General features: G+C 35.6%; 5 protein-coding genes across 8 annotated transcripts; 2 read left to right on the forward strand and 3 right to left on the reverse strand.

Annotated features, from left to right (window-relative positions):
- Nucleotides 1–25,782: 25,782 nt before the first annotated feature.
- Nucleotides 25,783–68,874, reverse strand: banp (BTG3 associated nuclear protein). Of its 3 annotated transcripts, none has more exons than XM_079414150.1 (13): nt 68,762–68,874; nt 66,976–67,057; nt 66,810–66,892; nt 66,525–66,724; nt 65,182–65,283; nt 64,874–65,043; nt 59,978–60,217; nt 58,415–58,576; nt 54,611–54,732; nt 51,531–51,602; nt 49,707–49,757; nt 35,564–35,704; nt 25,783–27,783 (listed from the first exon to the last, which is right to left on the reverse strand). In XM_079414150.1, the coding sequence occupies exons 2-13, from the start codon at nt 67,049–67,051 to the stop codon at nt 27,673–27,675; spliced, it is 1,530 nt and encodes a 509-aa protein (XP_079270276.1). In that variant the 5' UTR covers nt 67,052–67,057; nt 68,762–68,874; the 3' UTR covers nt 25,783–27,672. The 3 variants fall into 3 exon arrangements, with proteins under 3 accessions (XP_079270276.1, XP_079270278.1, XP_079270277.1); XM_079414151.1 differs by having other exon boundaries at nt 26,225–27,783; nt 49,713–49,757; nt 68,762–68,841; XM_079414152.1 differs by lacking the exon at nt 66,810–66,892 and having other exon boundaries at nt 26,219–27,783; nt 68,762–68,840.
- Nucleotides 68,875–70,283: 1,409 nt separating this feature from the next.
- On the reverse strand, nt 70,284–74,833 carry pdcd2l (programmed cell death 2-like). Of its 2 annotated transcripts, none has more exons than XM_079414218.1 (6): nt 74,341–74,833; nt 72,642–72,805; nt 72,125–72,514; nt 71,913–72,026; nt 70,762–70,919; nt 70,284–70,455 (listed from the first exon to the last, which is right to left on the reverse strand). In XM_079414218.1, exons 1-6 carry the CDS (start codon nt 74,443–74,445, stop codon nt 70,325–70,327), a joined length of 1,062 nt encoding a protein of 353 aa, XP_079270344.1. In that variant the 5' UTR covers nt 74,446–74,833; the 3' UTR covers nt 70,284–70,324. The 2 variants fall into 2 exon arrangements, with proteins under 2 accessions (XP_079270344.1, XP_079270345.1); XM_079414219.1 differs by lacking the exon at nt 74,341–74,833 and adding an exon at nt 73,669–73,756 and having other exon boundaries at nt 70,290–70,455.
- A 1,725-nt stretch (nt 74,834–76,558) lies between these two features.
- ces2b (carboxylesterase 2b) lies at nt 76,559–95,832 on the forward strand. Its single transcript, XM_079414711.1, has 37 exons — nt 76,559–76,701; nt 80,479–80,668; nt 80,758–80,896; nt 80,984–81,117; nt 81,456–81,609; nt 81,921–82,025; nt 82,120–82,218; nt 82,313–82,459; nt 82,558–82,635; nt 83,387–83,534; nt 83,636–83,785; nt 84,299–84,371; nt 85,258–85,418; nt 85,498–85,687; nt 85,773–85,911; nt 86,002–86,135; nt 86,264–86,417; nt 86,529–86,633; nt 86,736–86,834; nt 87,026–87,172; nt 87,312–87,389; nt 87,948–88,095; nt 88,204–88,350; nt 88,504–88,576; nt 89,409–89,569; nt 89,682–89,871; nt 89,955–90,093; nt 90,167–90,300; nt 91,362–91,515; nt 91,610–91,714; nt 91,814–91,915; nt 92,406–92,549; nt 92,770–92,847; nt 92,941–93,088; nt 94,320–94,469; nt 94,570–94,642; nt 94,724–95,832. Exons 1-37 carry the CDS (start codon nt 76,626–76,628, stop codon nt 94,905–94,907), a joined length of 4,830 nt encoding a protein of 1,609 aa, XP_079270837.1. The 5' UTR covers nt 76,559–76,625; the 3' UTR covers nt 94,908–95,832.
- A 507-nt stretch (nt 95,833–96,339) lies between these two features.
- Nucleotides 96,340–103,510, forward strand: LOC306868318 (fatty acyl-CoA hydrolase precursor, medium chain-like; the record flags this gene model as incomplete). The annotated part of the gene is made up of 10 exons (XM_079414422.1): nt 96,340–96,403; nt 98,130–98,328; nt 98,418–98,552; nt 98,647–98,769; nt 99,104–99,257; nt 99,933–99,990; nt 100,090–100,239; nt 102,844–102,993; nt 103,094–103,166; nt 103,248–103,510. 10 exons carry the CDS (start codon nt 96,340–96,342, stop codon nt 103,429–103,431), a joined length of 1,290 nt encoding a protein of 429 aa, XP_079270548.1. The 3' UTR covers nt 103,432–103,510.
- Nucleotides 103,511–103,636: 126 nt separating this feature from the next.
- fbxo31 (F-box protein 31) lies at nt 103,637–117,888 on the reverse strand. Its single transcript, XM_079414712.1, has 9 exons — nt 117,414–117,888; nt 115,286–115,357; nt 111,901–111,977; nt 110,413–110,580; nt 110,260–110,334; nt 109,902–110,011; nt 109,635–109,788; nt 107,847–108,172; nt 103,637–105,926 (listed from the first exon to the last, which is right to left on the reverse strand). The coding sequence occupies exons 1-9, from the start codon at nt 117,808–117,810 to the stop codon at nt 105,704–105,706; spliced, it is 1,602 nt and encodes a 533-aa protein (XP_079270838.1). The 5' UTR covers nt 117,811–117,888; the 3' UTR covers nt 103,637–105,703.
- Between the last annotated feature and the right edge of the window lie 4,506 nt (nt 117,889–122,394).

Below are 122,394 nucleotides of genomic sequence, written 5' to 3' on the forward strand. Positions count from 1 at the left end.
TGTACTTTTGATCAAATTTATGCAGGCTTGGTGAGCAGAAGAAACTTAGTGTATATTAGTGTATATTTTATGCCATAATATATCAAAATATATTATTATATCAAATTTAAATGTAGATGCAAAAACCAATTGTTAAACTTCAAGGCCAAAAAAAAAAAAAAAAACCACACATTTTCAGCAATTTCAGGTAATTTACCCTAGACATATAGCATTTTTCACCTTTAAACATATTAAACATATTACTAGCACCACCTATTGCCTCATCTGCATAAACGTGTGCATGCTTAATTAAAATCATGTTGCATGTTCTCACTTTGTGAAGGTCTGAGGTGGTGTTACGCCCTTATATTAAAAAGACTCTGATATGGTCATCAAATTAACAATAAAATGTATATTTTTAATATTTTTAAAAATTATATTACATTTTTATATTATATTTGTATATTAAAAATATATATTTTTTTATCTAAAATATTTGACATGAACAAAAATATAAAATACAGTGTGACCAGGTTAGAGATTCACCACCAAATGACTCTTATGAACCTGTTCTTGTAATGAATCACTTAAGACAACCCAAAAATTCTGTGGGTTTTTGGTCTGAATGGTCTGAATCACACTGACAAATGATTAATTAAATAAACACACTAAATTAGTGTTACATAATTGACATATTTCTATTAAATATTCTTGACAGGCAACAATAATTAAGTAATTAATTATTTTGCCTGTCATGGGTATTTAATAAAAAATATTGATTAATTAATTAATTAATTAAAAATGAGATTTTTGAGCAAATGACTGAATTAGTTCTATTCAGTGAATCAACAACAAAAATTGCACCCGGTGTAGTCCAACTCACAAATCAGTGAATCGACTGAAATGACAAATCACTGTGTGAACCACACTGACAAATTTCACAGAATGAACTGGAGTGTTACTGAATCAACATCTGACATGTTTAATAAACTACAAGATTTTTCTCTTACAGCCAGTGAAACTTTAAGTAGTACATTTTCATTCAATTATATATGCTTCTGCAAGATTTTTGGTGATAAATTAAATTTTTTGTTTTTTTAATATACATGATTAACTGCCTATTTTATAATGCATTAGTTTCATTTTTTCTGAATTGCACTAAATTAAAACGTTAAAACTGACAACCCTCATTTCACATATAGCACGTGTGTCTGAGTATTTATCACATAATGGCCCGTCAGCTGAAAGCATCCTTTAAATCTGTCTCGCATCAGCACGCATTAGTAGATATGCCAAGAGTCAGGCAGAATGCTGGTTTCAATATTCGCTCCCTGAAGTGGAGCTGACAGAGCTCCGGCCTCATAAACGAGACGCACCGAAAGAACACAACGTCCAGAGCTCAACAACATAATGACATCAAACTGGGTCGTGCTGCGAAGAACTCAAGAACACTGAACTTTCAAATCACTGATCGCATTCGTATAGAGGTTACACAACACAAACCATGCATGAAGCATGCATATTTTGTGCATTTGTTCATGACAGAATACAGTTTGAAGACAAATTTGCTCCTTATCGAGATCCACAAAGAAGTCACATAGTTTGGAAGTTTCTGTTCCTATTTGGAAATGAATGTGCTGGGATCTAAATTTGGGATTTGTCAATTTAAACTTTTTGAAAATCATGAAAAGACAAACTGTAAAAATGGCAATCACAATGAGAGACTACTTTCCTTTAAAGAAACAAAGTGCTTGCCCCAGAAATTCCCTCTTGTAAATATTTAGCTTTACCAAAAAAAGAAAAAGAAATCCATTTGAAAGAAAAATGCTCAATATCAAGAGACTTTCCAACCCTTCAAGAAGGTCATATGCATCTTTTTTTGAAACATGTAATTCAAATCTGATTATGTGCAAATATCAAACCTTGACTTGTAAATGTATATACTGTGTATATATATATATATATAGAAATAGTTCACCTGATAATGAACGTTTGCTGAAATCCTCAGGCCTTCCAAGATCTAGATGAGTTTGTTTCTTCATCAGAACAGATTTGGATAAATTTAGTATTACATCACTTGCTCACTAATGGATCCTCTGCAGTGAATGGGTGCCGTCAGAATGAGAGTTCAAACAGCTGATAAAAACATAACAATAAAACACAAGTAATCCACACCACTCCAGTCCATCAATTACCATCTGAAGTGAAAAGCTGCATGTCTGTAAGAAATAAATCCATCAAGACATTTTTTACTTCAAATGTAACTTCTGGCTGAAATGAGACTTTTATTCACAACGCTGATTTCTGCTGTGAAAAAGTGGTCTCGTCTGAATCAGGAGAGAAATCTGCACAGATCAAGCATCGTTTACAAGCAAAGAGGGAAAACAGTGGATGGACCTTTTCACTGGATGAAGTGTTATTATGAATTATAGACTCATATTTTAGCCAGGAGCAAAATTTGTTTATGAAAACATAGCTTTTCTCATCACAAGATTATGCACTGGAGGGGTGTGGATTACTTGTGGATTATTGTGATGTTATAATCAGCTGTTTGGACTCTCAACAAACTTGGATGGTCTGACGGTGAGTGATTTTAGCAAATGTTCAGTTTTGTGTGACCTACTCCTTTAAGGTGGAGCCTATAGGTTTTTGGACTTTGCATTTTCTTGCTTTTTATCATATTTATTCTATATAGTGCAAAATAATCTAAACTAAAAACAACTAAACTAAACCATCTCATAAGAGGGAAAAAACTCTTCAATCGTGCCGACTACATCATGGGAAGTATTCATCAAGACAGACTGAAAGTGACCTTTTGTTGGGTGTGGTGTGACATGAGAGGAGAAAACTATTCGTTCCTGGTCCGACTTCACCGACTTCTACGTAACTGCTTACAGAACAGCAGACGTTTCTCACAAATATCCTCAGGTGTTGACGCTACCTCGCATTTTAACATGTAGCCTCCAAACAGCTTAATACCCTTCCACTTAGACCTAGTTAGAAACAGCTTTCCACAATCACGGCAACTATTACCGCAGATCTAAAAAGTGGAGTACGGCCCAGATTGTTGTGTAAATCCAGTACTAGCAAAGGTATCGGCACAGTTTTCTATCTACTATCTACTGAGTAAACTGGAGTAGACCTGCCACTGTCTATTATATCAGTAATATTAAGGTATTCTATTTTCAGTGTTTTCAACTCAACCCACAATTACTCAGACAAAATATCCTTACAATTACAACATCATCACTATTTAACTTAAATGACATACTATGACTATTTGCACTTGAACGGTGTTTGTTGATATTTGCACTTGGTTCAAACAGCCACAATTTACATTTTGTTTAAATAGCATCTACATTAAAGTGACGTTCTTTTGATTCATAAGCGAATCGATTCTTTTGAGTTTTGTTTGCGGAAACATTCTTTGGGATTCGTTCACTGATTCGTTCAGTGACCATTGTCGCAGTTTGCCAGTATGGCGACAAGCGTCTCATGAACAAGTCACTGAATCATATACTCAACCGATTCGATAAAAACCGACTCAACCGAATCAAGACTTTAAAGGGATCCCTGGGTATTAAGACTTGTATGGCTTAATATAACGTAAATGATGTATCTTACTGAAATATGTAGTAGAAAACCCATCAAAGATTTATGTTATTTAGAAAAATCACATCGTTTTATACTTATTTTGAACTATAGGGGTCGCCATTATTCTGATGATCTAAAATGGTTGCACTCGGTGAGCTACTAGCGCTAACTAATGCTATTTTTACCACAACACATCTTGAAATAGACAACTCTGAAAATAAACTACTGATATGATGACCACAGCTACTGAAAGAGCTACAGGTGACGATGGATATAAGTATAGGTTTAAACCAAATGCTGTACCATCGATTTTTCCCCATGAGGAGTCTAAACGCCCCGGATATCGAGGGAAATCCGCGCTGAGAAACTCGTGGCCGTGAGTCATGATTAGCGTCAGCATGTTTACATCTTAACAGATAGCGTTTCTTGTCTCAGTCGTTTGTAAGCTCTTTCAGTAGCTGTGGTCTACTTAGACTCAAAGGCATCGGGGCTGAAGTGGAGAGAAAAAAGAAGCGGGTTTTTATGAAGTTTTATTCGTCCACAGGAATCTTCCCATACCTTTCCCCTATTATCGCTAGGAAAGTCTTACATTGCTTCTTTTGTTGCCCTTTGACTGAAAATGACAACCAAAAGCCACACAATGTGGTATCGTATCAGTATTTTATTTTTTGAGTGGTGTTTTGCGGTAAAAAGCCAAAGACCATAGAAATAAGCGCCAGTAGCTCACCGAGTGCAACCATTTGACGTCATCGACGCAGAATGTACTGTGCACATAAAATAATGGCGCCCCCCATAGTCTAAAAACAATGTTGATTTTTTTAAAAATAACATACATTTTTATGGGTTTTCTATTACATATTTAAATAAGAGACATAATTTACGTTATATTAAGCTATATCATAAGAAGAATGGCATCTACGATTATATTTGTCTGTTTCTATTCTGTTTCTCAGTTCGTGTCACCTGGACATATCCCCAGTCACTGCAGTCACCAGATCCAGTCCGTATCCAACCCAGATGGTCACTGCAGTCACCAGATCCGGTCCGTATCCAGATCAGATGGTGGATCAGCACTCAGATACGACCTCTACAGCCCTGAACGTCAGAGGAGACCAGGACACCGAGATGAGCGCCAGAGACAGATCCCCAGTGAGGACCCCGCCACTTAGACAGCCATCGGGAAAGACCACTGGAACCAGTTGAGCCCTTACAATCTGACTTTGCTGCAGTTGGAATTGAACTGCTGGTTCGTTTGGCCAGAGGAGAACTGGCCCCGACTGAGCCTGGTTTCTCCCAAGGTTTATTTCTTCATTCTGTCACCGATGGAGTTCTGGTTCCTTTTCGCTGTCGCCTCTGGCTTGCTTAGTTGGGGACACTTCATTTCCAGCGATATTGTCGACCTGATCGCAAAGACACTATTTAAACTGAACTGAGCTGGATGATGACATCACTGAATTCAATAATGAAATGCCTTTAACTGAAAATATTTTTTTTTACATTATTGACACACTATTTTCCTTTTTTGATATTGTGCAGTTGCTTTGACATAATTTACATTGTTAAAAGCGCTATATAAATAAAGGTGACTTGACTTGACTTGACTATACATGTCTTAATACCGGGGATCCCTTTAAAATTGCTAAAATTATTGTTTGCCTCTTTGCAGTTACCATATATTTGAGGAAGGACGAAAAATATAAGTCAATTCAATGCATGGAAGTGAACTAGAACAATTTGTTCACTTTAAAGATTCATTCAGCGTTCACTGTTTATACTTACTAGCGAGGTTCAAAGTTGATAGCTCAGCAGAAAAAACAAATGTTGAAATGCATGCTATTTATCAACACAGTATTTTATAGTTAAGCCATTTATGTGACAAGGTATGCAATAACGAAGCAAATTACTTGAAGAAAAAAAAAATATGTTGGCAAATTCCATGCGCTGACAGGCAATGTTATTAAAGGTGCTGTATGTAGGATTTTGACTCTACTAAAGCATAAAAATACCATAATATGTTTGCAGATATTTAAGAAACATGCCAAGTTAACATACTTGTTTATCTGAAAAACAATATACAGTCAGTAATTCTCCTTTGAAAATGTGCAAAGGAGATGTCGGTTTGTGTTTTGGTTTGTGAAACCCCACTCCCAGTTCTATTACGGCACCCCAGGTTGCCAGTTTGCTGAAAACACAGAGTATTTCATGTCATTCATCGCCATGCGCACTCGTTCCTGTTGGTGTTTTAATCAGGCAACCTGCGTCAATTTTGAGGAGGAGGCGCAGAGTGAAAAAACCCTCTCCAATATTTTGAATTTGGACTGCAATACCTAGTTCAAGACTACATACAGCACCTTTAAAGGAAACGTCCTGCTTGGAGTAGATTAATGGGGGTGCAAATTTGATTTCATAGTGATAAAATTTTGGGGAAAAGCTAAAAAAAAAAAAAAAAAAAGTCAATATTGTACATAGGAATCACTTCATACAGCCGCAGCTCTACTGTTGAACTGAAACGGGCCTTGTCAGCAAATAAATGATTTAAACAATTTCTCATCCCTAATATAAGTAGCAGCTCCTTAATATGAATCAAACAACAGCATTGACAAGAAACTGAAAAACGCTCACTGCTCTTCATTTATTTCTTCGTTTCTGACAGTTTGTTTATGTGAACAATTATGAAAATTGAAGCAACGTTTACTTTTATTGAAAAGTACTTGAAGTCTACAGGCCATTGTTTTAATTAGATTTGTAAACATCTGTATAAATATTTATTTAAAAAAAAATAATAGCATGTGATTAATTATAGGTTTTTTTTCTTTGTAGAGATATTGATACGTCACCGTTAGAGGCAGATGAAATGTTGATATTGTGACGATCCCTGATGGGAACATAGAAATGAAGATGAGATTGTTATAACCACCGAGATCCTCAACTTGGCTGGTCTTTTCTATCAACCAATTTGTTTCTCCGTTGATGAGCACCATAATTCTGAAGTGTGGACATACCAGTGCGAATCAAAAAGTTTTTTTTTTTTTTGGCCTTTGGCCAAACAGTGCATTAAAATACCTGGCAAGCAACCAGGAGTGATTGTCCACCCTGGCATCTACTGCTCCACAATATTTCTTTGTGAAGTGTAGCAGCATGTAAAACAATCAGCTTTTCTGCGTACTTTCCTGCGCAATTGACGACAGAAGCACATGGCATTATAAGAAGGCCAAAACTGTGCTCTTTGCAAAAAAAGACCCAGCATGTGAAATTTACAACATTGCTTAAAGCGAGAGTAACCCCAAAAATAAAAAGCGACCAGCCATAGATCTTTTTGTTGTTTATTTAGGCGTGAGTTTACATAGTTTATTTGTTACTGAGTATCTCAAAACAAACTCTGAATATCCTTAAGTATGTGATGGCAAATCCAGTGATTATTTCAGCCTCAAAGGCTTGTTGTATCAAAATCGTAAACATGGCTGTTTCCAGGCAGACTGATAAAAACTCTGTGCCCTTACTCCCAGAAGATATGTCAGCCAATCAGATTAGAGCTTGCCCGATTGAGAAAATACTTTCCAATATGCATCAGAATGTCATTGAACTGTGTACGGTCTGTGAATGTGCCATCTGATGGTGTAGTTAAGGCATTTACAAGCAGGGACAAACTGGGTCATGCTAACCAACAAAACCCAACCCTAATCAACATTTTGGACATAGAAAATCTTGTCAAACTAGATATTCTATAACAGTTTACCCAAGCAAATAAAAACATATTTTTATTGTCTCTGTTGTGTTTCAATACAGTAATTTCTCTTTAAAGGTATGCAGTTTGTTGCAGAAAATACCCCTTACATATTTTAATGATTATCATTAACCTTGCAATATTTAACTATTTTATCTAGGGGTTGACAGTAATGAGCTAACGTGTGACAATTTTTTTTTAAATTTACCTTCCATGTTGAGAAGAAACTCCACAAGTTTAGCACCTTGATTGAAACAAACATTTCATCAAATCCATGGCATAATTATATTAGTCAATTAACAATAAACTGAGCTTATAGTTCTTAATCAAACCATCATTGTTCCCCACCCTAAATGTTTTTCTTTTTGATAAGCCATTTACAACCCGAATTCTGGAAATGGGACGTTTTTTAAATTTGAATAAAATTAAAACTAAAAGGCTTTCAAATCACATGAGCCAATATTTTATTCACAACAGAACATAGAGAACATAACAAATGTTTAAACTGAGATATTTTACACTTTTATCCACGAAATGAGCTCATTTCAAATTTTATGCCTGCTACAGGCCTCAAAAAAGTTGGCACGAGGGCAACACTGGGCTAAAAAAGCAAGAAAATTTTAAAAGATTCCGCTGGGAGAACATCTAGCAACTAATTAAGTTAATTGACATCAGGTCTGTAACATGATTAGCTATAAAAGGGATGTATTAGAGAGGCAGAGTCTCTCAGAAGTAAAGATGGGCAGAGGCTCTCTAATCTGTGAAAGAGTGCGGAAAAAGATTGTGAAATACTTTAAAAACAACGTTCCTCAATGTCAAATTGCAAAGGCTTTGCAAATCTCATCATCTACAGTGCATAACATCATCAAAAGATTCAGAGAAACTGGAGAAATCTCTGTGCGTAAGGGACAAGGCCAAAGACCTCTGTTGGATGCCCGTGGTCTTCAGGCCCTCAGACGACACTGCATCACTCATCAGTATGATTCTGTCATTGACATTACTAAATGGGCCCAGGAATACTTCCAGAAACCACTGTCGGTAAACACAATCTGCATTGCCATCTGCAGACGGCAACTATAGCTTTTAGAGCAATATATGCTCCCCTCCAGATGACGTGTATTTCAGCAGGACAATGCAAAACCACATACTGCAGCTATTACAACAACATGGCTTCATAGTAGAAGAGTCTGGGTGCTGAATTGGCCTGCCTGCAGATCTTTCACCTATAGAGAACATTTTGTACATCATTAAGCAAAAAATACGTCAAAGACAACCAGAAACTCTTCAGAAGCTGGAAACCTATATCAGGCAAGAATGGGACCAAAAGAAGAGAAGATGCTACACCATGGTAAACATGCCCCCGTCCCAACTATTTTGAACTATTGGAATATGTTTTAAAAGAAAATACTACTTCAAAATTGTTTCAAAGTAAATTCCAAAGTAAAGGTTTTTGATCATGATGCGTAAAATTAGATTTTGTGCATATTCAGATATCACAAATAAGATTTGCCAAATAAAACACAAAGGAGGATTTTAAGTACATCATTCCAATAAATTTTTTTTTCAATGATCCGTAGATGAAAGAAAATCAAAGGGGTTTGGAATGACATGAGGCTGAGTAAACAAAGACATAATTACATTTTTGACTGAACTGCTTTAATAGTGGGCTGCACATCCGTATAACAAAGTGTAAGTAATCTTTTTGTTTAGGCTTGATTGCTTGAGGGACTATTGACGCCTCAGGACAGGCAAGCCGACTGTCTTCCCAGATTAGACTTCTGGCTCATGTTCCTTTGCTCTCTTACATAAGCATACATACTAATTAGACCTGATTGGACTTCTAAGAGTTTGAGCCAAGAAACTCCATAATCAGTCATACAAAAAGAACAAAAATACAGCGCTTAGTCCATTGTCAGTGTTACATATGATTTATAGCCTAGCGTAAGATGTAGTCATCTTCGCGGCATGCCTTAAGGTGCATTGCGCTCAGATTGAATGAATTGACCTGCCACAGTGGTTTCATGAAGATGGATTAGATCAGATTTCATATTTGGACTCGGTCCAAGGGCACTAGGGAATGCATTTGCAAGTTAGCAAGTGGTATGGAGTATATTAAAGACATATTACTCAGGGTTCAAAGGGCTAAGCTATGTTTCCTCCTATTCCATTTTCCACTGAATGCAAAGACTTCCTTCAAAACTGATACTTTTTATGACATTTAAGATACTTCCAGAGCAAATAGAAATCATAAATCAGACCAAACATCAACGTTTTTTTTGTTGTTGTTGTTGTAGTTTTCTAGGTCATGGGACAAAGGTTACGGTCCTATGGTAGATTCTGGCAAAAGTACACAAAAGTAAAATAAAATAGCATAAAATGTCTCCCCTTTTGGTGGAAATCTCATAAATATCCTTGAGAAACAACAAGAAGTGCCATCTTTGTTGCCAATGAAGCAGTCTGCAGTAATTTACAGCGTTGTGAGATGCCAGACGGTTCATTGAACCTTTTTTGAGTTAATTGAAAGAGGAGAAGCCCTCACACATGATGAGAAACATGAGACGGTTCTGGCAGTGGTTCATGAGCTCAATTTAACAAAATATAGCCAGACTAGAGAAAATGAGGTTAGGACTCCCAAGTGGGACATTGTTTTGGCTCAGCGAGTACATAAAATTCACCCTTTCTCTGTCTTTTCTTCTTTCACCAGCCCTTATCAATACTGTCAAGAGCAGAACACTCATTTAATTTATCACCAACTTTATCATCTTGGTACGAGGAACCACCACAACCCCCCCAAAAAAAGCAGCCAGTCTCTGAACATCTACTCGTTTTCCTAGATATTTGTGGAAAACATCTCTTTAATAGAGATTTCATAATAGAGAGCATGTCCTGACAATGTTTACCTTGACAATCATATACAAACATGAAAATTCTGTCATTATTTGCTCATCCTCATGCTGTTTCAGAACTGTATGACTTCTACAGAACACAAAACTTTACTCAGTGTTTTCACCATATAATTAAAGGGACTAGTGTTGTTTTGGACCCTACTGACTTTCATTGTATGGAAAAAAGCATTTTTTAAAATATCATCTTTTGTGTTCCACAGAAGAAAGAAAGTCATATAGGTTTTGATTTGCCAAGAGAGTGAATAAATGATGACAGAATTTCCAACCATTGTGGTTTGAATGCCAGATGTGCAACAAAGTTTCATGTCCTTGGGAAACAGTCTGTATTGTACTGTGAAGCAGCAAGCTACGTCGATGTTTGAGAAACCCACCCTCGGTGTCGCTACCTTGTGGATGAACTAATTTGCGATAAAAAAATCAAGGCGTATATGTGAACTGAACATACAGAGTTCAAGTGGTTAGAAAAATTGGGCTTTGCGCAAACACTATACGCATACTTTGCTGTTGACAAAATTTATCACATGCACTATATGCTTACCCTAGCGTTTGTGTGAAAATCGCATATACAGGTGCATCTCAATAAATTAGAATGTCGTGAAAAAGTTCATTTTTTCTTGTAAGTTATTTCAAAAAGTAAAACTTTCATATATTTTAGATTCATTGCATGCAAAGTAAAACATTTCAAAAGTTTTTTTGTTTTAATTTTGATGATTAGAGCTTACAGCTCATGAAAGTCAAAAATCACTATCTCAAAATATTACAATATATTATTTACATTTGAGTTTCAATTAATGACCATCCCTACGGTATAAATTCAGGGTATCTCTTGTTCTTTGAAACCACAAAAATGGAGAAGACTGCTGACTTGGCAATGATCCAGAAGATGAACATTGATGCCCTCCACAAAGAGGGTAAGTCACAGAGGGTCATTACTGAAAGGTGTGGCTGTTTACAGAGTGCTGTATCAAAGCATATTAAATGCAGAGTTGACTGGAAGGAAGAATTTGGGTAGGAAAAGGTGCACAAGCAACAGGGATGACTGCAAGCTTGAGAATACTGTCAAGCAAAGCTGATTCAAACACTTGTGAGAGCTTCACAAGGAGTGGACTGAAGCTGGAGTCAGTGCATCAAGAGTCACCACGCTCAGACGTCTTCAGGAAAAGGGCTACCAAGCCACTTCTGAACCAGAGACAACGTCAGAAGCGTCTTACTTGGGCTGTGGAGAAAAAGAACTGGACTGTTGCTCAGTGGTCCAAAGTCCTCTTTTTTGATGACAGTAAATTTTGCATTTCATTTGGAGATCAAGGTCCCAGAGTCTGGAGGAAGAGTGGAGAGGCACAGAATCCATGTTGCTTGAAGTCCAGTGTGAAGTTTCCACAGTCAGTGATGATTTGGGCTGCCATGTCATCTGCTGGTGTTGGTCCACTGTGTTTTCTGTCCACAGTCCACAGTCAGCGCAGCCATCTACCAGGAAATTATTGAGCACTTCATGCTTCCTTCTGCTGACAAGCTTTATGAAGATGTTGATTTCATTTTCCAAAAGGACTTGGCACCTGCCCACACTGCCAAAGGTACCAAAAGCTGGTTCAATGACCATGGTCTTACTGTGCTTGATTGGCCAGCAAACTCACCTGACTTGAACCTCTATGGGGTATTGTCTAGAGGAAGATGAGAGACACCAGACCCAACAATGCAGATGACCTGAAGGCCGCTATCAAAGCAACCTGGGCTTCCATACCACCTGAGCAGTGCCACAAACTGATCACCTCCATGCCATGCCCAATTGAGGCAGTAATTAAAGCAGAAGGAGCTCCTACCAAGTATTGAGTACATATACAGTAAATGAGCATACTTTCCAGAAGGCCAACAATGTTTTTTTATTGGTCTTATGAAGTATTCTAATTTGTTGAGATGGTGAATTGGTGGGTTTTTGTTAAATGTGAGCCTAAATAATCACAATTAAAAGAACCAAAGACTTAAACTACTTCAGTCTGTGTGCATTGAATTTATTTAATACACGAGTTTCACAATTTGAGTTGAATTACTGAAAACTTTTCAACGACATTCTAATTTATTGAGATGCACTTGTACTTTGGGTGTAATTGAGCCCAGTAAACATGGGGCCAGTAAGTAACCACTTAGATCACCCTAACAACCACATAATTTATTTAAAAAACACTTTTTAGCAACGTATTGGTAACCAAACTGTTGATGGTAGTCATTGAATTCCATAGTATGGAAAAATAAATACTATGGAATTCAAAACACTTAAACAACCAAAAAAGCTATGTATTTGTAACCAGACTGTTGACGGTTGCCACTGACTTCCATATTATGGAAAAACTACTATGGAAATCAATGTCTACCATCAACTGTTTGGGCTTAAGTGACGCCAGAAAACACATTGAGACTTGGGAATGAGCTCTTCTGACTTGGGGCCACTTAGCAACCACTTATATCACCCTAGCAACCACATAATTCACTTTAAAAAAACACTTAGGCAACGAAGAATGCTTGATGGCAGAATTTCCACCAAGAGTTGATGGTAGCCATTGACTTCCATCGTATTTTTTCCATAATATGGAAGTCAATGGCTACCATCAAGTCTTTGGGTTTAAGCGACTCCAGAAAACACATCGAGACTTGGGAATGAGCTCTTCTGACTTGGGGCCACTTAGCAACCACTTATATCACCCTAGCAACCACATAATTCACTTTAAAAAACACTTAGGCAACGAAGAATGCTTGATGGCAGAATTTCCACCAAGAGTTGATGGTAGCCATTGACTTCCATCGTATTTTTTCCATAATATGGAAGTCAATGGCTACCATCAAGTCTTTGGGTTTAAGCGACTCCAGAAAACACATCGAGACTTGGGAATGGGCTCTTCTGACTTGGGACCACTTAGCAACCACATAATTCACTTTAAAAAACACTTAAGCTACGAAGAAGCACTGTATTAGTAAACAAACTGTTGATGGTAGCCACTGACTTCCATATTATGGAAAAAATACTATGGAAGTCAATGGCTACCATCAACTGTTTGGACTTAAGCGACCACAGAAAGCACATCAAGACTTGGAAATGGGCTCTTTTGGGGCCACTCAGCAACCACTTAGATCACCTTTGCAAACACATATATCACTAAAAAACACTTACCAGCCAGCAGCATATTGGCAACCAACCACACAACTCCAGATATTTTCCAGAAAATGCAAAAACTGTTTTATTTATACATAATGTCAGTTTAAAGTCTCGCAGACGAATGCCTGCCAATTACCAATACACCAACCTGCTAATTAACTCCCTGCCAGTCGCAGTCACTTACAAGCAGCAGAAGTGAAATGAAGCTGGGAAAGGCGACGTGGAGAGATCAGCGATAAGTGATCTGACCCAGATCAACACCCTCGGGGGACGACCCTGCGTGTCTGTCTGTCTGTAACAAATGACAGCGTGTAAGAAGAGCCCAAAAGAGAGTCAGAGAATTCACAAATATTTGGCCTACAAGACATTCAATTAATAATAATTTAATCACAGCACACAACATGCAGCAAAACACACTGTCAAAGGCGCTGTTCCCCCGACGTGAACTTCTGGCAATTGCGCATTTTGGCATTACAAAGTACAAATTATGAAATGTTTTAAGTGAAGCATGACTCCTCTGCCACATCTGGCATGATCATATTTGTAACTATAACACAGATATGGGGAAAGAAAATTAAACACAGCTTTGCCAAGCTCAGATGAATTTTTAGTTCAAAGAAATAAGTTCAAATGAGCGTTCATCTTGCATTTAAAAAACAAGATAACTTTTCCCATGGAATAGGAACGTTATTCCAAACAGACATGATACTCCAAGTCCCACTCAGGCAAAAAAGAGCATTTAGCAACTGATATATAATCAAATTATTCTGTTTTGGCATTCTAGTATTCTCAGAGGCTATAAAACAGGCCAAGACTTTGCCTAATATTGCAACATTTCCATTGCGTAGATCTTAACTAAATAAAAGTATGCATGACAGTTGAGTTACAGTTTCCAAAATGACCGTTTTGCAGGTGTTTATTTGGCCGTTCTTATGCTGATCGAAATGACTTAAAGGGATAGTTCACCTCCAGGTGCTGGTCTCCATTGACTTCTGTGGTATGAAAAAACACTATACAAGTTATTGGGGGAAAAAGGTGAACTATCTCTTTAGATACAGCTTTTATATGATGAGCATGTTTTTAAAATGTATAAGAAAACTGAAGTAAAAACAAAAATCGGATGTCTTAATAAAGAAAAAACTTGTTAAAAGAAATTGTTAAAAAAAATTAAGAAAAAGGTATTTTTCTTAAATCATTTAAATCATTTGAATTTAATTTAAATATTTTTTTCTTAAATCATTTGATTAAAGGTCTTTAAAAAGAAAACCTTAAATCATCTGACTTATTATTAATATTATTATTAACATTTTTAATTATTATATAAACTGCTTTGTATAAACTGATTTTTTTGTGTGTCTGCCAAAATCATATGGTGTGATCAAAGGTCAATAGATTTCTTGAAATATTAAATACTAAATTATTTGAATAATGTAGACCCCCTAAAAACATGATATTTCAGAATTAAATATGTGTGTGTGGGGGGGGGGGGTAAAAAAAACTTTGTTAAAAAAAAGCATAGCTGAAATATTTTAAGACTTTAAAAAAATTATGAAACAATCATTTGTGTTTTTTAAAATAGATTTTCTACAAAAAAATTTAAGTCTTTAAAAAACTATGAATTAGTAATTTGTCAAATCTAATAAAAAAGGTTAAAAAAATACATACATAAATAAATATTTAAAAAATTAATTAATTAGTTTTTTTAGTATTTTTTATTATTATTTGTAGCTTTAATTGTGATTCTAAAAACTATATTCTCCAGATCCAGTCAGAACAGACGGGTCCAATAGTCTGACAGTAATCCGTTAATTTATTGTCTAATATTTCATATCTCTTGTCCTTCTGTGTTTTTATGTTCTTTTTGGTTTTGCGGAGGCTGACAGATTTTATCGTCTCCTTTCCACTGGTTTGGCTCTCACGTTTGCTGTAATTCATTCCCAGTTTGCTATTTATCGATATTGACACATTGACAATCAGAAAACAATAGAGCTGTTAAGAGCACAATTACCTTCAGAAACAATCAAGAATAATTCAGCAGAACTCCCCTAAGTAGTCCTGATGTGTTAACCTGACCAGTGCTACATCAATAAACCGCAGCAGGCTGGCGAATGATCACATCCCAGCTTTCCTTCAGTTCCATAAGTCGCAGACAGCCAAAGCTCTTCAGTGTTTTCTGCAAATTACGCATTTAAGTGCAGCTTTATACAGTGATTTGAAGGAACCTCTATCAAACCTGGTAGCGTTCCTCATTTACATTTATGCATTTGGCATTCACTTTTATCCAAAGAAACAAGCAACGAGTTCCCTGGGAATCAAACCTGTGACCTTGGCGTTGCATGCAACATACTGTAAAGTTCAGATCTTTGAATCTCTGTGATTCGCATTAGCTAGTTATGAACGTCTTGACGCCTTGCTGAGGAAAAACAGACACCGCCACGTTCACGCTCACCTTGAATGGATTTGGTGATTATTTGCTTTGAAATGATTTGTATTAATGTTGGCTTGAGTTTTATCTCTTTCTGAGCTGTAGCAGAAAGGCCAGTACAAGTTCAGGGAATGGAGCTATTTTTGACATTTGGAAAACATTGTGTGTCTGCTCTATGTTATTTTATGAAATTATGAATCAAAACATTAGTGGGACAAATAAGAGTGTCTGCGATTTAAAAATTGAGTCTCCAGTGCATGTGCCAAGTTTACTCATATGTACTCTTTCTATTCATGTTAATTTAATATGGTTTTGAAAAAAACTTGTATACTATTTTCAACTAAAGTTTCAATTTAATTACTCTATTAGTGATATACTTTTCTATGTGTACAAAGCACTTATTTATTTATCTTTATATATATATATATATATTTTTTTTTTTTTTGTATTTATTTATTTATTTATTTATTTATTTATTTATTTTATTTAATAAAATTATTTAAATTTATTTAAAAAATCTAAAATTATTAAAATGTAAATTACTTTATTTTATTTTATTTATTTTGCATGTTGTTCTTATTTTTGGCGGTTTCACTACTTTTAAAAAAAATGTATTTTTATTTTTTTTTCATTACTAGGACAATTGTATCACTCTGACATTTTTTAATTTATGCCCTCAAATAATTCCATGACAACCACAAAAAGTTTGGAGTCTGTGCATTTTTTAATGTTTTTGCTCACAAAGGCTGAATTTATTTGATTTAAAAAATACAGTAAAAACAGTAGTATTGTGAAATATTATTGCAATATAAAATAACTGTTTTCTAAGTGAATATACTTTAAAATGTAATTTATTCCTGTGATGCAAAGCTGAATTTTCAGCATTATTTCTCCAGTCTTCAGTGTCACATGATCTTTCAGAAATCATTATAATATGCTAATTTGCTGCTCAAGAAACATTTATTATTATTATCAATGTTGAAAATATGCATTAATATATTTTTCCCAGATTATAAATAAAAAGTTCAGCATTTATGTGAAAGAAATTATATGTAACACCAAAAGTGTTGCTTCTGATGAATTGAATGCATCCTTGCTAAATGCAAGTTTTAATTTCTTAAAAAAATAAAATCTTACTGAAGGCAGAGTAAGTCTGTTAAGCTTTATGAATAAGACCTCCATCGAAGCCCATTATTGTGCTCATCTTTCATCAGTCGGTTGTAACTGTATGATCATTGCTCAACACACCCCACATCTTCAGATTTATTCCATTTCAATGAAGATAAATAAGCCCTTTTTTTTAGTTCAGCTGATCTTTACAATTCCTACCCAAACAATTTAGTAAATGAGTGGAGTGAGTCAGAACAACACATCACACATGCTTTTGGTTAGGATTCAAGTGTTAACTACAGGACGTGCTGAGACTTCTGAGGTTCAGGGCCGGTCTGGGAAAATCTCGAGAGCAGCTGCTTAAAGCTAATTACAAAAAAGGTCTGAGAAAAGCATTTTTGCAGATGCATCTTGATCTGATATATATCTATATTCTTGGCAGTTATGGATCTGCATGAGGAGATGTGGTCTGGTAAACATGGGTAACTACAGGACATTGTGTTCGGCGCAGGTTTGGGAAAGTCCCAGTCTCTCAGTGTTTATTTAGGTCTGGTTCAGTTTCTAAGCATCCCATGGATCTCCATCACTCCAGCTTTCATCCACCCCCGCATCCAGACCTGATGGTTTGGCTGTGTTTTTAAAACATTAAATGATGCTTATTAAGGGATGTTAATTAACTGTTGATGCTGTGTACTTTGTTAGGGGAAACTATTTTATACACATGCAGGCCTCATGTGTATAACACACTTGACAGTTTGAAAAACCCATAAAACGCTTTCAAAATGAATAAATACCAGCCACTTCCCACAGGACCAATAGAGCATAACAAGTACTGGAAGTGAAAAATCCCGTTCATTTCTTTATAGGAGGATTGTTTTTAATGTCTTATAAAGCTTTAAAGACAAATCTGCCATAAACTCAGAGATTATCAGCATATGATGTAAGCTTATGTTGCAGCGATCAGCATTAGTTCAACTTCATTTTAAAACTGTGTTTTAAAAGCATTTCATTTTAAAAGCAGTGCAAATTCTGCTGAAGAACTACGTTACCCATGAATCCTGAAGATAAAAATATGCAAATCAGGAGGAAAGAGCTCCGCCCACTTTCTTAAAGCAATGCAAATGTCTCTCAATCTCACTATTACTCACAGAATACTTATATTTGAATATATATGGATATTTAAAGATAAACTTTTGTTTTATGATTACTATTATTTTGAATTTGATTAGGTAATTTGCATAGTAATAGTAATAATAATAATACATGAGTAATTATATGAATAATAATTATGTACTCTTCTTCTTTTATTATTAACAATAACAACAGCAACTATATATATATGTCATCATTGTTATTATTGTCTATATAATTGTTACTATAATAATAATAATAAAATGTAATCATTAATTATCACTATTTACAATAATAGCAACAATAATTATTATTGTTGTTATACAATCTATATAATAATATGTTCTTGTTATGAATTATATTTATTATGTCTATATAATTATAATTCATATTATAATAATGACATGTTTATTATTATTAACAATAACAACAACAAAACTAATTATTATTTTGTTATTATTATGTAAACAATGTAATAATAAAAATGTTGTCATTATTTTTATTATTGTCTACAATACCAACAACAATACTATAAATATTATTACTAAATGTCCTCATGAATTATTTATTTATTATTAACAATAATAACAATTATTAATTTCATTATTAAATTACTATGTTAATTTTGTAAAGTTGCTCTATATATGCAGCAAAATCAGTGTGTTGATAAGCTAATCAGTCACTTGAGTGTTTAAAAGAAGTTTAACTTACTCTTCTTCACTCTTGCACAACTTCCTGAACTCCTAGAGGACTAATAATCAAACTGTCAGGCGCTGGATGCTGTTCAAGGAACCTGTCAGATGATCTTATAGACTACTCTCACCGGAGCCGTCACGCGCTGAGTATGTCGGAAGAAGCAGCGGACTCACCCGTGATTTCAAGTTTCGGCGCAGAAGAGCGGAGAAAGCAGCAGGGAAAGGTTGGCCTCGGCCGCGGGATCCTGTCGGAGCAGCAGCGCATCTCTGAGCTCTCCATCCCCGCGTCGAGAGCGCCGCAGCTCCGCGCCTGCCCCGCCGCCAGAGCGCAGAACCATTAACCTCTACCTGACCACCGCTGCACTCTTCACCACACAATCAAGCCTCGGTAATAATGTATTATCATGAAACACTGGCCTTAAAAGTTATATGGCAGTGCAAACTTACCATAGTAATCCAAAATTAACACAAAGCAAAATATTAAAGCAAAATGTAGGCTATGTTTGTATAATGTGATTTGTGTGGGCAAATTTCTTTTTTTACTAAAAACGTGCATTTCATGTTGGTTTTAGTAAAAAAATTTGCCACTTGTAAAATAAAGACCCCGTTTTTAGGGCCACTAAAATAGGTATTACCTGTGCAAAAATAAACTGGTGACTTAATTGATTTAGATACAATTACACTAAGTCCAGCAACAGCCATGGGTTAACAGCGACATAATAAAATGACATGAATAATGGTATTTTATGCTAATACAAAACACCAATGTCATCAGATTAAGAAGTTTTTGGCCTTGATAGTAAAATCAGTATCTCTCTTATACACATTTTAATGAGTTATGATTTTCAATAATTAATAATTAAATAGTTTTTAAACAATAATTGCCACCAAATCAGGCCCCAAAACACAGATATGTTAAGCTTTGAACAAAATAATTAAAACATTTTTACTTAACTCTCTCAAACCACAAAGAAGCTGATATAAGATTTATTAAATTTGTGCCTTAAAAAAGACACATACCCAGCAAACTGTACCCATCACGAGTGTACTGTATGTCAGTTTATCAATAGATAAAGTGTCATAACATACAATTGAAAATTAGTAATAAAATTACTACTAGTTTGTAGTTTGTCATAGTAGGCAAGGCTTTTCCATGATATGTAACCGTACAATTTCATTTCACTCTCATTATTATGTCATTTTGTAAAAAAATATCAGCGATGTCTTACAAGATATTTGGGAGTGTTGCTCTGTGTCTTAAATGATGTAATGGGCCAACATAATCATTTTTGACCATTAATCAGTTTTTAACATGGTCTAATCCTATTAGAAGATTATGTGATAAATGGGTTGAGAAATCGCTCATGTAGGTCATGGTTGCAAGCACGTAAATCTGCGTTCTGCTCAGAAGGTCCTGTAAATAAAAGAAACCTGTAAATTCACATCAGCCATGAGTCCACACACAAAAGCATGAGCTCACTCGAATGATCATACACAGAACTTGAACCCATGGAGTCAGAAACATAAAATATGCCACTGCGCTACATTAAGGTCATAAAATCTGACTTTCTCTCCTGTTTGCTGTATGCGGGCCAGGCTGCTCAACCGTCTCGCACTTAGTTATCAGATCAACAAGTGCTGATTTAATATCTTGGAGATGGACCGCTTTCATGTTTTGACTTAGGAAACATAGTTTCTCTGCGTTAGATAAAGCCTAAAAAGAAATTTTCAGAAAGGACATGTAGGTCAGGCCAACATAGATAATGTTACAGTACATGTCATCTATTCATGGTTTACCTTTAACCACTGTAACATTTAAAAAATAAATGTGTTCTAATTATTACAATAATATAATTATACAATTATAATTATATTAATGTGTTACAATTATTTAGAAAAATTATGTGCAAACTTTTTTTAAAAGATTTATTTTGGGCATTTGCCTTTATTACAACAGGATAGTGTAGAGCAGACAAGAAGTGAAGTGGGGGAGAGAGGGGGGGCAGGATCAGGAACGGTCCTGAGAGCCGGGCTTCGAACTCAGGACACCCGAAACACAACGGTGTTATGTCGGCACACTGCCCACAAGGCTATGATTACCAATTAAAATAGTATTCCAAGAAATGTTGATTAGAGACAAGATTTTTTTTTTTTTTCAAAAGATGTGGTAACAATATCTACAGGGTCCCTAAACAGGATGGAATGTAAGAGGGTGGAAAAATTCCCAGTGGCCCTCAGTCTGGGTTTTAAAATCTAAATCCTCCAGAACATTATATTCTAGCCCATTTCATCTATCTTCTGAAATGGAGGAGAGGCCAACCAAGTTCTATTAGAGAAAAGGGAGTCGGAGTTTGATTTCAGAAGGGCTACAGGGACACCACAGCCCAAATTCTGACAAAACCAATACAGACTAGTAGCAAAAGAGGAAAGCAAAAAAAAAACACACACACCAGACACCACTCAAGAAAAGAGTGGGAGGATGAGAACAAGTGAGAGAACCAGAAATCAGAGGGAAAAGATGAAGAAAGCGATAGATTCCTTAAGAGAGATAGATGGATGACGTACAGAAGACGGGTAATAGGAGACTTTGAGACTAAAAGAAAACAAAAGGAAATAGAGAGATGTTTTTATCAGCGATTATACGGGATGCTTTCTGCACGCGATCCAAAATACACCATTATGTTACAGCATGCGTGGGAAAACTCAAAAAACACTTTTTTTATTGTTGTCCTCGCCCCTGCCCTATTGATATGAATAATCTGACGAAAACCCACAGCAGCGGGAGAGGATGAGTTAGCAACTTGTACCATTGCCATAACAAAAGGCCCAGTGGTGCCTGGCTGGAGGCCTTAAAGTCCAGACTGTTAGAATCTGGGATATTCCATCCGTGTTTGTTCGGAACGGGGGAGAGGTCGACTCGATCCCGTTAGAGACGAGGGAGTCAAAGTAGGAGTTTTGGGGGGCTCTAGAGAGAATATGTGATCTAACAAACCAAAACATGAGTCTCATGACTCACTATGGTGTTCTGGTCAACTGAAACAAATCACATAAAAATAAAACAAACATAGCAACCGAATGCATTGCCGCTTGCTTCTAATCACTCCCACTCATTAGCTTGCAATCATTAAACCACAATGCATGTGATGACTGTTCAGTGGCTGAACACTAAATCAACACTGACACTTAATTTGCAATAATGTGTGTGGATGATGGCTTTGTTTGGAACAGAACTGTTTGAATACTGTGCAGTATATGGGCCGTTGTCAGGAAACTAAACTTGTATGCCAAGTATCTCCATAAGTTACTAGGATAGAGAATGTAATCGTTTTTGTTTTGACTGTAGAGCAAAATAAGATACATTTTTTTAATTTTAATTTAAAATGTTATTTTTCTTTAAATATCAACTAATTTGAACAATCACATTAATCACTGTTACATAAAAACCCCTCCAAATTCAACAGATTTTTTCCCCTTTTTTTCATTATTCTAAAAAAAACATCTTCAACCCTGTTATGCTGTGACAGTTTTAAAAAGTTCTTGGCTTTTTCTTTGTAAAGCTATTATCACATTTTTTATTTGGGGTAATAATTTAAGAATCAGCTAATCAACTCATTTTTCTTGACCACTAACTTTATAGACCACTAACTCTTCAACCCTGTTATCTTGTGATATTTTAGTTAAAAAATGTTCTTGACACTGTACTTGAGAGTTTGGCATAATTTTTGAACTCATGGTTTAAACAGAGGTAGGTTTCTTTTACATCTGTATTCTTGTACATCTTATAACATTATCTAGAGAAACACGTGTTAGTGATAAATCCCCTGTGTTGTTTGTACTGGCTACTGTATACAGGCCACCAGGGCACCACACAGACTTTATTAAAGAATTTGCTGATTTTCTATCTGAGTTAGTACTGGTTGCAGATAAAGTCTTAATTGTTGGTGATTTTAATATCCACGTTGATAATGAAAAAGATGCATTAGGATCAGCATTTATAGACATTCTGAACACTATTGGGGTTAGACAACACGTTTCTGGACCTACTCATTGTCTAAATCATACTCTAGATTTAATACTGTCACATGGAATTGATGTTAGTGGAGTTGAAATTCAGCAGCAAAGCGATGATATCTCAGATCATTATCTAGTCTTGTGTAAACTCCATATAGCTAAAACTGTAAATTCTACTCCTTGCTACAAGTATGGAAGAACCATCACCTCTACCACAAAAGACTGCTTTGTAAGTAATCTTCCTGATTTATATCAATTCCTCAGCATATCCAACAGCGCAGAAAAACTTGATGATGTAACAGAAACTATGGACTCTCTCTTTTCTAGCACTTTAGATACGGTTGCTCCTTTACACTTAAGGAAGATCAAAGAGAACAGTCTGACTCCGTGGTATAATGAGCACACTCGCACCTTAAAGAGAGCAGCCCGGAAAATGAAGAGCAGCTGGAGGAGAACAAAACTAGAGGTATTTCGTATAGCCTGGTGGGAAAAGCCTACAGAAAAGCATTAAAAACTGCTAGATCTGATTACTTTTCGTCTCTTCTAGAAGAAAACAAACATAACCCCCGGTATTTATTCAATACAGTCACTAAATTAACGAAAAATAAAGGATCAACAGGTGTTGGCATTACCCAAGAGCACAGCAGTAATGGCTTTATGAACTACTTTACTTCCAAGATCGATACTATCAGAGATAAAATTGTAATCATGCAGCCGTCAGCTACAGTATCGCATCAGATGCACTATAGATCCCCTGAGGAACAATTGCACTCATTCACTACTATAGGAGAGGAAGAATTGTATAAACTTGTTAAATCATCTAAACCAACAACATGTATGTTAGACCCTATTCCATCTAAACTACTAAAAGGGCTACTTCCAGAAGTCCTAGATCCTCTTTTGGCTATTATTAATTCATCATTGTCATTAGGATATGTCCTCAAAACCTTCAAATTAGCTGTTATTAAGCCTCTTATTAAAAAAACACAATTTAACCCCAAAGATCTAGTTAATTACAGACCGATCTCAAATGTCCCTTTTCTGTCAAAGATACTAGAAAAGGTAGTATCCTCACAATTATATTCCTTCTTAGAGAAAAATGGTATCTGTGAGGAATTCCAGTCAGGATTTAGACTGTATCATAGTACTGAGACTGCTCTCATTAGAGTTACAAATTAAATGACTATTGTAATGCTTTATTGGGTGGTTGTTGTCAACAAACTACAGTTGGTCCAAAATGCAGCAGCTAGAGTTCTTACTAGAACCAGGAAGTATGACCATATTAGCCCGGTTCTGTCAACACTGCACTGGCTCCCTATCAAACATCGTATAGATTTTAAAGTCTTGTTAATTATTTATAAAGCCCTGAATGGCTTAGCTCTTCAGTACCTGAGCGAGCTCTTATCACATTATAGTCCTCCACGTCTGCTGCATTCTCAAAACTCTGGCCATTTGATAATACCTAGAATATCAAAACCAACCGGCGGCAGATCCTTTTTCTATTTAGCACCCAAACTCTGGAACAATCTACCTAACGCTGTTCGAGAGGCAGACACACTCTGTCAGTTTAAATCTAGATTAAAGACACATTTCTTTAACCTGGCTTACACATAACACACCAATATGCTTCTATTATTCAAATCCATTAAAGGATTGTTCGGCTGCATTAATTAGATCAACCGGGAACACTCCCCATAACACATGATGTACTCGTTACATCGTAAGAAGAATGGCATCTACACTAATATTTGTCTGTTTCTATTCTGTTTCTCAGTCCGTGTCCGGATCAGATGGTGGATCGGTGCCGGGAGATGATGTCTGTGGCCCTGATCATCGGCGGAGGCCGGGACACCTGGATGAGCCCCGGGGACATATCCCCAGTGAAGACTTCAACTTAAAATACAATAAAACTTAAAATAAAACAAATAACTAAAAATATAATAAAATACCTAACTACATAATACTATTATTGTTAGAAATTGCAACAATATAAAAATAGAAATATAATACATTTATACATTTAAAATTTTAATTAAAACCATAAAGAAACAATAATATCCTGGCCAGAGGAGAACTGACTGAGACTGGTTTCTGCCAAGGCTTTTTTCTCCATATTTCTAGTGATTATCATCAATTTGATTTCACAGATACTATTTAAACTAAACTGAGCTAGACAATGACATCACTGAATTCAATAATGAAATGCCTTTAACTGAAAATTGAGTGTTTAATCTTATTATTATACATTACTGACACTCTATCCTCCAATGTGATACTGTTAAGTGCTTTGACACAATCTGTATTGTTAAAAGCGCTATATAAATAAAGGTGACTTGACATCTCTGGTTGTCAAGTCCATTTTGGTTAGGCTTATACTGGACCTGTCGAGTTCAAACATTCAACTCTGTTGTGGGGAAAAAAAAAATCATCTTTTTGCTAGAAAAATATTGTTCTTATGGCACAATGCACAAGAATAATGACTTAATTGAACTGCAATTTTTTGAATGTAACTGGGTTGATGCAAAACATGTTTTTAAAAAAGGAATAGAACTTTTTAAATAGAATAATTACAAGGAACACTGAAAATGAAGCAGACTAAAGTAAACTCTATTCTGATTATCTGTTCAAACTGTAGTTCGTGTGAAGGGGTTGAAAAATTTGAGCTTTAAAGTTCAATTTAACAACAATAGATACTGTAACTACTGGTATTTTGTAAAGCTTTTTTATTTTTTTATTTGGGGTAATAATTTAAGAATCGGCTATTTAAAGCCAATTACTTATTGACCACTAATCAGAATTGTTTTTTAATTTTTTTCATAATTTTATTCTAAAATGTTATGATATTTTATTTTAGAAATGTTCTTGACTATATTTGAGAGATTGGTATAATTTTTTTGACTTCATGGTTTAAACAGAGGTAAGTCTCTTTTACATATTTATTCTCATATACCAGTGTTTAATTTTGGCTAGGCTTATATTGGACCTGTCAAGCTCAAAAATAAATAAATAAATAAATCAACCTTTGTGATCAACCTTTTTCCTGGAAAAATGTTGTTCCTTCTGCACAAAAATAATGACTTTATTGAACTTTTGCACAGCAAAATCAACCCTGCAATATTTTGAATATAACAAAGTTGACACAAAGCATGTTTTGAAAGAAAAATAGCATTTTGGTTCAAATCATAGTTACAAGGAACACTGAAACTGAATCAGAATTGACTTTATTCTGATTATCTATTCAAGTTATATTTTTAATTTCTTTAATTTGATCATTTGATTCTAAAAAAACAAAAACCGTTCAACCCTGTTATCTTGTGTCATTTAAGTTCATAAATGTTCTTCACATTATATTCAAGAGATTTGCATCATTTTTTGATTGCATGGTTCGTTTTTAAAACTCTCATACATCTGTTTCATTTTGGTTAGGCTTACATCGGACCCGTAAAGTTCAAAAGTTCAACTCTGTTGTGGAAAAAAAGTTATCAGTGATCAATTCTTGCTGGAAAAATATTTTTATTTTTGCACAAAAATAATGACAATTCAATATTTTGCACAAATCTTCAACCCCACAATATTTTTAAAATGTAACAGGGTTGACACAAAACATGTTTTGAAAGAGAACTAGTAGCATTTAGTTTTAAATTAAAATTTCAAGGAATCCTGAAACTGAGTCAGAATTAACTCATTTACGTATTTAAGTTTAAGGCCCTGTCTATCAATTTCAAAGTTCCTGTGACAGGGTTGAAAAATTGACAGAGTACGTAACAATAAATAACTATGTGTACTTTGTTATTTATCACATATTTGGGGTAATAATTTAACAATCAACTACTGAAAACACCTTATTTGTTGACTTCTAATCTGAATTTTTTTTTTTTATTAAAAATTTAAAAAATAAATTTTAAAATCTACTTTGACATTTTGAAATCAAATGAATCAAGATGTTAAAAACTGTGATTGCTTCCAGTTTCATTCCAGTTTGACGTCTATGTGAGCTGTGCTTCAATACATTATTGACAATGACTTTTTGCAGAAATTTTGCTAATGTTGTCTGGCAGATTGTCATTTGTTACTCGAGACACTGTATTTCAAAACAAAGGTAATTTATTCAGTTTGAACAAATCCTTCATACACAAATATATGTATATTCATATATATATGAAAAAGTACATATTTCATATACTATATTAACGCAGTTCACTGTCGTCATTTTCCTGTGTATTCGTAAACTGCCCTACAAAAGCTCCACAAAACTTTCAGTAGTTTATTTTTTCTGTACAATAATGATATATGAAACAAAAAATATTTAGACTAACCATTGTGAAAACAAATTGATAATTGATGAAGACAGGTGGCCTTCAAATAAACCCCCAGATCTTCACCAATACAAACACACACGCACACAAAATTCACAAAAGGATTGCAAAACGGAAAAATCTCATATTATGGATTATATCATATTTTACACTGCTGCTTTTTTTAAATATCATATAAGCAAAAGTCTACAAAGTGTGAAGCTCATGTACTAAAAATGACACTTGTGACCGGTTTAAACCCAGTAACTCGACCGTCTGCTCGAATCTTCAGTCAAACATGCTTGTTCCTTGCGTATGAGGTACTTCAGATAGACCGGAGAGGAAAAAGCCTTCTGTTCTTTTCTGTTTTGTTCAGTGTCGGAGAGGTTGGATGAGCCAGCATTGCTTATACATTACTAAGCAGACTGGACGCCGTGACTGTTTTTGGTGGGACGGCCAGTAATTTCCATACGAGCTGACATGTTACAACAAATTGCATTTGTTTTACTTGGAATTAGTCAAAAATTGTTGACTGACAGCAGTGGTTTTGGTAGATAATTTTAGTCTGAGTGGCCACACTCCTTAGGTTCGCCCTCTCCTTGACACTTAAGCCAAATATCTTTGTTTACGCACATGTGAGAAGTTTGCACGAGCGACTCAAGTGCCTGGCATCTGGATCTGAACCACCTCTCCATTCTCGGGTTGCTGGAGCTGAATGGCCTCCTTCACGTCCATCTCCGCCTGCAGCGCTGGAGTCAGAGCTTCAGCCTGAGAATCAAAAACAGTGAATGTGTCATTTTTGTGTCATTAGAAAACCAAATGCAACTGCAAAAATGATTGCTTCAAACAGGTTTTCTGAACATTTCCTCCATCTGCCATCTCCATCTGTTTCACCTCAAATTCACACCACTGGATGAAATATTAGGGCTAATTTTACCATGTCGACCTGATCCTTGAAAACCATAAACAAAATATGCAAGGACAAAAGTTCACATGCAGGATAAACATGGTTTGTGCTAACTGCAATGTATTTTGTGAAGTGAATTATGAATTTTATTAATTGCAAGATTAAAAACAAAAATGAACAAAAGTCTCAAGAAATAAAGTTGCCTAACCCTAAATAGGGGAAAAACATTAATTTAATTAATAAATATTTAGGCTGTGTGTATATATATATGTATGCATGTATGTATATGTGTGTTCGTTCATTTGTTTTTTTGCTGAGGCAATTCTACCACAATATGTTTTAGAATTTTTTTGTGATATTTTGCAAAATGTATTTCAGAAAGTGTTGTTTTTAAAATTTTATTCTTGAGCAAAAATCGGACTGGAATAATGACTATTGGAAATTCAGCTTTGCATCACAGGAATAAATTACATTTTGAAATATATTACAATAGAAAAGAGTTATTTTACATTGCAATGTTTTTGACTGTATTTTTTAATGAAATAAATGCAGCCTTGGTAAACAAAACAATCTTCTTTCAAAAACATGAATAAATGTGGTTTCTTAGCAATTGGTCCATATGGAAAAACAATAAAAAATAAATAAGAATTAAAAAGTAAATTAAAAACAAACTTTATTTTAGGCAAGGTCATCAAAATGTTTATTTTCTGCAATTTTATTGTGTATGTACACACACACACACACACACATATATATATTTATATAAAATAAATATACATTTATTTAACATTGAAGTCAATTTATTTAAATAATTTTTTTTTTCCCTGATGTCCAGTAATGTTCTTAATTTTTATTAATTTTTATTTGGTTTTAGTTTTATTTAAAATAATAATAATTCTCCCAGTATAGAGTTATGATATTTGCAGCCAGTGTAAAATCCCTGATGTTATAGGAAGTTGACCAAACAGCTGAATACTACATTAACTCGTGAAGTTCATAGTGACAGTGTATGGATGGACATGGATGGAAACACCCAAATGAATTCTTGGCATTAAAGAAACAACACTGAATGGAAAGGTCTGTCAGAAACACGTTCTGAAGTGTCTGTTTGATTAAGATACCATACATAATCGAATCACTGTCAGTCAGCTGATACACATCTATCACCTCACGCTATATCCCGTCATTCGCCCAGGCTTAATACGTCCCGTTTTACCATATTGATGGAGGCAGTGAAAGCAGACAAATACAACGCTGACAGGTGTACAGATTGATACAACGAAAACAAAGACCAAGACAACAAGAAGAGATGGAAAACCAAGAGGAAAGTAAAAGGTCAGATGAAGGCTACACTTTATCTCAGTCGTCGAAATGAAAACACTCCCTCAAAAAAAAAAAGAAGGGCAGAGGGAGTGATGCAGGGGGAGACAACACAGGATGAGTCACTTCAGAGTATGAGCAGTGAGTCATTTCTTCCTCAACGCACGCCAGAGAAACAGCCCGCACACCTGCACGGTGCAAAGCTCAAACTGTACTCAAGGGCACGGCCCCCAAGTGCCAAGACTCTTAAAACACAGCCCACCAGATGCGAGACACTATATATATGTGCTTTTCATCTTAGGTGCTAAGTGTAAACTCCTCAGGGGCCGATTTCCTGCGGCTCCACAAGAGGGCACTTATTAGAGTCAATGATTGAATGGCTCAAAAGCACCAGTTTCAAACAGCTCTGAGTAAGTGAGCTGACACTTCTGTCGAACTGCACAGAAAACAGAGCTTCCTGGCCGGAAACATCTCTTCATTTTCGACCAGTTTTATCTGTGGCGATCGAATGTGCGATATGGAAGCTATTAAATGAAAAAAATGAAGGGGTGTGTTCATGAAAAATGGCTGTAAACACTACCACATGTTTTGTGCAGCAGATGAGAGCGATTGAATTAATCCTGAAATTCACATAGGAAGAAGCGACGTGACCTCAGGATGGCGGCTGATGCCAACAGGGAGATCTGAGCATCATATGTGAGACGCAAGAAGACGGCTGTCTGAAATCATTCAGCTTCAAATTAAATGATTCAAGTGAAGGAGTTGACCAATTATGAAGCTTTACAGTAGTTTATAGCACTGGATGTCATTTCCTGGCTTCTTAGCTCATCGAGTAGGTTGCAATAGGTCAATAAAGTAAAAATTAAATTATTTTTTTATTTACTTAATTTCTTACCTGAGGTCTACTATTAGTTTTTTATTTATTAATTTTTTGTGATCATGATAATTTATTTTTGTCCCTGACGTCCACTTAAAGGGGTCATCGGATGCCCATTTTGCACAAGATGATATGATTCTTTAGGGTCTTAATTAAAAGTCTATAACATACTTTGGTTAAAATTTCTCAATGGTAGCGTTAAAAAACACCTTTTTAAACCTGTCAAAATCAGCTCAGTTTTTAGCAAGCTACTATAGTCCATGGCCCTTTAAATGCTAATGAGCTCTGCTCGAGCCCCTCTCTTCCGTGGGGTGACGAGTAGTATTGTTTACTTCAGCCATGAAACTGGCTAACTAGCACATATTAGGAAAGGCGATTTGCAAAGATTCATAAAAAACCCTTATACTCACTTCTTCTGTAGATGAAGCTGGATCACGAATGATTCGCGCGGACATAGACACATTTAGGCAGATCGGCGCATTCACTTCAAAGCGAAAGTAATGTTAATCCTCTGCATCTTCAGCGGCTCAGATGTCGGGAGTAAATGACGACTGCTTTATTCATTATTACATCCAAGAACTAAACACTTCAATCACTTAATCTGAGACATCTTGTCTTTCCCTGCTCCCTTTCCCTTTCCCTGTCAACACAATGGCGGACAGCTCACAGCTCACTCAGGGCGGGTCTAAGGTGAGACAGTCTTGTCGATCAACTCTCGTGGGAGCAGCCTGTACAGAACTACGATTTAAAAAAAAAAACCACTGGGTAGATTTTTATCATTATAGGGTGGTTGTGTACACACACTTCCAACACACATTCATGTCCAAACAACTTGAAAAGTGAATTTTGCATCCGATGACCCTTTAATATGCACTTAAACATTTATTTTGTTTTTGTAATCATTATAACTTTATTTTTGTCCACAATGTCCACTTAAAATCCACTAATAACCATTTAAAAACGCATATATATATATATATATATATATATATATATATATATATATATATATATATATATATTATTGTTATTATTATTATTTCTTTGTAATCATTAGATTTAATTTTTGTCCCTGATATCTACTTAAAATTCACATACTTACCTACTTATTTATTTTTTATTTACTTGAATTTTTCCCTGAAGTCTACTAATTTTCTGAAGTTTTTATTCATTTTTTGTAATCACTATATTTTATGTTTGTCCCCAGTGTCTAATTAAAATCCAAATATTTGGTATGCATGTATGTATTTATTATTTTATTTTATAAAACATTTAAAAAATTATTTATTTTTTTATTTCATTTTATTCTCACCAAGGTTCATTTCTACTCTTAATAATGTTGTTAAAATATATAATTTAACAAAATTAGATTTTTATATTTTATTCTAAAATTGCTGTTTTTGACACGCTTTCCAACTAAATATGACAAGAGTCCAAGTTTTAAATGAAAAACGCTGCACAACACAACAATCACAGCCAATCAGATTATATATGATCTTTTAATACACAGCTCTGTGGAGCAGGAATTTGGACCAATAGGATCTCACGGTGGGTGTGGCTACGAAATTTTACTGTGGGTGTGGCTACAATAAAAGAAATGGATGAAAAATCGAATCACAGCTGCAACTAGTTGAGACTGGTTAGGATGTCAAATCAAATTAATTTATGTATGCATGTATGTAGAAACTCTGCCTAAATTTTTAAAAATAAAAATATATGAAATACATAATGTCTTTATGCAGGTTGCGATATAGTTTTAATTTTTTAGAAGAAAGAGAAAATGTTATTAAAAATTTTGATTAAAAAAACAGAGTAAGATATTAAACATGCAAGAATTGATTTACATGTAAACAAATTTCCCACCAAATAATTTCTCCAAAAACAGCAGGTAGTTTTTCAGTTCTCTAACTTCAGCACAGCTCCACTGAGTTAGCTCATGCCATAATCCATATTCATTTCCTCTGACTGCTGTTTGTGACAAACCACCTGTCGGCAGTAATCTATAATCGATTCGCAGATTCGTACAAGAGAGACGTACTCTCTTGATTGCGTCAAATGTTGCGCATGCGATGCTCTGTTCAAGCATCAAAGCCCATTAACAACTTTCCAACAGCTTTGATGTGTATAGTATAATTGCAGAGCCAATTTGGAAGGAGTTCAGACCACCAAGGAAAGCAATAAGTGAGGCTAGAGGTAAATTAAGACCCTCTGATGGGGTCTGGGTAAGCAGGCAATCATCAGGCCGCTCCCACAAACTGCTTTCCGGGGTTTGCTACAGCCTGCCTAGACAAAGATGAGACACTACATATTTGAGGGTTGGCCAAAACGCAAGTATGTGTATCGGTGAGAGAAAGAGGAAAAGAAAGATGCAGGTCACTCAGATAACAAGCCGTACAACAAATCTGGCCCAGTAACAGTGCATCCAATGAAAGACTGCACTTCAAAGAGAGGAAGGGGAACATTTGTTTGTTTATTATGGCCTTTGTTTACAACAGAGTATAGAGAAGGGGGAGGGGCTTAGAGATAAGAGGTCTTGGTGATGTCATCGGTAAAGGAAAGTCGTTTAGATTACTTTTTTTTAATAACGTGCAATGATGAACTGTGCACAAAGTGCATTAACAAAGCAAATTGAAAAAAGTACTGATTTTAAGCAGGCAATGCCCTTTAAGACTATTTAAACCATGATCGCCCAAAGGTCTAAAGAGGTTTTAGTTGTACCAGCTTAACCACTTTAAAGGGGAATTGTGGTAAAGGCCTAGTCCTCCTCCCTGTTACCAAATAGTTCACATTCCCGTGCTCACAAAAGCCATATTGGGGGTGCGTGCTAGTGGGCTAAGTGTCTGCGGAGCGTTTGAGAACACATTTTTAAAAAATGTAAGAGGGATGTATACAACAAAGGGCTTTGAAATGTTTGATGTTCTCATTGTTGATTTTACACATTTTTTTTGCCTCAGTATTTTGACTTTCAATTAAAGTATTTTAATTTTGTCAATATGTCATTATATTCGTTCGTTGTAGTTCATTTCACTCAATATTATTTGACAATAATGTGCAAAATGACAAAAACATGTGTCAAACAGAAACAGTCCAAACTTAAAATTGCCACAGCATTTCTACTCTTTTGGATTAATGACTTTCCATGATTTTCAAAACTATTTTTTTTTTTTAAAGTTACATTTCTCATCATAACAATGTCATGATTTTTTAAAGCTTTTACTAATTTTTCTATCCAATTACATTTATATTTAGTCATTTAGCAGATGCTTTTATCGAAAGCGACTAACAAATGGAAGCAATTTCCAGGTTTTCCATGACCATGGCAACCTTGTATGTAACATTTTGAAACGCTTATAAAATGCATGATTGATAGTTCCTGTCTTAAAAAAATGTATAAATAGTGCGTTTTTAATATATTGCCGTGTTAATGATATGCATTAAAGCACCCACTGTATACACTAAAGGAATAGTTCACACATAAATCAAAATTAGATGAGTTTGTTTCTTCATCATAAATTTGGAGTAATTTAGCAGTATATCCCTTGTTCACCAGTGGATCCTCTGCAGTGAATGGGTGCCGTTAGAATGAGAGACCAAACAGCTGATAAAAACCTCACAATAATACACAAGTAATCCACACCACTCCAATCTTTCAGTTAACATCTTGTGATGTGAAAAGCTGCTTGTTTGGAAGAAACAAATCCATTATTAAGAGTTCATAATTCATAATAATTCTTCCTCCAGAGTAAAAGTAAATCTCCTTTTGTTGTATTGCATCAAAATCCACTGGCATTTTTGTTTAGAATGGTTTTTTTGCTTGTAAACGGTGCTTGATCTGTGCATATTTCTCTCTTGATTCAGATGAGATGAATTTTTCACTAGAGAATGCATTATGAATTATGGACTCGAATTTTAACCAGAAGCAACAGTTTCAAGCTAAAAATGCATTAATGATGAATTTGTTTCTTGCAAACACTCAGCTTTTCACTTCACAAGATGTTGATTGATGGACTGGAGTGGTGTGGATTATTGTGATGTTTTTATCAGCTGTTTGGACTCTCATCCTGACGGTACCCATTCACTGCAAAGGATCCATTGGTGAGCAACTGATTTAATGCTACATTTCTCCAATTCTGTTCTGGTGAAGAAACAAACTCATCTTGGATGGAGTAAATTCTTAGCTTAAAGGTGCTGTATGTAGGATTGAACTAGGTATTGCAGTCCAAATTCAAAATATTGGAGAGGGTTTGTTTCACCCAGCACCTCCTACTCAGACTTGATGCGCACGCAGGTTGCCAGATTAACGACACCAACAGGAACGAGTGCACATGACGATGAATGGCATGAAATATGCTGTGTTTTCCACCAACTGGCAACCTGGGGAGCTGAAATACAATTGGGTAAACTGGTAGTGGGCAGGTTTCACAAACCAAAACAGAGACCGACATTCCGGCCCGGAACGCACATTTTCAAAGGAGAATAATTTACTGTAGCACTGTTTTTCAGATGAACAAATATGTTAATTTAGCATGTTTCTTAAATATCTGCAAACATCTTATGGTATTTTTATGCTTTACTAGTGTCAAAAACTTACATATAGCACCTTTAATTTCATTTTTGGGGCGAACTATTCCTTTAACTCAAATCATTTTGTGTGACAGTTTTTTTGTCTCCCCACAAAATCTGTGCCACCCAAAATTTGACCCACTAATTTCACATCATGAAGATTTAACACTGATTGTTCTTTGTTTCACATTAAAAAAAGTTTTTCTTCTCCAAAGACTGAAACGCAAAAGCAGATGTCAAATATGCAAGTCAAATCGTGCCTGCGCTCCTCAACCCTAGCTTGAAGCCTCACATGAATCAAACACGTGAGTGTAGCTGGGGAAATGTGGTGACCTGTGATGACTTTCGACCTCTAAATGTGTTTGAATATGCGTGCACGCCATATAGCGGCTCTGAAACGCGGTAACAGCATCATGGGGAAGTGATTAGAGTAAAAACACACATCAAGGAGCGCTTGAGCATCTTGAGAACTTGATGTAGCACATGAGATGGAAAAGAGGGATAAAACTTAGAAAATAGACAGGGAGGAAAAGGGCTATTTATTATTCCAAGGAAAAACAAACTGATCTGGGTTGCTGATTAGCCGAAAGTGAGGGCAGAGAGCAGGTTAAAACCCCTGCCTATGATTTATAGAAAGAATACACGGTGAGAGAGCGAGTTTGATTATGCATATTGGTCACTACACCACCCAGCGGCATTGGCGCAGTATTGCCACCCACCACAAATTGGTGCATTCATCACACCCTTGTGCGACATCGGTAAGTCATTTCAAGACAAAAAAAACACTCCTCTCTGAAATAAAACAGCTGTACGCCATAGATAATGTTGACAACATTGATGAAAACGTTATTACAGTAAGTTGTGTTTGTGGCTAAACTTACTTGCACTGCACCAGTGTGGTCGGTCACTGTTCCCAGCTGGACATATTGCACCTGAATATCGTTACCCTGGAGTGGAGACGCATCAACCCCGCCGGTCCCGTCGGTCGATGCCACTGCGATGAGCTGCGGTCCTCTTAGAACCTAAAAAATAGACAGGAAAATTGAGAAACATTAGCACTGTGCTAACATTTGAGGAAACAAAGTCAAATTATGCCGAATGCTTATTTATCTGTGGGGAAGCGCTCTAGACACAATACAACTGCTAAATTTCCCAACATGGCTACATAGTTGTAGTAAGAATCATTCCTAAGTGACGATGTGACTCATTTCGGTGACTAATGCTGCCTTACATGTGAACGGTGTGACTGTCACATTGGAGTCAGACAGTAAAATGCAGTAGAAGCTGTTCTCTAAATTACCAGCACAAATATTTTTCATATGAAGAATCAAAACAACCAGATGAGCGTTTAAATTTCATGCCGCTAAGCTTTCTGGGTATGCGGTTACTTTTGAAATGATTTTCTTTTATCTTGGTAGATGTGCATCAGTACAGCTAAAATTGGTAAAAATACTAAAAATGTTTTTTGGAAATTGAAATAAAGTATTAAATGAGAAGCTTAAGTAAGCTTTCGTATTAAAGTATTTAAAAAAAAAAAAAAAAACATATGTTGCTTTGCCAAATAACTGAGATGAAGTTTACTAAATTACTAAAACAGAAAAAAATAAAGCTATATGGAAATAAATAAAAAACTAATTAAAATGACAAAAGCACATTAAATTAAAAGCTTCGCTAACTTAATTAAAACTTAAACTAAAAGGAAAAATGAAAATATAAAAATAAAAATTAAATCAATATATTCATAAAAAAAACTACTACTACTAATAATAAAATAACACTGATGGGTGGATGTTATGTACATATTTACATTATAAATATGGATGGATTTTGAAGTCCTTCCACAAAAATAAAGATATATCCTAACACCTCCAATCTCATGACATGCAATAATTCAAATTTCTGGCGGGACAGTGTTTTAAAAACTATTCATATTCAAACTACAAGTTAGTTATAACTAGGGAAAAACAAAACCAATAATAAATAAATAAAAACATAAACATTAATTAGCCAGTAGCTAATTAATGACAAAAGACAAAAAGAAGTAGCTAAAGACATTGAAGCTGTTTTTTTTTGTATTAGGATCTAAATAAAAGTCAAACTCAAACAGACAACTTCACACACACACAAAAAAAAAAGATCATTATAGAAATTTCAGGATCTTTCTTAATTACGTTTTTAATTAATTTTCTTTATTAATTTAAAATAAATATTTTTACATATATTAATAGCTACAATATATATTGAAATATTCTGCAGAGTTTTTGATTGTATTAAACAAATGCAATCATCTTTTTGTGTTTTCCACTAGTTATTCTCAAAAGCTGCGTCTAGGATCAAATTTTCCTCAAAATGTTATTTATGAGTGGAAGGTGAGATTCTGATGATAATTTGATTTTAATATGGAGATGATTCACATCCATGATTATCTAAGTATGTTCCAATGCCTTGTGTAAATGAATCATTGTGCTTTCCTTTCTAAAACTATTACCACTTTCTTCCTTTCTAACCATCATCATCATATCCATCATCCCATTGTTTAAACAAAATTACATTTCTCACAGTTTACATTTTAATCTGCTAATGTTTCCACTCATTCTATAGCTTATGCAACTGCCTGTCATAAGCCTCACTAATGTGCACCTGTATTTCAGCTCCTTTTTCACATTGTCAGGAAGTTCAAAAGTCCAACATTGCATACAGTATGCAAACACTGTCAAATGAGTAGGAAGCTCAGTACTAAGTATTTACAATACAGTAGGCAAACAACATCGGGATGAGGTACAACATCTGCTGGATTCTGAAGTATGCAACTTTGGGACACCTTGCTTTCCCATAAAGCAACTGGAGCAGAAGCCGTACAATTTGAAAAGTCAAGAGAAAAAAAAAATTAAGTTCTTCATTGAATTCAACATTATGATAATTCATCGATTCAGGCGGAAATGCTTTCCATTCTCATAGTAACAGGCCAATCAGGATTGTCAGAATGCATGTGGTATAATATAAAACTGACAGCTTGAATGCTCTTGCTTGGTTGCCAAGTCTGAAATTTTGATCTGGTGTTTAAGTGGTGTTGCAAACCTAATTTAAATCAAGCCAGGGATTTACTGCATTTCCTCATGCACGTGAAACTGATTCTGCATGTGTGACACATCCGTGTCGTGGCTTAACGGTTAGAGAGTCGGACTCGTAATCCAAAGGTTGCGGGTTCGAGTCTCGGGCCGGCAAGGATTGTAGGTGGGGGGAGTGAATGTCCAGCGCTCTCTCCACCCTCAATACCACGATTGAGGTGCCCTTGAGCAACGTTCATAACTGGCTGCCCACTGCTCCGGGTGTGTGTTCACTGCTGTGTGTGTGCACGTTGGATGGGTTAAATGGGTTAAATGCAGAGCACAAATTCCAAGAGCACTTGACTTCATCCAAACGCTCATCCTAACAGCCCCATGTAAGGTCTAGTTTCAAGCTGAGCTCTCACAAACACACATCTCTCCAATCTGTGCCAAATCCTTGCAAAACAGGCACATAAAAGCAAAACCACTTGCATATTAATGCATGATCGAATACTCTCACACATAGCGTTCGAATACGAAAACATCGATTACACATCATCTGACCACTGAAGGCGCTCTGATGTGGTCACAATGGTTTTGGATCCCAAACCTTCCCTTCAATTGCTGGCGCTAGTCTTCAACCTGAACTGCGAGTCAGTCATTTCTTGATTGCAGCAGTTGACCGTTTCCACATGCAAGCTGTTCATTCAAAAACGGCCAATTCTATGTGGGATAGAATTTAAATGAAACGTGAACTTCAGACTAAACACTAATTGTTAATCATTACAGCTCTGCTGCGACTCCACGTGGTGACACCTCTCTGGTTTGTCTTGACAACATCAGTGCGTCGGAGCACCAGTGTGGGCATAAACAATCAAATCTGAGTCTCCCCAAGTGGGAACAGAACTGCCATGCACTCCCAATTAGGAAAAAGAAAATCTGCTGCGCTGCACAAAAATCCCACAATAACCCCAATTTCCCCAGGTGTAAGGAAAATATGTTAATATTTTTACTTAATGGCTATGCCACATGACAGTCACTGCATTAACACTTTGGTCAAAAATGGTATGAATATTTTTCAAAACCACATTAAATAATTTTCTTTATCATAGACACTTGTGTGTCACTGACCCATTTACTATGGTAAACAAAGAATAGCATGAGAACAACTAGAGGATGGCCCAGCAGGTCTTAAACACAAACACATGCACAAGTACAAAGATGCACACACAAACATCTGAAGTTATTGGGAACAAGAGTAAGCTCACAGCTGAGGGATGTCTTTTTACATTTCCCGTTTCTCATTTCATCATTTATCTGAACCAGAAAACTGCAAAGACACACACAGGAGGTACCAACTTAAAACTTGGATACTTTCTCATGCAGACAATCATGAAAACAATCAAATAAAGCGTGCCGCTCACTGAGCATCCATTTGACATTTTGAAACCATCCATCAGGCCTCATAAAAAGAAGGAAATGCACTTTTTCCGCATTAAAAAGTGCGTTTTGGGAATTTACCCGTTGAATAATACTTGTCAAAGCAAACACAGCTACAACAACATTAATTTTTAAACTGCAAGTGAGGTTTGTTTGTATGCTCAGCTGTGCTACTTAACACAATGAGAGTTTTATGATGCTGGGAGAACGTCTGCGATCGTATAGCAATGTAAACCCGTTCTCATCGCTTGATTTCTGGCCTCGCAACTATTCTCAAGACAACTCTCCAGTCCATCGAGCATGGGAATGTGGTTCCAACACAATCAAATAAAGTAAAGCTAATTCAAAACACGCATCACTTCGGAGACGCTATTGAAGTCGTCCAAAAGTTGCTACAGGTCTTGTATTGTTACGAGGCTGATGTGTCACCAATCTTGGCCAGAAAAAGGTGAAATTCAGAGCTAAAGCAGTCATGATGTCACAACGTGCATTCAGAGTTGAACTGGTGTGTTCGCATGAGGTCTGCCGACTTTGACAGAAATGAAAGGCCTCGTTTGAGACATTAGTTATCTGTGTTCTGTTTGTCATTAGCGAGTAAATCAAGCTCTCAGAGGAAACAGAATAAATAACCAAGCCAGTTGTTTGCCTTCTCGCTCATGGCTGGATTGAATTCACATTGAAAGGCAATTGAAACTGAAATGGATCATGCCCTTTTCTCAAGGGTCTCCATGAGCTAACCTACCCCTGTGCCCATGCAACCGGGTTTCTTTCGAAAACAGCCAAACTTCAAATCTGCTATCTCTATAGAGGCGAACTGCCAAACAAAGGGTTTAAAAATTGGCAGAGAGAGTCGAGATCCACTGTCAGCTTGGGTAGATGGAACTAAAAGCAAACAAGAAAAAAAGGACCCTGAATAAATCTTTCTCGTATGTAGTAATGCTTTCAGCAGCAGAGTAGGACAGCAAACACATTGAGGATCTGGAGCAAAAACAACGAGGAACAAAACAACAGCAGCTTAATGCAAAAAACATTTAGTTTGTGGCCTTGCTGAAACATAACAACCAACTGTGCAAACACGGTGTTCCTCCCAAACTCCATTTTTCATTATTGCCGTTCAAGTATCATCCTCAGTGCATGCGATTCTCGACTAGCTATAAACTATAAAGTCATCAAAATCATGAATTCCCCTGAAAACTGTATGAAAATTGGTTAGTATTTACTAATAAGCTTGATGAGATCTGCATGCTTCATCACGATTTGTTATGCAAGTCCCAAAAATAGTTGTTTTTTGCACAATTCAATAACTGTGTTGTGAAAGAGGTCAGTCTCCCAGCAACATTTACAGTTCCCTCATACCCTCAAGAGCTGTCAGTATGACGAAAAAAGTCTCTCTGGAAAGGTAAACACTTCCGCCCAATTTCTACACAAGTCCAACAACTTGTGCATCTGCAGCGGGCCAGACCTAAGCCAGGACAGATGTGATGGCCTAACTGTTCTGAGAGAGAGAGAGAAAGAGACAGACAGAAAGAAAAAGGGCCAACAGGTCGTTGGACAAACTGAGTGAACTCCTAAAACCTTCAGAGAGTCCTACATCACTTCTGCTGCAAAACCTCCCACAAACAGACAGAGGAACTTCGGAATAAAAAAACGGTTGTACAGTAAAGACAGGTCTAAATTTGTATACAAAATCAGTTTGTTTCACCCCGACACTGAACGCTATCTAATGAGGACATCTGCGGACATTTGAGCTCAACGGCTAATTCCTGTTTGACGAGTATGTGGTTGATGCATAACAAAAAAAAGTCTCCACACAAACAAGCTAGTCTCATAATATACAGTATTAGCCTTGCACGGGTGGTGCCATCACTAATATCTTCTTAAACCCCAAACTATATTTTTATTTAATTCTTTAAAAGTCCAATTTGGAGGGCTGCCACCATCAACAGTACTGTATCCACACCAATTTAACATTTCCTTGAGCTTGGAAGCAGATATAATTTCTAGTGGATATTCAGTTCCAAATAATTAGGCATTGCATGACATCACTAATGTTGAAGCAATACAAGGTTTAGCTCAGTCATCATGAAATGCTCATGATGCTTTTCCACGTGCTTCGTTTGAAAATCACATGGCAATTCGTCATGGCCAATCTAGACCTCCACACGTGTTATGCTCTTAGTAATGTTGAAGCAATGCAGGGTTTAGCTTAGTAATCACAAATGTTGGTAACATTTTTAATTTGTAACATTTGACATTGGCCATTGTTTCTGGACAAAGATCTAACTTACTAATAGTATTTGGCAGAAAAGACCCTTGGAAGGAAAAAAGAATGTATAGAAGAAAGTGTGAAAGGACGTTTAGGAAGTAGAAATCAAGCTTGGAGAGACTGGAAGGCAGGAACGAAGTTCAGAAGGAAGTTTGAAGGCACATAAATTTGGAAGGAAGCCCAAAAGAAAGGATACTTTGAAGGAAACTTGAGACCGAAAAGAAGCTTGGATGAAAAGAAGCTCAGTAGGAAGTTGTAGAAGCTCTGAAGAAATTGGGAAGGAAGCTCAAAAGAAAGGACGCTTTGAAGGAAATTCGAGATAGAAAAGAAGCCTGGAGGGAAGGAAGCTCAGTAGGAAGTTGAGTAAGCTCCGAAGAAGTTTGGAAGGAAGCTTAAAATGAAGGTATGGAAATTTGGATGGATGAGGTGAAGATAGAAAGAAAGAACGCTTGGAAAACAGGAGACAGGATGAACAAGGAAGGAAGTTCAAACAAAGGCATCAAGAAAGGCTAGGAAAGAAGGTACAGTTTTACGTTCTCTCCTTTTACTAATGGTTCAAACTGAGCCTCATCGTACAAGTATGACTTCCATGACCGAATTTGTGGAAAACCAAATGAAACAGCAATTTCACAATATTCTGTGAAAGTGAAGCTTTGCAGTTTCTCAAACGAATGGTTTGACTTCAGGCTGGATTGAAGGGAAACAAGAACAGAATATATTCTAGATAAATTAGCTTGACAACCTATCGCTAACAACAACCTTAAATATGACCCCTGTGGAAGATTGAGATACTCCTCCTGTAGCCAAACCCATCTTTTACAGCATATCCAAGGAAAGGGATCCAACAGACCATGAGCAATTCATACAACAGACACGCATCTATAAGACTCCTGATTCAAAGAGCAGACAGAATGACATAACTCTATTTTACAACAAATTTATCAACGCGCGGATAACCCGAGCTGCAACGCTTGTTCTCAGGAACAAAGAAATAAAGCCTCAGTGTTAGTGTCAAAATGTCAAGTCTTTTCTTCGTGTTGTCTTCATTATGTTTCTAATTATACTGCTGATTTGACAGGCTATGGCGTATCACTCCATGTGTTGTAAGCTTGTAAAATATTTGCATGACCTTGAAACAACCTCTTTGAGGAGACGCAGAGTCCAGTCCCGCCTTCAAACCTCGTGTTTTTCCTCCACGTTTTCAATGTTTCCAATGGAAAGCATCTCAGAGCAGCATAAATTCTGATGACTTGATGCTTTTATTGCATCTTGTGCATCAGATGTTTTCACTGCATCCAACTGGCAGTAAAACAAGAGGAGAGATTCTCACGAAGATGATTCGCTGTGTTAATGAGGACAGTCAAGCAATGTGATTGGTGTCCTCAAGTGTCCATAGATGACAACACTTGCAGCAGGTCAATGAGAACTTGTCTCCATTAGACTAGCAAGGGATTTACTTGTGAATATTTGTGAGAAGATCTCTGGATCCCTGCCATGTCTACATTAGCTTCCAGAACTCCGCTATCACGACCCAAGACAGGCAAGAGCCTCAACAATGCTGTGAAATACAATCCCCTCCATTAGGACACAACCATCACTGGGATCGCAAAAAGCCTTGGACCATTTTATTTTGAATATTTTGTTTTATTACCAGAGGAAAATACTTGTTCCAATGGAGGTAAAAAGGGTAAATTCATTTAGGAGCTCGAATTGGGACTGAAGCCTCAAGGTTGTGACAACAACTGGGCTGGAAGTTAAATCCTGGAGAATTTAGATCCTACAGCAGGTACTTAATGGGTGCGAGCTCTGCGCACATCTGGTTTCAATACTGAGATAGAGGAAACTTGAAGTACTGGATCGCAAATGGGCATAATTGCATACATACCAATATAAATATACACACATTTACAGAGGGAAAAAGTTACATCAATTGAACACACAGATGCGGCTTGTGAATGATATTCAAACTCGTGAGCTCATTTTTGTATTGCACCTCAAATTCAATAAAACAACAAATCCAAAAAAGCCGATTAGAAACAGATCACAGTAGTCTTTCCTAACTCTTTTTACATTTGTTTGAATAAGCAGGCTTAGAATAAGTCTTTATTGGGTCTGGTTCTGGTGCAGTCTGTATTTGTAGGGCTCAATTTTAGATGTGCAGTACCAAAAATCTTACTATGTAAATGTAGCAGGCTACTTTCAAAACACTGTGCTGTTTGTTTGAGCGGCCACTCAGCATGCCAACTGCAGACTCAATCAATAGTCTGAGTTTGGGGCAGGACTTTTATTTGATACTGTTAATGGTACATTTTAATCAGTTTGCTGAGAAATAAAATCGGACTCAGTGTACCAAGATGATAGGGTTGGGTATCGATACACATTTCCAGATTCGATTAGATTCAGATTAAGTTACAGTGTCCATTTTAAAACACAGTGCCCAAACTACACCTTTCAATTGATTTTTATGTACATTTCATGTCTAAAACTGTTAAAATTATAACTCGTCACCACTTCCTCTTTATAAGAGTAAATATATATATTTTATATATATATATATATATATATATATATATAGATTACTCATTGATTCAGTAAATAGAAAGTTCTGTCATGAAACCCTAGATGGCGCAGGTCGATAGGTTCGAACTCAATCTGATATAACAACATCATTCATACGCTAAAGCTGATTGGTTTCTTTTCACATCAGCAGCCAATGAGCTTTCTGCTTAACATTCAAATACTTGGTTAGTGCACGCTGCAGTAGTTGTGGAGCGTTTCAGAAACCCTTCTTCTTCCTCAGCTCCACCTGTATAGATCTGCATGGGGTGATTTCATGTATGTTATACAGTTGGGCAAAAAAGTATTTAGTCAGCCACCAATTGTGCAAGTTCTCCCACTTAAAAATATGAGAGAGGCCTGTAATTTTCATCATAGATACACTTCAACTATGAGAGACAGAATGGGGGAAAAGAATCCAGGAAATCACATTGTAGGATTTTTAATGAATCAATTGGTAAATTCCTCTGTAAAATAAGTATTTGGTCACCTACAAACAAGCAAGATTTCTGGCTCTCACAGACGTGTAACTTCTTTAAGAGGCTCTTCTGTCCTCCACTCGTTACCTGTATTAATGGCACCTGTTTGAACTCGTTATCAGTATAAAAGACACCTGTCCACAACCTCAAACAGTCACACTCCAAACTCCACTATGGCCAAGACCAAAGAGCTGTCGAAGGACACCAGAAACAAAATTGGAGACCTGCACCAGGCTGGGAAGACTGAATCTGCAATAGGCAAGCAGCTTGATGTGAAGAAATCAACTGTGGGAGCAATTATTAGAAAATGGAAGACATACAAGACCACTGATAATCTCCCTCGATCTGGGGCTCCACGCAAGATCTCACCCCGTGGGGTCAAAATGATCACAAGAACGGTAAGCAAAAATCCCAGAACCACACGGGGGGACCTAGTGAATGACCTGCAGAGAGCTGGGACCAAAGTAACAAAGGCTACCATCAGTAACACACTACGCCGCCAGGGACTCAAATCCTGCAGTGCCAGACGTGTCCCCCTGCTTAAGCCAGTACATGTCCGGGCCCGTCTGAAGTTTGCTAGAGAGCATCTGGATGATCCAGAAGAGGATTGGGAGAATGTCATATGGTCAGATGAAACCAAAATATAACTTTTTGGTGAAAACTCAACTCGTCGTGTTTGGAGGAGAAAGAATGCTGAGTTGCATCCAAAGAACACCATACCTACTGTGAAGCATGGGGGCGGAAACATCATGCTTTGGGGCTGTTTTTCTGCAAAGGGACCAGGACGACTGATCCGTGTAAAGGAAATAATGAATGGGGCCATGTGTCGTGAGATTTTGAGTGAAAACCTCCTTCCATCAGCAAGGACATTGAAGATGAAACGTGGCTGGGTCTTTCAGCATGACAATGATCCCAAACACACCGCCCGGGCAACGAAGGAGTGGCTTCGTAAGAAGCATTTCAAGGTCCTGGAGTGGCCTAGCCAGTCTCTAGATCTCAACCCCATAGAAAATCTTTGGAGGAAGTTGAAAGTCTGTGTTGCCCAGCGACAGCCCCAAAACATCACTGCTCTAGAGGAGATCTGCATGGAGGAATGGGCCAAAATATCAGCAACAGTGTGTAAAAACCTTGTGAAGACTTCCAGAAAACGTTTGACCTCTGTCATTGCCAACAAAGGGTATATAACAAAGTATTGAGATGAACTTTTGTTATTGACCAAATTCTTACTTTCCACCATAATTTGCAAATAAATTCTTTAAAAATCAGACAATGTGATTTCCTGGATTCTTTCCCCCCATTCTGTCTCTCATAGTTGAAGTGTACCTGTGATGAAAATTACAGGCCTCTCTCATCTTTTTAAGTGGGAGAACTTGCACAATTGGTGGCTGACTAAATACTTTTTTGCCCAACTGTATATGGGGGTTATTTCATAAATGTTATACATGTAGCAGCAGTATTTCTTACATGCTCACAGTGGATGTATTGGCAGTAGCAAGTCTCGGTACTTGCTCTGCCGCAGCAGCACCAGATCATTTCCACCAAGACCAAACACATTAACATTGCCATGCATATTACCATGCAAAACTCTCTGAGTTGTCATGACAGAACTCACTGAACAGATTCAGCGAGTTCATTCAGTGAAGGATTCATCAGACTGACTCAAATGGTTCGTTTGCAAAACAACGTGCTACAAATAGAATTGTTTTGAAGTTTTTTGCATAATGCTGTCAAAACGGTCCCCATTCACACGGATCCACAACACGACTTAAAACGTTTTATGCATGCCAGGCCAGTAGTTCATTTTGTAATGAAATACTATGTCAATATGTAATATTCTGCATTGTTGTAATTTACACAGAAATGATAACAGTATCATGTTCAAAAACGTATTTTCAGTAAATGAATGGCTAAACTACATAATAAGTTCAGTTTTCTGTCGTGTAAACTCCCCTTCAGTCTTTTTGATTGATTCGCTACAAGGACCAGCTTAAGAGTAATTTGTTCTTGAATCAGACTACTCTGGTAGCGCTATTCATTCATTTAATATTTGAACAAGCTACCACTTTCTATTACTATGTTTTCAGTTTCAACAGCCCTAAACATCACATTTTGGTTGCTCACTTTAGCTTTCTTGTCAAAATAGGCAGTACTTGGCTTCAAACAATCTCTGAGATACCGCTACACTTCTGCAGAGCTGTTCACATATCCATTGTACTTGCCAAACATCAACTAATGCACCTGGACTTACCAACAGGAGCCAAAACTCCCCTTCCTACTTCCATTCTTCCTTTCTACATTAAAACCAGTTAAGGAAGTGACTGCAACACCGTTCAGATCCCCAACTGGGTGCACAGCTGTGCACCATCCCCTTGTGAAAGGAGAAGTAAATAAAGAACTCTTGTTCATAGAAAACACAAGGCCTGAGAGGTTTCAGTAATAAACATCTGCAACGTCTGGTCTGAAGAATTTGCGATCACAATGTGGAACTAACCAATTGTACCAACCAAAAACAAAATCTCCTCAGACTTCAGTCTTCTCACCCTATTTTCACGTTCTTCCCTTATCTTCTGCCCCTGGACCTCTGCAGATGTGGGGGTCAGATCAGAGGGCAAGAGAGGGGGCATCAGATAAGAGGTCACTGACTGATTTAACGCACTGTTAACACTACTTTCTCTCATGGAAGTCTTTCATGTGCCGGCTGTGAGCGTGTTTGTTTTAGATAGTGGAAAGGGGCTAAATTATATGGCACGCTGATATAGACCCGACAGCCTGTAAATCATGGACTCTTCCCCTTGACAGCAGAGAGAACATGGCGAGCAGATGGGGATGTAAAAACTCAAATGCAATTCAGATATCCTGCTTAACCAGACAAAGAAGGAACTTTACACTATTTGCAAGACAAGGTTTGTACAGGCTGCATCTTTCAAGCCCCAATTATAATGAAAAACACCTAAAACATAAAATAAACATAAAACATTGTCTAAATGAAAAGTGGGCTATGTTCCAAATCTAATTTAAAATTTAAGTTATTTGCAGCAGCTCTTAAATCAAATATGCTGTAAAGATGTTTGGTCACAGAGACATTTGACTGACATCCAACCTGCACTATATGTGAGTTACAGTGAAGATTTTCTGTTGACTAATGACTAAATTTCAATCAATTATTTAATTGCTACAAAAGACTTGTGCACAAATTATATGGACTGCTTTCATGTTTTTGTTTGTTGGTCTTTTTTGATAGATTACTTGATAGAAAGTAAGCCAGACACATTTGGACACGACACCAGTGTGAATAAACAATGACAGAATTTTACGTTTTGGATGAACTATTTCAAGTCCAAGACATTCTATAATAATGCCAAAAAACTGATTACCTTGCCAAAAAGTTATCTATATGCATAATAGACAAAATCCTCTGTGCTTCACTGTAAACTGTCTAGAATCTGAATTAAAATGTTCTGTGACCTGAATTTAGATGAATGTCATGGTAGACCATAAAATCATCTCGATTATGCAGAAAATTTTATAATTGCTAAAGTAATAATTTTAAAACTCATTTACTCAACCTCATGTTATTTTAATTTTTATTTTGACTTTTAATGCTTCTGTGGAAAACAAACTTAGACTAGAGGACCTGTGCCGGTCGCTCTTTTTCATGCAATTAAAATTAATCAGATTTTTCAAGCATTAAAAACAACACAAAGCATCATAAAAGTGGACAATATGACTCATGCACTATATTCCTAGTCCTCTGGAGTCATATGATAACTTCATGTGAGAAACAGGAGCAACATTTGGTGCTTGTACAATTAATGAGAAAAGTAGCCAAGTCTGATTGATGGGAATCTGAACTTTTTAATTAATCAGTTGATCCAGTTGACAAAATACAGTCTGAATGATTCATTCAAGCCATCATGTGATTTGAGAAAACTTAATGCATGAGTCATATGGATCACTTTAATAATCATTTTAGCTTTTTCTTGCATCTGTTTTGAAACATGAACGATAATTTCACATTCGTTGTATTTGTATGGAAAATAGTGACCAGGGCATTCTTTGAAATTTCACCTTCTGTGTTTTACGGAAGAAAGAAAATCAAATGGTTTGAAACAAGGGTAAATGACGACAGAATTTCCACTACTGTGTAAACACTTAGATATAGCATTTATACCCCCGCTGAAAGCTTTGAGGGGACTGCAGTGCCGCTGGCCTAAGGTTCTGCTGACCTGAGGCTGAGTGAAGGACAGACCTCCAGCTGTTTACAGGATGGAGATGAGTCGAAGACAGATGAACCATAGCACATGGAGATTAAAAGAGAGGAGATGGAGGAGCGACCAGAGTGAAGAAATCCTTGGAAGGGACAAAAAGACCTGATGCAGTGAGAGATGTGGAAGAGGTCCAGGGAAATCCTCTGAGCTCTGTTTTAGGACTAATGACATTTTTTTCCGCTCTCTTTCCTCTTCCTATTTCGATTTACGGGAATGCACAGATAGATGTTGCCTAATGCATATTATCCAGTTAGAGATTTCAAGAAACAGATATTTTGTGTACGTGCAAACTTTGGCACTATGGGACTAAATACACCCTCATATCTACAATCATCTGGGAGATTTGCCAGGAATAGTTTTTAAAAATGCAAATATTTACTCATAGCTACTGTACAGATGCAAACTATCATCATAATGGAGTATTTTATGGGTGCATGAGTGTGTGTAAAAAGCCGGAACTGGGAAACAGGCTAGAAGAAATAAGTGCTGATAAAACAGCAAAAGCCGTCTATTTCTCACACTCTAAAAGTGCCTCCTGCTGGCAGAGAATGAATTTGCATAATATATATATATATATATATATATATATATATATATATATGGGGACGGGGGATTGCCGCCACAAATAGAGTGTAAGGCTGAGGGAAACTCTGAAATCCTTCAATTTATTTGATGTCAGCCAGTCGCCAAAACAATATTTCAAATATTTATCTAGTTTACTGTAATGATCCAAAAAAAATTGACGCTGAGAATGTCTGTTTGTGTGTGTGAAATGAGCTGAATTTCCACACAGGCCTCTATTGCTTTTCAGCCCTGTTTGATCTAGAGTCCCTCTTTGATGTGAGCTGAGAAACAGGAAGTGTGCGCTGTCCCAAACATCATATTCTCAGAACAAACCAAAAAATGAGAGAGGACACAAAGACACTGTCACATAAAACACAGACCAATAAATGTAAAAGGGTACCTACATTTACCTGGCCATCTTGCCCAACATGCACTTGGTGGATTTGTAGGTTGCCCTGCAAGACAGGAAAGACAGACATATTCAAATTTCAGCAACTGCCAGTTTCCATGGATGAGGTACAGGTTAATGTCCCACATTTTTGCAAAAGGAATTTCATGCTGAAATTAATTTTTTGGTTGAAAAATGCAAGACATGAGAAGTGGAATGGGGAAAAAACTAAGTCACAATGTTTAAAAAAAAGAAAAACAATAGAAATCAAAGCAGTGGAATGCAAAAATGTGTTCGGTGTGAACGGTGCTTTAGATGTATATCTACCTGGTTTTTGTTGCAATAACTATTAAATACAGATTATCTAACTTAAAATTAACTAGCATTAAAGTAGCATTAAATGTCTGTAAACTCATTCTTAAAATGTACATTTTGGCCTCTCCCACCAACTCAATACCCAATAATTCATAAGACCGTGTCATATTTTTTAGACAATCTGTGGAATTTAAATTCAATTCATACGTAATTAAACAATTTGTTAATATAAACTCATTTTAAGTACCAAAATTTTAATATTTAGCTCTGTTCAACATTTTTACCGCAAATTTTACGGATTTTACCGCAAAAATTAAAGTACTTTTTTTTCATGACACAAAAAGTAACAGCATTTGAATCCTTTCCACAGTCGTAAAGTAGTAGAAAATATTTTTTTTTTCTTCCTCCAGTTTTTGCAGTGTTTTGCATTTGCAAAGCTCAAATACATTCAACTCTGTTACCATAGACATTGAATAAAAAATAATTCAACCAACATTTCTTCCAAAGTTTAACAATAACGATAAACCAACAATTACCCAGAAAGTCTCCACTGAGTGATAAAAATGGATTCTAAATTTGCAACTTTTTAATATTTTTTTCATGTTTTATTACTTCTTGTTTTATTTAATCTGTACTGCTACAAAACAAGGACCCAAAAGGTGAGAAACAGGGTTGAAATATTGCAATCCTCATAGAACATGAATAGAAAGTGACACAGCTCATAAATATTTAGTTTGAACACCTGAGGTTGGTTATCAACATCTGAAGTTTTCCACTGACAATTTGTTGAAAAAGAAACATGTACTCTCTATTTCAAAAGAGAATTTTCGACCCTGTTTTGTATCTTACTGATGGAAAGTGTTGGTTACACAACCCATAGTTTTTCATCAGGGACAAAACAGCTACACCACAACAAACTTTCATCTGATTATAACACACACACCTGACAAATATCTGGATAAAGGGAAATGATCTTACAACGGCTCATTTCCTTTACAAACTCTCTCAAATAAATGGTTTTGATGAAGCGGGCCAAATATATTACAAAGACAGCCTTTGTGGAGTGGAGGTTGGATGAAGTGGCATGCTGTGTTGCTAAGCTCTGGACTTAAAAACAAGCAATATTCCTGAGAATTTACCCCAAAAAATGAGCACTGAAAGTCTATGGCCATCATCAATTTTTTTATAAACCAACACAGGAAGAGCTTTTGAGCATTTATTCTCTGCTCCTCCCTCGTCTCTCTTCCTCTGAGGATGACGAATGGATCTGATCAAAATAATGTTTACATATTGCGGATACCTTTACATAATCCTGTTCAAATCTAGGACACGGAGTATTCAAGAACCTCAGAAACGAGTGCTTGAGAGAAATATCAACAAACTGGTAGGTCAGGAATAATTATGGATAGGTGGTGAGGTCCTTGAGACCGTCGTATGGGAAACACAATGAGAGGTGGAGAGCCTCAGAGGAAGAAGAATGAGAGAATGAAGAAAAAACAAGAAAGCTAAAGGAAACGATGCTCACCTCGCTGTCCTGTGTGATCTGCACCTGTTCGCCCTGTGGCACCTGAGCGATGTGGAGGTGTCCCTGTGGTATCTGTGAACGAAAAAGACATTTCCAATCAAGCTATTTGACAATGTAAAAGTATGACAATTTTATTTAATTGTGCATGTTTAGGATACATAAAATGCTAGCAATGAAATATATGCATTAGCAGTCAAACGTTTGGAAGATTTTTAATGTTTTTGAAACTTATGTTCACAAAAGCTGCATTTTATTTGCTCAAAAATACATTAAAAACAGTAATATTGTAAAATATTATTACAATTTAAAATAACGGTTTTCTGTTTGAAAATATTTCATTTTTCATATTTCATAACTCTTTAATGAATAGAAAGTTCAGAAGAACAGCCTGTTTTTTTTAGAAATATTTTTAAACATTATAAATGTCTTTGCTGTCACTTTTGATCTATTTAATGTATCTTTGCGGAATAAAATTCATATAAAATTATATATTTAAAAAATATATATACGTGTCTATATATCCCCCTCTCTCTCTCTATTATTATTATTATTACTTACCCCAAACATTTGAATGGCAATGTATCACAATGTCCACAAAAATAAATATTAAGTATATATATATATATATATATATATATATACATAATATTAAGTATATAAATATGAATAATTACTTTAAAACCTTAGAAATATATGTATATATTATTTAATATTTCATTACACACACGTGCACATTACATTGAGTAATGTATTAAGTAATTATAATTGAGTACTATATTTCTGTCACAATTTCTTCAAGTTAAACCAAACTTTTATTTTGACGGGTAGCTGTGAAGATCTTTAAGTTTCTGTGTATATATAATACACTGATAGTTTCTAGAGATGGTGTTCATGTGTGTGTAGTAAACAACACCGCGCATCTGCGCTATTCATTCACAAAGAGACACGCAGAACATACAGGATTTAAATAGTCTTTTCGTGGGTTAATAGTCACAGACACTAGTCCATATCGCGATTTGATTGAAATGTACTGACCTACTTTTGATTTATTCATCCCAAATTGTGACCCTGGAGCACAAAACCAGTCTCAAGTATTTAGATTTTTTTGCAAATAGTTGTTTCTCAGCCAAATATTGTCCTATCCTAATAAACCATAGATCAATGGAAAGCTTATTTATTCAGCTGTCAGGTGATGTATACATCTCAATTTTGAAAAATAGACACTTATGACTGGTTTTGTGGTCCAGGGTCACAATTTGGCAAATTCCGTGATATTATACAGTAAATTCCGTTTTTATGGCTGGATTCCGCGATTTCCACATCGCAGAAAACATAGGGCCCTACAAATTTACCAACAATGGCAATGTAATGACGTTTTCTAATGACAATCATAACAAAAGACTGGTGTCTTTCAGTAAAGTATTTACTGTATTTAAATTATTATAACACACTAGATGTATCGTGGTTAACCTTGGATGACTTTTGAGTCTCGTGTTGCTTGATAGTTCAATACTGCGGTATAGAAACAACACATTTTTCCACAAATAATGTGACGTGTTCCTAAACATTTGATATTACTGGTTTTGTTAATCAGTTTTTTCCTCCACTGCCTTCTTAAAATTCTCATGAAAAATGTCTAATTTAGAAAAGTTTATACACAAGCTATCATTCAAAACCTAAAAAGAGCGTGTCATTGTTTGCCGTATCTGACAGGCTAAAATGATCGATTATGTGCAAGTGACTTGAACTGAACATTTGAGGAGCCAAAGGCCTTGACAAAAGCTGACCACTGAGTTGTTGCCTCCGAGTGTACAACTATTATGGTTCGGTTCAGGAAGATGTTACACAAACAACAGATGACAGATCCGTTTCTGAGTACACCGATGCCAAGAACTCCTCCGCAGATTTAACTCTCCTGATTGTACACTGTGACAGCACAATCAAAACCCTGAATACACAATGTATGCAGATCATATTTCGGATGGTGTGTCGAGGTGGAGATGACCTCATGCAGCTGTAAGAGTCAGAGATCACGTTTAGGTCCTCATGATCGGACACAGCGGAAACTCTGCTGTTAAAGCTCCATTAAACGCTTGCAGGGGATTGACTTTTCCTCTGAGTACCAGAGTTCAGAGAGACCCAGACCTTCTTAGAGAGAGATCAGGAGATGTTTGAATGTGTTTATGCGTTTGTCTGCGCAACTGCGACAGATTTGAGATGAATGGGTATGTATACGTTGTTACGAGATGTGTGGTCTTGCAAACGCCTGAATTAAGTAAGATATTTACATTTGGTGAAAAAAGTGGTTGCTATGGCACTGCATACTGACCTAAGTGAAAAGAGCCCACCTTGAACTCCAAGAACTTCTTAAACTGTGCTCACATTGCAAAGGTATTTAAATAATTATTATATAATATTAAAATCAAATAATTATAATGTACAGAGCCATGCTTGACCATTTTTATTATAATTAATAAAAAATAATCATTTTATTTTTATTAATAATAAATTTTTGCTGAACTTTAGCTTTAACTTTGGGTTAACTTAAAAACTTAATAATAATTAATATAAATAATAATAATTGCCACACCACCTGTGTTTTTCTTCAGATAGATAGATAGATAGATAGATAGATAGATAGATAGATAGATAGATAGATAGATAGATAGATAGATAGATAGATAGTATATATTAGTGCTGTCAAACAATTAATCACATCCAAAAATAAAAGTTTTTGTTTACATAATATATATGTGTGTGCTGTGTAAATTTATTATGTAGGCCTATATATAAATACAAACACATGTATGTATTTAAGAAAAATATGTTATGTTTATATATTAAATATATTTATATATAATATAAAATATAAATGTATATACATATACATATTTTCAAAACATACTGTATGTGTGTGTATCTACATATACATAAATAAACACAGTGCACATGCATATATTACGTAAACAAAAACTTTTATTTTGGATGCTATTAATCATGATTAATCATTTGACAGCACTAGTATATTTATATATATTTGTGTGGGTTGGCCTTTTGGATGATGATATGATTATACTCACAACTTGCACCTGTCCGTCTTCTCCTATACGGTGGATCTGGACTTGCTGTGCGGCTCCAGCCAGAGCGTAGTGCAAGGCCTGCTGGGTAGAGGTCTCAATAGCTGACGTCTCTGAGACTCCATCTGCTTGAGGACACACATAAACAAGTTCATAACACAGTCCAACTATGTGGGTCAAACCAGAAACTAGAGAGACTGGGTCAAACCGTGTCAAACAACTGCTTTCAATAACAGGAGATGCTGCACTGTAACTGCCAAACACACACACACTCACACACTTAAGCAAGACAGAGATAAAGAGCGAGACCACAATCTGTCCTCCCATCATGATTTCGGTGCAATCTGGCGAACGCCCATTCGCTCACACAGCCGCAGGTCACATATCCTATGATATTTGTACGAATGTGAACATGCGCAAACCCAAACAAATGTAGAAGAGAACATACGATAAACAAAGTTCTCACAGACGGAGAGCAGTGAAAGAGTTCACATACACACACCCTGAACTTGAGGAAAATCCCTTCCGACTGCTGCTGGACGGGATCCAGTGCATCTGCCAGATTAGAGCGTGTTTATACAGCATAAACGATCTCAAAATACACAACAAGGGCTCTCGACCTAGCAGCCCAAACGCTCTCGTGCCCTAAAACTGTACGTAAACCCAACCCCTTTAGTCTAAACAATGACATGCTATGACAGCCCAGACGCTTAAAACACACACTCACCGCATTTCTAATTAAAGGTCGTGCAGTCGTCTCTGGAAAAAATGGTGCGGGTGTTCATTTACAAAGTTGGAGTGATTTTAAATCATAGCGAAGGGCATATTAGCAGGCTAACGTTTCTTAGAGGAAAAAGCACCGAATGTGACAATGCCGCACTGTTAGTGCAATGTGATCTGAAACTACGTAGGGTCTTCCCAAGGTTGCGGATGAAAAGTAAACCGGATTCAATTTTATGCATCTGAAAGAGCTCCAGACCAATTTGCCCTTTATCTTGCTGGTTTTCGCTTCTTGGCTGCTATTGGTTTAGCAATGCCCGTATAAAACAAAAACAACTGTATTTTATGATTAAAATCACAGCATGATAATGTGTCTAAAGTTGTTCGATGAAAATGTTGCATACTGAATTTTGTTGGATTTGTGGGCTGGCAGTTAGCACACATGCTAACAAACAAAGTATGGTAAAGATAGCAAATGTTTTTAAATAAAACAGCTTTGATAATTCTACAACTATAATAATCTAATACAGAGAATGATAATGTATATGAAGATGGTTGTTTGCTGAAAATGCTTCAACTTATAAAACATTCAGAATTTTACTGAATTAAATAAAATAGCTTTGCTATTTCTACAATCAAAAACATGGTAAAGTGTATGAAGCTAGTCGTTTGACAGACGTGTCAGAGTTTAAATAAATATGCAAATTTTGTCAGATCCAAGATATAACGTTTAGCAACCATGCTTTAAACTAAGGTATGGTAATGTGTGCGAACATTACCATTACAAGGCCATTTGATTAAAACGTCACTGCTTATTAAATAAACTGAAGTTTTTCCATTTCATGTTCTAGCAGTTAGTGTGCGCTTAGTAGATTCATTATATAACAGTCAGCAACCATGTTTGCAAACTTGGTAAGGTAATGTGTGAACAAAAGTTGTTTGACGAAAACGTAAAACATGAAATATACCGAATTTTAAATTCTTGTTTTAATACAAGCAAGCAAAAATGGTAGTTTGACCAAAACAAAGACTTATTTATCTCCTTTATTATGATAGGACAGATCAGAGCTGACAGGAAGTGAAGAGCGAGAGAGATGGGGGGTGGGATCGGGAAAGGTCCTCGAGTCAGGATTCGAACTCGGGACGCCCCTAGTGCAACAGTGCTCTATGTTGGCACGCTGCTCACAAGGCTATCGGTGCCGATGCCATTTATTAACTTAACATACAGAATTTGGTCAGATCCATGACAAAAAGTTTTGTAAAATGATAAACTTTGCATTTCGGCCTTTAAACCATTTTTAAGAAAATAGATAAGTCAAAAGTATTAATAATATTGATTTTAACAATTATTATCAATAACTTATTATAAATTAAATTAAAATGAATTAGGGGTGTGCGAAATTGGCAAAAAATAATATCTTGATCTTTTCTGGGATTTTATCGATAACGTTAATTAGACAATATTTTGCTGAGCGTGTTATTGTGCTGGTTTACCATGGACAGCTAACTCCTGGATTTTTTTGATATTCTTCATATTCTGTGTGGTCAGTTAAAACGGCCAGTAGGTGGCAGTAAGTCAGCGTTAACAAGTGAGTCATTGCGATTGACCCGAATCATTTAAACGTTTGATTCATTCAGGAACAAAACCTTGATCATAGACGCAAAACAGTGCTGTGGCTGTGTTTGGAATGATTTTTGTTGGAGAAATAGAGCAAAAGCAGGAAATATGGTGTTTAAAACGCATGTCTCTTGATATTAACTTCTCGTTTATTGAACTGTTGCATAAAATCAAAATCACATTTGTAATCATGCTGATTTTTGGCACTCTTTGTGTGATATTAACTATATGAAATGATATAAATATAGGCTATACATTTGCTGCGCCCATATCTTAAATAATGTGATCATTCTAAATGTATTTTAATAAACTCGTGCAGTGAAACTCGTACGCGCACTAGTTTAAACTATGTTAACTGATTCATTCTCTGCCAGCAGGTGTCGCATTTGGCAGAAATATAACGGTTTTCCCGGTAAAGACAGCACACAAAACAGCACAGCACCGGACTTTGAACATGCAGCGCTCATGTTTATTTAATGAAATCATAGCCTTTTGAAGTTTAATAGTCACATTCAGCCATATCGCAATTCTGGTCTTTCCACCTCCAAATTTAAGACCACTTGAAATTCATAATTAAGCCTTTCTTGTAAAATGTAAGACTTTTTAAGGCCTTAAATTTGATATAACTAAATTTAAGACTTTTTAAGACCCCGCGGAAACCCTGATCACAGCAGTTTAAAATTTAATTAACACGTCTAAGCAATACGATTCCTGTTTTTCCGTCCCCAAATTTTAAACCTCCTAAAATTAAAACCGAGACCGATGGAACACAGTAACGTAGTTAAAAACTACATCAGCTTACAATACAGAATTTTGCAAGCTATGGCAGGGTGTGCGGCTTATTTACTCCATGTCTACGCATAAAAATAAGATATTTTAGTTCTCGGATGGAAACACTTTGTTCCTTGCATTAGCAACAAACCACATGTTCCTCTAGCTCTGGTTTGCAAGAAGGCCGAGCACCAGGTGGCTTGTTCATAAGCTAATAGTTTAATCTACCACGCAGGGCGGCCTATTCCAGCTGGACTGAAGGAGGTGAAGCAATCGTAAGTGTATGGACCATTGTGACGGACCAATACAGGATATTTGGGTTAGTCCGAAACGGGTCAAAGGTGAAGGCCTGCGGATCTCTGAGAGGAAGGGACAGGACGTGAGGCGTTGTTCTGAGATTAGAACCAGCTGTTAGATGAGGAAACATCAGTCACAGAGGCTCTCTCTCACACACAAACATAAACACGTGTGCGCAACGTACACATGACTTTTGCGCCAATGGATGTGAGGTTATATACATAGCTAATTTGATAGTGAACTAACATATGGAACGACAACTGCACGTTCTCTCTCGCAGCATATGTTTATGTTCAACTGAACACAAACCAGCTGCGGCCTAGACACTTAGCATCAAAATCAAAGAAAAACAGGGTTTCGCAAGAGAAAAAATTGGCGGGATAGGACACAAGGGTTCGTACCTGAGCTGCTTTGCGAGGCCGGGGTTCGTCGTGAGAAACTCTTAACCACCAAACTCTGTCCTCGCTGCTTCCGGCGCCAAGCCGTGCGACACTTGGAGTCGATGCTCTGCTTGATGCGATACCAGTCGGATTCGGTAATTGCGAACTTGTGGAACAGGTGACCTGGTTACACATGGACAGAGACATTGCAAGAATAATAAAATCAGTCAGGAAATAAGGGAGAAACACTGATGTAATATTTACTCATACATTTATGCTGCAAGCAAATAAATTCGTTGCACTTTGTAGCAGAAATAAACACAGCTCTGGTACAGATCATTGAGTTGAGTTCATTCACGTTAGCCACTGTTAAGTGGGGTTTGTTCATGCAAAACTGCATTTAACATTCCTCGTATTCATTTTACCCTCACTAGCTCATTCCTCGATGTTACTTATGCCTGGTTGCACGACCTGACCTACATATTGGCATGACGCGAGTTGTTGTGAATGAGAGAAGTGGTTAGAAGCGCTCTAATTAGCTCATGTGGGGAAAATAAGTCTGATGCCGGATGAGGAAGAACCGCAGCTGAGCTACGTGAATGATTTGAACTAGACAGGACAGAACTGAGATTAATTAAACTGACTCATATAGCTAAACAAAACAACAAAAATCATTTTTGAGCAAGATGCTAACAGTCTAATCAGATTCAATGATCTATGCTAAGCTATGCTAAAAGTGCTACCGCCAGATCCGGAGATCGGCTAAATGGATTCGAAAACGGTAAAACTCAACTGTTTAACTCTTGGGGAGTTGAAAAATTAGCCTATTTTCAAAAAAGTGGAGTGTTGCTTTAATGCACACTCAATGTAATCCGAGTCTCAAATGAATGAATCTTATGAGACAGCTCTTTTTATTGAATCGAAACCACATAGCACAATCACTATAGTCTGATTCCAGAATGAATGACTCTTCTGAGTCAGTTCTTTTACTAAATTAAAATTTTACAGCATTGACAAGTGTGGTTCAATTCCTGCACGAATAATTCTCATGAGCTGATTCTTTTAGCGAATCAAAACCTTGTGTAATCAGATTCCCAAACAAATGGCTTTTATGAACTTCTTTTTAGCGAATCAAAAACATCCAGCACAACCAGCGTAGTCTGATTCCTACACAAATCATATTAGCCAGGAATCAAAACCTTACAGAACTCACGACAGCAAACAAATGATTCTTAAAAACTGGTTCATTTTAGTAAATCAAAGCCATACAGTGCAATCAGTGTAATCTGACCCCCCACAGAATATAAAAAATATTCTGAAACGGTTCTTGTTAGTGAATCAAAATCATAAAGTGCAAAGTTTAAACTGATTCTCTTGAAGGACTTTTATGAGTCAGATCTTTTAAACAAATATATTACAACTTGTGCACAGTATGTAAGGCACTTACATTAATGTAGTTACTAACTGGCTGCTCATACAGAAACAAAGAATCATTAACTGAATCATCAAGGAATCTGAATCATTTTGAGGAATCAGAGTGCGATTTACATCCTGTAAATCATAAGTATTATTGCTCAGACTTACATCGGATGCCGTAGATCATGAGCGGGTCCAGCTGTTTCTTGCCGTGCTTCCCCTGTCCGGAGAGGTTGGAGACAGCCTGGACCTCGCGGTGGAACAGGTAGTCCAGCAGCGTCAGGGCCATCTTCTCTGCCGTGCGACAGTTGGTGCTGATGTGCAGCATGTCTGCTGAAGATACTGGACAGCGCACACGCATCTCAGGGTTGTTCTCATCACCCAGCCACGTTCCTGCCGGATAGTCCTCTACACAAGAAGGAGAAAAATAAACTGCAATTACAGAAATATTTGCAGAAAATGTACAGTTATATATCCGTAATATATATATCTGTAAAAATGTACAGTTTTCCCAAGCTGACAAGTGACTTACCACTGTAATTTATTTAAAGAGTTATGTAACTATGAAGCTGTCTGACAGAATGGGAGGATATTTAATATAAATAACACTACAAATATATATATAACACTATTTATTTGTAGTGTTATTTATATTAAATATCCTCCCATTCTGTCAGACAGCTTCAGGGAAAAAAAAGAAATGTGTACTTTCCAGAATAAATTAAATTATATTATATAATATAATATAGCAGTACCTTATATTATTTATACCTTAATATTTTTGCTACATATTCAGAATTTCCTTTTTTCCCCCTTTTTCCTATATGATTATAAAATGTGGATTTGTTGTTTATTTAATTTATATTATATAATATTACAAAATAAGTTTACATAAAATATAAATACAAAAGTTATCAATGTATTTTTTATATATAAATATAAAATTTACATAACAAAATGTAAATATTAGATGAAAAACTAAAAAAAAACTGTTACATTGAAGTACTAAAATAACTAAAGCTGAAATAAATTGAACAAATTAAATAGAAATATTAAATATTAATTAATATTATATTAAATGAAAAAATAATAATAAAAATGACAAAAGCACATAACAAAATCTCTAAAACTTGAACATAAATATATATATAATATAAAAAGCCAGTTAAAATACTATAATGAATACTATAAATAATACTAAAACCAAATATTTTCCTGATTATTTTTTTGTCATAATATAAACGCCAATTATTTTACTTTTTAAATTTTTTAAACATATTGTCCAAATAATATTACTCTTAACATATTTCTTACACAGTATAAATGTCTTTATACATGAAAATATTTTGCTGCCTTTATATTTTAGGAAGGTGCACCTTTGCATAGGAGCAGCATATTTGATATTTGGATTCAAAAGTTTGTAAACCCCTGATCTAGAGGGCAAATCACTGTGCAAGCAAGATATAACGAAACATCAAAATACGTGACTGTCACGAAAGGTCAGTGTGACATATTCAGGATTGGGGGAACAAGTGAAGCATCAGCCATTGTCTTCAATATTAGACTACTAGTAATCCCAAATATCTGTGGAGGGGCGAGAGCAAGTCCCTCAATGTCTGCTGAAGTTACAGACCTGAATTCTCAGCTCAGAGCAAATGCAAGAGTGTCCCCTGCTGGACATTATTTGTCACCAAACAAACACTTCACAAGAGCATTATTGGTTTAGACCAGAGACCAGTCTTTATTTGGCCAAAAGTGCTGGCATGACTGAAAATGATGATTGAAGTTCAACAGTCACATTTCTTCTTCACATAACTAAGACTGGAAATATTACAAATCCAGGAATGTGTTCTCATCACGAGTGAAAAATATTGTGACTTTGGCATAATTTGTCTCAAAAATGATTTAAATAGGCATTTCTGTTTAATGTTTGTATGTGTGGTACGTGCCAAGCATTGCTTCGGCTATAGTTTGAGGGGGTTTATTATGGTTTATCATGGACGTGGGTTTCTGTGTCTCGTCAAAGCGGGCGTGTAAATATTATGTTAGGGAGTAAAATGTGGCAGGTCAAAAGGTAAGCTAAAAAAAAAAAAAGTAGACCGTTTACATTAAAAAAACAAAAAAACGAAGATTAAGAATATAACAGAGTAAATTTACATTTTATAAACCAAATCTGGATGCAGCAAAACAATTATCAACATTTTGCAATATAATAATAAAAATAGCAAAACAAATGCAGTTTGGTTCCATGTCAGTCTTTCAGTAACAGACAGCTGTACAAGATGGCCATATATTTGTAATAAAAAAGAATGCATACGCATATCTACAGTGGTGTGAAAAAGTGTTGGCACCCTTCCTGATTTTAAATTTTTTTGCATGTTTGTCACATTTTAATGTTTCAGATCATCAAACTAATTTAAATATTAATCAAAGATAACACAAGTAAACACAACATGCAGTTTTTAAATGAAGGGTTTTTTTATGAAGGGAAAACAAAATCCAAACCCACATGGCCCTGTGTGAAAAAAGTGTCTGAAACATTAAAGTGTGACAAAAAAATAAAAAATCAGGAAGGGGGCCAACACTTTTATATATATATATATATATATATATATATATATAACATAATATAATATTCTAGGAAATGCACATTTCTAGCAAAACAAAATAAAAAATCTGGATTCAAAACTTATATGCAAACCAAAATCTATATATTATTATATTATTCTATATTTCAAAATAAGCCAGAAAATGTTCGCATTTAGGACATTACAATGTAGCAAAAATCATTATCATTTTGTAATATAATATAATATAATGTTATGTAATGTAATATTGCAAAAATTAAAAAATCATGATTTTTAAAACTGATACATTGATGAATAAATAACACATTTATATGTAATTAAAATATGTAAATTCTGAATATTTTAATATAGCATAATATAATATAATTTTCTATAAACTACACAATTCTAACAAACTTTATTTAAAATAATAATAAAAAAAAGTACATGGAAACATAAAAAATTAGAAGAATTTTTTTTATATATGGGTATAAATTAAGGGGGGTGGGTATGCTTTATATAATATTTTTACACTTTTAAACCAGAATATATATATATATATATATATAGAGAGAGAGAGAGAGAGAGAGAGAGAGAGAGAGAGAGAGAGAGAGAGAGAGAATATGGCAAAATAATTTTAAACATTTTGTAAAAAAAAATAAAAATAAATAATTTTTTTAATTTTGTCATGCAAAAAGAGTGAATCTCTCAATCACAAGCAGCTGTATAAGATGGCCACTCTTTAAATAGACGGTCACATGACAAAAATGCTGCACAGTTTGCCAGATTAAAGGGATGACACATTTTACCCCACTACTCTACATCAAAACAATAGACGAGGTTAAAGCAAGGGGAAAACAACACACACAAACAAAAGCAAAGCCTTTAAAGAACCAAATGTACCATTCGTTGACTAAATATCATCACGAACAGCTGCGAATGAGTGAATATTTGCAGAGGAACGTCTTTGAACTAACCAAGCTAACCCAGACGCCACTCCAAAACAACCCAGTCAAATAATAAGAAAAGCAAAAGCAGAAGTTAAGCAATCAAAACAAACCCTTTAATCCCAGACCAAAGACACAATCCTGAATCACGGACGGCCAGACGTTTACACAACACACATGGTGCTGGTGTAACAAGCCTTTTTTAAAGTGTCCAGTAATAGTGGATAGTCAAAACATGTTTATATTATTAATCAATATTTGAGCACACTTTGATTTCACTAACGAACGCCTATTGTTCGCTGTTCACACTGAAGATTTCATGGTTTTCCCGCTACATTTCTATGCTTTAATGTTACCCAACCACAGAGTCAAAACACATGCGAGCCATAAACATGCTATTATCTTAATGTGCAGATGCATTTCAAAGATTTCCATGTCTTCAAAACTTTTCAATAATTGTTCAAATTTGTTGCTCTTCTTGTGAGGCCATGTTTGTGCTCAACTCAAAACAAATGGTTTCCCACCGGCTTCTAAAAATGATATCCTTTAAAGTCGCCATAACATTTTTATGCTAGTCTGCTTCTAAACATTGACAAAATGAGCTTTTAGTAGAGGTTAAATTTACTGCCTTTCTCTTAGATAATGTTGATGGCTTATTCTGCAGCACGATGATTTTCGTCCAATCAGATTCTCTCTGTACTGACTTTGATGTCCCGCCTTCAAGAACCTATGGAGCTCAGTTTCCACAGTAATTAACATCATAAATCTAGCAGCTTTTTGTAATTTAGTGAAAAAAACGGCATTTACATTTAAAATATTATTCTTTGTTTTATTGCCTTGGTATGAAATGTAAATTTTTAAAATGTTTTTATTTTGTTATTTTAATTTTAAAAAGTACATTTATAACGATATACTTTGTGTCACTAATTTTTTTTTTGTCTTTTTTATATTTTAATGTTTAAATTTTTTTTATTACATTTATTATATTATACTTTTTGTTTTATTACCTTGGTATTACATTTTTATTGTTAACTTTTTTTTTTTTAATGATGTATATTTATAACATTATGCTTTGTGTTTTATTGCCTTTTATTTTTTACTTTTTTTTGTTAAAAAAATTTATGTACATTAATAATATTATATTTTGTATTTCATTATCTTGATCTTTTGAATCTTTTTTTTATAAAAAAAACATTATATGCATAACGTTATACTTTGTGTTTTATTACTTCGTTATAAAATATTTTTTATAATTTAAAAACATACATTTCTAACATTATACTTTGTGTTTAATTACCTTGGGATGAAATAGAAAACTTGTTAACGCTGTTGTGTGTGTTTGTTATACAAAGGCTGAGGGAGTGACGGCAAATTTGACATTTTCTTTCTTCTGACCAACGTAAAAGTGACAAGGGTCCATTGACTGAGTTAAAAAAGGTCCTTTATGTCCTATCAAAGCTTCCTGTTTTAACAAATTCATAAGGGATTTTTATGCACAAATAAATGCATATGTGACTGTAATCATCATGAGAGAAATTTTAAGATCTTACCCTCTGAGTTGAGAGTGATGAGTGTTACATTGTTGGTATTCTGAGACAAAGGCTGGCCGCTGTTGGACACCGAGTCGCTCGTTTCAGAGCCGCTTTCCTGATCCTCCTGAATCTCCTCCTGGACGGGAACCTTCAGCACGATCGTCTTCTGTCTTCCTCGCCCAACAGTACTGTAATGAAAACACAACACAAATTACACCGAGAGATGTTATGGAGAGCCTGTGCAACTGTTTCCTGCATTTATCTAAATACACCATGCAAATATTTGTATTTCTTTTAAGCACAAAAGCACAGTCTGTGGCACTCACTTGCTGAGCAGGTTCTCTAAAGAGTCCGAGGCGTGCGGTGAAGTCTCCTCCCGCGTCTTCGGCCGGTCTCCACTCACTATAACGTTTGTCTGAGGAACAACACTGACAGCAAACGCACACTGTTACTGTCTCACAGTGTCAGTATCACAGCTGGTTCTCAAATGGTGGCTCACAACACAAAAAAGGCTGTTCTAATAATAATAATAAATAGGGATGCTCGATATATATCGATACCATAGCTCTAATATTTATTAAATATTTAATCGTGCAGATAATTTACTCTGTTTTTACATTTAATTACTTTTATCATCATCCTACAATCAAAGTCAAGCTTCCAAAAACATAATAAAATACTACTACTAATAATAATTTAGTAACACTGTTAAATGCAAATCTCAAAATAATGTTTGTTACAATTCCTAAATTCATTTACCGAATTTAAGATGATTTTAGTTTACTTTTTTTTTTTTTAGGGTACTGAATTTTAATACCAGCCAACTTTTGAGTGTCCAGCATAACAAGAACGAAATTATCAGCTTTTTTTTATCAGTATCAGACTAAACAACTAATAACAAATAATAAAATGACATAATAAAATGCACCATGTAACGGTGTATAGTTAGGACGGAAAAAAATAATTGGCTTTGATAAGGAGTAGAAAAAACTTCCCATAACTTTTGTTGTTGATGTTAAAGGTGTGTATTACATAATTGTGGCATAAATTCATAGCATTCTCATTTGATGTTTGATATTGAGACCATTAGTGAAAATTTGTCTAATTTGCCATGAACATTTTCAAAGAAGCATTCCATTCCCAAGGAAAGTGTAATATTGTATATTTTAAGCCACCACAAGATAATATATAAAATATATATTTAATCATAAATAAATAATGAATATTAAAAATATTTACTAAATGTTTATCAAAAAATATTTTAGGCCATAACATCAATAAATACGCCCAAAATATATATATATACATGTATTAATTAATTGTTAATATTGATAAATATTAATACAATAATAACTAATTTTTACAGTCCAGGTCCTGAAGCAGATGAGAAGCACAGCTAAATAAAACATGTGCTCTTGTTATAAATGGTGTTGGTGACTCATGGGAAGTCTATGCAGTCATGCAGATCTTCAAATAAAGACCAACTGGACATGATTTTCCACTTTTTCAAAGACAATTGACCATAAAGTGATTTCATCTGTATGTAAAATCAATCTCAAGATGCTGCTCTGTGTGATCAGGTTGGAATTAATAGTGAAGCATCTTCAGTAAAATAAAAGTCCATGCGCTGTTGTATAAAACATCCAGCCATCATCTGTGGTCCCCTTACCAGCGTACTTTGTCGCAGGTCTGAGTGGCTCCGAACGGGGACCCCGACACCATGGGGACCTGGATGGTCGACTGGTTTTTCCCCATCACTATGTCCAGCTTCTCGACTAAACCTCGACAGGTGGCTTCAAGAACCTGCAGCTTGGCCTCCATGCTGTCCAGCCGCTGGCAGATAGCCTGACTGATGGACAGCAGCATCGACTGTTAGAGAAACACACAAATAAAACAGGATTATAGCCAACGTCCATTATATTCTGTGCCAGATTTACTGATCATCTTTAATAACCTTAATAGATGTTTCTTGGCTAATGTCCAGCCTTGCTCGTTTCCTGCCTGGTTGATCAGCGTCTTCATTATTCTCCAGGACATCTAGTTTAATTAAAAAAAAAAAAGCACTGTAGAAAACTACAAACACTAGCTGCAGTTTTTTATTGATTCATCGGAGGACTCACCTGTTTGATGTCCTTCATGATTCAAATCTGCCACTGCGATCTGGACTATCTCCACCAAATCTTGCTCGGACATCATTCAAACCTGCGTTTCAGAAAGATAATCGATAAATCATCAATAAATAAGTGCGAGCTGTCATATCAAGCAGGGTTATTACTGTCAACTAAAACCATTAAAAAAAAACATTTCTATTACTCAAAACAAATTAACTTATTTTATTTCTGGTAGTTGTCAAAACAACATCTCATTTTCATTTAGTTAAAATAATTAAAACTTAAGCTGAAATAAAAATTAATAAAAACTATATAACAATTCTCTATCTGTCTAAATAAATAAAAATGACAAAAACACAGAACAAAATGACTAAAACTTCGCCTAAAATTTAAATGAAATCAGAAAATACAAAAACAAATGACTTCAAAATATGAAAAATATATATATAAATAAATAACATCTCATTATTTTTGGAAGGATTAGCAATTTTCATTCATTTCCTTCATTTTCATGGAAAGTGTTTGTAATATTGTAATATTTATATCATAAGCTACCACAAGGTAAATGTGTGATTTTTTACATACAGGCACCACTGTATCCTTGCCAAAAAAATAAAACCCCCCTAAACGGCATCTGAGAGCCCCTGAAGGGAGAATGTGGTACTGAAGGTGACCTACACTAGTTTTGTCCATTACAACACTATTTCTTTCACAAATAAAACCAATGGCAATTTTTTGAAGAGACACTGGAAAAAAATTTATACATATTTATTTGAAATAACTCAAAGTTATAAATACACTATTTAAGAACAATTACTATTTCTTAAATTGTTTTTATCATCAATAATTAATTAAATATCATAAATTAGTGCCGGGTACACTTTCGGTTTCATAATGGAATTAATTTTTTTCTTCCTTTTTAATTATTGGTCCTGTACGCTCACCAAGGTTGCATTTAGTCTTCAATTTGAATAGATTTTAAAATGTAATTTACTCCTGGGATGGCAAAAAAGTCATTTTCAGCAGCCAACACTTCATTTAAAAACAAAAAAATCGTAATTATTCCAAACTTTTGACCAGTAGTGTGTGAATATTTATTTATTTGCATATGATAATGATCCCCAGATGCCCATTCTTAATTAAGTGATCTGCTATTATCTACAGTAGTAACTGAACCATACAAAATAATACTGTGGTAATATTAATGGTGTCAAAATTTGTGTACCAGGGTACTGGCATGCTATTTCCAGCTTGTCCAAAACACAAGATTATAATTTTAACATAAAGTAATATTTACACAGTTCACCAAGGTATGGAAAAAAAATACTCTGGTATTATTATGGTGCTATGTACCACAGTACACACCCATACCGTGGTAACGTTACTTTTAAGAAGTAAATATAAGAGTGCTGCTGCTGAGAGAGATTATAACTAACGTTAGATTTCAAGACCTAATGTCGTTCAACTCTACTAAGCATTTAATATTTGGACAAACCAAAAACACCGACGCTTCCCGGTTTCAGAAAACACTCTTTAAACGTCGCCAATCTTGTAAGAGTTTAATAATGAACCAGTGCTTGAGTCCAGCTAGCCTGCTCATGTAGCCTGTTAGCTGGCGCCTGCTAACCAACAGCTCAAACAGCAGCAGGGAAATACAATAGGCCTCATTTGTGTCCTTCATGGCACAGTTGAGACGAAAACAGCAGGATAATGTGTATTTCTTTAATGCACAGCGCCATATTTCTGCAGCGCGCGGAGAGCAGGAGGCGTCGCGTGTCAGAAGGGTTTATATTACCGTGTGAATGATGAATTCTCGTGTTGTTTGTGAGGATTCCGATAATGGCGTCCTTCCTCGCGAGAGAAAGCCTGAGCATTGAACGCTGCGCGCCGCTCTCACTGCGCATGCGCACACAGGGGGGGCAGCGTTCAGTCCTATAAGTAGTTCGAAGAGTGTTCTCAAGTTTGTTATTTCTCTTTTTTGGTGCACAAGTGCTTGCTAAACCGTGCATGTGTCGTTACTTTTTGCACACGTACAACGCAAATACCCGTTTTTATTCATAACACATGTACATATATGTTCACTTTTACTTACTTACTTTTGTCATTTAGCAGACGCTTTTGTCCAAAGCGACTTACAAATAAGAAAAAGTAACTAAAACTAAAAAGTTACAACTCTATAAATACTATCTACCCACATATTTAAGAAAATAAAGAAATTAAATAAAATTAACACATGCATATAACAACAACATTTCAATAATAAACATATCAATGAAAAAATTAAATAAAAAGCTACTACTATCCCTTGCCGGTTTCCCTGCCCGGTGGAGTCGCACGGTAGAGTCGATGGTCTTTACACTCTTTGGTCTTCACACTAGGAGGGCTTCACACGACGACTGCCGCGGTATAATAACCTTTATTATAGCAATCTAACAAATGATCGTTTCAATTCAGCTGGACCCACTTTCCTGTTTATCAACTACAAATGGCCAAGCAAGTGCACACACTGACAAGATACACCATACAGTACGAGACCAAACGCGATTACAGCAACTCTCATCCTAGTAAACAAAATAAGCCATTCATCATTCATTCATCCATAACAAATTCTTGCAGTACTGTATTTACTTTCATTCAAAGCATATCTATCCATCTAATGTGTTCTTAATTATCACTCACTTTTGCACATGAGGCTCTAGATTACTGACAAATCATTTCAAAATTATGTTTCCGTGTAAACTTAAAGGAATAATTCACCCAAAAATTTTAATTTGCTAAAAATGTACACACCCTCAGGCCATCCAAGATGTAGATGAGTTAGTTTCATCTGAGAATTTTAGCATTGCATCAGTGGATGCTCTGCAGTGAATGGGTGCCGTCAGAATAATCCACACCACTCCTGTCCATGAATTAATGTCTTGTGAAACAAAAATCTGCATGTTGGTAAGAAACAAATCCATCATTACAACCTTTTTTTAAATTAACTTCAAACTGTTGCTTCTGGTTAAAATTTGAGTCCTCTTTGATAATTTTTTTTTTTTCTTACAAACATGCAGGGTTTTTTTTTGCTTCACAAAACATTAATTGATAGACTGGATATATGTGGATTGTGATGTTTTTATCTCTCATTCTGACGGCACCCATTCACTGCAGAGCATACATTGATGGATCAAACTGATGTAATGCTACGTTTCTCAGATGAAGAAACAAACTCATCTACATCCTGGATGTCGGGTGAGTACATTTTCAGCAAATGAAAAATGTTCTACTCCTTTAGATAATAAAAAAAACACAACATTAAATAAATAACAAAATTAAGTTGTACTGAAAAAATGATCTTTATTGTTGATCATTTATATCATTTGAAGAGCTTTTGGTCTGGGTCGGGCTGGACATCAAGAAACTCTTCCACTGGAGCTGTTGATCCAGATTTCCAACAGCTGTTTCTGCAAGTGTACACAAGAACTGTTCCGAACTCCAGCGAAATGTCTGAGAAAACAAAACAAATCTTTTACTATAAACATGAAAAGAAATATAACAAGGAAGATATAATATGCAGCCAGCCATTCATTATCACAAAACATATCCTGCCACGATGCAGGATCAGAGGGTTATTTTGAGATAATTATTAATAATTTTACATTGCACAATATTTTACAACTGCTTACCATAATAAATCAGTAAATGAAGATGAAATATTGCTTTGAGTTCCAATTCTTCCCACATTTTTTTGTGAAATTAAATTTGTAATAAATAATTGGTATTATGTAAATTTTAGAATTAAAATTGACTAACCTGAATTTGTGTCTGCACTACTGAGCAAACTGACCAATGCTGGCATGAGCTGGAATTCGAAAACTCTCGGGCTGCTGCAGTGAGCGCAGCACGGCACCGTCCGGCTAACACTGGAAGGAGGCTCTGTTATAAATAGAGGTGATCCGGCCCAACTGTATCTATAAGGCGAGAGGTAACACATTCAATTAAAACATGAGTAAATAGTGAAATGAATGGGTGAATAATACAACAAATGGTTTATGATGGCTATGTTTCGGGATGGACCTTCCTGCTTACTTTTTTATACAAATCATACATTAAATCATACAAATGCATATGAAATCACCACCTCGCACCTTGCGCCTGACACTGAACTGTTAAAAAAACACATCTCTAGCCCTTTGCGTCATTTTTCAATCCACTGCCCTGCATCTGCCGTTTTCAAATGCAAGCACGTGTTCTATGTAAATGGCCCCTTTTAATAGTCCAGGGCTCCTTTTTTTTTTTTTGCTCATTCACGATTTTTAATCTCAGTTAACTGAAAGTACAGTAATGGTTTCTGATTCATTAAGAATCAAACATAAATGATAAATTACTGACGATTCATTAAAGGAGTCGGTGAACTGTTTAAGACTTAGTTCACACTGCAGGCTAAAGTGGCCCAAATCCGACTTTTTTGCCCAAATGTGACCCACATGATCACACATGAGACTGATAGACAATGTGAACAACAGCGCAAAAAAAATCTGATCTGAGCATTAAGACCTGCAGTGTGAACTAAGTCTAAAGCAGGGGTGTCAAACTCAATTCCTGGAGGGCCACAGCCCTGCAGAGTTCAGCTCCATCCCTAATTGAACACACCTGATCCAGCTAATCAAGTCCTTCAGGCTCAATAGAAAACTACATGGTTTGTGTAGTTAAGAAACTGAGTTTGACACCCCTGGTTTAAGTGATTAACAGAAGTAGTTTGATTCAAAAAGCTGACTCATGAATTACTTTGAAGCGATTTTGTGAAACCTTTTAAAGAATCAGTTCGTAAGAGTCATTGGTTGGCGAATCAGACTACTGCAGTTCATTGCTGCAGTAGTGAACACTAATGTTATTATAGAATCACTGATGTACTAATATGTTTTAACTAATGATTTTTAAATAGCTGTTGCAAATTCAATCACCGTAACACTTGTTCAGGACAAAGAGAGATTTTCTTCAAGAAACTGCTGAACACTTCATCTCCATGCTTGGCCGTGGCCTTCTCATATTTCTCCTGAGCTTCCCCACTTTCACAACTGAAAAAAGTATAGAAACCGAGGTGTTATATGACTAACAGACTATTTATCATTCTTCTGAGATTAACAGTAGTCTCTGTAGTAGAATGAATCCTCACCTCTGAATCTCCCTGACAATCACTCCCTCCCTCTCCTCATACTCTCTAAGCAGTTCGTTTTCATGATCCGTATCATGAAATCCATCCAAGTCTGTTTCCTCCATAACGCTTATGTAGAACGCCTGGAAAACGGGCACATCGGTGGGCTGGAGGACACTTTGATGATCTCCATCAATGCACAGCTCCTGAAGCCTGCTGCTGATATCTGTGCTGTCATTTGGCATTTGTCTGCCGCTTTCTGCCACTTGCTCTTCATCCTCCATCCCCCAATCATCAGCTTCATCACACCAGTCTGTTCTGGACATCGCAGATTCTGTACATGCCGTGGTTTTGTTGTTTTGTCTTGATTTAATGTCATCATCCAAGCACTGAGAGCGCAGGACAATCCAGCTAGGTATATATATATACAGGCGACATGGTCAGATTGACTGAGAATGAAAGGTTTTAAGGAACAGTTATAGAAGCGGAACACATTTGATACATAAATAATGCATTGTTTTAAAATGGCAAGTTGTACCTCTCTGATTTGCCATAGCACTGTGGATTGGTGCAGGCGAATACATTGATGGTTCGGTGGTAAGGAGACGCCGCAAGAGGGCAGTAGACCTGCACCACATGGGACAGGCCTCTCTGACACAGAGTGCATGAGGGGTACTGGAGAGTTATTACTGGAAGCAGGTCCTGTAATGATGAAAGTTGTAATAAAATAAATGAACATAATAATAGTAGTAGTTTTCATTTGTAATGCCTTTCTCATACTCAAAGTGCTACAACCTGTTTCATAATACAAAACAACAAATAATACATAGTGTATAATAACAAAAGGCACAAAAATAAAAATACTAAAAAGGTAATTTTCAGTTAATTCATAATGATACTATGCATTCCTATTGTGATGAATTTTATTAACACTCTTTAAGACCATAAAACTTTATTTTACGACATTTTTGACAATTAATTGTCAGTTGATGTGCTTCTCTGAACATGTGGTGATTAAAACCGCCAATTAGTCATAATAAATCTTAAAATGTGCATTCTTTGTCAAATCAACAGTGGTCTATATTCAACAGACAATCAGAAATGATCTGTGGTTGATGTAAAACATTGTTTTAAATTATTACAAACGGCATTCAGGTAAATTAAATACATATATTGTTCGAACAACATGTAAATATGATTTTATGTCATGTATATATTGAATATGAATTTTAATTGTGATCTGTTCAGCTAATAGGATATAATTTATTTTAAATATAGCCTTCAAGGTTTAAACTTCCCTTGACTAAATATAAATAACATAAATTATTTTATATAGGCCAAATTTATTTTAAATGCTGTGCACAAATATTTTATTAAATGCACATTCTACACTACTTTCACATATTTAGAAATATATGATATCTTGTTATATTTCCCAAATAAATAAGAAAAATATCCCCGAAACTATTGATTACTTTAACCATGCATTATATTCAAAATGAAAACAGCACAGAATGCTTTGTATTGTGTTGTAATGTAATATTATACATTACAATAATACTTACTGAGAAATGCATAAACTCTAAACTTTTTTTAATTGTTTACCATAATTGACAAATTAATTTATATTTATATTTCCATTTTATATTTGCTTGTCCTCGTGCAATTTTGAGAAAAAACATGAATCGCGAGCAAATTAAACAGAATGGAATTAATCAAACTAACTCAAAATTCAAAAGACGCGAGCCAGCCAGGAGTCGAACCTAGAATCTTCTGATCCGTAGTCAGACGCGTTATCCATTGCGCCACTGGCCCGATGCAGCATTACGCTAACATACGGGTACTCTGACTATAGCGACTATATGATATGAACAAACAACTTCAATTATTTTATTACAACAGTGTAAACATTTCAAATAACGTGATTGTAAAATACATCATACATAAGTTAAAGTCGTTTGTAATATCAGAAATTAATTTTATATGTGCGAGTTAGTATGTTTAGCCCCCAAGTTAGCCAACTGGCTAGCGATAGCCTACTTTTAAACACTTTCGGAAGCTATTAATCTGATTTAAATCTGATTATAAATCCGCGTGCTTGTCAAAAACATTGCCTGGCAAACGTTGCATAAGGAATTTTATTAACTACAATATAATCAATTAACGTTAGCTGTGAAGCTAGCTTACTTCAGTTAGCATGACACAAACGTTATATGTACAAACTACATTTCCTTTACCGGTTTATCTCCAATTTTGTTCGTGCAATAAGGCGTGTTTTTCTTCTTGTCAATAACTCCATCACTTATTCCTATGAGGACTGTCTCGTGTATAGATGTCGCCATGATTATTAATAAGCAGAGATCTCCAGTCCATGTGATTCTCTGAACATGTGGAAAGTGAAGTTGACACTGAATCGTTTTGACCTTAAAACGTGTTTTGTCCAGTCCATACTGGTTTATAATTTTTATTAATTCAGGAATTATATGCGTTAAATGTAAAATATTTCCGAAATATTATGTATGCTTGATTTAAATGATTACAAACGACATCTGAGTCTGGTAAATAAACTTCATATATTGTTTTACTACGTGTAGATATTAACGTATGTCATTTATATGTTAAATAAAAATATTGGTTTTGTCAAAAGCTCGTATTTCAAGCAGATTTCCGCCTCGGGCCAGTGGCGCAATGGATAACGCGTCTGACTACGGATCAGAAGATTCTAGGTTCGACTCCTGGCTGGCTCGGCTCTTTTGAACTTTGATTCTTTAGCCTATATTTTGCGGCCGCTGATAGACTCAGACACATATACTCGTATAAATGTGCATGTTAATATTCACATTAATTCAATATAATCTCAAATTAGACTTTAGTAGTTTCATTGTGTAGAAGACAAACAAAACAGTGGCGAAACGTATTTAAACAAGAACGAATCATTCAGTCAAGTTCCACATCCGGAGGGGGACACATATTAATGTGAACTTTCACATGCACCCTAGGTGTGTCCTGCATCCATTCACTAAAGTGTTTGTCGGAGTATCGTGTTTTTAATGAGTAACATGACCCAAATGAATCAAAGTTCAAAAGAACCGAGTCATCCAGGAGTCCGACGCGTTATGCATTGCGCCACTGACCCGACGCGTCGAGCGCGTTACACACAAACTGTTTTCATATAAACCTGCAAGATTTTCACATTAGCAAAGTTTGAAAGGAACACATCATTCATGAACCTGAATCGCAGCGAGTGAAGCTAAGCATCGCTCATTAAACTAGCCCTTTGGAACTATATTATTCGACATGTGTATAAGTGAACTGTAGGTCCATGTAAGGTAAATATCAAAATCCTGGTCTCGTTGTCATTATGAATAGGCACTGGGGTAAAGGGCTGAATTACTCTATGACAGCCACTATTTGATAAGTTCTTTGTGTTGCCAGATTGAAGGATACCACACCAATAAATAATTTTGCTACTTCACTACAACTTGCCTAATATGCATCCCCTTTATTTTCTGTCAATTGTTGGTATATCAGTGCTTTTTAGCCTTGTTGATTCCAATTATATTTTTTTTGCACACAACAAAGGGAATGCAAATTTACATTAAATAGGTTTTATTAGTTTACATGACTTTCCCAGGTCAGGCTTTTTAATTATTTTGAGGGTGCATGGGAAGTTTGCAGAGACCCCTTATAGTTTGGTTGACCTTGACCTCATATGTATGATTGCAGATGCATCTAAAAAAATGCATTATTATGCAAATGATACAAAAACAATAATTACTAATAAAAAATAATATTAATAATAATTAGCAATATAATTTTGTCTATTTAACATTTCTAAAAACAGACATAATGTTACACATTTATGAATAACTCCAACTGCATTTCTATTAAACCATTTAAAAATGTATAAAATAGTCACAGATGCATAAAGCATGTATACAGCACATATAAAGTAAAATAAATTTAATTTAAAATAACAATAAAAATACTTTACAGAATGGTTTTGGATGAAGTAGACAATTCAAATTTGTATTAATTAAATAGATATAAAGTATTGCATAGCACATATAAAATAAATACAAATTATAAAATGATTAGAATAAAAAAATATATTTTATATATATATTGTATAGCCTGTATAGCATATGTAAATTAAATATATATAAAAAGTATTAAAATGTATAAAACAGTTTTAGATGAAGCTTGTGTAGCATATATAGAGGGAAAAAGTAATTAGAATAAAAATGTAATAAATAGTTTTAGATAGAGTAGCATGGATATATAAATTCAAATAAAATGCATTCAGTAAATATAAAACATGATAAAAAATAATTTATATTAAAATTATAAAAGTTTTTATAGCAGCCTATGTAAATTAAAATAAATTTGATTAAATCTAAAACAAATCGGGATTTAATGAATCTGGCAACCACAGTCCCAGGCAAAGTTCAAAGTGCTGTGTTGACGAGGTGCAGGACGCTTGTGAACGCTATTCTGCTGTGGGACTGAACACGGCTTGGCGATGAGAGGCTCTGTGGTGCTTTCACTCTGTGTTCTGATCCAGCTGAGTCTACAAAACACAGTGAAAGCAGAGGATGGTAAGTCACGTTCGTGAGCTCGCTTACTTGCACAGCAAAACACAGCTTTCTTATGAACGCAAGAAAACTGCATTTACTCGAGCTTTGAGGCAATTGTGTTTTTCACGCGTTTTAACATAAACATGCGCGCATCGGCGAAGCTGTCAGAACGCAACGCAGGTAAATGAATTACTAAACGGTAACGGGGCGAAAGTGCACAGGTGTGTCGATTGGGGTTTGCTTAAAAACACCATTAAAGGCGTGAATATGATACATAATCGGTTAAGCTTGATCAATGTCTTTATATATAAGCTATGCATATGTAAAACAGGCTATATATGTGGTTATAGCCTAATGCATGCATAAAATGTAAACAATTTAAATAAATTAAAGTAATTAGTATAAAACATTATAAAATAGTTTCAGATGGAGTATAGCATGTAAAAAATATATATAATTTAAATGAATCCTAAATTAATATAAGGCATGCATTTATAAGCGGTATGCGATTTTATAAAATAGCTTGTACAAAAATGATAATTTATTAAACCGTTTCAGATTAAGTATAATATGTAACAAATAAATAAAAAATAAAATGCTTAAAGAGTCTGTCGTTTTGGACAAAGTATAGCATATAGTACATGCAAATTAAAAATAAAATGGATAAATAGTATAAAATGGATAAATTATTATGACAGTATGAACTTGTGGACAAAATATGTATAGCACAAAAATTAAATTAAATGGGTCATTCCGTGTCAACTCAACCAGAGGTCCCTGGCTCAAATTTTTGATTTTGCTAATATTTTTTCTGAAGAAAGACAGACATGTATACATTCCTATATAGCTACATTCCTAGTTTCAACTTTACTTATTCTTCAGTTTTAAATACAATAAGTATCAGCTGTAAAACAAAGTGACAAACATTTGGTTTTCAACCACTAAAAATAGGTAATATTCGACATTCTGGACACAGAGCCTCATTGAGATCCCCATATCTCTGGGAATGAATTGAAAAGGAAGATTCCAAAAGAAAAGTTTATTAAGAGCTAGAATCTAAAATCATATTGCGATATCTTTAACACTTCTTGAGTTATAGGCACGCAAACTTTGGAAAACTAATAATTATGTCATTCAGACAGATATGTTCAATGCAGTTGTTTTGACAGAAGGAAACGAGACATTCCTCATATTTTTGCAAATTGTCCCACATTTGGGTTTTTTTTACCACTGAAAATGTGTACATTTTAACAATTTATTCCTGGAGCCATATTGAAATTCCAATATCTCTGGAACCGAACCATATAGGGCCTTAAAAATGAAGAAGCCAAAAGGAAAGTTTGTTAAGACCCAATATGTAAAAGGACCTTAAGATATCTTTAATACTTCTTGAGTTACAGGCATGCAAACTTTGGAGAACAAACTTGAAAAGTGCTGTTTCCCCTTTTTTGAATGGTCACCATTGGCACATAATGCAACAAAGATTGCAAAAGTCAACAGATTTTACTAATAGACCTACCGATCTCTGTGTAAAAATAACAACACGATGCTGCAATCTTTCTGAAGTCATTCTTACCCCCTTGTAATTTAGCTCTGAATGCCATTTTGACCCCCCTCTACAAAATAGTGGATTACTCAGTAAATATTCATCCATGACATTTAATATTTTGGCTTTCATCACTATACATGTCTGTCTGTCTGTCTAAAGAATTTTGTTTTGCAAAATCAAAAATGTGAGCCGGGGAATTTTTTAAAATGTGGTTGATTTGACATACTAATATTAAATTAAAAGAAATTACTAAATAATTAATATAAATATGTATAAAATAGTGGCAGATAAAGTATAGCAGATATAACATTTCAATATATTAAAATAAAACATATGAAATATAAAATGAATAGAAATTACTGCTGTGATTCGGCCAAAGGTAATCACAGCGTGCTGATATACAGCCATATCACACAGCTACGAGTGATATTGCCTTTATACAACAGTTTGACGGCACAAGTGTGTAAATACATGAGAAACAACAAAGCAGTGTCTTTAAAAGCCCTCTTTTGTGCAGAACTACTTCCTTCCACCACAGATTCAAATCTCAAACTGCGTCCCAAATGACGCACTATACACGATGCACTTACACACTATGTACTGTGTACTCAACCATGTAGTGTATGAATTTTATAAGGTTATTTTGTCATTAATAATCGGAGTCTGATAGCCCCTCCTCCTTCACGATGTAATTAAAGCTGTGACAGTTGAGTGTCCAACATTCCACACTTCATTTTTTTGGCATCATCCGTGTATTTAAAGTGCACTTTTTCTTTTTGGAATTTTCAGTGTGAACACACTACTCGCAAACTACTAAAAATGTCATAGAATACAAACTACATACTACAAAATGTCATAGAATAGTGCATAAGTATGTGATTTGGGACGAACCTTCAGTTTGACAGTTAACAGCTGAGCCCAAGCCTCTGTTACTAATTCGAAAACATCACTTTAGAACTAGTAACAAAGGAACAAGCTTATTGTTTTACTGTATTTAAAGCTCACTGTATTATGTAGAGTAAAGTATTGAGAGACATTGACTGAGCGAGTGATTACCTGCATCTGATACAGCATTCATTCTTCAGATCACGCTCATACTCACAATAAACATTAGTTTGAATGTCCACTGAGGAAAGCGATATCTTTGTCGTACTATCCTTTCATCTGTTAAGAGCTGCTCAGTGCGTTTGTTGGCTGCATCTTACAAGCTGTTGAAAGTAAAAATAACTTCCTTGTTTACAACAGTGTTTCAGTCTCTTTCCATATAAAAGTCTGTACTGTTGACTCGTAAAAACAATCTCTTGTCACCATCTAATGGCAGAACAATGTCACTAAAATCACCCTCACGAACCCACACACTGTTTTCCAATACTAAATACTATTATTAAATACTACTATTATTTATGTAAAATATTATTTACAACCAGCATAAAACCTGCTAGGCAATTCAGTCAAAAGTACAAAGGCAGGGCTCTGATATACAGCATTAATGTTACATACAATTTAATGTGATGTAATTTTGCCCTCTGCCAAGACTATTTGCTCTGGAACAAATAATAGATCAATGAGACCAAAGACTCCCTGCGAAATTTACCCAGAATTAATTGTATCTAATTTTTAACAACTATAGAGACATCCGAGCCAGCGGTAAATTCCAGAAGATCTGGAGGTGAGGCGCTTTCTCTGCGGGTTTATGAGCGTTGAACGACCGCTGACGCCCTGGAGCTTACGTCTCTGAAAACATTGAAGCAAATTTTCAACAAGTACATTTTCAACAAGTACTACATTCTGTGACACAAAAACAATATTATTCTTAAATTATAGTGGATTTGGGCATCCGCCATGACACTGGCTGTGAGAAATATTGCAAGCGGGGTGATATAAACAGATGGTGAAACCGTTATTAATATCAATTGAATATCGCAATGCAGGAAAAGGCTCTCAGTCAATCAGATTCGAGAACCAGAAAGAGCTGTTGCATAAATATATATGATATAATTCTTAAGGTTGGACAATATATTTTCTAATATTAAATTATTATACTAATATAATATTATACTAATGTTAATATTGTTTTAAGCTTGTGAATTGTCATAAAAATTTAATATTCAAAGCCTACTCTAAAATTTGAAGGACAAGCAATTGCTTTTTTTTCTATTTCTATGCCAGTTTAACTGAAAATGCATAGCAGATCATACTGTGAATATAAAAATTACATTATCTTTTTTTTTTTTTTATGAATTACACAGGACCTGTCTTGGAAACCAAGTTTGGAGCCCTGAAAGGTGAATATGTGAAAGCGAAGGGAAAGGACACAGTTGTTCATTCCTATCTGGGCGTTCCGTTCGCCAAGCCGCCCGTGGGTCCTTTGAGATTTTCTCCTCCACAGCCTGCAGAGAAATGGGCCGGAGTGAGAGACGCTACGAAACAGCCCTTCATGTGAGAATTAAACCAAACTAATGCACCTCTAGATCAGCCGTTTCGCTTCAACAGACAGATTTGACATTGTTCCTCTGTGTCTGTCCCAGGTGTCTGCAGGACAAGCAGTTAGTTGAAGACTTGGTAGCCAGTATATCAATGAACATAGAGGTTCCTGACTCATCAGAGGACTGTCTTTACCTCAACGTCTACACACCTTCTAAACCTGGAGCTAATCACAAGTTGCCTGTAAGTGTGACTGATTTGGATGAGCTTTGCTGCATTTTTATGGAAATATGTTTATGTATTTTAATGTTGTTTTTAATGGTGCAAAAGGTCATGGTTTGGATCCATGGTGGAGGTTTGTCGATGGCTGCTGCGTCACTGTTTGACGGACATGTTTTGGCTGCCTATCAGGACGTAGTTGTGGTCCTGATTCAATACAGGCTTGGCCTACTTGGATTTTTCAGGTAAAAACTAATTGCTATCAACATAAAGATCCAACAAAACACAAAGTAGTTCATTTATTCTATTAAATCAGTTCTAAATTTTTGATGTAAACCTGTCCAGGCACTGGAGTGACCATAAAAGAAGACAAATCAAACATTATTAAGGTTTATATTTGGTTTTCCTTCATCAAGCCATGTGTCTTTGGACTTCAGACTTACGTGTAATCTGTTTAAACAGCCATAAAGTCCTATTAGTTCATGTTTTTGATGCATCAGATATTCTCTGATTAGTGATTGAGATGGTGGTTTTGAGGTCTAAGGTCTCTGATGAGGTTGTATGATGATCTTCTGCCCTTTAGCACCGGAGATGAACATGCGCCAGGAAACTATGGCCTTCTGGATCAGGTTGCAGCTCTTCAGTGGGTTCAGGAGAACATCCACAGCTTCGGTGGAGATCCTGGATTAGTGACCATCTTTGGAGAGTCTGCCGGAGGAGTCAGTGTGTCTTTACACGTAAGGATTTATAATCCAAAAATTATTTTCTGAAATTTTGGCTTCTTTGAAAAGATCATAATGCTGAATAATCAAATTAAAATAATAATAATTAAAATATTATGGCAAACATGCTAAAAAAAAATTAATAATGAGTTTAATAATTTAATAATGGGTTTTCCTTATTATATCAGGAGATTAAAAAAAATCTAAAAATTAATTTGAATACTGAAATCAAAAGCATGTATTTACACATGTTGAAGAAGTATTTCTCAGACTAAAAATTAGAATCATATAATTGACCCCAAAACATTATAATACTTTTTTTGTAGGTTCTTTCTCCGTTATCTGCAAACCTCTTCCATCATGCCATCGCAGAGAGCGGTACGGCAGCAATGGATGCTATACTGAATCCCAACCCTCTGCCAACAGCCCAAGTACATTTCCCAAAATCATTACAAATTTACGATTTTCGTCTTATTTCACTGTGGCTTACAGATTTTTAACCAATGTATCAACATCTTTCTGTAGTATGTAGGAAATGCATCTGGCTGTGATATTTCCAGCACAAAGAAGATTGTTGACTGTGTGATGCAGCTGACTGAAGAGGACATCTTGACACTGGTTAAGGTCTGTCTGTTCATATACTGGAACACTCACATTATCCTGTTATGAATATCTTGGTGGTTATGGTGGTTTGCACACACTATGTCTTTTGAAACAGGAGCATCCAATGGTTCGTTTTGGAGTGACAGTGGATGGCCGGTTCCTTCCCAAACCTGCAGCAGAGCTTCTTCAATCCCAGCAGTTTACTAAAGTGCCTCTGATCAATGGAATCACGAATGATGAGTGTGGATATATGCTACCTAATGTAAACACTTTTTCAAATCTTTAAAAATGCAAGCATAAGATTAGTTTTTCCAAAACTTCAGTCGAAATTGTACAGTACATTCACATGTGTTTCTGCAGTTCTTTTCACCTCAAGGATGGACAGATGGGATGGACATGGAGCAGATCATACCATTTTTGACCATGCTTAATCCTACTGTAAGATAAATAATTTTTATCTTCAGTTTTATATTTTTATTTGCGTTAAAAAATATATATATACAGTGGGGCAAATAAGTATTTGATGCACTGCCGATTTTTCAAGTTTTCCCACTTACAAAGAATGGAGAGATCTGTAATTTTCATCGTAGGTACACCTTAACAGTGAGAGACAGAATATAAAAAAACAAAAATCCAGAAAATTTCCATTTTATTAACTCTGTCCTTGCCTTTTCAGCGCTAATTCTTCACTGCGCGTCGTTAGTAAATTCTGACAGTACTATTTTAACGCCAAAAGATGGTTTGCGCTGGCTCAAGCTGTTAGTATAACTGAGAAGATAGTGATCTATATTTTATAAAAATCATGTCAGTTTCAGCGAGTGAAGAACAAATGTATTCTGATGTGTGTTACGTATTAGGTACGCTAGTTCTGACAGACAGCATGCCGAAGCCGCTCAAGCCGCCATGTTCTCTTTCTTCTCTGATAGCTATAATGTCGTCAAAACATCTGTTAGTTTGGGTTTTCAGGAAATGCGTGCACTCCCTGAAACTCTGTAGGCTTTTCGGAAATACTACCATGTATTATTCATGTTATTTCTTGACAGACAATACGTTACATTCAGCTGTCACAAATTTGTAAACGTTTTATCTGTTTTAGATATATTTAATTTAATTTGTATTAAAAAAAGATGTGTATTTGTATTATTAAAATAGTTTTTTAATATTTCTGGTCTATTTTTCTCCCCTTTAGCTTCAAGATCAGTCAGTTGTTGAGCTTGTTTTAAACGAGTATTTGGGCAAATCTCCTGACAGGATCAAAATACGAGATGGTTTTCGAGAGATGTTAGGAGACTTTATTTTTAACATCCCAGCTCGCAAAGTAGCGAATTATCACAGAGGTGAGCGTTTGTTCAATGTGCTGTAGAAGTGTGATTGTTTATTGTGCTGAAGGCTGTTTCAGTGATACTCGAAGGTAATTATGGATTTTGTCGATTTCTAGATGCTGGTGCACCAGTATACGTGTATGAATTCCAGCATCCTCCCAGTCTACTTAAAAAGAAAAGACCCAGTTTTGTTGGAAGTGACCATGGAGATGAAGTTATATTTGTTCTTGGTTTTTGCTTTGCAGATGGACATATAAAGATGGACGGTAAAAGCCTGAATATTAACATAAATGGTTTTAATGTTTTAGAAGTACACAATCTAAAAGTGCGGTCAGATTAACAAATTTTCAGTGAAATTTTGTCGATAGTGATGTATGAAGCACAGCTCACATAGAACTCGCTTTCAAATTAAGCAGCTTTCTGATCACTTCAGCGAATTCACATGACCAACTTTAACCTGTTGAGAAATCTGCATAGGGAAATTTTTTTACCCTTATGGAAAGTTTCCAATCAAGCAGATTTCTGTTGAAATGATTTGATTTGAACAACAAACAGTAAGATTTAGAAACAGGGCAAAAGATTTCCCCATGTAGATGTCGCAATGGGTTCAAGTTGTTCATGCGAATTTGCATCTTGTGACCGCAACTCAAACTTCATTTTCACTGATATATTTAATAACAACTGGATTGTATAGTGACAATCAGTACAGTGTCTCTCTTAGGATTTCTATTTCAGTACAGTGTCTCTCTTAAGTCGTCTTTCCTTCTGTTTTAATTCAGAGGAACTCTCAGAAGAAGAGAATGAGCTCTGCAGAACTGTTATGGCATACTGGGGAAACTTTGCTCGCACCGGGTAAGTTATGCTTACCATAAAGTCATCCAGTTGATTTTTTTGGATGATAAAGTTAAAAATGTTAAGGTGATACAACTGTCCTGATATCATGAAAAACAAAAAAGCCTCATTAAAAGGATGACATTCTTAAAATAAAGACATTAAGTATTTCGGCATGAATTTTGATAATTATTTTATTTGAAAATGAAATAAGCTGTGAAGCAGCTTTGTTAAAATATAATAAATATTTGAAAAACTGTTGTCTGTTAAATCAAATCATGTGGTGTGACGCGGGAAAAAACATAAAACAGGAAGTGATATCATAGAGAGAACCTTTGCAAACCCTCATGATTGTGTGTTAAATCAATAAATTCCTTAAAATATCAGATCATTTGACAAGACAGGTTAATTCAGGGTGTGAAATGTCATGTGGTGCAACTCTTAAAAAACTTGATAGCTCCACTACATGAGTCATTCAATTGAAAAAGTTCTTGAAAATGGTGAAAAGTTTTCTAAACCAAGTTAATTCAGGGTGTGAAATGTCATGTGGTGCGACTCTCCAAAAACATCATGACATTTATTAATTAAATTTATATTTATTATACATTTTTACATGATATTTAATACAATTGTATTCAAAATATATTTATATATTTAAAACTTACGATCACTCGCATGCATTCAGGTTTAAGGAAAATAATTTTTTACTTGATAGTTACACCACATGACATTTTCATGTGGTCATTTAGTCATTCAATTAAAATATTTCTTGAAAATGGTATACAAGTTCTCCAGACCATATAAAGCCAACATGAATACAAAGAATGTATTTCTAAAAATTTGGCTTATGCATTTAAAACTAGATTTTAAAAACTAAAAATTTTTTTTTTATTTTTCCTGATGGCAGGTCTCCGAATGGTCCAGGCCTCACAGAGTGGCCTAAATTTGAAGCTGAGGCTGAGTATCTCAGCATTGGATTGGAGCAGAAACCCAGGAAAGACCTGAAGGGAAAACACTTCACTTTCATGACTCAAACTCTTCCGCGGATTATAAAAGAGCGAAAGGAAGGCAAGTTTTCAGAATCAGCATTGTTTCACTAAGACTCTCTGCATGAAACTAAGAATTGTTACACATTTGCTTCTGACAGGACCTCTAGTTCACACCAAACTAGGAAGTTTAAGAGGTGCCTTCATGACTGCGAAGGGCAAGGAAACTGTCATCAGTAGCTATTTTGGTGTACCTTTTGCAAAGCCTCCCGTGGGTCCATTGAGACTGGCTCCACCACAACCTGCAGAAGCTTGGCAAGGAGTGAGAGATGCTACAAAACAGCCACCCATGTGAGAATAAAGCAAAACTAATTAAATAAAATCATCAGGCCTGTTCATATGGAAAAAAATGACACTTTGTGTTCCTTTATCCCAGGTGTCTACAGGCAAGGGAGATGCTTTTGGACCTGTTAGCTAATATTTCTATGAGTGTGGAGGTTCCTGAAGTATCTGAGGACTGTCTTTACCTCAACATTTACACTCCTTCTAAACCTGGAGGCAACAGCAAGTTACCTGTAAGTCTTTGGTCTGAATTTCATTGAGTTTTGCTCTATTATTATGCATAAATATATATGTTTGTTAACTTTTTTTAACACGTGTAATAGGTTATGGTTTGGATTCATGGTGGAGGTTTTTCTGCAGCATCTGCTTCCATTTTTGACGGACTTGTTTTGGCTGCTTATCAAGATGTCGTCGTTGTCTTGATCCAGTATAGGCTTGGTCTGCTCGGGTTCTTCAGGTAAAAACATCTACGGCTTCTCAACATTTTAAGCTTTATGTAAGGAACACAGCGAAATTTAAGTTATTCACCAAAAATACTGATTATTACTTGTTCCTCTTATATGATTAAACATTATATTAATTTAGCACGGGAGATGAACATGCTCCAGGAAACTATGGCCTTCTGGATCAGGTTGCAGCTCTTCAGTGGGTTCAGGAGAACATCCACAGCTTCGGTGGAGATCCTGGATCAGTGACCATCTTTGGAGAGTCTGCTGGAGGAGTCAGTGTGTCTTTACACGTAAGGATTCAAACACAAACATTTGATCATGTAATGATTAGGAAATTATATTGTTCTGACTTTACAGAATGGCTTTAAATAAAGATAAAAAGATTTTCTCCACATCTTTAGGTTCTTTCTCCGTTATCCTCAAACCTGTTTCGTTATGCCATCGCAGAGAGCGGTACGGCAGCAATGGATGCTATCATGAGTCCCAACCCTCTGCCAACAGCCCAAGTACATTTCCCAAATGCATTACAATTTCAAATTTACGATTTTCAATTTATTACACTGTGAGTTATAGTTTTTTAATCAGAATGTATCAACATCTTTCTGTAGTATGTAGGAAATGCATCTGGCTGTGATATTTCCAGCACAAAGAAGATTGTTGACTGTGTGATGCAGCTGACCGAAGAGGACATCTTGAAGATTGCTAGGGTTTGCATCACAACCATCCATCCATCCTTACACATGAAATGTTATATTTAATAGTTTTATGAATTGTATGCATCTTTTACTTCTTGGAAAAACACTTTCACAGATCATGCTGTGAAGTATTGCATTAATACAAATAACAGAGATAATTTATGTCCTAAATGTGTGTGCATATTTTTTTACTCATAATACAGGAACAACTAATGCTTCGTTTTGGAGTGACAATCGATGGCCAGTTCCTTCCAAAACCTGTAGAGGAGCTTCTTCAATCCCATGAGTTTAACAAAGTGCCTCTGATCAATGGAGTTACTGATGACGATGGTGGCTATACACTACCTAATGTAATGGAAAAGTTTAATTTTACATGCTTTTGCTGTGAAAAGTAAACATAGGTTTAAAGTCCTAAAATATTTCTGAAAAATTAAATCTTTGAATGAGAGTAAATTGAACATAATATATTCCAAAACTATTTTTCTGTAGATTCTTGGACCCCCCGGATGGACAGATGGAATGGACAGAGAGCAGATCATACCGTTTTTGCCTTTATTTAATCCTGATGTAAGACAGAACACATAATTGATAGTTTATGCATAATTTCTCAAGATCAACATTTTTTATTTCAAGCAAAGCAGTAGTAGGTGTATATATAAAGTGCACAGTAAAAATTTAAACACTTATTAATTTCAAACATTTTAAACAAACTTAAAATTTAATTATCAACCTATTTGTATATTACACAGAGCTTGGAATTTTAAGCAATGAAATATAATTTTGTTTAATTTTCCCCTATTTTAGTTGAAACTGTAGTGTCCCCCAAGGTTTTGTTCTAGGACCTCTGCTGTTTTATTTTTATGTTACTTTTTAGTAATCGGGAAACACTGAGTAAATTTTTTTTATTGCAGTTATGCAAATATATCCCTCTGTATCTCTGAGGACCAGTAAACAAAACCAGTTACTTGTTACACAATGAAAATGTTTCAGGGCATGACTGAAATACTGCTTTGGGGTACAAAAATTCTGATAAATCGTTTAGGTTAAATTGTATTATGTTGCTTAAAATGTTAATGTGAAGTAAAAAAAACAAATACTCTATTAATTTAAATCTCATTCTTTTAGCTTCAGAATCAGGTGATTGCTGAGTTTGTTTTAAATGAGTATCTGGGCACATCCAATGACAGGATCAAAATCCGAGAAGGTTTTCGAGAGATAATGGGGGACTTTTTTTTCAACATCCCAGCTCGCAAAGTATCTAATTACCACAGAGGTGAGAGTTTATTCTATTTATGCATCATTGTTCAACTATGCCAGTTTAATTTGTACTATATATTAATTATAATATTTACTATTAATTATTTATTTGTTCTCTTAATAGATGCTGGTGCACCAGTATACATGTATGAATTCCAGCATCCTCCCAGTCTACTTAAAAAGAAAAGACCCAATTTTGTTGGATGTGACCATGGAGATGATATTTATTTTGTTCTGGGCTACTGCTTTGGAAAACATGTAAAACTGCAAGGTTTGTTACTATTCATCTGTTAATTATGTAAAAGTTTAAAATATCAAACTGTAGTCTCAGATTCTATTGCAAGGATTTAACAGAAACTACCGTCGAAGCAATGAAACAATGGGTAATAGCAATCAATTGGCCTCTTTCTGCTTCGTTATTCAGATGAAATCTCAGAGGAAGAGAATGAACTTTGTAAAACTGCCATGGCTTATTGGGGAAATTTTGCTCACACTGGGTAAGTGATCAGTAATAAAACTAGGGAAAAAAATTGACCATTCATTTTAGGGCCAGATTTACGAACAGCCTTTTGGTGCTAAAATAGTACTGTCAGGATTTACTAAAAACGCACAGTGAAGAATTAGCGCTGAAAAGGCATGGACATAGTTATTTTTGTGCCTGACCTTTTTGATTATGCATTTGTTGGAGTTTCCATTTCAGACACAAAATTTATGAGAAAAGAGTATTAAAATGAATTACGCAACGTGATTTACTAACATTTGCACTCTTCAAATTACTGTTTTTTGCGCCATTACTTAACGCCCAAAAAAAGCATGTCTTAAAGCAGGTGGTAATTTGCGCTGCACTTGGTATATTGCGCTGGTCATTATGGAAATGATCTGGCTGCGTCTGTGTTTTATGAGCTTTGTTATTAAATCACCTGCAGAATTTTCCCCTCCCATCTGCGCTTTTATGGAATTGCGCTCTAACGCGAATTTGCCCTGTTTAGTAAATCTAGCCCTTAATGTCACTTAATTATTAGCATTTTCTAATAAATTAGGAATTATGCCACTGATAATTCAAAATGTCCCTTTAAAAGGTTTTTCATAGACAACAACAACATAAAAAAAAAATCCTAATAATGATATTTAGCCTAAGGAATAACTTAAACTAAAGGATATACTAAACTGTATACAATTATAGCCTACATGGCACTGCTCTGGATATTTTGCAGTGCATATTTTACATGATCTAAGAGGGATTAATACTAATTATAACATATATACTACTCCAAGTGCCGTTTTTGCATTTTAATGTCTGTTGTCTGTTGTTAATGTCATTGACGGCAGGTCTCCGAATGGTCCAGGCCTCACAAAGTGGCCTGAATATGGAGCTGAGGCTGAATATCTCGGCATTGGATTGGAACAGAAACCTGGCAAAAACTTCAAGGGAAAACACTTTAATTTCATGACCCAAAAGCTTCCACAGATAATAAAAGAGTGGAAGGAAGGCAAGTTCCCTATTTCAGAATTGGTGTAAAATTAAGAAGTGTTTAATACTGTTTTTTTTTTATTGCGAAATGTAAGTGTTATATTATTGGCTTTGACCTGACTTTTTGACAGGACCTCTAGTGCAAACAAAATTAGGATCTCTGAGAGGTGCCTTCCTGACTGTGAAGGGCAAGGACACAATCGTCAACAGCTATCTGGGTGTACCGTTTGCCAAACCCCCTGTGGGCCCCCTGAGACTGGCTCGGCCCCAGCCTGTAGAGAAATGGGACGGAGTGAGAGACGCAACCAAACAGCCACCCATGTGAGATGTCACACAACCGCATTTCAATTCAAACATCTTTAATTGGACATTTCTGTGATCTAATGGTGCCGTGGTTTCTTTAGGTGCATCCAGGACAGGCAAATTAGTGTCGTTGAACTTGAGTTTCTCGCTATGGATGTAGAGATTCCCGAGGTCTCAGAGGACTGCTTGTATCTCAACATCTACACTCCAGTCAAACCTGGAAAAGACGCCAAGCTACCAGTAAGTTCATCAACAACTTAAGGGAATGTCCTCATAGAAACTGTGTTTGAGAATGTTGCCTTGTGTTTTCTAGGTAATGGTTTGGATTCATGGTGGAGGCCTTGCTCTTGGTTCAGCTTCAGTGTATGATGGCTCTGTTCTGTCAGCATATCAAGATGTGGTTGTGGTGCTGATTCAGTACAGATTGGGTCTGCTGGGATTCTTTAGGTAGGTGTCGTAAATTATTTCACATCTGTGGTTACCCTTGATCATATCGTTTTACGGTGGTGGAGGTAATGAATTACAACTACTCACGTTACTGTAGTTTTTCGGGTACTTGTACTTTTTTGAGTATATTTTTAAAGCTGTATTTTTACTTGTACTTAAGTACAAATTTAGCAAAATAATCTACTTCGTTACTTTTAAATCATAGTTCGTTACCGAGAACGCCCACAATTTGAATTGATATTCAAACCACTTCAGTAGCCAAAAAAGATATCAGATCATAAACGGACCAATAAAAGCCCTGATATCTGAATCGGGAAAAGGTGAAGAGTTCATCGGAGAGTGAGGGAGCTCAGCGTAATTTATGGATTCAAAGTTTTGAGAAACAAACTACATTGTAGTGTTATCATAAATATCTATATTTTGATACCAATACTGAAATATCTGACACGGTTCCATTACTCATTTTCCACAGTAGGCTATCTACGTATAGCCTACACCGATACAAGCTGCGTCTCGCTCTCTCCTCTCCGACAGCGCGTTTGACATGCCTCCTGTCAGTTACAGAGTCTGAATATCTGCGCGGGATTGCAGGTATTCTGCATAATTTTAATTATCCCTGTGCAAATGTGGCAAACGCTTTATTGTAACATGAGAACACAGTCATGTAATCGCAGAAAACTGGATGTGAGCTCTCAAATAGGCCTAATTTATAAAAATGAGCTGACAGCTTTTTTAAAGATCTATTTTTTGGCATTTCGCCTTTATTACAATAGGACAGAGCTGACAGGAAGTGAAGTAGGAAAGAGAGGGGGGTGGGATCGGGAAATGTCCTCGAGTCAGGATTTGAACTTGGGACGCCTGTACCATAACGACGCTGTATGTCGACGCGCTGCCCACAAGGCTAACGGCACCAACATCAAATATTTGAAGCCCTATTTCAATAGCTGTAATTTATCAGTTTTGGTTTTGGTGTTTCATTATAATCATTTTGCTGCATTACTTGTATATTGTGAGTTTTTTTCTTTATTTAAGATTAAGATTCATTTTTTTTTTTTTTGTAGCACGGGAGATGAACATGCGCCAGGAAACTACGGTTTTCTGGATCAGGTTGCAGCTCTTCAGTGGGTTCAGGAGAACATCCACAGCTTCGGTGGAGATCCTGGATCTGTGACCATCTTTGGAGAGTCTGCTGGAGGAGTCAGTGTATCTTTACTGGTATGTGTCTTTATAGCATAGTAACTCAGCCTTCATTCCTGTATATATTTGTATTGAGTGATAGAGTCACTTCCGGTGTCATTGTGTCTTCAAGATTCTTTCCCCATTGGCTCCTGGTCTATTTCATCGTGCCATTGCAGAAAGTGGGACGGCCTTTTGGGATGGTTTAGTGATGCGTAATCCTTTACTGAAGGCTCAGGTATCATTTTATATTCTTCTTACATTTTCATGATTGTTAATTAAGCTGTATTAAATACTACTATTATTAAATAACTTCTCATGTTGATGGTCATTTCAGGACGCAGCCAAATTATGTAACTGTGACAGCAGCAGCTCATCAAAGATCGTCGACTGCATCCAGCGCTGGTCTGAGGAGGAAGCTCTGGAATGTTCCAAAAAGGTGTGTTTTTCATAAATATAAGCCATTAACATTTTAGCACAAGTACTTATTACAAAAATACGAAACAATGTGTGATGCTTTGTATTACAGGTGTTTATTTGACTGTTTATGATCAATTGCTTCTTGTATTCCTCATTTAGATAAAAGTGTGTGCTAAATTAAATGTAAATATGATACACTTTAGAATATTATACTTACGTATGAACTGAATTAATTGCATGTTAATTACAATTAAATGAAAATGAGAATAATTTAATATTAAATGCAGTTTGCATATTTAAGTGCACTTTTATTTCATTAATATTATATTGTCTGCAAGTAGTTTTTTTAAATATACGTTTATGTGCACATTCAATAGAGTCAAGCACACTTTTCTTTCATAAGGGATGATGCTTGAATATGTGTCATATGTAATATAAAGTATAAGTGATTTTAGAATATATGTACAATATATATTTCCTGAGCGGTTGTGTTTCCACTATGTTTCTAGTTTGCGATGTTGCACTTCAGTCTTGCTCTGGATTCTTATTTCCTTCCTAAACCTGTGGAGGAGATCGTCCAGAAGCAAGAGTTCAGGAACGTTCCTCTCATCACTGGAATTACCAATGATGAGTTTGGCTTTTTACTGGCCGCAGTGAGTAAAAAAAATTACATTTATTATTTTTTTTAAAAATCACACTCCAAACTCACTCGCGTAGATTCAAGGCAGTTGTTTTTCTGTCACTGAATGAAATCTTCTGTTAAAAATAAAAGATCTTCAAAACCATGTGAACATGTATACAGACACATTTACAGCATATTGTTATATTTGGCTTTATATTTTGATGCTAAGGTTGAATGTTATTCCTCCACAGTATTTTGCAGGTAACGGATGGATTGATGGGATGGATAAAGAGCAAGCCATAAAAGGCCTGACCCTCACGTATCCTGATGTAAGTCACAACTCAACACAATGCACATTTATATTACATACCTTACATGTGTTTTCTTTGAATCCTGTGTGTTTTTACTGTTACTCCCATCAGCCCAGGGATCGATGGATCGTTGATCTGGTGGTGAACGAGTACCTGGGAGACACAAGAGATCCCATTCAAGTCCGAGACATTTACAGAGAGATGATGGGCGATGTGATGTTCAACATCCCTGCCCTCCAACTGGCAAAATACCACAGCGGTGAGACCCAGTCAATTATTCATTTATTCATATGGGACCATTGCAGCTGTGAGGAGAAAAAAGGTTTCATGATATTTAAGAAACAAAGAATTTTAAATTCTGATTATATTACGTAGTTTATTAAATTTTAATTTTAGGTTAAACGTTTGGAATTAATGACTAAATTTCTCTTATGTTCACCAAGGCAAAATGCAGTAATAACACTAATATTGTGAAATACTATTACAATTTGAAAGGAACTGTTTTATATTGTAGTATATTTGCTTTTTCTGCGATGCAAAGCTGAATTTTCAGCATCATTCAGCGTCACATGATCCTTCAGAAATCATTCTAATATTATGATTGCTGCTCAGAAAACATGTAGTAGTAGTAGTAGTAGTAGTGGTGGTGGTGCAATAGTAGTAGTGGAGTAGTGGTGGTGGTGGTAGTAGTAGTGCTTTTGAGTTATAATAAATAAATGAATAAATACTTTTAATCAGCATTAAATTGGCCAAAAGTGACAGTAAAGACCTTTTTATAATGTAATAAAATATTTCTACTTCAAATAAATACTGTTTTTCTCAACTTTCATCAAAAATCTTGAAAATATTAAGCAGTAAAAACTGTTTTAAATATTGATAAAAATAATTAAACGGCATAAGCATATTGGAATGATTTCTAAAGGATAACGGGACACTGAAAACTGAAGTAATGCTGCTGAAAATGCGGCTTTACAACACCGGGATAAATTACACTTTAAAATATATTAACATAGAAAATATTCAAATTATATAATTGCTGAATTATGGAAAATTATTATATATTAAAATTAGGGAAAAAAAGCAGGTATATTGTGCTTTGTTACATGATCGTTTAGCTCTTCAAAATCTGTGAAATACTCTTGGAGTTAAAGGCATAGTTAAACAAGTGAAGATGATAGATTTAAAGAGATAATACACCCAAAAATGAAACGGTCATCATTCACTCACACTCATGTGACAACAGTTGACGGTAGCCATTAACTTCCATAGTATTTTTTCCCATACTATGAAAGTCAGTGGCTACCAGCAACTGCTTGATTACCAACATTCTTCAACATATCTTCCTCGTGTTCAACAGAAAGAAACTCATGCAGGTTTGGAACAACATGAGTGTGAGGAAATGATGACAGTTTCCATTTTTGGGTGAACTAGCCCTTTAAATCTTATGTATCATTTTCACTTGTTTAAAAGGTGTGCTGTTGTGATTGTAGCCTCAGGAGCGCCGGTTTACCTGTACGAGTTCCAGCATCCTCCCAGTATGATCCAGAAGAACAGGCCCAGCTTTGTTGGCGTCGACCACACAGATGAACTGTTCTTCATCCAGGGCACCTGCTTCGCTAAAGCCCACCTCAAAGCAGCCGGTAAAACTCGTCATCACAAACACATCCTTCACTGACACTGACCGTCTCTGAACGAGTTTAAATAACCACTGAATCATCATTTAATGGTTCAATGTTTCAGCTCCTTTCACAAAGGAAGAGGAAGAGCTGTGCAGGACTGTGATGGGATACTGGGGGAACTTTGCACGCACCGGGTAAAATATCGGTCCATTTGTTTTTGTAGAAGAACAAAATATAATTTCTGCACTCTAATACGGCTGTTTTTGGACCGGCAGGTCTCCGAATGGTCCGGGTCTGACACACTGGCCTGAATATGAGGATGAGGCAGAGTATCTCGGCATTGGACTGGAGCAGAAAACTGGGAAGAACCTGAAGAGAAAACACTACGCATTCATGACCAAGACTCTTCCAGATCTCATACGTCGAGACCGAGAGAAAACAGAGCACTTAGAACTGTAAAAAAAAAAAAATATTTTATTTTTTTTAGAAATTAACTTGAGAATTTAAATACCTAAACTAAGAAAATCAAAAAAGCACAGTGTATTTTAGAGCTGAAGCTCAAATTTGATCGAAAAATTAACAAATTTATCATGTGACATAAATGTAACTAACTTTTAACTGATCTGTTTTGCACTTAAAAATAAAAGTCGGACAACATTCAAGTTTTTCCTCCATTTTATTGAGTACAAATGAAATCTAAAGCTGCAAACCTCCCTGAATTTGAATGCAACGGGTGCATTATAGTCATGAATTTGCGCTTTGAGATTTTCTAACTGGCAAATTTAAAATACAATGTGCATACAGAATGATAAAATGAATGGCAAAGTGACTTAATTACATGGAACAGTTAATTCTGAATTTATAAAGCAAATGCCAGGAGAAGAGCCTGTAAAACTTACAACTTAAAGCAAATGCAACCTGCATCTGCAAACGAAGTAAATGCAAATGAAAACTCAATATCCAAGGCAGAAACACTACAGTGCTACAGACTGAAACATTACCAGTTTGCTGTTCGGGACTTGAAGCTTTTCACGGATTAAAGCTACTTTTCTGATTCAAAAAAGATGTCATTACTCATTAAACGGATAGTCTGATGAACTCCGGGCTCTCCACCACAAGGCAATGCCCCCAAGCCGTTCAGGACCACAACGGAGCCACTTTGCCATTTTTGCACCGTCTCAGCAAAGATGATCTCTGAGGCCTCCTTTTTCTCAGCTTTCACTTGTTGTTGTAAAGCATCATGCAGATGTTAAAACTGCACAATGTAAAACATTTGATTGGTAGTAGTGTATAACTGAAAGAAGGGGGTCCTAAATATTTAGAAATGTGACAATGTACTACAAAATTAAGTGTAAATTGAAATAAAATGTTTACATTCAAGTTAAAACAGGGTGGATTCAATTTTAAGACTATTTTAATATAGAAATGTTAGCACCTGCAGACATACTTGCGTATTACTTTGAAACCTTTAATAAAAAGCATTTATATTAAAGAATAGAAGACTCCACCACAGCTACAATGATAAACAATATCATTGGAATCAGAATGAATTTTTTTCCAGCTGATGAATGATAAAAACATTGACATCCAATCAGAATCAGTATAATAATAATTAAATAAATATATATATATATATAACGACCTTGAGAATTTAAAGTGGCAGACGAGTGCACTTAGAATAAACAGACGAACAGTTATCTTTAAAGTTATCGCTCTTGGTCTGAACGGGACTTAACCCTTTAAAATCATATTAAGCCATTTTGCAATTCCTGTTTTTCTCTCTCCAAAGTTAAGACCTCCGGAAAACAAGGTTTTTCTCATTCCATTTAAGATATTTAGGACTTTTAATGGATTTAAATTTGATTAAACTGAATTTAAGACCAAAGGACCCATGTGCACATCTTGGAGGCTGGTGTCTCTCAATGCCCAGTTCATCTCAGAAGCCGGATCATTGAGTACAGCCCAGCATCCTAATACCTGCCTCAACTGATGCTCCTTCAACAGCAAAACAGCCAACCTACAAGTGCACAAAACATGGATAGGTTACAAATAGATGTCGTGAGAATGTAGTTTTCTATATACCAGGTTATAATGCATGCATCAAAATGATTAAACAATCAAATCAAAAGTAAAATAAATCAATATAACTGATATAAACAAAATGGTTTCAGATGGAGTATAGAATGTAAAATCTATATAATTTAATTTAACACTAAATTAAAACAAATCAAATTAGATGTGGTATTAAAATGTATGAATTAGTTCAAATGTATAAAATAGTTTCAAATGAAGTACAGCATGTATAACGCAAATAAAAAATAAATAAATGAACCAAATTATAAAATAATTATCATAAAATGCATTGTTTCAGATGAAGTATAGGATGTATAGAAATATCTATAATTTTATATATATATATATATATATATATTAGTGCTGTCTAACGATTAATCACATCCAAAATAAAAGTTTTTGTTTACATAATATATGAGTGTGTACAGTGTATATTTATTATGTATATATAAATAAAAACACATGCATGTATATATTTTAGAAAATATGTTATGTTTATATATCATATATATCATATATATCATTTTGTAGTTGATAAACAGGAAAGTGGGTCCAGCTGAATTGAAATGATCATTTGTTAGATTGGTATAATAAAGGTTATTATACCGCGGCAGCGGTCGCGACAGTCGTCGTGTGAAGCCCTCCTAGTGTGAAGACCAAAGAGTGTAAAGACCATCGACTCTACCGTGCGACTCGACCGGGCAGGGACACCGGCAAGGGATAGTAGTAGCTTTTTATTTAATTTTTTCATTGATATGTTTATTATTGAAATGTTGTTGTTATATGCATGTGTTAATTTTATTTAATTTCTTTATTTTCTTAAATATGTGGGTAGATAGTATTTATAGAGTTGTAACTTTTTAGTTTTAGTTACTTTTTCTTATTTGTAAGTCGCTTTGGACAAAAGCGTCTGCTAAATGACAAAAGTAAGTAAGTATATCAAATATATTTATATATAATATAAAAAATTATATAAATATATACATGTAAATATTTTCAAAAATATATACTGTATGTGTGTGCATTTATATATACATAATAAATATACACAGTACACACACATACATTATGTAAAGAAAAATTTGATGTGATTAATCACGATTAATCGTTGGTATAATATATACATGCATACAGAAATGTATTAATAGTTAATATTGTAAGCATGTGAAATGTCATAATGTAAATATTCAAAGTCTGAAATCTGAAGGACAACCAACTGCTGTTTTCTATTTCTGTGCCACATAATTGAAAATGAATAGCAAATCATACTGTGGTCCCACTTTATATAAGTTGGCCTTAACTACTATGTACTTGCATTGAAATTAATCATTTGATCATTACGTGCACTTATTGTGTGCATACTTGCTTTTTACATTGTACTTATATTTTTAAAATACCACTATGTAATTACATCTGTAATTAATTTCTGTAATTACATTTATAATTACTCTATTGACCCATCCCTTACACTTTAACCCACCCTTAAACCTACCCATACCACCAAACCTGTCCCTAACCTTACCCGTATCCCACCTCAATAGCAGCTCAAATGTTTTGCAAAACAATATGAACACAAAAAGTGCATTTATACAATTTTTTTGATGTAAGTACATACTAGTTTAGGCCACCTAATATACAGTGAGACCCAGAAGGGTGAATATGTGAAAGCGAAGGGAAAGGACACAGTTGTTCATTCCTATCTGGGCTTTCCGTTCGCCAAGCCGCCCGTGGGTCCTTTGAGATTTTCTCCTCCACAGCCTGCAGAGAAATGGGCCGGAGTGAGAGACGCTACGAAACAGCCCTTCATGTGAGAATTAAACCAAACTAATGCACCTCTAGATCAGCCGTTTCGCTTCAACAGACAGATTTGACATTGTTCCTCTGTGTCTGTCCCAGGTGTCTGCAGGACAAGCAGTTAGTTGAAGACTTGGTAGCCAGTATATCAATGAACATAGAGGTTCCTGACTCATCAGAGGACTGTCTTTACCTCAACGTCTACACACCTTCTAAACCTGGAGCTAATCACAAGTTGCCTGTAAGTGTGACTGATTTGGATGAGCTTTGTTACATTTTCATGCATATATGTCTAAGTGTTTGATATTGTTGTTTTGTAATGGTGCAACAGGTCATGGTTTGGAGGTTTTTCTTCGTGCTCTGCTTCTATTTTTGACGGACATGTTTTGGCTGCCTATCAGGATGTAGTTGTGGTCCTGATTCAATATAGACTTGGCCTACTTGGATTTTTCAGGTAAAAATTAATTGTTGTCAATATAAAGATCCAACAAAACCAAAAATAGTTTATTTATAAAATAAATCAATTCTAATGATTCCATATAATATCCTTTAATAGCCTTTTTCTCTCCAGGTTTTTCCAGGTATTAGAAAAACAATAAACAACGATGTATCAAACATTAGATTTGGTTTTCCTTCATCAGGCCATGCATTTTTGGACTTCAGACTTGCATGTAATCTGTTTGAATGACCATTTTGATGCATCAGATATTCTCTGATTAGTGATTGAGATGGTGGTTTTGAGGTCTAAGGTCTCTGATGAGGTTGTATGATGATCTTCTGCCCTTTAGCACGGGAGATGAACATGCGCCAGGAAACTATGGCCTTCTGGATCAGGTTGCAGCTCTTCAGTGGGTTCAGGAGAACATCCACAGCTTTGGTGGAGATCCTGGATCAGTGACCATCTTTGGAGAGTCTGCTGGAGGAGTCAGTGTGTCTTTACATGTAAGGATTTGTAATCCAAAATTATTTTCTGAAATTTAGGCTTTGACAAGATAAATTTAAGTTTTAATTTAATGACACTAACCCCCGGTTTCACAGACAAGACTTAAGCCTAGTCCTAGTCTAAAATGTAAGTCTGAGCTGTTTTAACTGAAATAAACTTGCACTGACTGATCTAAAAATATACCAGTGTCTTTGTTTTGTCTCAACATGCACACCAGTAATGTTTTTTTCTAAGCATGTTTATAAAAATGACTTAAATGTCCTAATTGAACTATGGCCTAATCCTGTTTTAGTCTAATCCCTGTCTGTGAAACCAGGCCAATATATGTCATGCTGTGTATAATAGTGTTTATTAATTTTTTGAATGAGCATTTTTTTTTATATTTTCAAGTAATTTTGTTTTATGCTATTGTCATTTTTATTTTTTTTAAATCTATTTAGATGTATTTTTTTATTTTAGTTGAAGTAATTTTAGTACTTAAATTTAGTAAAACTTATTTAATTTATTCATCGTTTTTAAAAATGTGATGTAAATTTTACAGTAAATGGTATTTTATATGAAATACTATATACCTACATCATGAATAAATATGATTTCCTGTTTTATTTCAATTTCCTGACTTCTGTCAGGGCACATCCCCTGACAGAATCAAAATACGAGATGGTTTTTGAGAGATAATGGAGGACTTTATGTTCAACATCCCAACTCGCAAACTGGCAAATTACCACAGAGGTGAGCGTTTGTTCAGTGTGCTGTAGAAATATGACTGTTTATTATTAGAAGGCTGTTTCAGTGATACTCAAAGATAATTATAATTTTGTCCTTTAATAGACGCTGGTGCACCAATATACATGTATGAATTCCAGCATACTGCCAGTATACTTCAAAAGAAAAGACCCAGTTTTGTTGGAAGTGACCATACAGATGAAATTGCGTTTGTTTTTGGTTCTTGCTTTGCAGATGGACATATAAAGCTGAAAGGTACAACCCAAATAATATTAGGAAACATAACAAATGGTTTTTGTTATGCTTCACTGCTCACACAGGAGTTACTTTCAAATCAAGCAGCTTTCTGTTGATCACCTCAGCGAATTCACATGACCAACTTGAACCTGTTGCGAAATCTGCATAGGGAAATTTTTCATCCTTATAGAAAGTCCAAAAATACGAAATCCCATTGAAATGACTTGTTTTCAACAACAAACAGTAAGATTTAGAAAAAGGACAAAAGATTTCCCCATGCAGATGTCGCAATGGTTGTCTGGTCATGTGAATCTTCATCTTGTGACTGCATCTAGTTTCATTGATATACTTAATCACAACTGACAATTAATACAGTGCCTTTTCTGTTTGATATCTTTCCTTCTGTTTTAATTCAGAGGAACTCTCAGAAGAAGAGAATGAACTTTGTAGAACTGTCATGGCATACTAGGGAAACTTTGCTCGTACCGGGTATGTGATACACAAAGTCATCCAGTTGATATTTTTTGGGTGATAAAGTCAAAAACGGCAAGGTGATACAACTGTCTTGGGATCATGATGAAGAAAAAGCCTCATTAAAAGGATGAAATTCTTAAAATGAAAACGCATTGGCATGAACTTTCATGATTAGTTCTTAGAAAATGAAATAAGCAGTGAAGCAGATGTGTTAAGATATAATAAATATTTGAAAAACTGTTGTCTGCTAAATGAAATCATGTGGTGTGACCAACATGCAGGGAAAAAACATAAAACAGGAAGTGATATCATAGAGAGAACCTCTGAAGACCCTCATGACTGTGTGTCAAAATCAATAAATCCCTTAAAATATCAGATCATTTGACAAGGCAGGTTAATTCAGGGTGTAAAATGTCATGTGGTGCGACCCTCGGAAAAGGGCACGACATGAATTAATAATTTATGTTTATACTTTTTTCATGATATTTACTAACATTTCATTACAAGTATATTTAAAACTTAAGATCACTCACATGGATTCAGGTTTCCTTCATTCATTCAGTTTACGTTCGGCATTAAGTCAGAACGACTGACGAATTGGGATCTTGCCCGAGAACCATCTAACCATCTTTGAGTATAACAAAACAAGCCAATGGACATTGGCTTGCAATATTTGGATTGCACATTGCATTGTAATCGCCCATTCAGCTTTTCCCTTTGAAGCCGAGCATTTGTGCTCTAAAGCAATCGTCTGCTGCTGCAGCTTTCTAAACGAGCCTTCTCCACCTTGCAGATTAGTGACGATCTGTCAGTTGTGCTGCGACCTTCCTCTGGGTGCTTCAGCACTTGAAAAGCGCAATCTCTTTTCAATTGTGACATTTCATCTTTTTAAAGATAACATTCCACCCGTGTGTTTCTGGATGCAGTTATTACCTGGCCCCATCCTGACAGTCATGATCGTCATCTCATGTACCTGGGCTTTAAGCACGCTGAGATGGCTTTCGTGGATGAGTCATGTTTCCATTGCGGGAAGATGACTATCGTAATGTTGAGGTGAAGACTCGACTACCTCAAACGAGGTGGAGTCTCCTCTGCTATTCCCCAACCTAGTTCCTCCTCACAGGGGAGGACTACTTTGGCGAATAGCCAGGGTGGCCTGAGGATCACAGTGAGGGCTCCCCTGCCGAGTACATCTCTGTGGGCCCTTCGCTCCTCTAGCACATTGCAAGCTGTGGAGTTTCTGTATGACGTTGCTGGTCCTTCTCACGGGGGTGTCAGTGTCTTATTTGGGGCTCCGGTTGTTGGATCGGATGTCGATCGCTGCATCGGAGGGTGAACTAGTGTCCTCCAGGGATGAAGACTCAGCTGCGTTGCCCCTTCGAGGAAAGTAGCGTTGACCGAGTCAGACCCAGAGCTGACAGCTATGCTTTCCCTGGGCTGCTGAGAGTGTCGGGCTCGAGTTGTGGCCTTCACCATCTCCTGAACATTCGAGGCTAGAGAAATGGTATCTGGGGTGCTGCACACTGACCGTCAGTGTCCATCCCCAGTACCTTTCTTCCCGGGAAGTGCATGAAGAGGTCACTAGGTCATGCGGGTCACCCTACTCTGCCCAAAACTGAGCCAGTGCTTCCACCCTCACTACCCTCAATGGCGGAGTGGCCACTGTGTACGTGGAGATCCACCCCAGTCAAACGTGCTATTGCAATGCAGTTGTGCCCGCAGAGCGCTGCTGCCTGGCAGGGTAATCTACTTCTCCTTTTCAAGGCCTGTAAGTTCTTGTCCATGCTTACGGCCAAAGCTTACAGGCTGCAGCGTACACTCAGACCCCACTTTGGGGCGCTGTGCTTTCCGTGTCGGTTCCCTGTGCTCCGCCTTGCTGCCCCACTGCGGGGTACGTCTGTGGTTCCTCTGGTTCCAATTGCATGGCCTCTGGGAGCCTGGCTAGTGCTCCCTGGGCCATCTCGCGAGACCCCCAAGTTCAAGGCTCAATCGTGCACCCTTGGTAAATATGATCAAAGAAGGCTGTGAAAATAATATGCATTGTTAATCCTTTTGTGATGATGACAGTTTCCATTTTTGGGTGAACTAGCCCTTTAAATCTTATGTATCATTTTCACTTGTTTAAAAGGTGTGCTGTTGTGATTGTAGCCTCAGGAGCGCCGGTTTACCTGTACGAGTTCCAGCATCCTCCCAGTATGATCCAGAAGAACAGGCCCAGCTTTGTTGGCGTCGACCACACAGATGAACTGTTCTTCATCCAGGGCACCTGCTTCGCTAAAGCCCACCTCAAAGCAGCCGGTAAAACTCGTCATCACAAACACATCCTTCACTGACACTGACCGTCTCTGAACGAGTTTAAATAACCACTGAATCATCATTTAATGGTTCAATGTTTCAGCTCCTTTCACAAAGGAAGAGGAAGAGCTGTGCAGGACTGTGATGGGATACTGGGGGAACTTTGCACGCACCGGGTAAAATATCGGTCCATTTGTTTTTGTAGAAGAACAAAACATAATTTCTGCACTCTAATACGGCTGTTTTTGGACCGGCAGGTCTCCGAATGGTCCGGGTCTGACACACTGGCCTGAATATGAGGATGAGGCAGAGTATCTCGGCATTGGACTGGAGCAGAAAACTGGGAAGAACCTGAAGAGAAAACACTACGCATTCATGACCAAGACTCTTCCAGATCTCATACGTCGAGACCGAGAGAAAACAGAGCACTTAGAACTGTAAAAAAAAAAAAAAAACATTTTTTTTTTTTTTTAGAAATTAACTTGAGAATTTAAATACCTAAACTAAGAAAATCAAAAAGGCACAGTGTATTTTAGAGCTGAAGCTCAAATTTGATAGAAAAATTAACAAATTGATCATGTGACATAAATGTAACTAACTTTTAACTGATCTGTTTTGCACTTAAAAATAAAAGTCGGACAACATTCAAGTTTTTCCTCCATTTTATTGAGTACAAATGAAATCTAAAGCTGCAAACCTCCCTGAATTTGAATGCAACGGGTGCATTATAGTCATGAATTTGCGCTTTGAGATTTTCTAACTGGCAAATTTACATGGATGACAATAATTCAACTATTGACAATATTCTGATTTTCAAACAGCAGATTAACATCAAATACAAACACCTGTATTGGATGCTCGACTCACTAATGGAGCTGTTTTGATGCACAAAATGATGACACTTACTGACACCTCGTGTTTTACTTTCAATACAATTACAAAATTAAAAATAAGGAAATTACAAATGTACAACACAAATGTATAAATTACAGTTTCAGGCACAATGCTTTGCTAAATTATCATTATATATAAATGATGGGAGAGAAACTCAGATTTGAAGTCGACCTAAAATCATCTGTGAATCATGATGATAAAGGGGGCAAAACTTGATTTTATCCATTGGGAAGTGAGAAACTGAAGTCAATAGGGTAGACTTTAAGTTATTAATTACATAAATGCTTTGAAATATGATTCAAATAGTTATGAGCCAATATAAACAGCTGAAAATTACATTTGATTTGGAATAAAATCAATAGTTGTAGGATATCAGTCCACGTAAACGGCCAATTCTTAGAGAATATTATATTTAAAACAATTATCACAACTCAGAGGTTGTAAACACAGGCGATATACTTAAATTAGTTCATCGATCATATATACAATCATCCCTAAAACAAAGCTGAAATATATTGATAAATGTTTAAATATTCAATGCATTTACATATATATTCACTTTACATTATAATGACTTCATTTTTTTTTTTTTTCATTTTCAAATGCTAGTAATGCTGCAGTCAAATACAAAAGTATAGCCGGAGTAATTCTGCCTCCGATAAATGTCTACGCTGTGTAGGGAAGAGCACTTGGAAGAGAGCTGCACAGCTAAAGGAACAGAATCACGATCATGTGAAAATGAGACAGTCGTCATGGTCGTAAAATTGGGTGGCTAACCAATTCGCTTGGAAATTGAACAGTATGATAGATGGAAATTAAAGAAAAAGTTGAGCCAAAAATGAAAATTTGCTGAAAATTGACTCACCCTCAGGCCATTTGAGATGTATATGAGTTTGTTTCATCATCAGAACAGATTTGGAGAAATTTAGCATTACATCCCTTTGTGTGAATGTGAATGGGTGCCGTCAGAATGAGAGTCCAAACAGCTGATAAAAGTATCACAATAATCCACACCACTCCAATACATCAATTAACATCAGGTGAAGTGAAAAGCTGCATGTTTTAAGAAACAAATCCATCATAAAGATGATTTAAGTTTAAACCATCTGCTGTTTGGACTCTCATTCTGACGGCACCCATTCACTGCAGAGGATCCATTGGTGAACAAGTGATGTAATGCTAAATTTCAATGTATCTGATGAAGAAAAACTCATCTACATATTGAGTACATTTTCAGCAAATTTAGATTTTTGTGTGAACTATTCCTTTAAATAAGAAAATTTGGCGTTTTTAGCGTACATATTAAATGGATGCATTATGGAGTGATAAAACTGACAACATTTGCAGCGACAAAGCGGCTGGAAGTCATTCGATTTCAGTGAGTGCTGACGGAAAAAAAATGGAAGCATTTCCAAATACCGTGTGGACTTTTTACAAATAAACCGAATAAAATCATTTAAAAGCAACCGCAGATGTTGCCACATTGAGGACAAACGCTTCTAAGATCATTTCTAAAGCACAAAACCACAGGATTTCAGAGTCTGAAGATCAGAGGCACGCTCAGCTGAGTATATGGGCAAATTTTCACATTGTTGTCATCTTCATCGCCATTTCCAGGTTACAAAAATAAATTAATTAAAAAGCTGATAAGAAAGGCCTAATATAATAAAACTGTATGGCATGTGCATGTGGCTTAAATACACCTGTGCGGATGCGAGCAGGAGTGCGTATGTGTGTGTGTCAGCAGGGAGGACCCTGACGGTGCAGAGCGTAATACCAGAGGATGTGCCTGATGAGAAAGGTAGTGTGAGGTTTGCTATCAGGATGTCCATGACTGCATGTTGCGGAGCATGGCCTCGAAGTGTTCCATGCTGGGGGCCTGAGCGTGGCACAGCTGGTCGGTCAGCCGACTGTACAGACTGAAGGACTTAAGCTCCAGCCAGATGAAGCCAAAGCGGTCGTCATCGAACAGCACGAACAGACCTGGCGTGCGCTCTGGACTCGTGAAGCCGTGGCCGGCAATCAGGCCTGTTCCATAAAAACTGAAACACAAAGGAAATCCATATTATAATTAAACAAATGTATTTTTTTCATTAATCTAAAAATAATAAAAAATTCATATGTATTATATTTTAAATCATTTTCAATTGTACTTTAATTTTACATTAAGATGTTTCATTTAAATAAAAAGTTTAAAAAGTTAGAATTTAAAAAAAAAAAATTACAAGTTAACTCAAATGTTTAAAGTATATGTGTCAATAATATAATATACACACACTTCAAAATAAACATTCATTTTAGTTGACTGTTTTATAAAAATATAGAAAGGAAAATATTTTATTCATTTTAATGTCTATTAAATCAATTAATAGACATGTTAATAAATGACAAATTATATACATGCATAATTTAAAAAAAGCCTAGTGTCATTTTAAAATGAAATAATTTTTAATATTACGTCACATTTTAAATCATTTTCTTGTCTATTTTATATCTTTTTATAGTACTATATAATTATTCATTAACTTAAACTGATGACATTTATTTTAAAGGTGCCATAGAATGCATTTGATACAGTATTTTAAATTGTTCTCTGATATCTACACAGAAGGTATGTGGCTTAGGTAAGGGCAAAAAATCTCCAGAAACGATTTTACATGTCCATTTACAACCCTAGGATTTCTCCCTAGAATGAAACGGTCTGTTATTGGCTTATTTGGCAGGGTCATGAATAATAATGAGCTCTGCTCTGATTGGCTGTTTCACAGTACGGCTCATCAGCAATAAGGAAGCACAGGGAGGAAAATATATATTTAAATACTTTCTCTCGCAGTTATATCGTCGGGTAATTATACTGTATATAAACGCGGGCATCAGGGAGCCGTTATTAATATGCGAGGCATTGAAACTGCTTTTGAACGATCCATCGATCGCGTTATAGTTCACTTTAAAGAGACGCGATCACACAAACTATGTTTACATTATGGAGCAACAGTACTTACTACACATTTCACAAGATCAGATGCTTGTCAGTGGTGCTCAGGATCTGTAAGTCATTCGCCATCATCCTCATCTCTCCTTACTGAGAGTGAAATCTTATGTACTGTAACAGGCTACCGCTAGCAAGGAGCTAACCATGTCCCTTTAGTGGCTCGCGTTATTTGCTTTCTGTGCCTTTCTGAATACAGACACCAACCCATCCCTGCACTTCACACCCCCTGCACGGCCTGGAACATAACATTTATTTTGTTATTTTCGCTGTTGTCCGGGCTTGTTTATTTACAATACCTGCAGAGCTTCTGATGGTTCGGCCGGCTTAGAACAAGGGCGGGTTTATGCAAATGTTGGGGGCGTACTGATCCCGACTGTTGCGTCACAGTCGGTGTTATGTTCTGATTCGCCTGTTTTTCAGTGGTCTTTTTTAATCACGAGATTTACATATGAAGGAGGAAACTATGGTGTTTGAGGCTCACTGTATGTCATTTCCATGTACAGAACTGTTATTATTTAAATATGCCAGGGTAAAGACAGTTTTTCATTCTATGGCACCTTTAAGCGTTTCATTTAATTGCTGTCTATTATTTCTGTATTAAAATGTATTCATATCATTTTTAATTTTCATATTTAATATTACATATTAATAGTTATAAAACAAATATATAATATATAATTATAAAATATATCATTTTCATAAATTATATTTAATTTTAATAGACAAACAAACTGTATAAAATTTAGTTTAACAAATTAAATTTGGTAATTGATTTAAATAAATTATCGTATACCTATTTTATAAAATATAATTATGTATAATGAATTATTTAATAATAATAAAACAAATAAAGGCAATATAAAACTATAAGTACTGTTAAAATCTAAAGCTGAACCTGATGTATGCCTGATTGAACAAGCATCATGTAATGTCTACATTACTATAAGAAGATGTACAGTAGCAGACTCACCTCGTCTTGCAGGTGCGAGGATACACTTCATTACGGGCCATGACTCCTAGAGGCAACACAAACGGCTGCGCTTCAGGTGCGGCAGCTCCCGCGGGCTCCACATCCTCCGCTCCAGCAGGAGGAGCCGAATCTGAGCCCTTCGTCGTCTCCACCGCCTCTGATGGGGCGTCCTGGGCCTGTGGAGCCCTCTGGGCTTCCTCGTGCACCCCCAGCACCAGGCGAGAGAGCTCTTCCATGCTCCGCTGGAGCTCCAGGTCCGGCAGACGCACTGGACGATTCAGGTCGACTTCTAACGTCAGCTGACCTGCTGGGACATTGGGGTCACCCTAAAAACAAACAATGAGCTGATGAACACGCTAAATCACGCATACTATAGGCGTTGTTTGAGCCTTAATTTGAACTTTTACTTTTAAATAAATGTAAGGTTTGTTTAAATGTGGAGTTGAAAATTTGTTCATTTGTAATGTATGTAATTTATTTACAATGTATTTTTCTGCTTTTTCTGAGACAATATTGAAATACATTAATAACAAAAATCATCTGCCAACAAAAGTGTACATTGCTTGTATTTGCTTTGTACACATTATTATTAAAATTTCAATTATACACTAATAATTTACAACAATTATTTTGTGTATACACATTTTCATTTTAATAAATACTAACAAATTATTTCCTTGCATTTAAATTTATTTTTATTTATTTTGCCTAATACAAAAATACAGTTAATATTAATAATAAACTATTAAAACTATGAACTACAGTACTATAGTAATCATTTATATATTATAAAAAATATTTTAATAATAAAAAAGGTAATTTACTTGTTTTTGTCACACACAAATAACTAAATTGTTTTTATTATGATTATTTACATTATAAGCTATTCATAGTAATGACTAATAATAATAATAGTAATAGTTAAAATTAAATGTTTTAAATAAATTGTGTATTTAAATGTTTTGTTTATTTTGTCCAAAATATAATATGCAATTAATAATAGTAATAATAACTATTTATTTTAAACTATGAACTACAATACTTTATAAAATAAAATTTAAATAATACTAAAAAAAAATTAAGTTTACTTGTATTATTTATTTTGCCACACACACACACACACACACACACACAAATGGCAAAATTGTTTTAAATTATGATTTAAATCATAAGCTATTCATAGTAATGAATAATAATCATTTATAGAAATAATAAAATATAGTTGTAGTACAAAAAAAAAAAAAAAAAAAAAAAAAAAAAAATTATATATATATATATATATATATATATATATATATATATATATATATATATATATAAAAAACATTTTGGAAGGTGATTTTTTTTTCTTAATTTTTTATGATGAAATTATGCATCAAAAGTTTGTAACTGAATTGCTTAAGTACATAAATGTTAAATGTATAAAGTCCCCAAAGATAGAACCACTGTTAACGTATGCATTCTTATTAATAAATTATGCTTTTTTTGTATTAAAAGAATTTTGTGCTAATTCAACAACTGGATGAATTCTATATTATGGATTTAACTTTATGGACCAGAAACTTGAATGCTTTGATGCTTAGACTGAACAACACAACAAAAAAACCCCCAAAAGTTTTCCTTGTCATTTACTCCAGATATTACACCTGACTGGAAAGTGTGACAGACGTCATTGTACAGGTGTTGATTTGCATTTAACTGTGCCTCAAATAGTAAAGGTTTGCTCAGTTTCATGTTTTCCCTGAGAATCAAAGCTCTCCAGACTATATCTTCAGATGTCAGACTCACGGTAAGTTTGGTGGCTTTGGCCTTGGAGCCGTGGAAGCTCAGCATGATGATCTCCAGGCCGTGACTGCCATATGTTCCTTTGAAGAGGCCCGGCTGCAGCAGGTCTGAAGGGAGGCACGGGGGCAGATAAATCCGCCGGTATGTCAGGCAATTACTGAAACCAGGAAACACATGTTTAAACACACCTGGCACCAGACCGCAAAACTGAAAAGAGGAAATGGATCTGTTAGCGCATTCTGGGTGAGAACGGCGATGCAGGAGGCTTACTCGTATTGGCTGGTGTAAATGAACTTCATGAGGATCAACTCCTGCATGTGCTCGTGGAAAATGTCCTCCAGTGTTCTTCCCCATTCCTCCTCCAACCACGTTCTGAACTCCTGCACAAACACATGGGGCTCAGTGTACATCCAGAAACTGCAGGAGAGCCGCGGATTATCTCAAAATCTTAAAGGGAAAGTTCACCCAAAAATGAAAATTCTGTCATTAATTACTCACCCTCATGTCGTTCAAAACCCGTAAGACCCGTATGAAGGTCTTACGGGTTTGGAACGACATGAGGGTGAGTTATTAATGACAGAATTTTCATTTTTGGGTAAACTATCCCTTTAACAATCTGGTTTCCTACCTCTTGCCTTCCTCCAGGCATTCGATGGTGATCAGTTTGGTTGCATTTGGTGGAAAATTCATCTTTCTTCACAGTCTGGAAAGAAAAAAGGTTAATATCTTGTGGAATATAATGGCACATTGAGCTGTTGTGGTAGAAATATGGTAGAGTTACCTGAATGTCTCCTTTATGAGGGCCCTTGTGTCCGTACATGCATTCTACCATGGCTTTGTTTTTCTCCCACATGTGAATGCGGAAAAGCGGTCGTCTACGCATGGGATCCTCCACACGGGGATCATGGGGCGGTAAATACATCCAGCCTATGATGAACAGCCCGTCAACCTAAAATAATCACCAAAGCAAGAAAGAGTTGCACGTTTTACATACAGTACAATTGCACATTGTGTCTTATAGGATATTTTTCTTACACAAACATGTCATTTCACTTCAGAAGGACTTTATTAACCCCTCAGAGCCGTGTGGAGCAGTTATTATGATGGATTTATGCACTTTATTGGACTTCAAAATCTCAACACCCATTCACTGCCATTCAAAAGCTTGGAAGAGCCAGGACATGTTTAATATAACTCTGCTTGTATTCGTCTGAAAGAAGAAAGTCATATACACCTAGGATGGCTTGAGGGTGAGTAAATCATAAGGTAATTTTTATTTTTGGGGGAACAATCCCTTTAAATTCAATGTTTTTGACCCACCTAAGTAGGACTTAAGTAGATGTAATTTAATGGTAAATATGGGTAAAGTGTACTGCTGACTGTACTGACAAGCAATTATGTTAAACTTTAATACACTTCATACTGAAATATACTGTCATGTAATTACACATTTATCACAATTAAACTGAAATTTTAAACAATTAAAATGTATTGAAAGTGATATAGAATAACACACTACAGTTACAGTAAAAGATCAAGTACTTTGGTTTGTTAGTCAAAACATGAAACAAATTAACTTCTGTAAAGAATTACAAGAGATTATTAAAACATGTTTTAAAATGTACTTTAATGTAAATCTTGTCATTTGAAATGACAAAATTAACTTTTTAAAAGTGTACTGCTCTAAAAACAGTAATGAAAGTGAACGCTCTTCAAGTTCACTTAAGTGGCTTTTTATTTGATTAATCTTAATTATCTACAAGTTACAGTTTTTATATACTTTTAAAATCTGAAGTGCAAGTAAATTATGTAGCTCGTAGCTACATTTTCTAGAGTAAAACATGTGAAATTGTAGTTAGCTACTGTATGCTAGAAGCTACATGATGAATGCTAAGGCTATAAGCTAGCAACGTTAAAGCTATTTAGCTAATATGTACTCAAATGACCAGCAAAAGGCAAATGCTGTCTGTTTAAAAAAAACAACAGGAAAATGTAGTTAACTAAGTAGTTACTTTAGTATGTTTATTTATTGTAGTCATTTTGTCATGCTTTTTAAATATTTCTATATACCTTTTTTCCTATGTTAACATTTTATTGCATAGTAGTATGTCCCAATACAGCTATACTGTGTTAATATAATGATATTCATCACCATAATCATCTTCACAATACGTAAGTGTTTTGTATTTGAATTATTACAATTCATTTATGTAATTTTCCACCAATATCATCTTTTTGCATTTGCTCATTTTTTTCTGTGTGATCTTACCACCACGTTCAGTAGTCCTCCATAGGGCCCGATATCAGGCTGCCAGAGACCCAGGATGTGTCTATAGGGATGTAACACTGCAAAAGAAGTACATGACGTTAAAATACCACACAACAGCACACAACACACGTAACAAACCCAGAACCAAGAACGTTAGATAGGATTATATCGCTTGGGGCATGAACTCATGAATGCATGTTGAGTGTGTGAGTATATGCAACTTATCTGTCATGCAACAACTTAGAGGGATAATATTTACCCACGTTCGGTCACTTTTACTCATGTGCATCTCACACACAGTCAGCTGATGTTAGCGCAGCTGCAGTCGTCTGCACCCTTGCCAGCCTGTGTCGATCACACACACGCATGCAGGACACACAGGTGTGCTCACACTCGGCAGAAGCTGCCCTTGTGCTGCTGTCACATCAGTCTGTCCCAAACCAAGGCTGTGTCCCAATTTGCATACTAAACAATTAGCATCCGTGCATTCCAAATTGCAGCATTTAGTAAAGGTTCCAGTGGAATAACATATGCTTGTGGCTAATATTAGCCACAAATCCTTGGGTTACAGAAGAGTTTTCAAGTTGGCAGGGAATGTGATGCCAAAACAGAATGTCAATATAAAACTAAAAGTAATAATGTAATGAATTCAGCAATTAGGTAGCAATGCAACTATATGCATACTGCATAGAAAAGTACATCAAAAGTGTGCACGTTCCATCACCAGTGAAGTAAACACTTTTATAGTGTAGTAGAAATATGCAATTTGGGATTCAGCCTTAAAGGAATGTTCCACGTTCATAAGTTAAGAATCTGTGACAGAAAGTAGTGATTTAGAAGTAATTTTTATACTAAAACTACTTAACTATTAAAAATGCTTTTCGGTTATTGAAATAAAGCCGAAATAATAAGATTCTAGATGAAAATCTACCAAAAAATTTAAATATTGCTTTGAAATAAACTGGATTTGAAGTACTAAAATGACTAAAACATGAAAAAAACTTAAAAAAAAAATAAAAACTAATAAAATTGACAAAAGCACATCACAGAAACACCTAAACTTAATTTTTTAAATACATTTTAAGATAAAATACTTAAATATTTAATTAAAAATACTGGAAACTGGAATAAAAAAAAATAAAAATTGTATAATAAAATATAAATATTTAAAAATACAAATTATGTTAATTTTATGACTGGGTAACAAAATGGCTATTCAAAAAAAAAAAAAACATTTTAAATGTTACAAGTAAATTTATGCATCACAACAAAGATGTACAGTCTGAGATTTCAGTCATTTTGAGATTTGCTAAATTTGAGTGTTATTAAATTATTAATATGAAGATTAATAATCTAGATATAAAAAATATTCTAAATGTAAAAATAAAGGAAATGAGCTGTACAATTAAAACCCCATGTACCAATCCTCATAAATCCCTAAAAGAAAATCATTTTAGCTCGTTTCTCATTTACAGTGGACGTTTTTAGTCAGTTTATATTAATACTTCCATACAAAAATGTGGTATTTGAAATCTAAAGTTCTCTAAATTGTCTCTTTGGTGGGACTATTGTTCAAGATAGATAAACTTCTGATTATGACTTACTGAAAAATCCTACATCTGGATTTAAACAGTTGCTTTTTGATATACTTCTGCATACTGCGCAAAATATATATTTGCATATTCCGTTACTAGGTTTGCAACTTTACAGAGACTTAATCGTAATTTTTATTTTGTTGTAATTTTTGATTTTATTGTAATGTATTACACTATCACACTTTCAAAAACAATATGTACTTTTATCTTGCCACACAGATTTCCACTGCATGTCCTGCACAATGCATACTGTGTACTGTTACACTCTGCTTGTTTTTTATTTTTATTTTGCAAACTAAGGAACGAGTCAGTAATATTTTCATTAAAGGGTTACTCCACCCCAAAATGAAAATTTTGTCATTAATCACTTACCCTCGTGTCGTTCCAAACCCGGGGTGGAGTAACCCTTTAATAAAAATATTACTATATGGTCTTAATTGATACCATGTTTGGCAGTTCTACTTGAACTCAATGAACCTGGAACAAAACGTCAGTAGCAAAGAGCATCTTCAACCAGCAGCTTGACAGGCAGTGATTTGGTTCCTCCACCACAAAGCCTTCACACACGGCCAGTACATACAGTGTGTGTACACGTCCCGATAGTCCATATGCTCATAATCAGGGAGGAGCTTCATAAAGCGTCCCGACTTCACCTGCGGGTTCACACCTGGACAGGTACGCAGGTGAGTGCGCCACAGGAAGAGGAGAGAGTCACAAGGCAGAGTGAGAACCACACTCACATATGCCGGAGAAAATGAATGTGTACAGGGCTGGGAGAGTGAGAAGTGTTTTGTTTGCAGTTTGTGTGTCACGTCGGAGGATAATATTTATTTTATGTTGCATATCCACACTTTTAAATCAACTGAATTATACACAAATACCACACTGACTTCTGAGGAATCTTTCTCTATAAGCATGTTTTCACCTGCTGAAATATTTTTGGTTGAAACAAACATTGTTACTAAACTTCCTCTACAGATAAACAAACCAAACAAGGTAGGTGTAACTGAACATAAAATGTGTTTTGTGAGCTGAAGTAAATGTAAAATGCATTGAGAAAATGACACGTAATGCTGTTGCTTCACCCCATTACATTAACAAACAGATCCGAGTTTTCAGTTAAAGTCTAAAGGGCACTTAAAGAGACGTCACACACACACATAGTGATATGCATGAATTGGTCAGGATCTTTTTTATTTTTTTTACAAATTTGAAGTTGATTATAATCAGTTACCTGTTTGTCTGAACAATTGTTAATGTTTACTTTGGTAAATACAATAAATCTGAAATAATATAAAATAGAAACATCACATGAAAAAATTAAAGGAATAGTTCACCCAAAAATAATTTGCAGTTGCTCACCAATGGATCCTCTGCAGTGAATGGGTGCCGTCAGAATGAGTCCAAACAGCTGATAAAAACACCACTCCAGTCCATCAATTAACATCTTATGAAATGAAAACCTGCGTTAAACTGGCTCTATCCATAATAACGCTTTCTGCAGAGAAAAAGTCATCTTGTCTGAATCAGAACAGAAATCTGCACAGATCAAGCTCTGTTTACAAGCAAAAACAGTCCAAAACCGTTCTGAACAAATATGTTGGTGGATTCTGATGTGAGAGGACAACAGGAGATGGACTTTTTGATGGACTGGAGTGGTGTGGATTATTGTGATGTTTTTCTCAGCTGTTTGGACTCTCATTCTGACGGCACCCATTCACTGCAGAGGATTCTAATTCATATGAACTGACACGACAGGTGCTTTCTGTGGTTACAGTAGTTTTACTTACGTTTCACATACAGATCTCGGCTCGACATGCCCACGATCTCCATCTTCCGCAGGTCATCTCTCATCCCGAATTCTGCCAGAAGAGAAAAACTGATGACAGACTGCACCAGCACAGAACACAATCTACCTGGATCAAAAACATGTCTCTTTAGTGTCTTTCAGTTCAGAATACAATTGAATGCTAACAGTTTCAATCCTTTAAGCTGATGATCAACACAACATGCAAGTTTTCTGAGTTACTGTATTCTACTTGATTCTATTGCTTCAGTGGTGTTGAAGCCTGTTAAACAGATGGTGGTGTAATGACTGTTAGACCTGAGATAAGGCAAACTACACCCTAATGGGGTCACCTAAATGTCATTAACACATCTGAGAACATGTTATCAGATGTTTCCCACAAGAGCTTTTGGCCAATCCCTTGCCTTTTGCACCAAGTTCAAGTAACGCATTTCATTCCACAGCAACACGCTGACAGGCAAACATTAACTCAAATTTATGTTCATTTTTTGCGACTATTGCATCTGAAAACCTTTTGAGCCGTCTATCTAGACAGCCTTTTAAGGGTTTTAAAAGCCTGCCTATAATGCCTAAAAATGCTGTCTACGTTGGCAGGTCAATAGATCTTAAGACAGTGCATTTCTGATTTGAAAGTGCATGAATCAATCAACCAGAGCACTAAAACTCAGGCCACTCTAACGACTTACCATCACAGATCAAAGACAAGGAGGTGTCATGAAAAGAAGAAATCAAATGTATTCTGTGTTAATGATGTTGACAAACGTTAAAAACATATATATAATTTTCTACAAAAAATTCAATGACTCTGTAAACATCATACAATTCTATAAATGATTACATGAGTGTATATGACTCTGAGCTGAACCAAATGGCTTCCTGTATACAAACGTTATCAAAATTGTCAAATTTATCTTTAATAATAAAAAATAATTTTATGAAATAATTTTTGGTAAATAAAATAATTTTAAAATAATAATAATAATATCTTACACCACCTAGATATTATTGAATTAAAGGCTTGAAGCCTCACAACAAAAACAAAACTTGATTTAGAAACTATATATATTCAAGTCATTGTACAAATTACATTTTAACATGGTTTTATTATATATTTTAATAAACTTTAAACGTGCATATTTTAAACACACACACACACACACACACATACATATATATATATATATACACACATATGTTTACTGTGTGGAGACGTGCTGATGTCGTGTTTGGTCTCGTTCTGTCTCGTGTATCTTGTCAGTGTCTGCGCTCGCTTGGTCATTTGTTGTGGAAAAATAAGGAATGTATGTTCAGCTAAATTCAATTAGTATTTTGTTAGATGGGTATAAAAAAAGCTTAGTTTACCGTGGCAGCGCTTGTGTGAAGACCATCGGCCACCGGCAAAGGATAGAAGTATCACTTTTTATTTCTCCTATTTCTACTCGTTTCACTTCTATTTCAGTTTTTATAACATTTCTTACCATGTGTAAGTTGTAGTTTTTAGCATGTGTGTTTGTAGTGTTATTTCTTAGGATTACTGATAAACTATACTGTCATGATTTGTGTTTGTTATCTATTTTAAATAATGTCTGAATTTATTATGTCTGTATAGGTCTTTTATTAAGTTTTAGTTTTATTTGAGTTATTTTAATACTTCAACAAACTAAATGGAAATGATACTGCATTTATAAATGTGTATTTATATATCTGTATGTTTTTTTATGTTTTCTTTTGGTGTTTGGCTTGGTGTTATGTTAGAATCATTATTATACTCTTATACCTTTTGTTCTTTAATGATTTCTTAAATGTTTCATTTAAAATTTTGTTGTATGCATTTGTCATTTTTATTTAATTTATTTATTTTTAAAATGTTTATAGGTAACGTTAGTATTTATAAAGTTTTAGCTTTTAGTTTTGGATCTGCTTTTAGTTGTTTTAATACTACAATTGCTTCTGTTGTCCTCATTTGCAAGTCGCTTTGGATAAAAGCGTCTGCTATATGACTAAATAATATATATATATATATATATATAATAACGTTATGAAAGTGTTCATCAGTATCGAGTGTAAGCAGAAGGCCGCTGTGTTTTGTGTAAGTTAGCAGCCATTATTACCCTCTGTGCATCTCCTCCTCCAGATCGTTTCCGTGTTCAGGATCTGCCTGAATTTCTTGCACACCAGCGCCAGGTTGGGCAGCGCAGCGCCGGGCAGAGAGGAGAAGATCTCCACCAGGATCTCCGGCGGCAGCTCCAGCAGCGACTGCGGGTGTGGTGGCCCCGCGGAGGCCGAGGCAGAGGCCCCAGACCCGAGTCCACCTGCTCCGCTGCTCTGGCAGCTGCTGCCGCCATCGGGCTCGTCTTTCGCTTTGCCCACGACCCTCTCCTCTTCCTCCTCCTCGTCCATGTCGGAGTCGCTGTCCTGATGCGGCTGGCTGCGCCTCTGCCGCCGCCTGCAGCGCCGCGACTGTCCCGCTCCGCAGAGCCTGGCGCACACCGCCATCCGGAGCAACATTACATCATCCCCGAGCAACAGCCGCTGTGTCCCCCGCAGTGCTCCGCTCCGCTGCGTGCGCGACGTGCCGGGGCGTCTTCTCCTGACGCTATCGCGTACGTTTGGACGTCAATATTATTATTATTATTATTATCTTTATTTTATTCATTCATTTTAAGTTATTATTATTATTTCTTTATTTGTTTTTGTTATTTGTCCGTATGTATTTATTTTTGTATGTAAAACTTTACAAGGTGTGATGTTTTGTTATTTCTTATAGTTTTTTTTTTTTCCTGTAAAAGTTTCGTCTGTTCTGTCCTTTATGTATTTGTGTAATGTTTGCATAATGATAATAATAATAATAACATTTGGACGTCACTGCTTACAGAAGGTTAGCAAGGTTGAATTTTGTTGTGGTCAAGAAAAACAAACTATTTAGCATCTTTTTTTCATTGTATTTACTCGAGATTATTTTGGAAGGATTCAGAATTCTATATTGACAGAAAAATTGAGTGTATGATTTTGTATATTTGAAGTGAAAATGAACATTTGAATTGTAAAGAACAACATAGGCTATATATATATATTACATTTATTTTATTAGGAAAACAACATATGCATAAGAAGTGCACTGTTACAAATTGCTGTAAAAACAGCCATATTCTGACAGTAACATCCTGTTTTTTTTCATTACAACAGTAAAAAAAATGCATTCTGGGTAAAATGTGTTATTTTCGAGAAAGAAGACTTCTGCAGTCCACATTACAGTCTGACTTTATTTCTGCCATATATCTACAACAATTCTTTGAGAATTAATAGACATTTAGATGCTTTATTGAAAACATTTCATTTGACCTCAGCATTATGGCAATCAGCGTTTGCTTTAGTTGGGCTCTTGACCCTTGATTTTGTCTGGCTGCTTTAACTGTGTTTTTAAAACACATTTGTTACAGCAAAAAAAATAGAAAAACTGTAAGTGTTTTTGTGTTATATGTATTGTAGTCATCATGAAGTGACCTGCTCTGATAGCATTCAGTAGCTGATCTTTAATGATGTGATGTGCTTTTTTTGTGTTGAGTTATAGCATGTTTGTGATGCTCAGAGTTGAACTGTTTATTTATTTTGGTTGTCACCATTGTTGAGATTCATACGCTGATTCTTGATGTGTGTGTTTCATAGCACTCTGAGCTTTATTTTTTAATTGTCAGTTAGGTTTTTAACAATCTTGCATTACAACCTGCTCATTCTTTTGCTCTAGTGTGTTATTACAACATCATTTCGATAAGAAAAAATCAGTGAACATAGTATTTTGTAATGATGGTCATATCATTAGCAAAACATAATATTACAGACTTTGCCTTGGTTCTTTTTTGCTATGACAAATGTGTTTTAAAACACATGTTTATAGCAGCCAAAGAAAAGTTAACGTTAAAAAGTCACGATTCAAGAGTCCAACTAAAATAAACACTGATCTCCATCATGGTAGTTAAAAAAAACACCTTGCATTTCTGTGAACGTCTGACAGAAATAGCATCATGCAGTCTGGTTAGTAATGTGTGAAGTAATGCTGGTTTAGGAGTTGTTTAATCAGATCTTGAGAGATTTAATGTCTTCAGTATTTTAGTTGATTTCATCTAAGGCTGTGGCTGAAGTCAGTTGTAGTTTTTGTGTTTCTATTCTGCCAAATGACTAAATGTAATGTAAATGTTTCTATTTTCTTCTGCTTGTTAACAGCAGGTGTTCATCACTAATGCTCAATCCTCACTTAATTAATCACAGAATTATCTCATTAACTTCAGCACTGATTCAGTGTTACTCTAACACTCTGTAGTGTGCACACATGATACGTTTTCATTTAAAACTATGGATTTTGCTGTGGGGTTTAAAGGGTTAAAGATGTACAAGGAAAAAAACAAACAGCATGAAATGTAATTTAACAGCAATAAACTGTAATTAATTTACAGCAAAAAAACTGTAGAAAAACTAATTCAAGGAAATGACAGCAATTTACTGTACAACCTAGTCAGATTAACCAAAGAAAAAAAGTTATTTTTTTACTGAAATATTAGTGAAGGTCCATAGAAAACAGTTATACAAAGTCATGAACTGATAAGGAGAGTAAATATTAAACTGTAACTGTAATAACAGATCTGTTAATGTGGTTTTGTGGGTCACCATTGTGCTGGAGAGTAGAGCCTGTGCTTCGGTCAATGATGAGCCACAAACACTGATGTTCTGCTGCTTTATTTAAAGTCAGTAACTCTGCAGTTGCTTAAGCAGCGATGATCTTTTTGTTAAGTACTTCAGCACATGCATGTGTGCCATAGTTGATGATGAACTGCAACGATTTGAGTTAAAGGTATGTTTTTAGTTATATTAAAGTGTTTGCAGTTCTATACTAAGAAAGATTTCTTCTTAGTGGACTCAAATGTAATAAGTTCACATTACTAACACCGTATGAATACTAAACTCAGACTGTTTGAAGCAATTGGAGCAGAGTTCATTTCCATGGTAGTATAACAGTAACATACTGTAAAAAATGAAGAGCTGTAAATTAACTGTAAATTTATGTCAGTAAATTACTGTTATTTAACGGTACAGTTCACGGGAATTAGTTGCCAGGAATTTCCTGTAAAATTACAATACATTTTTAACAGTGTGGGTCAACGTAGTCCAACTTGTTCGAATTGTGCATTTTATAAATGACTAAATTATATGTAAATCTCTTGGCACAAACAAACAAAAAAGCACTGAAATCATGTAATGCGAAAGGATTGAAATTTATGTAATTTTCTTCCTTACTTTTTTCTCTTTTCTTTTTTCCTCTGGCAGCGAATGCTAATTTGATCATGTGAATATGTAAGACCTCTTGTTCTTGTGGCATTCATTGAATTAATAAAGCATTAAAAAAAAGGTTAGCAAGGTTAGTTTTAATTTTGTTTATACATTTAAATGATTATATTTAAGGCCTGGCCTTAAAAGCAATGTTCAAAAATATATATATATATTTTAAATAAGAATATTTCTATATCATATTGTTTTTCTAAATAGGCTAACGATAGCGACATCTTGAAATAACTGATATTGTACATAAAATAGGCTATATATTAACTGAATATATTATACTAATTGAAAATATTTTATTCAATAAAACAGCCTACCTGAATCTGACTGAGACAACAGACGATTTCGTTTGCTCTAAGTTATAAAAGTAGGCCAAAGGGCCACCAACAAGTGTACCAAGTTTCATGCTTTTATAAAAAAAAAAAAAAAAGTGTACATTTCATCTCAAATTTTGCAGAAATGCATCCCTTAAGAAAATGAACCATGGTTTTATATAGTAAATTTGTAGTAACTTTTTTGGGCTTATTGATTAGGCTACAGTTTAACTTTCAATTTCGATTGCTCTTAGGCGTGTCAGATCGCGTTACATATAAACATAGCCTATTACTGTTTCACGAGTCCGGAAGGCTATTGCACGTTTTTAGAGAACGACAAAAGAAACTGGCAAAATTGGTTTAATTCCTTGGAATGAATTTCTCACTGTACTGCAGTGAACTCCGGGAGAGTCAAGTCTAAAACACAGGACGATGGCGGAGCCTGATAGTGAGTGAACTATTTATTTAGGCCTTATTTATTAAGCGAAATCCACCGACAATAGTATTTAAATACGTGTTCCTATAAAGGATAACCGAAATTGTATTATAATATTGAATATTGTACAATATTATTATTTCCGTTCGTTTCGTCATTTAAGGTTGATGTTTTTCATTTCTTTTGCTTCTTGCTCGGGAAGTGCCACTAACTCATAGTGACAGAGCGGATCTACAAAATCACAAAATGCATAACACCTAGACAACTATCTATTAACTACATAAGTAGATGTTTCATGAGCTTTGATAAGAAAATGAAATTAGAATGAAATACAATATCAAGGCACTGAGGTGTTTGAGTCTTAGTAGCCTACTGCAATGTCCGTAATTTACTGTAATCTATCTATCTATCTATCTATCTATCTATCTATCTATCTATCTATCTATCTATCTATCTATCTATCTATCTATCTATCTATCTATTCTGACCTTTATATCATTGTACATTTTAAGATTTTAAGATTCAAGATTCAAGATTTTTTATTTGTCACATACACAATTATACAGGGTATAACCAGCAGTGAAATGTAGGTCAGGTCCGCTCCAAGGACAGTGCAATTATAAAGTATACAGATATTAAGAAAAAGAAAAGTAGAAAAAATAAGAGAATAAAATAAAATAAACGATAAAAATATAAATATAAATATGAATGTGCAGGTCAGTATGTTGTTGACTTAAATAGTAATAAGAGGAATGTGCAAAAAGAAGAATGTGCAAAAAGTTGTAGCCTACAGGGTATTTAAATAGCAGCAATATGAGGTAGAAAAAAATGATGAATAATTATGAATAGCTTATTGATTTTGTCAAGCCAACAAAGATTTTGTCAAGCCAACAAAGTTTGTCTTACAAAGGTTTCAATCTAGTTAATGAAGATTACACTTTTACCTGCTGTTCATTTCCATGATCAGGATCTTCTTGATATTGATTTCATTTTTAGAAAGGTCGTGTTCCA

The sequence above is a fragment of the Barbus barbus genome, assembly GCF_936440315.1.
Source record: "Barbus barbus genome assembly, chromosome: 50".
Classification (NCBI taxonomy): domain Eukaryota; kingdom Metazoa; phylum Chordata; class Actinopteri; order Cypriniformes; family Cyprinidae; genus Barbus; species Barbus barbus.

Bases quoted from the DNA above. Each gene is read 5' to 3' on its own strand.
- fbxo31 (XM_079414712.1), bottom strand. From the start codon at position 117,810: ATGTTGCTCCGGATGGCGGTGTGCGCCAGGCTCTGCGGAGCGGGACAG. The intron at 109,789-109,901 runs GTAAGCCTCCTG...TCCTGGTTTCAG, and splicing joins ATTTACACCAGCCAATACGA to TAATTGCCTGACATACCGGC. The intron at 105,927-107,846 runs GTGAGTCTGCTA...TTTGTGTTTCAG, and splicing joins CCTCGCACCTGCAAGACGAG to TTTTTATGGAACAGGCCTGA.
- banp (XM_079414150.1), bottom strand. From the start codon at position 67,051: ATGATGTCCGAGCAAGATTTGGTGGAGATAGTCCAGATCGCAGTGGCA. The intron at 58,577-59,977 runs GTAAGTCTGAGC...ATGTGTAACCAG, and splicing joins CATGATCTACGGCATCCGAT to GTCACCTGTTCCACAAGTTC. The intron at 51,603-54,610 runs GTGAGTATAATC...TTTCGTTCACAG, and splicing joins AAGACGGACAGGTGCAAGTT to ATACCACAGGGACACCTCCA.
- pdcd2l (XM_079414218.1), bottom strand. From the start codon at position 74,445: ATGGCGACATCTATACACGAGACAGTCCTCATAGGAATAAGTGATGGA. The intron at 72,806-74,340 runs GTAAAGGAAATG...TCATCATTACAG, and splicing joins ACAAAATTGGAGATAAACCG to GACCTGCTTCCAGTAATAAC. The intron at 70,920-71,912 runs GTGATTGAATTT...CTCGCCTTATAG, and splicing joins TGTCCTGAACAAGTGTTACG to ATACAGTTGGGCCGGATCAC.
- ces2b (XM_079414711.1), top strand. From the start codon at position 76,626: ATGAGAGGCTCTGTGGTGCTTTCACTCTGTGTTCTGATCCAGCTGAGT. The intron at 82,026-82,119 runs GTACATTTCCCA...ATCTTTCTGTAG, and splicing joins ACCCTCTGCCAACAGCCCAA to TATGTAGGAAATGCATCTGG. The intron at 93,089-94,319 runs GTGAGACCCAGT...TTGTGATTGTAG, and splicing joins ACTGGCAAAATACCACAGCG to CCTCAGGAGCGCCGGTTTAC.